Source organism: Chiloscyllium plagiosum, unplaced genomic scaffold, assembly GCF_037043375.1.
Source record: "Chiloscyllium plagiosum isolate Xiang-an unplaced genomic scaffold, Cpla_swu_hap1 HiC_scaffold_10, whole genome shotgun sequence".
Lineage (NCBI taxonomy): Eukaryota > Metazoa > Chordata > Chondrichthyes > Orectolobiformes > Hemiscylliidae > Chiloscyllium > Chiloscyllium plagiosum.
The window spans coordinates 8,336,394-8,461,935 of NW_028270148.1; the positions used below are offsets into that span (position 1 = coordinate 8,336,394).

General features: G+C 42.8%; 1 protein-coding gene and 1 long non-coding RNA gene across 11 annotated transcripts; one reads left to right on the forward strand and one right to left on the reverse strand.

Moving 5' to 3' along the window:
• The first annotated feature begins 1,363 nt into the window (after positions 1 to 1,363).
• LOC148148902 (uncharacterized) lies at positions 1,364 to 49,010 on the forward strand. Its single transcript, XR_015758348.1, has 3 exons — positions 1,364 to 1,469; positions 6,526 to 6,677; positions 48,680 to 49,010. It is a non-coding gene; the product is annotated as an uncharacterized LOC148148902 (long non-coding RNA).
• On the reverse strand, positions 31,574 to 88,106 carry LOC148148903 (uncharacterized). 10 transcript variants are annotated; one of them, XR_015758346.1, is made up of 9 exons: positions 80,279 to 80,472; positions 52,348 to 52,490; positions 49,297 to 49,433; positions 43,849 to 44,197; positions 43,148 to 43,265; positions 41,609 to 41,749; positions 39,764 to 39,872; positions 34,766 to 34,862; positions 31,574 to 32,099 (listed from the first exon to the last, which is right to left on the reverse strand). XR_015758346.1 is itself a non-coding variant. In XM_087991104.1 (9 exons), the coding sequence occupies exons 5-8, from the start codon at positions 43,252 to 43,254 to the stop codon at positions 34,784 to 34,786; spliced, it is 453 nt and encodes a 150-aa protein (XP_087847230.1). In that variant the 5' UTR covers positions 43,255 to 43,265; positions 43,849 to 44,197; positions 49,297 to 49,433; positions 52,348 to 52,490; positions 88,016 to 88,106; the 3' UTR covers positions 31,574 to 32,099; positions 34,766 to 34,783. The 10 variants fall into 10 exon arrangements, 9 of the variants coding, with proteins under 9 accessions (XP_087847230.1, XP_087847232.1, XP_087847225.1 ...); XM_087991104.1 differs by lacking the exon at positions 80,279 to 80,472 and adding an exon at positions 88,016 to 88,106 and having other exon boundaries at positions 39,747 to 39,872; XM_087991106.1 differs by having other exon boundaries at positions 34,766 to 34,859; positions 39,747 to 39,872.
• Positions 88,107 to 125,542: the final 37,436 nt, after the last annotated feature.

Here is a 125,542-nt window from a genome sequence, read left to right on the forward strand (position 1 = left end):
TAAAGCTATCATTTTAGATCAAGTTGTTAAATGTGTGTGTCTGGTTCATTAAAGGGACCGCCTCCCCCTCCTCGCCAATACTTCAGAAAGATCTCGCACTAATTGCATTGCATCACCTCAGACCAATGAAACTGTTGTTCCTTCCCGCCCCCTCTGCCCCAAATCTATTCCTAAAATCAACTTGTGTAATACCAATAAATTCGCCAGCCGAAGGAGTTCTTCCGCTTTTCCGGGATGTCTCCTGTGTGATTCTAGGAGCCAAAGCGAGTATCCCAAGGCAGTCTGACTAGATTCCCAATGATGAGCTTTACCGCATCTGAGGTTCGGTATTCCCGCTTTGCTATGCACGTTATGTCTAGATAGGTCACTGAACAGGAGAGAGCGAAGGTGGATTGGATTTCATTCCTGCAATTGGCAATTTTACTGCAGTTCCCCCCTTATCACATAAAGCAGCAATAAACCCTTCTGCTGTCTTAAGTGCCAGCACTGAACCGGGTCTGAAGGCGGTCACAGAGCACAGGCAAGACCAGGTCAGATTCCCCCTGATATAGATATAACTTCCTTAATTTCAGCGAGTGAATTAGAAATAAGGAGTAGCGGGGAGGGGATGGAGAATCATTATCCTATTACTTTTGGAAGGGGGCTGTTTGAATCGGGGTGGTGCTGGTGCTGAATAAAACTCATGAATCATAAAAGAAGATGCGACAGTAATTTGCAAAAACTCAAACTCCGTCCTTTGGAAAGCCTCTCGCTCGCAATTTCAGATCAGAAGCAAAGAAAGAGAAAATTACAAAGCCTCAATTTTGCTCAAGGTCCTGGAGTTTTCCTCCCCCCCCCCCCACTCCCAAAGTTTTTATCCATCTCCAAATAGATTGCCTTAAAAAATGTGATTTGCTTTTCCCCAACTGTAAATAAATCGAGAGCAGTTTTGGGAGCAATGAGGGAGGAGGTGTTGGAAATCTCAGTAAAGATTCAGGCTGTTCGGGACAATCGTTTCTGTACGATTCACTGTTAAACTCACAACTGTGTGTCTGGAACTCTCAGACTTGGCTTGAGGAATATTGTATGAAGATGATGATGGCCTTAGCAATGGAATGTAATTACGTTAGACAAGTATGCAAAATGTTGGCTGCCTTTATTCAAATCAGATATTGCATGATCCCACTATGACACTCTTTTTCCCTCTTCACGTTTACCCCCTCCCTCTTAAGTCTCGTTTCGTAATGGTTTACGAAAGCGGCATTTTTTTTCGCTGTTGCATAGGCTATAGAATAGGTCAGTATTAAGCTGGGTTTTCCGACATAGGATCGTCCCATTCCAGACAGACACAGAGGGAGACAGAGAGAGAGAGAGAGAGAGAGACTGCAGACTGAGAGTCAATCCGGCAAAAAGGACTTCCCTAAGTTCCCCAACTCAATCCCTGCCTGTGTGCGCTAACCTCCGTCTCCAGGAATTCCCTGTCTGTACAGGTTTGCTGTCTGTTCTTTCACTACACGGTTTAAGCAATTTTTTTTCGAAAAGATTTCACTCCTAACGTGAAGAGCTTTATTTATACATTTGAATGCATTTCGTGATGTACATATGGAGATGGGAATTTTAAATTAAGAGTGGTTGTATTGGAATGAATGTTTTGTCTAAACTCTCAGTGTAATGCCTGAGTTGAGATACAATTGGTGGGGGCCGGCGATTCACTGCAATAATTCACCTTGTGCTAACTGTGGGGTTTTATTTTAAACTTCCTGATACTTGTCTTTTCTATTTGGAGCGCGCGACTTGCTTCCACTTTGGACCGGGCAGAGTAGGAACTCATTGAGATACTTTCGAGTTATCCCTAGAGAGTGTTTTTAGTGTGTGAATTAGCAATAACAAAAGAACAACTACAGGCTCTTGTTCATTCTCAGCGGACAAAGCCCCAGCACTGATCCTTGACTGAAGCAGCTCCACGACTGAGCTGCCGGGGTGGGGCAGATTGGGGAGGCTAAGAGAGAGAGAGAGAGGCGGGGGGCTACTCCTGAGAGAGGGGGTGGCAAGCGATAAGGGAGATTCGTCACATAGTCCGCTGTTTTGTATGCACTGTCTCTCAAAACACACTTAAACACACGCACACACACACAGACAGAAGCAGACCGACACACAATCACACAGATATGAACACAGTCTCACACACACAGACAAACACAGACACACAATCACACAGACATCAACACAAAAAGAAATAAGCACAAAGAGACAGACACAAACCCTGTCAATCCGCAAAGGGATTGTCTCCCAGTTTATAAAAGTTACCTGGAATCACGAGAAGTTAGAAATAAGTTTGGTTTTAAAATAACGACTTTTCATGACGGTTATCTCGTTCAACTCCAATCTGCGGTTCAACAATCCAGAAAGAAAACTCACAAATTTGAACTTTAAAAACTTTCAGCGACTTTGGATTTTGTTTGCAATGTAATTCATTATCGGAGACGCCATTTAAATCTAATTACTGCTCGGCTGCTTGACCTATTTGATACAGGGACTGCGTTGTGTTTAAATACGTTGGCTATTGTTTTCACTGTACGACATAAGTGGAGAGATTACAGACCTGGCTGCTCCCCCACGTGTAGTCAAAGAGAATCTGAACGCATTCCCTCCCTCTGAGTCCCTCCTGGTTCCTGGGACCTGACTGGATGCAGATCCTCAGTCCAGCCGCGAGGTGGCGGTGTAATACCAGCTCAGAATCGAAGCAGGAGACTTCGATTTTTAAAGTCTTTTAAAAACTTCTCTATTGAAAAAAGTTTTTTTTCTAATATCAGTCAGTGAAATATAACGCCGATTGCCACCGACGTAGAAAAGCTAATCACTACGAAATGTTATTTCTTTTGTATGTTCGTTATTTGAAATAGAAACTTGGAGCAAAATATCTGTGACTTGTGTTTGAGCTTGTGCCTTGAGCCAACGAGAGTGAATTAAAGACCCAGGTTTCGATTTTAACTGCTAGCAGAACAGCGTAGGTGTTCAAAATCTCCCAGTTATTTCCTACGTTGGGCTGCGTGACCGAATTTCATTGCAATCTTGCAAAAAGTTACAAGGGTGTCATCGAAGTGTTTTTAGTGGGGACAGAGAAGGGAGCTGGTTCAGAGGTTGTTGCTTTGGGAATGAATATAAAAAAATATAAAGAAAGGGAGCTTTGAATCTGAAAATGACTTCGGGTGAGAGATAAACTGCAGGATCCTCGAGCCTACGAAAAAAAACCCAAACGATAGGTTAACATCAGAGACTGGTGACTCAGGTTAAACCACCAACTGCTTGTATTGAATGAGAGAGCAGCCCCGTGGTCTGGTAAGACTTTGGCGACTTTAGGTTAGATTTATTTTATCAGAACTCGGTGAATGTTGTGTGCGTGTCTGTATCTGTGTCTGTGTTTGTCTGTACCTGTGTGTCTGTCTGTGCGTGTCTATGTGCCTGTGTGCGTGTGTCTGTACCTGTGTGTCTGTCTGTGTGTCTGTGTGCATATCTGTATCTATGTCTGTCTGTATGTGTCTATGTGTCTGTGTGTGCGTGTGCCTGTGTAGGGGGAGCTGAGAAGTTGTCAGCGAAAGAACTTGTGATATTTCTTCACGTGAATAGGAATGTCCCCGCATCCCCAGCAAGTCTAAACTCCAGCCTTGGTAATTCAATCCAGACTCTCAGAAAGCAGACTTAGGGTTTTTTTGCTTTCGGGTATAATAGAATGGGGCAGAATTTTACGAGCTGCCATCTCAGTACAAGTAGTTGATGTAATCTATAACCAAAGGGGAACCTCCTGCAAAGGTATTGACAAGACCCCCTCCTCCTGCCCACCCCCATTGTCCTGCCCAACCCCCTCCCCCTGCCCTATCTCGACAGTGGAAGAGTTAAACTGGGTAGGGAGTTGACAGGTACATATTAACCTCATGTCAGCTTGTAGGAGCCCCCGTGGGATAGTCTTTGAGTCTGCCCCCAATTGATTCGAACCATCTTTATGATTTCCAGACTGTGTCTGAAACGTATGTGTGTGTGACAGAGAGAGAAGGAGCTGGCCAGATATGGGGATGGTGATTTATGAGCAGAGATTGAGGCTACATTAGACTGGAATTGGGGAGGGACTCTTGAGAGGTCTCTGTCCCTGCAACAGATCAGCTGCCGACAGAAAATAAACACCCGCACTCTTTCCCCACCGCCCGGTGCTGCCTGAATTGTTTTGCACTTCCAGCACCACTAATCCAAAATCTGGTTTCCAGCATCTGCAGTCATTGTTTTTACCATAGAAATGCAGTACCCTATTCCTTTGTTCTGACCTGTTCAGTAGGTACCAAAAGATATGACCCGCCCTCTCTCTTGTCCCAGCACCTTGGCAAGTTGAGGCTAGGATGAGAAAGGGGGTCATTGATTAGGATCCTGGAAGTTGATCTCAATTTATTCTCTCTGTCAGAAGGATTTGTGTGTATGTGTATGTGTGTGTGTGTGTGTGTGTGCATGTGTGTGTTTCGGAGTGAGGTGTGAGATGAATAGGATTGGAGATCATTAGCTGAGGTCAGAATTTGCCATGGTCGTGATGTCTAGTATAGTTGAATACCACCCCTCCACCCTCTTTCAATGCTCTCAAAGGAAAGGTTGGTTTTTGAGTAAGGGCATTGTTGGAAAAATAAGCCAGTCAGAAGCTGACAATTTCTTCACCTGGGAATGATAGTGGGGTCGGGCGGTGAGGGGAGAGAGGACATTAGCTCGATGCAACTTGGCAGTCACTCCAATAGAAACTGAATATGCTGCAAATACGCAGCAGTTCAGGCAGTGCCTTTGAGGAGAGGCACAGAATTACCATTTCACCAACATCAGAAAGGTTGAAAAATGTCACAGGATTTAAGCAAGTGAAGAGGCAAGGATGTACATGTAAGGTCACCATTGTCCCAGAGGACCATAGGGCTACTCGCTCATTACAGAGAGAGATGCCTGGTGATGGTTTAACATGACAGTAACACTGTCTCAGGCAAGGGGAGAAGTTGAAGAAGATGGAACTATCATGGTAATCTCAGCCAGTGCTAGGCCTTGAACCTGCACTGTTTGTCATCACTTTGTCTCGCAAACCTGTCATCCGTCCATCTGAGGGGAGAGCAGAACTTTGTCTGTGATATCACAGAAGGTAGGAGATTTGAAATGTAAAAGTGACAGAGCTTTGTGGGAAAAGTTAGTATCGTTAGGGCAAGTACAGAAAGGAAAGATGAGTGTGCAGAAATAAAGAATCATCATCAAAAAGTTCTCTCTATAAAAGGGCTTTCAGCAGTACCCTAACATTGTCAGAATATATCATTGGTTTCTGAGTGGAGGAATGCGTCAATTTAAACTCTGAACGGAATTGTGAAGCAGCTTAGCGATGTCCGATATATAAATGACCTTAATTGTAAATACAATCCTTATCGTTGTTGGAGACAGAATATTTCAGTAACCACAGGTGCCTGTCAGTAACTGGCAGTGTTTGAAAACTTACAGATAGTTCTTGTAGAAATACAGTCCCAATGATTATGAAAGGGATCAGGCCGGAGATACAACCACTTCAGTGACCTTGCTATTTAAAAATCACAAACATTTAAGAACACAAGATGTAAGAACAAAAGTAAACCCATTGAATCTGCTCCATTATTCAATGGAGGATCTGATAATCCTCAACTTCAAGTTCCTTTCTTATACCATAACCCTTGATTTCCCTTACTGCTCAAAAAAATCTATCTTCGCCTTGATTATACTTTAATAACCAGACTTGACAGCCTTCGGTTGTGAAGAGTTCACTGTCCCCTGAGAGAAAAAATTCCTCTTCATCTCTGTTTTAAATGGGTAGTCCCCTACTCTCAGATGATGTCCACTGGTCCTAGACTATCTGACAGGAGGAAACAACCATTCTGCATCTACCCTGTGACATTCTCTTATATAGAATATTAAGAATCTTATAAATTTCAATAAAGTCTCATATCATTTTTCTAAATTCCAATAAATACAAGCTCAACCTACTTAGCTTTCCAGTTAAGAAAATCCCTTGTTGAGGTGTTTATGCCTGAAAGATGGATTCAGGAGATGCCTAGACTTTGGAGAGAAAAGATTTTGGAGACAGGGTGCTAGTTTGTAAGGAGGGTGTAATGAAGTGTTTTTTTTCTTGAAGGCAGGTGTAATTATAGCAGATTTGAAGAAGAAAGGAAACAATAACTGAATAGAGAATGGTGGAGATATTTGCCAAGACAGGAACCCAGAAGGAAGTGGCTGATCAGTGGTTTTGTGGGAATTGGATAGAGGTAAGTGTCATGGGTGAGATGAGCCAGGAGTGTCACCACGGGAGACAGGACAGAAGTACAGAATGATGCATGTATGGAGGTAAGGCGGCAAGAAGTTTGATTGGAAGTTTGGTTCTGTGGACAGATGGAAGGGAGGGGAGCAGCAGAAGCAGCTCATCAAATGGTCAAAATCTTAGTGAAAAAGAAGTTAATGTGTTCCTCAAACATGCTGGAGAAACTCAGCAGGTCCAGTTTTTTTTCCTCACAGAAGAAGCGGGAGCAGCAGGGGGCAGTGACGACGCCCAGAGGGGCAGGCGGGAAGGAAAGGGGTGAGTATAAATACTCACCATTCGACGCCAACGGTCACCTTGAGTGCGAGCAGCAGCTGAGGTTAAACGAACCCGGAAGACTGTAGCTAAGGTAAGACAGTTTGCTTTAAAATTACTTACCGGTATCGGGCAGCGGTGAGTTTTTTCTTCCCTCACAGAAGGAGCATGAGCAGCAGGGGGAAGTGACGACGACCAGAGGCGCCTTCCCGATTTATATACTCATTGCTTTCCTTCCCGGCTGCCCCTCTGGTCGTCGTCACTTCCCCCTGCTGCTCCCGCTCTGGTCGTCGTCACTTCCCCCTGCTGCTCCCGCTCCTTCTGTGGGGGGAAAAAAAGCACACCGCAGAGATGGCTGGGCAGGTGAAGTGCTGTAGCTGTATGATGTGGGAGCTGGCTGATCCCATTGTGAATGGCAGTGACCACATCTGCAGCAAGTGTTTGTTGCTGGAAGAACTCCGCATCAGAGATGATGATCTGGAGTCTGAGCTTCAAACACTGCGGCCCATCCGGGAGGGGGAGAGTTACCAGGACGCTTTGTTTCAGGAGGCAGTCACACCTGGGAGATTAAGTAATTCACATCCAGTTAGTGATCAGGGACATCAGAGTGTGACTGTAAGTGAGGCAGGTAGGGGGAACCTGAGTGCAGGACTGCAGGAGCCTCAGCCCTTGACCTTGTCCAACAGATATGAGATTCTTGCTCCCTATACGGATGAGGAAAAGGGCTGTGGACAGGATGAGCCAGCTGACCCCGGCACCATGGTGCAGAAGGCCATTCAAGAGGGGGAAGCAAAAAGACAAGGAGTTGTTATAGGGGATTCTATAATTAGAGGGACAGATAGTATCCTTTGCAAGCCGTATCGGGAGTCTCGCATGGTGTTGCTAGCCCGGTGCCAGGGTGCGGGACATCTCTGACCGGTTTGAAAGGATATTGGAGCGGGAGGGGGAGGATCCAGTTGTTGTGATCCACGTTGGGACTAACAACATAGGGTGGAGGACCTGTTTGGAGATTAACAAGCACTGGAAGGAAATTGAAGTACAGGTCCTCAAGGGTCATAATCTCCAGATTACTGCCCGAGCCACGTGCCAATTGGCATAGGGATAAGAAAATTAGGGAAGTAAACACATGGCTAAGGGATTGATGTGGGAAAGAGTGATTCCACTTCATGGGGCATTGGCATCAGTTTTGGAACCGGGGGGATCTGTACCGTTGGGATGGTCTCCACCTGAACCGATCAGCCTCTACCAATGTTCTAGCGAAGAGGATAAATAGGGTGGTCAGTAGGACTTTAAACTTCTGAGTTGGGGGGAAGGGAAAGTGAAAGCGACAGGGAGTATGGAGTTAAATGGAAAGAGAAGCAGCAGGATAGCATGTGTGCAGGTGGATTTAAACTTGAGGCAGACTGGGAATGCAGCAAAAAGGAAGGATAACTTAGGACATCTTATGATTTCCAATATCTCTAATGATAAGAAAGTTAGCATTAAGGCACTTTACCTGAATGCTCATAGCATTTGTAACAAAGCAGATGAACTAATGGCACAGATCATCGTGAATGATTATGATGTGGTAGCATCACAGAGACGTGGTTGCAGGGGGGTCAGGACTGGCAGTTAAACATCCAAGGGTTTTCAACTTATCGAAAAGACAAGGAGGTGGGCAGAGGGGGGCAGGGTTGCCTTGTTAGTCAAGAACAAAATTAATTAAATCTATGGCACTGAATGACATAGCGTCGGATGATGTGGAGTCTGTGTGGGTGGAATTGAGGGACCACAAAGGCAATAAAACCATAGTGGGAGTTATGTTCAGACCTCCTAACAGTGGGCAGGACCAGGGGCGCAACATGTACCGGGAAATAGAGAAGGCATATCAGAAAGGCAAGGTCACGGTGATCATGGGAGACTTCAATATGCAGGTGGACTGGGTAAATAATGTTGCCAGTGGATCCAAAGAAAGGGAATTCATGGAAAGCTTGCAGGATGGCTTTTTGGAACAGTTTGTCATGGAGCCCACAAGGGAGCAGGCTATTCTGGACCTAGTGCTATGTAATGGACCAGACTTTATAAAAAATCTTGAAGTAAGGGAACAGTTAGGAAGCAGCGGTCATAATATGGTAGAGTTCAGTCTGCAGTTTGAAAGAGAGAAGGCAAAATCAGATGTAATGGTGTTACAGTTAAATAAAGGTAATTATGAGAGCATGAGAGAGGAACTGACAAAAATATACTGGAAGCAGAGCCTAGCAGGGAAGACAGTAGAGCAAAAATGGCAGGAGTTTGTTGGTGTAACTGAGGACACTGTACAGGGGTTCATCCCCAAGAAAAGAGAGATTATCTGGCGAGGGATTAGACAGCCATGGCTGACAAAGGAAATCAGGAAATGTATTAAAGAAAAAGAGAGATCCTATAAAGTGGCTAAGAGCACTGGGAAATCAGAAGATTGGGAAGGCTACAAAAACAGGATAACAAAGAGAAATAAGGAAAGAGAGGAACAAATATGAAGATAGGCTAGCCAGTAATATTAGAAATGATAGTAAAAGTTTCTTTCAATACATAAGAAACAAACGACAGGCAAAAGTAGACATTGGGCCACTTCAAACTGATGCTGGAAACCTAGTGATGGGAGATAAGGAAATAGCTGGAGAACTTAATAAGTACTTTGCATCAGTCTTCACAGTGGAAGACATGAGTAATATCGCAACAATTAAAGGGAGTCAGGGGGCTGAGTAGAGTATGGTTGCCATTACAAAAGAGGAAGCACTAGAAAAGTTAACAGATCTTAAAATTGATAAATCTCCTGGCCATGATGGGCTACATCCGAGAGTTCTGAGGGAGATGGCTGAGCAAATAGCAGAGGTGTTGCTTGAGATCTTTCAAAAGTCACTGGAGTCAGGGAAAGTCCCGGATGATTGGAAGATCGCTGTTGTAACCCTCTTGTTCAAGAAAGGATCAAGACAAAAGATGGAAAATTATAGGCCGATTAGCCTAACCTCGGTTGTTGGTAAAATTCTAGAATCCATCATTAAGGATGAGGCTTCTAAATTCTTGGAAGAGCAGGGTCGGATTAGAACAAGTCAACATGGATTTAGTAAGGGGAGGTCGTGCCTGACAAACCTGTTGGAATTCTTTGAAGAGGTGACAAGTAGGTTAGACCAGGGAAACCCAGTGGATGTGGTCTGTCTAGACTTCCAAAAGGCCTTTGATAAGATGCCACACGGGAGGCTGCTGAGTAAGGTGAGGGCCCATGGTGTTCGAGGTGAGCTACTGGTATGGATTGAGGGTTGGCTGTCTGACAGAAGGCAGAGAGTTGGGATAAAAGGTTCTTTTTCGGAATGGCATCCGGTGACAAGCGGTGTTCCGCAAGGTTCAGTGTTGTTCACGTTATATATTAATGATCTGGATGAAGGGACTGGGGACATTCTAGCGAAGTTTGCTGATGATACGAAGTTAGGTGGACAGGCAGGTAGTACTGAGGAAGTGGGTAGGCTGCAGAAGGATCGAGACAGTTTGGGAGAGTGGTCCAGGAAATGGTTGATGGAATTCAATGTGAGCAAATGCGAGGTCTTGCACTTTGGAAAAAAGAATATAAGCATGGACTACTTGCGAAACGGTGAGAAAATTCATAAAGCCAAAGTACAAAGGGATCTGGGGGCGCTAGTCGAGGATTCTCTGAAAGTAAACGTGCAGGTTGAGTCCGTGATTAAGAAAGCGAATGCAATGTTGTCATTTATCTCAAGAGGGTTGGAATATAAAAGCACTGTTGTGCTGCTGAGACTCTATAAAGCTCTATAAAGCCTTTCCTGAAGAAGGGCTTATGCCCGAAACGTCGATTCTCCTGTTCCCTGGATGCTGCCTGACCTGCTGCGCTTTTCCAGCAACGCATTTTCGGCAAAGCTCTGGTTAGGCCCCATTTGGAGTACTGTGTCCAGTTTTGGTCCCCACACCTCAGGAAGGACATACTGGCACTGGAGCATGTCCAGCGGAGATTCACACGGATAATCCCTGGAATGGTAGGTCTAACATACGAGGAATAGCTGAGGATCCTGGGATTGTATTCATTGGAGTTTAGAAGATTAAGGGGAGATCTAATAGAAACTTACAAGATAATACATGGCTTGGAAAGGGTGGACGCTCGGAAATTGTTTCCATTAGGCGAGGAGACTAGGACCTGTGGACACAGCCTTAGAATTAGAGGGAGTAAATTCAGAACAGAAATGCGGAGACATTTCTTCAGCCAGAGAGTGGTGGGCCTGTGGAATTCATTGCCGCAGAGTGCAGTGGAAGCCGGAACGCTAAATGTCTTCAAGGCAGAGATTGATAAATTCTTGATGTCACAAGGAATTAAGGGCTACGGAGAGAATGCGGGTAAGTGGAGTTGAAACGCCCATCAGCCATGATTGAATGGCGCAGTGGACCCGATGGGCCAAATGGCCTTACTTCCACTCCTCTGTCTTATGGTCTTATAGATTAAGTTAGGATGACAGTTTCCTTCACTAAAGGACAGGAGTGAACCAGATGGGTTTCCCCTGACAATTCATAATGGTTTTGTGGACATAAAACATAGAACATAGAAGAATACAGCGCAGTACAGGCCCGTCGGCCCTCAATGTTGCGCCGATCCAAGCCCACCTAACCTACACTAGCCCACTATCCTCCATATGCCTATCCAATGCCCGCTTAAATGCCCATAATGAGGGATAGTCCACCACTGCTACTGGCAGGGCATTCCATGAACTCACGACTCGCTGAGTAAAGAATCTACCCCTAACATCTGTCCTATACCTACCCCCACTTAATTTAAAGCTATGCCCCCTTGTAATAGCTGACTCCATACGTGGAAAAAGATTGTCACTGTCGACCCTATCTGAACCCCTAATCATCTTGTACACCTCTATCAAGTCACCCCTAAACTTTCTTTTCTCCAATGAAAACAACCCCAAGTGCCTCAGCCTTTCCTCATATGATCTTTCTACCATACCAGGCAACATCCTGGTAAACCTCCTCTGCACCCATTCCAGTGCCTCCACATCCTTCCTATAGTATGGCGACCAAAACTGCACACAATACTCCAGATGCGGCCGCACCAGAGTCTTATACAACTGCAACATGACCTCAGTACTCCGGAACTCAATTCCTCTACCAATAAAAGCCAGTACGCCATATGCCTTCTTCACCACACTATTTACCTTGGTGGCAACTTTCAAAGATCTGTGTACATGGACACCAAGATCCCTCTGCTCATCCACACTACCAAGTATCCGACCATTAGCCCAGTACCCCATCTTTTTGTTACTCTTACCAAAGTGAATCACCTCACACTTAGCTACATTGAACTCTATTTGCCACCTTTCTGCCCAGTTCTGCAGCTTATCTATATCCCGCTGTAACCTGCCACATCCTTCCTCACTGTCTACAACTCCTCCGACTTTCGTATCATCCGCAAACTTGCTCACCCAACCTTCTAACCCCTCCTCCAGGTCATTTATAAAAATGACAAACAGCAATGGTCCCAAAACAGATCCTTGCGGAACACCGCTATTGACGGCACTCCAAGATGAACCTTTGCCATCAACTACTACCCTCTGTCTTCTTCCAGCCAGCCAACTCCTAATCCAAACCTCCAACTCACCCTCAATGCCATACCTCCGTATTTTTTGCAGTAGTCTACCATGGGGAACCTTATCAAACGCCTTACTAAAATCCATGTACACCACATCTACCGCTTTCCTCTCATCCACCTCCTTAGTCACCTTCTCAAAGAATTCAATAAGGTTTGTGAGGCATGACCTGCCTTTCACAAAACCATGCTGACTAGCCTTGATCACATTATTCCTATCCAGATGTTCATAAATCCTATCCCTTACAATTCTCTCTAAGATTTTGCCCACAACAGAAGTGAGACTCACCGGCCTATAGTTACTAGGGTTATCCCTACTCTCCTTCTTGAACAAGGGAACCACATTTGCTAGCCTCCAATCTTCTGGCACTACTCCTGTAGACAACGAGGAGATAAAAATCAAGGCCAATGGCTCTGCAATCTCCTTCCTTGCTTCCCAGAGAATCCTAGGATAAATGCCATCAGGCCCAGGGGACTTATCTATTTTCACCCTTTCCAGAATTTCCAACACCTCTTCTCTACATACCTCAAAGCTATCCATTCTACTTAATTGTGACTCAGTCTTCACATTGACAACAATGTCCTGTTCCTGATTGAATACTGATGAAAAGTATTCATTCAGTGTCTCCCCAATCTCTTCAGCCTCCACACGCAACTTCCCACTACTATCCTTGACTGGACCTATTCCGACCCTAGTCATTCTTTTATTCCTGACATACCTATAGAAAGTCTTAGGGTTTTTACCTAATCCTACCAACTAAGGACCTTTCATGTCCCCTCCTTGCTGCTCTTATCTCTCTCTTCAGGTCCTTCCTGGCTACCTTATAACTCTCAATCGCCCCAATTGAACCTTCACGCCTCATCTTTACATAGGCCGCCCTCTTCCATTTAACAAGGGATTCCAATTCCAATTCCTTATTAAACCACATTAAACTCTGAATTCCCCCTACTTATTGAATTCAAATTCCAACATCTGCCTTGGCAGAATTCAAACTTGTGTTCACTGATCATTACCAGGGTCTCTGGATTGATAGTCTAGGGGTAATACCACTGGATCATCACCTCCTCTTGAATCGTGGTCTTGAACTGCTGCAGTCATGAATTAAAGGGTACCCTCAGTGTTTGTTGTAGTTGGAGGAGGCAAGAGGAAGAGGTGAGAGATGGGGGAAGGGGGAATGGAATCTCATAATATTGACCCATCAATACTGAAGGAAGGAGCAATATCACAGACGCACTGAATTATTACATCTGCAACATCTTTATTATCTCATATGAGTCTCTTGCATTTTCCACACATCCCTGCACACTATCTCAGTCCAAATAACTATGCAATGCCCTCTTGAATACCTCAGTTAAAACATCCTCCATCACATTTCCAGACAGTCCATTCCATACCCTCACTACGTGCTCTGAGAAAATGGTTTCTCTCTCACATTATCCTTGCTTCATTTGCACATCACTTATCTTGAACTCACCAATGCAGTAGCGATCAAAGTAGCAGCAATGTGCTCTTCCCAGAGACAGCTGGTTGGAATTCCACAGACCCTGTTGTATTCGAGCTTTAGTTTTACTTTGATGTGTTGCTGGAACAGTGCAGCAGGTCAGGCAGCATCCAGGGAACAGAATGCCCGAAACGTCGATTCTCCTGTTCCCTGGATGCTGCCTGACTTGCTGCGCTGTTCCAGCAACACATTTTCAGTTTGACAGAATTATTTCAGTGCAGGAGAAGACCATTCAGTCCATCGTGTCTATACCAGCTCTATTATCTGGGGCTAATCTCCTGCCTTTTCTCCGTATCCCTGCACATCACTTCTATCCAGGAAACCAGTCCAGGCCTTCCTGAATTGAACCTATCTCTACCACATTTCCAGGCAGTGAAATCCAAACCTGAACAACCACTGCGTGAAAATGTTTTTTTTAATCTGACGTCCCCCATGCTTGGTTTGAACACTACTTTAAATCTTTGCCCTGTCATTCTGAAATAAAAACTGGGAAGTACTGCAGATGCTGTAAATCAGAAATTGCTGGAAAAGCTCAGCAGGTCTGACAGCATCTGTGGGGGGAATTCAGAGTTAACGCTTCAATTCGATTGACACTCCTTTCCTCTTACTCTTGTTTCTTTATCAAGCAGAAACAGTTGCAGCCTTTCTATTCTGTCCAGCTGCCTCCATCAGATCTTCTTTCAGCCCTGTTCTGTCCGGAGAAAACACTCCCAATGTTTTCAACCTATTTTCATAGCTGAAGTTTCTCTCTCCTGAAACCAGTTCTAGTAAATTGCTTCTGCACTTGAGAGATAGGAACATCAAAACAGAGGGAGGTCATTCTTTCCCTCCAGCCTGTTGTCCCATTCAGTCAGAACTCGATTGATCTGTATTCGAACTGTATCGACTTGCCTTGATCCATTGTCCCGTGTGACCTCAGCCGAACAAAATTTTGTCATTCTTTGTTTTGGAATTTTCAATTGACAATCAGACACAGCTTTCTGAGGAAGTGAATTCCAGATTTGCATTTCTTTTCATTTGTGAAGGAAGGAGAGCTTTCAGTGACCACCTCTGAATGATCTCGATTTAATTTTATCATTGCATTCCCTTTCCACCATGAAAGAAAACAGTTTATCTTGAAACCCAACTATTTTCTTTAAATAGATTAAACACTTCAATAAAGTTACCCTTTCATCTTCTGCAGTCAAGGTAATACAATTCTGCCCTGTGTGCCTGTCCTCACAAATTAACCCTCAATGTCCTCAGTGCTTTTCTGATGAATTTGCATTCACCCCACTCCAGGACTATCCTTGCTGAAGTGTGGTACCCAGAATCAAAAGCAATACTCCGGTAGGAAAATGTTTACATGTGATAAATTAGATTCCCTCCAGTGTGGAAACAGGCCCTTCAACCCAGCAAGTCCACACTGACCCTCTGAAGAGTAGCCCACCAGACCCATTTCCCTCTGTTTAATGCACCTCACACTATGGGCAATTTAGCACAGCCAATTCACCCTAACCTGCACATCTTTGTGACTGTAGAAGGAAACCAGAGGAAACCCATGCAGAGACAGGGAGAATGTGCCAACTCCACACAGACAGTCACCCAAGGCTGGAATCAAACTTGGGAGCCAGGTGCTGTGAGACAGCAGTGCTAACCACTGAGCCACCGTGCCACTGGTAATCTTCCCCCCTCCCCAACTATTGTCACACTTTGAATGAGGTACTAGAACAATTGTGTTAGCTGTAGAACTAGGCAAAAGTGAGGACTGCAGATGCTGGAAACCAGAGTTTAGATCAGAGTGGTGCTGGAAAAGCCACTCCACACTGGAGACTTCCAGCCTTTATTCCTGATGAAGGGCTTCTGTCCGAAACGTCGATTTTCCTGCTCCTCGGACGCTGCCTGACCTGTTGTGCTTTTTCAGTACCACTCTGATCTAAACTTAGCTATAGAACTGCAACGCAAGATAGTTTAATCAGCCCTGTCAGGAGAGCAGGGGAGAAAAGACCAGACAGAGGTAGAGCTATTGCAGGAATAAAGAATACATTTGAGTGGATGAAACAGGCTGAAAGAACAAAAAAAGACTTTCAAAAAATACTCTTCAGCAAGACAAGAAAATAAAGAAAATTGGAGAAGATATTGAACTAGAATTTCCAGGAAGTTACTGGAGAAATTAAGTCAAAGGCAGAGGTTGATAAAATGATTCATAATCTGAAAGCTCACACTATGAAGGTTTGATGGTTGTGATCAGAGCTGAATGAGAGGACAGGTTGTCCAAAGGGCAACAGAATAATGTGTGCACCTGGCAGGATGGAATATTGCAAAATATTAATTATTTCATCTCCACTCCAAATAACACACTGTTCTGTTAGATTAAATTATTGAACTCTTTATGCCAGTTGAAAATCACATTCTGCCATTATTTGATTATTGAAAGGTACGTTCTGTCACTGTGTTAGAGAATTGTTAACATATTTTGTTTTTAATGCTGTAATTCATTGTTTTTATCCATCTGATGCTCTGTATGATCAATGTGATGGCAGGTGGTGTACATGTCAAACAGATAACTCTTGGCTGGCATCTATCCATTCAGGGAGGAGAAAGTGAGGACTGCAGATGCTGGAGATCAGAGCTTAAAGTGCAGCAGGTCAGGCAGCATCAAAGGAACAGGAGAATTGACACTTCGGGCATAAACGCTTCTTCAGGAATGGGGAGGCCAAGCAGGCTAAGATAAAAGGTAGGGAGGAGGGACTTGGAGGAGGGGCGTTGGGAATACGAAGGTGGAAGGAGGTTAAGGTGAGGGTGATAGGCCGGAGAGGGGGTGGGGACGGAGAGGTCGGGAAAAAGATTGCAGGTCAAGAAGGCGGTGCTGAGTCTGAGGGGTGGCACTGAGAAAAGGTAGGGGGGAGGGGAAATGAGAAAGCTGGAGAAATCTGCATTCATCCCTTGTGGCTGGAGGGTTCCTCAGAGGAAGATGAGGCGCTCTTCCTCCAGATGTCGTGTTGCCATGGTCTGGCGATGGAGGAGGCCAAAGACCTGCATGTCCTTGGTGGAGTGGGAGGGGGAGTTAAAGTGTTCAACCACAGGGCGTTGGGTTGGTTAGTGCGGGTATCCCAAAGGTGTTCTCTGAAACGTCTCCGCAAGTAGGTGGCCTGTTTACCCAATGTATAGGAGGCCACATCGGGTGCAGCGGATGCAGTAAATGATGTGTATGGAGGTGCAGGTGAATTTCTGATGGATATGGAAGGATCCCTTGGGGCCTTGGAGGCAAGTGAGGGGGGAGGTGTGGGTGCAAGTTTTGCATTTCTTGCGGTTGCAGGGGAAGGTGGCGGGAGTGGAGGTTTGGTTGGTGGGGGATGTGGATCTGACGAGCGAGTCGCAGAGGGAGTGGTCTTTCCAGAATGCTGATAGGGGAGGGGAGGGAAATATATCCTTGGTGGTGGGGTCTGTTTGGAGGTGGCGGAAATGACGAAGGATGATGCGATGTATCTGGTGGTTGGTGGGGTGGTAGGTGAGGACCAGTGGGGTTCTGTCATGATGGTGATTGGAGGGGTAGGGTTCAAGGGCAGAGGAGCGAGAAGTGGAGGAGATGCAGTGGAGAGCATCGTCAACCAAGTCTGAGGGGAAATTGCGGTATTTGAAGAAGGAGGCTATCTGGGTTGTTTGGTATTGGAATTGGTCCTCCTGGGAGCAGATGCGGCGAAGGCGAAGGAATTGGGAATATGGGATGGCGTTTTTACAGGTGGCAGGGTGGGAGGAGGTGTAATCTAGGTAACTGTGGGAGTCAGTCAGTTTATAGTAAACATCCGTGTTGAGTCGGTCGTCCGAGATAGAAATGGAGAGGTCTAGGAAGGGGAGGGACGAGTCTGAGATGGTTCAGGTAAATTTGAGGTCGGGGTGGAAGATGTTAGTAAAGGTGTCATTCAACTGCTTGTCTTGATTCAGCTGAAGACATTCTTTCCTGCAAATCTAGCCCCCAATCAAGAGACTCTACAATATCTCAGCCAGCTTTCCTAGTGCAGTACTGATAGGGTGCTGTACTAACGGAGGTGCTGTTTTTTTGGGTGCCAGTAAGTTTGCCTGCCCTCTCAAGTGGAAGAGAAAGATCCCATAGCAAGAAAGGGAGACTTTTCCCCTTAGAGTCCGAACTGAAAATGATCTCTCAAGCAGTTTTGTGACCTCGAGATGGCACAATCCACATGGGTAGTTCAAGAATGTGATCATTATTTAAATGTCAGAGAAGATTTTAAAACCACCAGATGGTCTGTTATAATAATATTGACAGAGGATCCGACATCCAGAGCTATGACACTGGGGAGAACTCTCTTTCCCTGACAGCCATTAGGTCGTATTGAACTTGAGTATTGCCGAAAAAAACCCACATTTTGTTGAAGATTTTAATATTTTTTGAGAGGGCAAACAATTACTAACCAACCATCACTCTCCTCTCATGCAGTCTAAATGTTGGTTTCCCCTTGAATTGGTAATCCTGCAAATAATCCCGACGACAACAGGTTGTAAAACTTTGACAAAATACCTTTTCTCCTCCTGTTGTCCAAAATGTGCTGAGATCTTTTATATTCACTTGAAAGGGCAGGTAGGTGATTAATTTGAAGGTTGATTTGGGCAGCTGAATGTCCAACAGTGTGGCATGACACCAGTCTAGTATTGAGATCTAGATACTGTGTGCTAGACTCTGGAGCAGGACTTGGACCCACTCTTCCTTCCTCTGAGAGCAGGAGGGCTGCACAGAAAGCCACAGCTGATATGAACACTGCTCCTCCTAGTTTCAATCTTGGTGGGATGTATTGTATGCCTTGAATCTTCACTTCGCTTTTTCATTAAGGGAAGGCGGGGTTGGTCATGTGTAAGTTATTTGAAAGAAAAGAAAATTAAGTCAATAAATAGAAATGCCCCTGCAGTGGGACTTGAAATCATGATCATCATTCTTCAATGTAACCTAGTTTATTTTGTTTGATTATGTTAACCAATCATCACTTATATCACTTAGTAAAGCTGGAATTCTCTCTGTTTTAACGTAGGCTTTCATATAGCCATAAGAAAAAGGAACATTTGTAATGACATTCAGCTCTTTGTGTCGAGAGTGTGTTGCTGGAAAAGCACAGCAAGTCAGGCAACATCCGAGGAGCAGGAGGATCAACGTTTTGGGTATAAGCCTGTGATCAGGAACCTGATAAGGGTTTATGCCCGAAATATGGACTCTCCTGCTCCTCCAAAGCTGCCTGACCTGCTGTGCTTTTCCAACAATGCACTCTCATATCTGACCTCCAGCGTTTTCAGTCCTCACTTTCTCTAACTGCAATTTGAGCCTACTCTGTTGTTCGAGAAGATCTTGGCTGATCTGATTGGATCACAACCTTCCAGTCCAGTATCTCATCAGTTGCTTGCATGTTCGTAAAGAATCCATCTATTTTTGCCTTAAAATCTGAATCTCCAACACACTGTTCCTAAGGTTCAAGACCCTCCAAGATAAATAATTCTTCCTCATCTCTATTGTAAATAGGAGGTCCCTTATATCTAAACCTATATCCATAGGTTCTAATATCTCCCACAAAGGAGAATTTTTTTTTTATCATCCACTCATCACCCTCTGTCACTCTGCCATCCATGACTTATGATCGAGCTCCATAATAACTGTTTTGTACAGTTGCTAACCTGGGGCCAATACCACAAGAGAATTGAGCTGTCAGAATAGAAACATCTGACAATAATTGAACACCGTGTCGTGTTAAGTCGCTGAGCCCAGCCTCCAAATTATAGTTTCCAAGTCCACTCGCAGGAATTTCCTCTTTTGATTCTTGTCAAGTCCTTTCACCCAGTCGGGTTGTTACAGATATGCATATTTAATATCTTAAGTGAAGTTTCATTAGTTCAGACTCATTAACTTTCCAATTGACAGGAATTCTTGATTCTCCTGTTCCTTACCGTCGTTCTAATAATCTTTTGACTGCAGATGTAAAGCTAATGGTCATTTAATTTCCATGATTATTATCTGCCCTTTCTGAAATTCTGATAATTGGAAACATGTTTTGTCTGGGGAGAAATTGAACAGGAAATGATCATTCCAATTATGTCGGGTGACAAATCTTAATTGTCCCCTTTGAATTGCAAAGGATATAGATATTATTCTTTTGAAGCTTAGCTTTGCCTAACAGGTTCATTGGCGGGGAGGAGAGTAAGTTTCCCTACAGCTAATATTAAAGTTCTTGATGAAACTGATGAGGGGTGTATGTGACATCATGCCTTGATGGTAATCTCCCTGAGGCGGAAGTGGGTACTGCAGATGCTGGAGATTAGAATCAAGATTAGAGTGGTGCTGGAAAAACGCAGCAGGTCAGGCAGCATCTGAGGAGCTGGAGAATTGACGTTTCGAGTAAAAGCCCTTCATCAGTAATCTCCCTGAGACCGTTCCTCCATCATTGCCCAATTTTTGACCCATTGGTGTTTACAATGGTACTGATTGTTAACATCAATGAGCAGGAAACCAGCTCCTTAGAACACCAAGTGTTGAGGAAAAGCTTATCTCTAGTTCTGGTTTTAAAATACATTTTGGGGTGTGATTGCTGGTGTTTCTTTTGCCCATTCTTGGTTGCCCTCCGAAGGTGGTATACACAGGAACATGTCTGTGTTACCTCTAAATTGATGAATCTGATAGACATTAGGCTGGCCAGAAATCATCTAAAGTTCATAAACCTCAACTCATTGACAACTCTTCTGCCCTTAAATTAGCTTGCACCATATCCTATTGATCTATCCGTACCTTGCTGACTGAGCTTGGCTCCTTGACCAATTTGAAATTTATCCTCTCTGTTGCCAAATCCCTCTATGGCCTCAGGACCATCCAAACTACTCAGTGCTCCAAGATATTCATGTATCTCCAGTTCTGGTCTCTTGCTTATCCCCAATTTTGAAGACTTCCCCTTTGGCAGCTATGGTTTTAACTCCTAAGCTCTGGGATGTGCTTCATAAACATTTCTACCTCTCTTTCCTGATTTAAAATGATCCTTAAAATCTATCTCTTTGATCCAATCTTTCCTTATACATATGGGTGTAGGTTTGCTCGCTGAGCTGTAGGTTCAACCTACACCCTAAACCTCAACCTGAGCTACAAACCTTCACTTTCCTTATCCATCTTAGTACCTCCAAAACAAAACAAAAATTGCTGGTAAATCTCAGCAGGTCTGGCAGCAAATGTGGAGAGAAATCAGAGTTAACATTTCATCGAATCTCTACACTATGGTAGCAGGCCATTCAGCCCATATTGACCCTCCAAAGAGCATCTCACCTAACCCCTGTAACTCCGTATTTCTAATGGCTAATCACTTAGTCTACACATCCCTGGACACCATGGACAATTTAGCATGGTCACTTGACCTAACCTGCAAATATTTGGACATTTGGACGAAGGACAAAGCCAGAGCACTCAAAAGAAACTGACACAGACACGGGGAGAATGTGCAAACTCCGCATAGTCACCTGATGCTGGAATCAAACCTGGGCCCCGAGCACTGTGAGGCAGTAATACTCAGCACTGAGCCACCATATTGCCCACAAAGCGTCCAGTGACACTTCTTCAGAACTAATGGTAACTAGGCACAAGTTGTTTCTTTTTAATGCAAAAGGTTTGGGTGGGGGCGACGGGCAGGTGGTATGTTGTAAGTGATAGATGGAGGTAGAGCCCAAAGAGAGAGAAGAACAGTTGGACAGACACATGGATAATGGTTGGCCTGGGAAAACGAATGTATACTGATGGGGACTATTAGTGGCTAACAATGGGTAGTGTGTAAGAGCAGATCATATGATAACAAGGCCTGGTGTGTGGGGGCTGGTTTAAGGACATGGGAGAAGGTGTCTCATGCACTAAAATTGGGGTTGGTGAGCTTAGTTAGCTGGGTGCCTGCTTTATGTTGAGTGACATCAACAGCATGTGTCCAATTCCTGTACTGGCTGAGGTCACCATGAAGGTTCAACCTTGCCCTTGCCTGAGCTGCAGTGACTGTCAGGTTAAACCCACCGCTAATTGTCTCTCTTTAATTCGACAATGGTACTGTAGTGGAATTATTCTATTGCGATTCATTGAATTGAATTTATTATCACGTGGACCGAGGCAGTGTCTTGCGAGCAATATAGGAAGATCACAGAGTTAAGTAGCATAGATAAGTAAATAACAGATAAACAGCAGCTAAAACAAAAACACAGGTACAGGCGAATGTTCAGAGTTTGTGAGTCCATTCAATATTCTAACAACAATGCGGTAGAAACTGTTACGGTACTGGCTGGTGAGAGTTTTCAGGCTTCTGTACCTTCTCCCTGATAATAGAGGTTGTAGACAAACATTGTGTGGGTGGGATGAATCTTTAAGAATGCTGGCGGCCTTAAACACTTATTTTTAAAAATCATATCAGTTCAGGATTCATTAGTGTTGAGTGTAGAAACAAACTTATTTTCTCTCCTCGAAATTCGGGGCAGTTCAGGAAACCAGTTACCTCAGCAGAAGGATTTATTTTGTGAAATTTCCAAACTAGGAAAGTGTAGTTAGCAATTTGCAAGTGATTAGACCTGAGAAAATTTAAGATAACAGATTTGAGTAGTTTCCAAAGTCTATAGTAAATAAACTGAAAGGACCCAGTTAAGTAGAACATCGTAGAGTTGAGATAAGATTGTAATTTCTCTGGCCTCAAATCCATGCAATGGATATTATCAGGAAATAGTTTGAATTTCACTGTGTCTTTAAGATTTTGCAAACCAACTTTTGTATTTAGGAAGCTTCTTAACATTTCTTCTTTTGTTTAATAAACTTTTATTCCTTTGTTGAAAAGAATCTGCAGCCTCACGTGAATACATTTCAGTGACAGACAACTAAAATAACTAATTGAACAAAAGAAAAATAAGCATATGATCTACCAAGCAAGATTTCATTCTGGGGTCTGACCATCAGCTAGGATCATAACAATAAAAACATAAGTAGAAATTACTAGAGACACTCAGCAGGTCTGGCAGCATCTGTGACAAAGTCAGAAGTTACACGACTGGAGGTTATAGTCCTAGATTTATTTGAACACTTCACCTGACAAAAGAACAGCAATCTGAAAGCTTATGATTTCAGATAAACCTGTTGGACTATAACCCGGTGACTTCTAACTTTGTCCACCACAGTCCAGCACTGACACCTCTACGTCATGGCTAGCAATTGTGGAGACAAAGCACAGTTAACATGTTGGGTCCAGTGATCTTTCTTCAGAACTGTTCTTTCATAACAATAGAACGTGGTTAGATGATCTTTCATTGAAAGTGGGCATTGTTTGACACTTCCATGGTACAACTGTTATTTTCTCCTCACCAACACTAACCTTTTCACATTTCTTTATATTGGATGTTAATCATAAGTTGGATGATAATTCAATGTGGTTAGTGCCTGCTTAGTATGATAAATAATGCCCTCATTCTAAAGTCAATCCAAAACAAGGTTTAGAGCATTTAATTAATCTCTTGTGGCTTTCCTTAGTTTGGTGATCAGTATATGTGTGTTCACTTTCGAATGAGTAACTATTAAAACACATTGCATGGAATAGAATGTCAAACGTATTCAGGTGAAATTGTACGCATGTTCTGATTTGTAAAAGACGACCATCAAGGAAGAATTAGTATAGCTGACTGCAACTTTGAATTACTGGGTCAATCGATGGATATATTTTAGACAGGAGGAAGGTTTGGAGAGGAGTTCCTCAGGAGTTGGTATTGGGACCCTTACCGTTTCTGATGCATATTAACAGTTTGGATTGTGGTGAGCAGAGGGAAATTTCAAAGTTTGCAAATTACACCAAACGTGAAGAATCGTAACTGTAAGATATGGCAGTGTGGAACTCCAAAACGACTTGTCAAAATGGTAACGTCAGGCTCACTGATATCAACTCATCATATCATCCGTCGTCATTTCCGCCACCTCCAAACGGACCCCACTACCAGGGATATATTTCCCTCCCCTCCCCTATCAGCGTTCCGAAAAGACCACTCCCTCCGTGACTCCCTCGTCAGGTCCACACCCCCACCAACCCAATCTCCACTCCCGGCACCTTCCCCTGCAACCGCAGAAATGCAAAACATGTGACCACACCTCCCCCCTTACTTCCCTCCAAGGCCCCAAGGGATCCTTCCATATCCACCACAAATTCACCTGCACCTCCACACACACCATTTACTGCATCCGCTGCACCCGATGTGGCCGCCTCTATATTGGGGAGACTTGCGGAACGTTTCAGAGAACACCTCTGGGACACCCGGACCAACCAACCCAATCACCCCCTGGCTCAACGCTTCAACTCCCCCTCCCACTCCACCAAGGACATGCAGGTCCTTAGACTCCTCCATCACCAGACCAAAGCAACACGACGACTGGAGGAAGAGTGCCTCATCTTCTGCCAAGGAACCCTCCAACCACAAGGGATGAACTCAGATTTCTCCAGTTTCCTCATTTCCCCTCCCCCCACCTTGTCTCAGTCCAAACCCTCAAACTCAGCACCACCTTCCTCACCTGCAATCTTTTTCCTGACCTCTCCGCCCCCACCCCCACTCCGGCCGATCACCCTCATCTTAATCTCCTTCCATCTATCGCATTTCCAATGCCCGTCCCCCAAGTACCTCCTCCCTACCTTTTATCTTTGCCTGCTTGGCACACTCTCCTCATTCCTGAAGAAGGGATCATGCCCGAAACGTCGATTCTCCTGTTCCTTGGATGCTGCCTGACCTGCTGCGCTTTTCCAGAAACACATTTTGAGCTCTGATTTCCAGCATCTGCAGTCCTCACTTTCTCCTGTCAAAGTGGTAAGTCAGGATGGATAGGTGACAAATGATGTTCAGTGCAGAAACATGTGAGGTGATGCACTTTGGTCAGAAGAACATTGAAAGACAATAAAGAATAGAGAACATAATTGTAAAAGGGTTCAGGAGTGGCAGAGGTGTATATGTGCACAGATCATTGAAAGTGGCAGGACAGGTGGAGAGGCTAATTTTGAAAGCATGCTGTGTTGTCAGCTTTATCAATAGGGGCATAGAGTGCAAGAGTGAGGAGATGACATAGAACTTGTACAAGACAATTTGTTAGACCTCAGATGCTCATAGAATCCATACAGTGTAGAAGCAGGCCATTCAGCCCATCAGGTCCACACCAATCCTCTGAAGATCATCCCACACAGACCTACCCTATCCCTGTCAGCCTGCATTTACCATGGCTAGTCCATCTAGCTTGCACATCTCTGGATGCTGTAGGCAATTTATCATGGCCAATTCAATCAACCTGCACATCTTTGAACTGAGGCAGAAAACCGTTCTACCTGGAGGAAACCCACACAGACACAGGGAGAATGTGCAAACTCCACATAGACATTCGTCTTAAGGTGGAATCAAACATGGATCCCTGGCGCTGTGCTGACCACTGAGCCCACTGCCACCCAAAGGATCATTGTGTACAGTTGTAGGCAACACATCAGAGGAAAGATATGAATTCATTAGCAAGAGTACAGAAGTAACTTACAGGAATCCTTCCAGAAATGAGAAACTTCAGTTGTGTGGGTAGATTTTTTTCCTTTATTCTGTAACAACATGAGGGCATCCCTGACTAGGCAGCATTTATTGCCCATCCCTAATTGCCTAGAGGGCAGTTGAGAGTCAACCACATTGCATCGGGTCTAGAATCACATGTAGGCCAGACCAGGTAAGGATGACAGTTTCCTTTCCTAAAGGGCATTAGTGACCAGAAGGTTTTTTTCTGAGAATCAGCAATGGACTTATAGTAGTCCTTACATTCTTAATTCCAGATAGTTATTGAATTCGAATTCCACCATATGCTGTGGTTGGATTCGAATCCAGGTCCCTAGAACATTATCTGGGTCACTGGATTCACAGTCCAGTGATAATACCACAAGCCATCATCTCCCCATAACTCCACATGGTCCCCAGACTGAAGAAATTGGGAGTGCTCTCCTCGGAGAGAAGAACGCTGAGAGGATATTTGCTGGAGACTTTGTAAATCATGTGTGTGTTGGGCAGAACAGATAGTGAGAAGCTGTTCCCACTCATAAAGAAATAAAGAGTGAGAGGGCACAGATTTTAAACAATTTGCAAATGAAATAAGGGTGATGTGAGAAAAAAAAATTCAGACATGTTTCGAGTATGCAATGCGCTACCTGAAAATATGGTGAAGATAGTTGCAATTGAAGCATTCAAGAGGGCATTGGATGTTTATTTGGATAGAAATACAGTGCAGGGATATGGGGCAAAGAAAGGTGTTATGGACCAGGTCAGACACCCTCAAAACATTTGAAGGAATTAGCCCAGACCATAACTTTGCCAGTTGTTTTAAGCAGGTGTAAAGTCGATATCCCAGGAGTTATGCAGCTGGCCCAACCACTTAGTTTTAAACAAAACAGAATTTGTTAGCAAGATTATTGAATGAAACACGAACAAAAAAGAATGGAATACAAAATAACTTAATCTATCTGAAAACCCAACAGATAATTCCAACTTAATGATGCTGTTCCAAATACTTGCAACAATCCCTATAAACACTCCTTAGCCCAAAAAGTAAAACCAAACATGGGGTCCTACAGGAGAGATGTCAGAGAGAGGAGGATCTGCATGGACCTGCTTCTTTGGGTCCAGCAACTTCACAACAACCAACTGCTTGCTCAAACCAACCCAAACCAGAGTTAAGCAGAGCTGGGAGAACTGGACACTCCACTTTCATTGTACAAGTTTTTTTTTTAAAAGACTTGAATGCCTTTTGTGTGAGGCAGTATCTGTTAGCTATAATCAAATTGGCCATAAAACCCTTCAACTCTAAACCTTTCGGAATTGCTGCTTTTATGACATCACTGAAAAAATGTCAAGAACAATATGACCTTGTAAAAGGAGCAGCATCGGCATACAAGAGATTGGCATTAGTTAATTCTGGACAATTAATAAGTTCATTAAATATTTAATTCTGGACAATTGAAAAATGATACCATCAAAAGTGGGACTCCCTTAGATAAAATATTATCATTTGAGAATTTGTATTCTCTAAATGGTCTTTAGTTTTAGCCCTGTGAAGGGGCTTTATTTAAGATGGAAGAAAGTAATATTTTAAGAGTCTGTTCAAACATAATTCCAAGAAACAAGTGATTTCATTCAAACGACTAGCAAGCTATTTAGGGAGTTAAATTTGTTTTTAAATTTTCACTCAGATGTTTACTGTGACACACAGAGAAACAAGTGAAACATTCACCATTTGAGTTCAGAACAAAAACAACTGAAACCTAGAGAAGGGCAGTGAGTTCATTGAAATCTTCAGGGAGGAAATAATTTTTTTAGCAATCTAAGGAGCAGAACTGGGGGACACCCTAAGTTTCTCTTGATATTCACTGAGAAAAGCCAATGGGTTAACTTGCATTATAGTTTCTCAGTGAGAGCTGCAGAGAATCACATTTGATAAGTATGCAGAAAGTTTTAAAGGAAAGAACTTTCAACCACATAAGTTAATTCAGACGTTATAAGAATTAAACTCGCTGTAATATGTCACTGGGTTTGAGTGTCCATAATGAATATTGTTTGGAAAATAGGATAAATGATCCATTTTGATGCTTATATGCTCTTTCAAAATTTCCTTATGAACATAGATTATTTTCCCTTTAATGCAATAGATTCATGGACAAGGATGTGCGTGAGATCAAAGTTCTAGACTAGGTAAGGCCAATTTTAATTAGATCAGTTATGATGTAGCCAGAGTGGAGTGGGAATAGATGGTTTTCGGATGCTTATGTCAGAGCAGTAGAAAGCATTCAAGATTGAAATAGGGCGAGCAAAGCCCCAGAGTCTTCCAATAAAAATACAGGGTGGGATCAACAAATTCAGTAATCCATGGATATTCAAGATCTATAGACAAAAGGAGACTTTTGGCAGATACCAAGGGCTCAAAACAGGGAAAGACTGAAAGAAATATGGAAGAGCAAGGGGAATTTTAGAAAGGAAATTAGGAGAGGAAAAGGGATGCAGGAAAGAGTATTAGAAGGTAAAGTAACAGAAAATCCTAAGTTATTTTACAAGTACATTAAGGATAAAAATATAGCTAGAGAAACAGAATGATCCATCAAGGAACACTATATTAATTTGTGCATGAAGCCAGAGGATGGAGATAGGGTTCCAAAAGAATATTTTGTTTCAGTGTTCACCAGAAAGAGTGACATTTTGGGTACAGAAATCAGGGAGAGGCACTGTGTTATGATATACCAGGCCAAGCAATAATAACAATTAAGTATTTTCAGAAGGCCAGTAGAAAGATTAAAGCCAGAGTACAGGATGTGCATACTGTCAAGGGCACCACATAAAAGAAAAGAAAGATGTTCAGTGTGAGGAAAACAGTACTCTAACTTCAGAAACAGAGTGCATTTGTGTATAAGTGTTTGACTAGGAAGAAGCAAGGGAAGCCTATAAAGATGGAGAGAAGTTGATCTTGATGAGTCAATCTATACCAAACAAAATATTGGCACCATCAGGTCTGAATAATTTGTGACAGCTAGAATGATGACAGCAGAAGGAGAGGATCAAACCTGTGAGGTGCCAGGTAAATGACAAATGAAGGTTGGAGGCTAATACAATGGGAAGAATGAAAATCAGCAGTTGCAGATAATGGCTGCTAAGCAAAATCTGCAGCTCACAGCTGAAAAACTTCCAAAGGGATGGACAATAAATGTTGGACTACTCAGCAATGTGGAACAGTGTTTTTTTTCAATTCACTTATGGGATGTGGGTGTCGCTGGCTGGGCCCAGCATTTATTGCTCATCCCTAGTTGCCCTTGAGAAAGTGGGGGTTAGCTGCCTTCTTGAACTTCTGCAGTCCACCTGCTGTGGGTTGACCCACAATGCCCTTCAGGAGGGAATTCTAGGATTTTGATCCAGAAACAGTGAAGGAATGGAGATATATTTCCAAGTCAGGATGGTGAGTAGCTTAAAGGCAAAATTGTAGTTGGTGGTGTTCCCATATCCTTGGTCATTATTCTTGTCCTTGGTCATGGGTTTGGAAGGTGATGTCTAAGAATCTTTGGTGAATTTCTGCAGTGCATCTTGTAGATAGTACACATTGCTGCAACTGAATGTGATGGGGGTAGATGATTATGGATAGTGTCAAATGCCTTGCGTGTTGTTAAAGCTGCACCCATCCAGGCAGGTGGAGAGTGTTCCATCACACTCCTGACTTATGCCTTGTAGATGGTGGACGGGCTTTGGGGAACCGGGAGGTGAGTTACTCGGCGCAGTATTCCTAGCCTCTGACCTGCTCTTGTAGCCACTGTGTTTATGTGGTGAGTTGAGTTTCTGTTCAATGATAAGCCCCAGGATTGAGAAAATGGGAGATTCAGTGATGATAATACCATTGAATGTCATGGGGTAGTGTTTAGATTGTCATAGCATGGTAATAGTCACAACCTCGCCTTTGTGTGACATGAGTGTTACTTGCCACTTCTCAGCCTAAGTCTAGGTATTGTCCAGATCTTGTTGCATTTGAACATAGACTGCTTCAGTATCTGAGGAGTTGCCATTGGTGCTGAACATTGTGCAATCATTAGCGAACATCCCCACTTTTGACCTTATAATGATGAAGCAGCTGAAGATGGTTAGGCGTAGGACACTACCCTAAGGAACTCCTACAGAGATGTCCTGGAGCTTAGATGACTGTCTTCCAATTACGACAACCATCTTCGTATGTGTCAAGTATGACTCCAACCACTGGAGAGTTTGCTCCCTGATACCAATTGATTACAGTTTTGCTAGGGCCCCTTGATGCCACTCTGGACCGAATGCAGCCTTGTTGTGAATGAGGGTAACAGACTTGAACAGATCGAGATAGAGGAAGTTGATGTGCCAGAAATTTTGGCAAACATTAAAATTGATAAGAGCTGAGGACCAGACCAGATTTATCCGGGAAGCGAGAAAGGAGGTTGCTAAGCTGGTGGTGAAGATCTTTGTTTAAAGGCAGTCAGCATGGCTTTGTGAGGGGCAGGTCGTGCCTCACAAATCTTATTGAGTTCTTTGAGGAGGGGACGAGACAGGTTAACAAAGTTCAGGCAGTGGATGTGGTGTCTATGGACTTCAGCAAGGCATTTCTTAAGGGTCCCCATGGTAAGCTCATTCATGAAGTCAGGACATATGGGATACAGGGAGATTTGGCTATCTGGATTCAGAATTGGTTGGCTGACAAATGGCAGAGAGTGGTTGTAGATGGAAAGCATTCTGCCTGGAGGTCGGTGGTGAGTGGTGACCCGCAGGGATTTGTTCCTGGGCCTCTGCTCTTTGTAGTTTTTATAAATGACTTGGATGAGGAAGTTGAGGGGTGGGTTAGAGAATTTGCCGATGACACAAGGGTTGGACGCGCCGTTGATAGTATTGAGGGGTCTTGTAGGCTGCAGTACAATATTGACAGGATGCAGAGCTGGGCTGAGAAATAGCAGATGGATAAGTGCGAAGTTCTGCATTTTGGAAGAAATAACTTGAATGCTGAATATATAATTAAAGACAGGATTCTTGACAGTGTGGAGGAACAGAGGTATTCAAGTACATAGATCCGTTGAAGTTGCCACCCAATTGGATAGGGTTGTTAAGAAACCATATAGTGTTTTAGCTTTCATTAACAGGGGGATCATATTTAAGAGCTGCAAGGTTTTGCTGCAAATCGATAAAACCCTGGTGAGACCACACTTGGAATATTGTGTCCAGTTCTGGTCGCCCTCTTATAGAAAAGATACAGAGGCTTTGGAGAAGGTGCAAAGAAGGTTTACTGAGATGCTGCCGTGACTGGAGGGCCTAACTTATGAACAGAGGTTGACTAAACTTGGACTTTTCTCTCCGGAGAGAAGGAGCAAGAGAGGTGACCTGATCGAGGTGTACAAGATAATGAGAGGCATAGATAGAGTTGATAGCCTGAGACTTTTCCCCAGGGCAGGATTGACTGCCACAAGGGCTTATAGTTTTAAGGTGTTAGGAGGAAGGTATAGCAGAGACAATAGAAGTAGGTTCTTTACGCAGAGAGCTGTGAACGCACGGAATGTATTGCCAGCGGTGGTGGTGGAAGCAGAGTCATTAAGTAACTTTAAGCAACTGGTGGACATGCACATGGATAGCAGTGAATTGAGGGGTGATTACATTAGATTATTTTATTTTAAATTAGGATTAATTCTCGTCACAACATCGTGGGCCAAAGGGCCTGTTCTGTACTGTACTTTTCTATGTTATTTATAGATAGAAACAATTTGCAGAGCTACAGGGAAAAGTAGATTAACTTTAAGTTAAATCAGTAAAGAGAGCCAATGCAGATGTGATGGTCTGAATGGCCTCTGTCTGTTCTGTAATGAATTTGTGACCTGTAGTCGCAACCTTACTTTGACAATTGTTACTTTGTTGTTACTTTGACAACAATCATTCTGTTGAGCCTTTTTACACATGTTATGCACCAGTGAATATTTGTCACTTTATGTTGACTTGATATTGCACTTTTCAATCAATATTCCAAAAGCCGCAAACCTTTCCTCAGAGTTTAACTCCTTTTATGTTCGTACTCGATAGTTTCAATCCATTTGTTCAGACATATCTCTGGAATGGGTGGGACTTGACCCAGACCTAAGAAGTAGGGACACTACCACAACTGTGAATCTGCACTGCAGCCCCTGCAAGGCCAATGTCTCCTTCCTGAGGTGCTCCCTCAAAACTGAATGCAATCCACCAGCTGGTAAGTTTTAAGCAAATAACACAAATTTCATCCCTTTGTATTGGGTCCCTTTGACATAAAGGCTTCCCTTGCAACTAGAGTAAGACAAAGGGAAACAAATTATATACGACTTAATACACCAGAGATATAATTCAAAGTTTATAGTCCAGAAGTGAGAACAATTGAGATAACTCATTAACAGCCTTGAGTGTAATGGGTACGCTTACAACATAAGTTAATACAGTGTGTCTTTCACATCTGCATTCAATACATTTATTAGGGGTTAAGGCCCTGAAGAAGGGCTCATGCCCAAAACATCGATTCTCCTGCTCCTTGGATGCTGCCTGACCTGCTGCACTTTTCCAGCAACACATTTTCACCTCTGATCTCCAGCATCTGCAGTCCTCACTTTCTCCTCAGGGCAGTATAGAAGAGTAACATTGTCAATATATATTTAATAGATATATACAACTTTTAGACAAAGGTTGACCAAAAAAGATGTTATTTATAGTGAATGAACAGTGACTCTCATTTACAAGGAACTAAATAGGTCACCAAGACTTTCACTACACAACATACTAGCTTTGGAGTCTGATGCATTCTCTCCTGATTAATAAAGGAAAAAGGCTGTATGTAGTTTTCAGCTCAATAATTCGGAGGTCTTCAGAGATTCTATTTAAAACAGAAAGAGCAGCTATTAGACAGTGTATGTCTTTCTCGAGTCAGAGACTCAATACATTCAGTGATATTGCAGCCCCCTCCCTTTACTGTCCATTTCAATAAGAAATCTTTGAGAAACATTATGTTAATTTTGGCCTTATTAACTCAAATAAATTACAACTTGATTTAAATTCTTGACAATGATACATTTTGGTCCAAGGTACAAGGAAGAATTCTCCCTCTTCTCTACTGTTCTTCCACTGGGTAATTTACCTCTACCTAAGAGAGGGCAGGTAAAACAACTCTATAGAAGTCATATCCTTTCACAAAGCCCCCCTTTATTGACATGTAGGTACGTGTATGGAATGAGCTGCCAGAGGATGTGGTGGAGGCTGGTACAATTGCAACATTTAAGAGGCATTTGGATGGGTATATGAATAGGAAGGGTTTGGAGGGATATGGAGGCTGGCAGGTGGGCCTAGATTGGGTTGGGATATCTGGTCGGCGTGGACAGTTTGGACCGAAGGGTCTGTTTCCATGCTGTACATCTCTATGACTCTATGTACATAGTACTTGATATACTAGCTTTCTCATGCCAGCTCTCAGTGAACAGAGCCCCTGACATTCCTGTTTATATCTGTCAGCCGGGTTCCCTGTTTGGACCAGAATAACAGCCCCAATCAGGGAACACATATTCCAAGAGGTCTACCTAGCTGATTTCAGTAGAATCACTACAGCAGGGAACCCCTTTTAATATGACAACCCCTTTTAATATGTACTCCCTTAATATTGCATCAAGAACATTGCCGAGTTTGCGTGCTCCAGTCTCTAGAGCAGGAATTGAACCCACAAATCTTCTAGGTATTCATTTCACAATCTGCTTTTTAAGGCAAGTGTGGCCAAGCTCACTTGCAACTATTTGGTTTACATTTGGTTGGGAGAGGCAAGATGGAAATCTTTAATCTGGCCCATCCATCAGGGGACTGATGCAATCTGGTTGGCGAGTCATTTTATATCCTGGTCAATTTCTTTCCACATTTTATTTATCAATTGTAAATTTAGCAGCATTTAAAAATGGTACAGAACATCTAACTGCTTCCACTTGCCTTGAAGAAAGATTAAAATGACCCCCCTTTAATCTAGAAACAGCAACGGAACAGATGACAGACTGAGTAATCAACAAATACTTTGTTAAATAAAGGGAAAGAAAAGCAAATAATTTTACACTTCAAAAAAAAATTGTCATTCAATTGGCTCTCCAGAGGAGGTACTTTGATAGATTTAATTAGCCAAGGCAGGAATAGAAAATGGTGGCATGGTAATGTCACTGGACTGGTAACCTTGATATCTATGTTAATGCTCTGCAGATATGGATTCAAATCCCAACCACAACAGTTGGGGGAAATTTAATTCAATTAACTAAATATTCTGGAATTGGAAACTCATCACAGTAACGGTGACCATGAAATTATCAACTGTCACAAAAGCTTTGTTTCAGTAACACCCTTTAGGGAAGGGAATCTACCATCCTTGCATGGTCCAGGCTACATGTGACTCCTGACTCACAGCAATACAGTTGGCTCTGAAGTGGCCTCCCAAGTCACTCAGCTCAAGGCACCCAGAGAAGGGTGACAATTGGTGGCCTTGCCTGGGATGCTCACGTCCCATGAAATATTAAATGAAAATGTCAAATTGATGGAGTCCTACTCTCTAAAATCAGGTCACTTTTAAGTCTGCCACTGCTCACAATAAATCTCAGGAAAGTAAGGCATTGACTGCAAATGTGTATGGGGATATTAGTCGGAAATATCACAATGATGAAACCTTTAATTTTAATTCTATAATATTTCCCAAACATAGTCCAACCTGAACATTACTCACTGATACAGACCACTTGAGAAAAATGCTTCATCACTTCTCATTTACTTTATAGCAAAATATCTGACAGGAGTAACTACAGTCTATTCCAGAGGAAACTGTACATTGCATTAAGCACCTTCAAGCATGGCATTCAGAGAGAATACATCCAGTAATACATCTACCCTATTGTATCTGTGGTTGTGACTCATATTCCCTTTTACCATAGCTCTCAGCTCAGAGCATGAGGTTGATGAATTTATCCTTTTATCTACAAAAAGTCTCTCTAAAGTAGCTTTGATAAAATATTGTTATTTCCAGAGCATTGTGAACAGAATTTTATTTCCAGATGCATCATCACACAGATTGCAAACCCATTTCAATGAATGGAACTGTTCTCTTTTTAATTGATTCTCAGGATGTGGGTGTCACTGTCAAGATCAGCATTTATTTTGAGTCTTTAGATGTCTTTGGAAAATATTAGTGCACCTTCTTCTTGAACCATTATTCCAATACAACTGAGTGGCTTATTAACCACACTAGTATGTTTAAGTCAGACTGGGAATGGATGCTGGATTTCCTTTTTGACAGGACATTCGTGAACAAATGAGTTATTAAGGCAATCTGCCAGATGATAAACCATATCGTACCTGCAGGAAGTTACAGAACAGAAAAAACTCCTTTGCCATACTGTACTGACCAAACCTGTGAGAAACTGATAGTTTGTTTTAATGCAAATGAATACTCACTAACTACAATTGCACTTACTGAAAATTATCCAGGACTTTCACATGTATCCCGGTGGGAGAATCTATACCTACCTAATCTTGAAGCTGACTCTAAATCGCATCACTGACATAATTTTCAACAGGCGAGGGGTTGTCTAAGGTATCAGCTGAGTTTGGATCTTGCTGGCTGCTGGAAAATTAGAAAGAGTTGTTCACCATACTGAGAACAATAATTCTTTCTATTACCTGGATTTGTTACCTTTAACTCTTGAAAGGCATTGAATCATTACATAAAAGTAAGTGTTGAATCAATTCAGTTGGAAATCTAGAAGAAAAATATACAAAAAGAATTCAATGCTAAGTTCTACTCTATTAAGAAGCCCACTTCTGAAATGTATTAGCAAGTGCATTGCTTAAACTGGAACAAGCACACTTAAGCTTAGGTTTCGTGCACATGTTTTGAGATCAAATTTGGCAGCAGGAGGATTGCTCAGACTTCAGGACTTGAGTGTCCATATTATTCTTCCAAACGTTAGACATGAAGTTTAATGAGATTGTTATAGCTTTTGATTTTGTGGGTGGGTTAGCTTGGTTGGCTGGATAGGTCGTTTGCAATGTAAAATGATTCCAACAGTGTGGGTTTAATTCCCACACCTGCTGAAGTTACTATGAACAATGCTTCTTCTCAAACTCTCTCCTCACCTGAGGCATTGTGACCCTCAGGTTAAACCACCATCAGTTCTCTCTCTAAGGGGAAAGTACACCAATAAGACAATGGTGACTTTACCTTTACTTATATTTTAATCTAAGGTAAAATGAAAGGGGCTTTGGAACTTTTCCTAACCCTGTCCAACAACAAGATGGGATGAAATGTGTGTTAGAGATTATCGGGAGATGTAAGTTGTTTTATTGGAAAGAAGGTGGGAAACATTCACGCATGAACCAATGGCAGCAACAGTCCTGTTTACATTAATTAGATTTATAATCTCTGAAATCCCTGGAACATGGTCAGATTGTGAAGTTGCAAACACTTATGTTTTAATTTAATTTCATGATAAGCAATTTGGGGTCTCAATGTGGCGAATCAGCAATCACAAGGTCAGTGTGATTCACAGTATCATGGAGTTGGGCTTTGAGGACGGGCTCAGTTTTAGAACTATCCCTGAGAAAATCACAATCGCTTCATTAGGATCTGGGGGACGGAATGAATAAAATTTGATAGTCTGTCTGGTTCACTCTACAGAAACAGAGTGGTGCTCATGCTCAGATTGAAAGGAACAATGTATGAAGGATTTGCAACAAGGATGGAAGATTTGCCTGGCCTATGCCAGATGGAGAACCTCCAGGAAAAGTAATCATAAGAGATAGTTCTTGGGGTTCTGTTCGCCGAGCTGGAAGTTTTTGTTGCAAACGTTTCGTCCCCTGGCTAGGCGACATCATCAGTGCTTGGGAGCCTCCTGCGAAGCGCTTCTTTGATGTTTCCTCCGGGGTTTATAGTGGTCTGTCCCTGCCGCTTCCGGTTGTCAGTTTCAGCTGTCCGCTGTAGTGGTTGGTATATTGGGTCCAGGTCGATGTGTTTGTTGATGGAGTTTGTGGATGAATGCCATGCCTCTAGGAATTCCCTGGCTGTTCTCTGTCTGGCTTGCCCTATGATAGTAGTGTTGTCCCAGTCGAATTCATGTTGCTTGTTGTCTGCGTGTGTGGCTACTAAGGATAGCTGGTCGTGTCGTTTCGTGGTTAGTTGATGTTCATGTATGCGGATTGTTAGCTGTCTTCCTGTTTGTCCTATATAGTGTTTTTTGCAGTCTTTGCATGGTATTTTGTACACTACTTTAGTTTTGCTCATGTTGGGTATCGGGTCCTTCGTTCTGGTGAGTTGTCTGAGCGTGGCTGTTGATTTGTGTGCCGTTATGAGTCCTAGGGGTCGCAGTAGTCTGGCTGTCAGTTCTGAGATGCTCCTGATGTATGGTAGTGTGGCTCATCCTTTTGGTTGTGGTATGTCCTCGTTCTGTGGTCTTTCTCTTAGGCATCTGTTGATGAAGTTGCGCGGGTATCCGTTTTTGGCGAATACCTTGTATAGGTATACCTTGCCAGACAGAGAACAGCCAGGGAATTCCTAGAGGCATGGCATTCATCCACAAACTCCATCAACAAACACATCGTCCTGGACCCAATATACCAACCACTACAGCGGACAGCTGAAACTGACAACCGGAAGCGGCAGGAACAGACCACTATAAACACCGGAGGAAACATCAAAGAAGCGCTTCGCAGGAGGCTCCCAAGCACTGATGATGTCGCCTAGCCAGGGGACGAAACGTTTGCAACAAAAACTTCCAGCTCGGCGAACAGAACCACAACAACGAGCACCCGAGCTACAAATCTTTGCACAAACTTTGGATAGTTCTTGGGTTAAAAAGGTACCTGGCTGGGAAATAAAAGGAACCAAAGGAAGCAAGCATTTGCAATCTAAGGATCAATTTCGGTCTGGATCTGGGAAAACTGATTGCATACTTAAGGGCAGAGTTATATGTAGTTGTGAAGTGAATTTTTCTTTTGTCGACAGTAAAGGGGAAATTTTCTGTTCTGTAGTTGACAGTATAAGTTTACTACAATAATAGTGTTTAGCTGATAACGCTTTTAGTCTGATTGTTACAGAGAAAGATCTTAAAATATGAAAAAGTATTTATCACCCTTTTCTCCATTAACGGAAAGGGTGAATTGTTTTAAGGTTGCTGGTCTCTGCAGGGATAGTAATGAATGGTAGTGCCACTGACAAACATGTATGAAACAACTAGGAAGAGCATGATTTACTTCCCATCTTTAACAAACTCAAGACCTTCCAAAGGACTTCACAGCCAATTAAGTAGCTTTAAGATGAAGTACTAATATAAGGAAAGATATGTTTACCAATTTCCAATACCACGGACCCACTAGCAGCAGTGAGATAATGAATGCTGGTTGAAGGAGAAATATTGGTCAAGGCACAGAGAAATCCCCCACCATTTTCATATAGGGTCAGTGGATCTTTACATCTATCTGGGGATATTAAATGACAGAACGCCTAACAGTGTAGCATCCCTTCAACACTCCATTGAACCATGTCTTACATGTTGAATTGAATATGAGAGGCTTTGGATAGAGAGACTATATCTGGTTTTGCAAGGCTATGTAATGCAACAACCAAGGACGTGACAATAGCAGAGATTATGAGTGTTTTAAGTTGAGAAATTGAATATATGGTGTGTGCAGGGCAAACACATATTGGGTTAGATCAAGTAACCTGTGTCATGGTTGTTTCTCAACACAATGTTTATACCATGCATACACAGGACAGATTTGCATTGATCTGGGCTTATGGACTCTTGAGGCACATTCTGGTCATTTTCACTAAGCAAAAGGAGAATATTGTAGAGGAGAAGAATGAGGTATGAGATATTAGACTAGAAAGGATCTAGGTTAGTTATGACCAGGAGTTATCAATTCTAGAAGGAGTGAAAGGAGACAAGTCCCCTGGGCCAGATGGAATTTATCCGAGGATTCTCTGGGAAGCTAGGAGGAGATAGCAGGGCCTTTGGCTTTGATGTTTGAGTCGTCATTGTCTACAGGTTTGGTACCAGAGGACTGGAGCCTTACAAATGTTGTGCCCTTGTTCAAGAAGGGCATAGAGATGAGCCAGGTAATTGTAGACCAGTGAGCCTTATTTCTGTTGTAGGAAAGGTTTTGGAAAGGATTATAAGAGATAAGATTTATAATTATCTCGCAAACAACAATTTGATTTCAGATAGTCAACATGGTTTCATCAAGGGCAGGTCGTGTCTCACAAACCTCATTGAGTATTTTGAGAAGGTGACGAAGCATGTAGATAATGGTAGGGCAATTGACGTGGTATACATAGACTTCAGGAAAGCCTTTCATAAGGTTCCACATGGTAGACTGTTGGAGAAAATGCAGAGGCATGAAATTGAGGGTAATTTAGCAGTTTGGATTAGAAACTGGCTTTCTGAAAGAAGGCAGCGAGTGGTGGTTGATGGAAAATATTTAGCCTGGAGTCTGGTTACTACTGGTGTGCCACAAGGATCTGTTTTGGGACCACTGCTGTTTGTCATTTTCATAAATGACTTAGACACAGGCATAGGTGGATGGATTCGTAAATTTGCAGACGACACTAAAGTTGGTGGAGTAGTGGACAGTGTGGAAAAGTGGTACAGGTTGCAGGGGGACTTGGATAAACTGCAAAATTGGGTTGAGAGGTGGCAAATGGAGTTCAATGCAGCTAAATGTGAGGTGATGCACTTTGGGCATCAGCAAGGCAGAGTACTGGGTCAATGGAAAGATTCTTGGTAGTCTGCATATGCAGAGGGATCTTGGAGTCCATGTACATAGATCCCTAAAAGTTGCACCCAGGAGGATAGTGTTGTTAAGAAGGCATACAGTGTGTTAGGTTTCATTCGTAGAGGGATTGAGTTCCGGAGCCGCAACATCATGCTGCAACTATACAAAACGCTGATGCGGCTACACTTGGAATATTGTGTACAGTTCTGGTCCCGAGATTTTGGGAAGGGTGTGGAAGCATTGGAAAAAGTGCAGAGGAGATTTACCAGGATTTTGCCTGGTCTGGAGGGAAGGTCTTATGAGGAAAGGCTGAGAGACTAGAACCTGTTCTGATTGGCAAGAAGAAGGCTAAGAGGGGATTTGATAGAGACATACAAGATGATCAGAGGATTAGATAGGGTAGACAGTGAAAGTCTGTTTCCTAGAATGATTACTTCAGTGTGTACGAGGGGGCATCACAACAAATTGAGGGTTGGTAGATTTAAGACAGATGTCAGAGGCAGGTTCTTTGTGCAGAGAGTGGTAAGGGCGTGGAATGCCCTACCTGCTAATGTAGTTAACTCAGCCACATTAGGGAGATTTAAACAATCCTCAGATAAGCACATGGATGATTTTGGGACAAGCTGAGAATAGTTCACAGTCAGCGCAACATCGAGGGCTGAAGGGCCTGTTCTGTGCTGTATTGTTCTATGTTCTATATTCTATAACCTTGTCATTGCTCCAAATGTGTTTAAAGTACCTTATCTCTCCATTTACCAGCATTTTGATAAAGTCATCCAATGCCTTCTTCAACATTGCATTCATGTACGTATTGTGGAATTCCGCATCAACGTGACGTTTGCTTGCGTTCTGCTCATCCTGGGTTCTGGTTATCAGAAACAAAAGCATCTTCAGTCTAAAATGTTCAGGCCAAGCACATGATTCAGTTAAAAAGATTCAATATGCCTGCTCCCTGACCTCAGAAGTACGTTACACATGATAACAGAAGAATTCTAATGGAAACGTTTTAAGTGGCTGAAACCATGATTAAATTCGGAATGGAAAGGAGATTATGCTTCAGTTATACAGAGCATTGGTAGGATCACATCTAGAGTATTGGGTCCAGTGCTAGTCAGGGTGCTTAAGGATGCTAATGCATTGGAAGCAGCTCAGAAAAGGTTTACAAGACTAAGACCTAGAATGAGTAGGTTGCTTTGGAGGAAAAGTTAAATCGACTAGATCTGTATCCTCTGGAGAAAGTCAGTAGTGACTTAGTTGAAACATAAAAGATCTTAAGGTGACTTGACCAGTTGTACATTGAAAGGAGTTTCCTCTTGTCAGGTGGAACTGGGAGTAATAGTTTTAAAATAGGGTGTTGCTCAGCTAAGACAGATGAGGAAACATATTTTTCCTCGAAGAAGATTAGGAGTCTTTGGAATTCAATTCCTTAAAGGGCAATGGATGCAGAGTCTTCAAACATTCTGAAGGCAGAGGTAGATCAATGCTTAATTAGCCAGGGGATGAAAGGTTATTGATGATGTGTAGGAATACAGAGTTGAGTTAAAACCAGATCAACCATGATCTTATAAAATGGCAGAGCAGGCTTGAAGAGACTTTCTCAAGTGGCTTACTCTTGATCTTTGTTCAAATGGAACACCCTTTAGATTCAATTAAAATTAAAAATTTGGGGAAATATTCATCAATACAGTTGCCATATCAAAACACTGAGTCATAGAGTCTGACATCACAGACAGAGACCATTCAGCCAATGCTAGACTATCTTTCAAAGGGCTATCTAATTGCCCCACTCTATCTCTATCATCCTGCATCTTTTTTATGCTTTCTTTTTGAAAGTCAGTATGGAATCCTTCATATTCCGTAGCATATGCTGGATCAGGACAATCTGCAGCACATGAGAAACCATATTTTCCAATTACCTTAAACTGGTGCACTTTGGTTATCAAACCTTCCATCAAACGGTTTCTTCACTCTTAAGCTTTTAAAAACCTTCATAATTTTGAACAATTCAACTAACTTGCTCCCTAACATAGTGATGGACATTTATAAACCATTCAAACACACACCAGCACTTGCCTAAGCAGTATGGCTACTGAGAAGTCATGTGCTCAACATTAATGGGAATAAGAGATTGCATTAGGCATAAAGGTTGGGCCTGTACTCACTGGATGTCAGTGGAAAGGGAGGAAATCTTCTTGGAAAAGATTCTGAGGTGCTTCTTGGGAGAGGCACAGTTCATAAATAAAATGTATTTCGCTTAAGATACAAATGAGGAGATAATTCTGCTCTCAGTTGCACCTCTTGGGAATTCTCTTCCTATGAGCATTGAAGGCAAAGTTACTGAATATGTTCAATTCTGAACTAACAGATTTTCTTTTTAAAATCAAAAAGGAGTCAAGGGTTATAGGGCTGGGGAGGGAAATTAGACAAGAGAAATAAGGCTGCAACCAGATCAATCACAAATTGAGTTTGAACGTGGAACAGGCTCCAAGGTGCCTTTTTTTCCTAAGTTTTAATGTAGATCATTGTGCTGGACCAATATAGTGAGCAGTTCTGAATTTTTTTTTGTTTAAATATGCAGGATTGGCAATGTAATTCTCTCACCTTGGCATGCTTGCGGACAACTGGTAATAGACTTTGTCGCTGTCTGACGATGGGTTTTGATAAATGTCACTATCAGCTCTCACTGGTGATTGTGACTGATCCTCACTGGACTGTCCATCGAAACCAACAGCATTTCGCAGCCTGAAGGTCAGAGGTAAATAAAGTCAGTCCAACTATAGTCAGCCTTGATGGAGCCATCACTGGCGTCAGATTACGAATTAGCATGAGTCTGATTATAAACAGCATAAGGCTGGCTCACAATGTGTTGGTGTAACTCAGTGGCCACAGTGCAGACAAGCAGCATAGACAGAACCAAATATGGCAACAATCCAAACTATGAAAAGTATCAAAATAACAGAAACTAATTGTATAAAAGGGTAATATGTACGCAATTTGAGGCACAAGTGATTTTGTCACTATCTGTAGGCACTGGTTACTTTATCGTTGAAGTTTTCCAGACGATTTCCGCTACGTACCGATTAGGACAAACCTCGAATTACCTAATCGTGGCCCAACACAGGATCACTGCACTTCTACTCCAACAGCATTCGGGACAGACTAAAGGAAGCCGTTCGCAATAAACAGCGAAAATCTCAATCGGATGGATGCCCTTCTCTTCACCCAGGACAGTCGGGGCATCCCCTAACACAGGCCACTATAAATGCCGGAGGAAACACCACAGAAGCGCTTCACAGGAGGCTCCCAAGCACTGAGGATGTCACCTAGACAGGGGAACGAAACGTTTGCAACAAAAACTTCCAGCTCGGCGAACAGAACCACAGCAACGAGCACCCGAGCGACAAATCTTCTCACAAACTTTGTGTACAATTTTATTCGGTATGGAGGCCATAATTATTTATGAACATTATATACGCACTTAATGTGATGGATTAATATCAGGCGAAATGAAATGAAATACTCTGGAAATTGTGATCATCATCAGCGAATCCTCCCCGCTCCCCACCCCCAACAGCGCGTGTTGTCATAGCAAAGCTCTGGACTTGAGGCTGAGCCAGCCATCCCACCCCCAAGTAAGTGCTACATCCTGCAATGTACAATCGAGATTGCAGATGAGCCCATCAGAAATAGGAACAGGAGTAGGCCATTCAGCCCCGCGAGTTTGCTCTACCATTTTGCTCATTCCATGCTCCTCACTTCCCTGCTCCTTTCCGGTAACCCTTGACCTAACTGGTCAAGAATCCATCTTCATAATGAAGGGCTTTTGCCCGAAACGTCGATTCTCCTGCTCCTCGGATGCTGCCTGACCCGCTGTGCTTTTCCAGCACCACATCACACAAGAATCTATCTCAGCCTTAAATCTACAGAATGAGCCACCTCCCCACAAACCTCCTCCCTCCCCTACCACGACAGCTCTCTGTACAGCTCAATGCTATATTTTCAAATCTACAATAATGTAGGATTGCCCACATTAGTTCAGGACTTTTAGACAAAGAAAGTTAATGGGGCGGGTGGGGGTGGGGGATTGAAATGGAATTGAGTGCCTTTGGAAGCTGGAGAGAAAGGGGGGAGTGAACTTACCCCAGGTGGGAGTAGGTTCCGAGGGCCGCGAACCCCGATGTGCGGGAGCAGAACACATTCAGAAGAGCGAAAAGCGTCAGGAAGTGGGAGCTGAGCCGGATCATCATTGCGTCGGGTCCTGAAATCCAACACAAAAAGGCGTTACCTCAGGGTCTCTCACTCGGCTGAATGGGTTCCGACCTGTGTCCTGGCTGAAAAATTAGGGAAGTCCACTTTGGGGGGAATGTGGGGTGACGGAATAAAAGGATCAAAGTTCGCCCTTCAATCTTTCTTGGAAATAAGACATACTCGACTCGAAATTCTAATCTATTATCTCTCAAACCCATTTCTCTCATTCTCTCTCTCACACACATACGCACAATAACTATCAATTCGTCTGGAAATACATGGGAAAGTACACTGTTAAAAATGATTCGGAGATGCCGGTGTTGGACTGGGGTGTACAAAGTTAAAAATCACACAACACCAGGTTATAGTCCAACAGGTTTAATTGGAAGCACACTAGCTTTCGGAGCGACGCTCCTTCATCAGGTGATTGTGGAGGACTCGATCGTAATTTTTGCTATAAATTCTGTGTTACGATCGAGCCCTCCACAAGCCCTCCACCTGGTGTTGTGTGATTTTTAACTTTGTTAAAAATGATGCAGTTTTGCATTTTCCAGAAACAAATTTATCGACCGAAAGCCAGTTGAAAGGCTTACCAGATACTGCACTACGTTGTTGCTTGAGGCTGTAGTTGGAGGTTTGGTCGCTGCCCTTGGTGCTGAATTGGACAACGAGAAATTGAAGCACAAACGATCTCTTTCAGTTGTTTGCGTCTGTTTCTGATCCTCTGACAATTTCTTTAGCTCTCTGTCTCTCTCTTTCTCGCAGTAAAGTCGAGATCTCCTAGTTCTCTTCAAGTCCCAGGTCTGGAACTCTGATATCCAACACTCAGAAACTTGTGGGTTTTATACGACAGAGCAAGTCACCGTCCACGTGGAGCAGTCACGCTCCAGTTCCAAGGAAAAAAAGGACAAAATACATACACAAGGACGTCATCGGCATTCCCTATGGAATGAGAACACGTAGTCAAAGCCGGTTTAACAACTTATCGTGGGAGGTGCTTGTAATGCGTGGTCATCTCCAGAGCCTGGTCTCTTCTGTATATTGAAATGTTCAGCGTCAAATTCCAAACTTTCCCCGACTTCTAATGTTCCTCCATTAGAAATGTGCATGTTTCAACAGTCCCCAACCCCCTACCGTGTAGAATCTTACAGCACGGAAGGAACATCACAATGCCTTTCTATTAAAACTAACCAATATCTTAACCCCACAAATTTCGCTCCTTCAACTAATGATTTAGTTCTTTTTGAAAAAGCGTTTCAAAGTTGTGTATCTCAATCACATCTCACTCCCTCTATAAAGTGTTAATGTCTCCTTTGGATCTTTTGCCAATTATCTTAAATTTGTACCTTTTGGTTATTGACCCATTGGTCACAGTCTCTTCTCATGCCCTCTTCATTTTCAATCCCTCTATTAAATTTCCCCTTAACCTCGAATGAACAGGAACAGTCTCAGTCTTTCCACGTCATGAAAAAACAAATCGCTTTTATAAATCTATTTAGATATGGCTGAATTGTCTGTACAACTGATGAATAGCTAAAAACACCCAAATACAATAATTCGAGCAATTGAACATGACCTGGACATTAGAATTTGTGCAAATTTAGATTTTGTACTTAATGATATTTCTTCCCCACCTCCAATTGCCGTGGCATTAGATGCAGAATAGATACACACGACTGTATATGTCTGTATCAATTTTTTTAGAATATGATATTAGGAATTTATACATGGCACATTACCTTGTCAGCGATGAAATAATTAATCAAAAGATTACTTTTTTGTACCAACAAACTAAGACAAAAGGGAAAATTAATCCCAATTGAAAACTGTCTCGGTATAATCGGTTTGCATGCAATTGCAATTCAGTCAATGGTTTGAATGTATTAAGTGACAGTTTAGGAAGAGCCTGTCGATACCATGGGTGGGTTAGCAAAGGTAATCTAATGAAAGGTTCACAAAGTTTATGTATGGATTAATGGAAGCGGCGACTGCAGCAGAATCTAATCGAAGAGTTCAGAGAGTTTGCGTTCAAAACAGTCAATGGTTGGTTGATAGTGGGGCAGTGGTAGTGTCCCTATCTCTGAAGTTCCGAGGCCGAGGTTCAAGTAATATCTATTTCATAAAAGACATATTATAACCTGTCGGTTCACAATGTTGAGTGACAGTAGAAGCGAGACTCCCGAATCTCTTCTGTGTAAAAACAGACCCAGAACTGAGGGGATGGTAGAAGGCAGTAAACGTAAGGGAACTTGTGTCACAACAACCACATTAAATGGCTGGGTACAACATTATTCCGGGAAACATGCACGACATTTCTTCAGATTACTTATATGGAGGAGGCAAATTTAGGATTAGTTTACTCAAGGAATTCAAGAGAATTTGCGTGTAGAATCATTCATATCCAGAAACGAAGTGGTGTGGAATTTAGATGAATTCCAGATTAATTGAATGCTCAGTAAGAATTCTCTCGGAACATTTTGAAAATTAATGGAATATGTCATAGATGGCCTCTATGGAGGAAACGTTGGATACTCGAGAGTAAATTACAATCGTAACTCAACAAATCTGTTCAATTCGTTAATGAATGGATACCTAATTGCAAGTTATGGGCTACGATTTAACAAAGGTTTGGTTGGGTTAGGGATACCTGGGAATTAAAACAAAAACGTTTTTGTTCCGGAGCAGAAGTGCTCTTATATACACCTGGAGCACGTGGAACTCGAACTCAGGTCTCTCGATCTCGGGATAGAGACACTACTACTGTACAGCAAGAGAACCCCAGGGATGCTATAGGTGGGGTTCTAATAAGGGAAATGGTCGGTTACCTGGATCCCATTCCCAAATCAGACCATTTAGATTGCGTTTTAGTGGGCTTTGTTTGTAGATATCTAACTGGCCGGATGGCTGATTACTGGTGATAGTTAATGATAAAAGAAAGCCATGGTAATTTGGTGGTGGAAAAGCAGCTCAGTTGTGCGTGATAGCTCTTCTGGGTAATAAAAAAAATCTAGATTGTGTTTACCTCTAGACCAAGTGGCCTGGGTTCAAGTCCTACCTGCCCCAGAGGTGTGGATTAGCATCTCTGAACAGGTCCATCAGAAAATATCTAGATCGCTTTAAGGGTTGAATGGCACCGTGTTCATGTAACTACTTCTGGTCCTGAAAGCCTGGGTAAAGCGCCACCTGCTCTCGAAGCATGTCATAACCCATTTGAACAGATTGCTTCAAAGCATCTATCTGGATTGCGTTGTGGCTTTCCTCCAATGGCTTAGCTGCTAGGATTGGAGGACTATAGTGCTTCCCTAATTAAGAGTACACTTGGCGCATTTGGAACTGAATGAATTAAGTGATCTTTAACTTTCTGTAGTATTTTAGTATTTGGTGGTGGTATTAAAGTGAAGGTGCCCAGATAAGTATCGTGAGGGAGTTCTAACAATATTTGGACTAACCATCATCTGCGCAGTTGATATATAAATTCAACTTTAAAATGTTAGTAAAGCTTTCTCATATTTATTAAGTTTCCATGTTCTAACGAATGTCACTGTGTATTGTATTAGGTCAACTTGTTCTGGATCATTTTGAAACTAAGTTGATAACACTTAGTTCTGATGAGAAAAAGCCTGTTGGACACCAGGGAGTGAGTCATATCCCAATCAAATTCAGATCACAAAACTTTTTTAAGAACCACTTGAAAGTGAGAATCTCGGTAAATTAAATCTTTAGAGATATCTGGGATAACTTAAAAGAAAAATAATTTTTAGTATGGATGTGTCTTTTTCAAAGTCTACAATTGTTGTCTATTCCTGATGAAGGGCTTATGTCCAAAACATCGAGTCTCCTGCTCCTTGGATGCTGCCTGACCTGCTGTGCTTTTCCAGCACCACCTTTTTTGACTTGGAATTGTTGCCTATTCCTAATTAATCCTGAAAGCCAGTGATGGCTTTTACACTGAAACACTGCAGTCCTGAAATTAACTTGCTCGCAAAGTGTAATGAGGGCAGTTAAGATTTTTGACACTTGCACTGTGGAGATTATTTAACTTGATAAGGATTGATTCAATCTTAGGAAATCCATTTTATCCATTTTCTGAATTGCCTTGTGTGAGGTATTGAGTCAAGTGTGTAATGCTGGAAAAGCACAGTCGGTCAGGCAGCATCTGAGGAGCAGGAGAATCGACGTTTCGGGCAGAAGCCCTTCATCAGGAATCTGCTTTATGGCAGAGGGGATGACCTCGAGGCGGGGGGGGTGGAATGAGAGAGGGACTCACTAAGATCCTTGTAGAGAGAGGAGGAGAACTTCTTCAAGGTAGGCATCCTTGGAAGAGGCTTCACAGTAAGGTTGAAAGCAACTGATAGAAAGTGAGGACTGCAGATGTTGGCAATCAGAGTCGAAAGCGTGGTGCTGGAAAAGTATCCGACGAGGAGGAGAATTCAGGCATAAGCCCTTCATCAGGAATCTTGTTTTGTGAGGTATTGCTGATTTCAATTTAAATGATCATTTAGTGAATTATGGTTACCTGGATTTGAGTTCCAGATGGGATCTAATTAAAGATTTTTAATCAGTAAGGCAAGTTATGGGGATATGCAGGAAAGTGAAGATGAGGATGATTAGATCAGCCATGACCTCATTAAATGGTGGAGCACACTAACTTGGCCAAATGGTCTACTTCTGCTCCTTAATGAGTTTGGTTGCTACTTATATAAAATAATTGAAATCTATGAACAAGTCATAATGTAGGAAGATAAGCATTTGTAATAAAGACAAAAGACCTGATGTTTATTTTCAATATGTTGCTATTTCAGATTTCCAAGAATTTACAGTTTTTTTGCTTTTTAAGGTTGGAGATGGATAATCTTGGATAAATAGTCTCTTAAATGAATAACTATGTCAAGCCTTGCAGAAATTAAGAAATGTCTCCCTTCAGAATGCAACAAGAGCTGATGTTGATTTATATCTCACACTAATTCTGAGAGTGACTTTATTTGAGAGTTTAAGATCAATCTTGCAACTAGAAATACTTGGTAATTAAATGGATGTTTTGTCTGACACAGAAATCTAATGGATTTAGCAATGTAACTGAATTGTTTTAGTTAAACATCAGTTTGGATGAGGACCCAATTTTCTCCTCTTTTGCCCACTATTCCCTATAACCACCACCAAATGTAAGCTAACCCATGCTTTTGATGGAATTTGAATAAATCCCCATCCAACCATATAGTTTGAAATGGGATGAAATTAAGAGCTCATCAATGAGGGCATGACAATATGTATAAGAGTGCAGATTTGCACTGAATCACTAAAGCACTGCTATAGGTAGCCAGAACACATTCCTTTGTTTAAATCTCCCATTACTGAAGATAAAAAATGTAATATTGCTATTTGTGGGATCTCCTGTTGTTTTTGTATTTTCCTCCATTATGACAGTGACAATGTTTTGTAAGAGTGGATAAAGTGTGAAGCTGGAAAAAACACAGCATGTCAAGCATCATCAGAAGAGAAGAGGAGTTGACATTTCAGGTCAGAACCTTTCATGCTTTGTGGGCAGTGAAGGCAATGGTGATTTCTTGAGGTCATCAAAAGCACTATGTCATGCAACTGCCTCCCTAATTTGTTCATTGTAATAAAGGTATGACAGCAATATTTTTGTCTCAAGCATTTTTTTTGTCAGCATCTGCTCAGTGGTAGCACTCTCACTCCCAAAATCTGAAGCTTTTGTTCATTCAAGTTCCATCCAGATTTGAGCCTGCAATCTTGATGGTCATGCAAAAGTTGCTACACTGTTAGAGATATCATCTACCAAATCAATGTATTGAAACAAACCTCGTGGACCCTAGCAGTTGAAAGTAAAAGTTTATCATGATTGAGATCACATCAAGAGAAATACCAAGGAATGCAGCATGAAGCAATGTGACTTAAGTGGTGTTTGAAATCACAATTATCCATTCACATTACACAGACATCTGCTTGAATATATTAACAGCCAGAGAAACACACCGTACCCTTTATTGCAATCACATTCACTAACACACTTTAGCACTCACCTTGGCGTAATGTCAGAGTAAGGAGCCATCCATTTAAGACAGAAATGAGGAGGAGTTTCTTCTCTGAGAGGCTGGTGATCCTGAGGAATCCTTTCTGCAGAGGGCTGTCAAGGCTGGGTCATTAACTATGTTTATGACTGAGATAGATTTTCAATCATTAAGAAAATCAGGGGTGATAAGCAGAAGGCAGGTGCAATGACAAGCTCTATATTAATGAATATGAAATTACAGAATTGTAGAATCCCTACAGTGCAGAATGAGGCCATTCAGCCCATTGTTAGTACTGGTTTTCTGCAGAAGCCTGGTGTCAACCCCAGCCCCACCTTTCTCGTATTCTGACAAATTCCTCTGCTTCAGACAATGATTGAATTCTTCGACTGACATGATTTAATTGCCACTAAAGTTTCAGGTGGGACATTCCAAAATGCCAACCACTGACTGTTTTAAAACAAGTCTTTGTCATATATTCACAGCTTCTTTCATCAATCATCTTAAATCTGTGTCACTTTATTCTTGATCCTTCCAATAATGTAGTTTCTCCCTGGGTCCTCTGTAGATACTCCTTATGATTTAGTACACCCCATTAAAATCTGTTTCCAATCCTAACTTCTCCATGGAGACTACCCCAGCTTCTGCAGTCTATTCTCAACTTTGGTACCAATCACCTTAATCTTTTCTGCACCCTCTCCAACATGTACATATTCTTCTTTAAGTGTGTTACCTGGAACTTGACACTACTTCACTTGTGACCAAATCATACCCTGTTTTATACAGGGTCACTATAGCTAGGAGGGTTGGTTAGCTTATTTGGCGAGATGTTTGGTTTATACTGTAAAGTAATGATAACAACATGGTCCAATTCCTGCACTGATTGAGGTTACCATGATTAGCTGTCCTTCTCAACCTTTCCCCCTCCACTGAGGCTTGTTAACCCTCCAGGAGAAAGTGAGGTCTGCAGATGCTGGAGATCAAAGTTGAAACTTTATTGCTGGAACAGCACAGCAGGTCAGGCAGCATCCAGGGAACAGGAGATTCAACGTTTCGGGCACAGGCCCTTCTTCAGCATTCCTGAAGAAGGGCCTGTGCCCGAAACGTCGAATCTCCTGTTCCCTGGATGCTGCCTGACCTGCTGTGCTGTTCCAGCAATAAAGTTTCAACCTTGTTAACCCTCCAGGTTAAATTGCTTCCAGCTGACAGTCTCTCATGAGAAAGCAGTTCAATCGGAGAATGATAGTTTTACTTGTATTAAACCTTCCTTGATATTGTAACCTATACCACTATTTATATGGTCCAGGACTCTACTGTATTATTTTAAATAACACTCTCAGTCACTTAACCTATCTACATTCCTTGGTAGGCGCTTTATATCATCTTCACAACTAACTTTCCTACCTGCCTGTTGCATCATCAGCAATTTAGCAATCATACCTTCCATCCCTTCATCTATATCAATGATCAAGTTAGGTCCCAGCACTGATCCCTGTGGAATGACAGTCATGATGTCTTGCAAACCAGAAAATTACTCATTATTAAGTTTTCTGTTAGCTTGTTAATCTTTTACCCATGTTTATATATTCTCCTCATGCCAAGTGCTTTTAATTTTCACCAACTTTGTGACATCTAATCAAATGAATTCTAGAGATCTAAATACAGTACATCTACCAGTTCTACTTTATCGGCAGCATTTCACAATGTTAAAGAAATTCAGTAAATTGAAAGAGAAATCATGTTTAATCACAAAACTTTGATTTTTCAAATTAAATATAATATCTACAACAACAGCTTTTAAATCCTTCCTTAGATAACTGTTTGTAGTTTGGTGCTTTCTGCCTATCTCCCCTTTTGCGTAAAGGACTTATATTTCCCATCTGATTCTTTTGCAACCTATCTCAACTCCTGCCAGTGGAAACAGGTTCTCTCTCCTGATTCAATGCTCAGCCTGATCAAAAGTGTGGCGTTGGAAAAGCACAACCATTCAGGCAGCATTCAACGAGCTGGAGAGTTGATGTTTCAAGCATAAGCTATGGAGAGCTGATACTTGAAATGTTGCCTGTTCTGCTCCTCGGATGTTGCTTGACATGTTGTCTTTTTCCAGGATCACACCTTTCGACTCAGATGTCCAGCATCTGCAGTCCTCACTTTGTCTTAGCTCAACCCTTGTGGTTCACCTTTCATTGGTCTCTTTAGGACATATTTGGGTCACTTCAGAATATAAAGGTAATCTGCTTGCAAGGTTGCATTTATAAGGCAAACTGTTTGGACACAGGAATCCAGCGCTGCTTATCATTACAGCTTCCTGACTGAAGTGTGGTAATTGCTGAACAGATTACAGAAGGTCAAGCAAACTTTCTCTTAGTTCATCCAACATATTGTGTGCCGAAAGAATTGGCCTTTGAATTATTTTCCTGTTCTCTGCTGGCATTTATACCTCAACTACACCCAAACTTAGATACTTCCCATTCTTGTCAGCTTCTTGACAATGCATGTCCATGTTCTTTGTGTTTAGATAAGTGTGTTATGCCCTAAACAAATGAAGGTATATGCTGCTTCCCTTTACTGCATGGGGATCTGTCAGTTGTTTGGCTGTTCGTTTGATAATATGTCTCTGCAGGTGATTTGCATCCCAATTGAGTCGTTAAAACATTAAAGATTATGGCCATGTTTTAAAGAAAGAAGATACAATAAGTCAGTTGCAGACAGAATTACAAAAGCAGGTTAATTTCCATCCTTTTAATGAGTAGAACAAATGCAACATCGCTTACAAAACTGAAGAACAAAAAGAAAATTCCTCAAAGTTCAATTCCATTGAAACAAAATGTATTAAGGCTTTAATAAAAAAAAGAAACAATTAAAAGTATGTATTTTGTAGGTTATGGCTAACAATGAATTGAGAACACTCTGCCATGTGCAGGTCTTGTCAGTATATTAGAGCATAGTAAGAAGGGACAGCAATAATTTCAGGCTTCATGGCAAACAGCAATTTATATTTTCACTCATCCGCACGACATAATAATACAGATGCTGAATGTATTTGTATTGATTTCTCTTTACCTGGTAGTATTTTACTGCTCCTCGGATGCTGCCAAAACTGCTGTGCTGATTTGACTGCTCCTCCGATGCTGCCTGAACTGCTGTGCTGTTCCAGCACCACTGATCCAGAATCCAGTTTACCAAAGTTGGCCACTTATTTAAACCTATTAAAATAAACAGGCTAATGCTTGTTTGAAAACAATGGACAAGAACTTCATACAAAAGAAAGTCTTATGTGAGTAAATTGTGAGCTAAGTTCAGATGGACATTCTCCAAAATGCAAGGTATTTACATGAATGCTTGCCTGTCTTTGCAGTGTGTCATGATTTCAAGGTGTTATTCACAACCACGAAGACCCAGTTGCAAATTGGTGGTGAATTGCTTCTGAAAATTACAAATCTTGTGCTCCGGATCTCCAACATAAAGAGGGACCATCTTCTCTTGTTCATAATGGGAAATAAGTTGAAGGAGTCCAATTATCTTACTGACTTCTCTGAAATTAGTTTTACAGCATTTCTGAAGGAAAGTTGCACTGTCAGAAATGCTTTTCTCTTTGGATAGGGCTTTAATGTAAGACCTCATCCCCATCTCAGGTAAATGTAAAATATTTTGAAAAAGACTATAAATATTTAACTTAAGGCTTCTGGGCCAACATATCTCCTTCATGCTACATCATACACATATGCAAAAAGCAGATTATTGATCATTATCACATTGGTATTCGCGGAAGCTTGCTGTGTGTAAATTGGATCTGCATTTCCATCACCACAACAGTGATTAAAAATTACTTTAAAGCATTTATGAAAATTACTAAGTATATACTTTGTTATAGAAATTATCCTGAGATGTTGACAAATGCTATAGAAATGCAGAGTTTCTTTAATAAATGCAGGTCCCTTTCAGGAGTACAGTAATTGTGCAATTTACTGCTTGGCTGAGCATAAATGAGTGAGTTTGAACTGAGGTCTTTAAGACAACCAACTATTCTACAATCTGGCAACCGTTCGTCTTCAATGGGTGATGGACATAGAACATAGAACATAGAAGAATACAGCGCAGTACAGGCCCTTTGACCCTCAAAGTTGCGCTGATCCAAGCCCACCTAACCTACACTAGCCCACTATCCTCTATATGCCTATCCAATGCCCACTTAAATGCCCATAAGGAGGGAGAGTCCACCACTGCTACTGGCAGGGCATTCCATGAACTCACGACTCGCTGAGTAAAGAACCTACCCCTAACATCTGTCCTATACCTACCCCCACTTAATTTAAAGCTATGCACCCTCGTAATAGCTGACTCCATACGTGGAAAAAGGTTCTCACGATCAACCCAATCTAAACCCCTAATCATCTTGTACACCTCTATCAATCACCCCTAAACCTTCTTTTCTCCAATGAAAACAACCCCAAGTGCCTCAGCCTTTCCTCACATGATCTTCCTACCATACCAGGCAACATCCTGGTAAACCTCCTCTGCACCCATTCCAGTGCCTCCACATCCTTCCTATAGTATGGCGACCAAAACTGCACACAATACTCCAGATGCGGCTGCACCAGAGTCTTATACAACTGCAACATGACCTCAGGACTCCGGAACTCAATTCCTCTACCAATAAAAGCCAGTACGCCATATGCCTTCTCCACCGCACTATTTACCTGGGTGGCAACTTTCAAAGATCTGTGTACATGGACACCAAGATCCCTCTGCTCATCCACACTACCAATATCCGACCATTAGCCCAGTACCCAATCTTTTTGTTACTCTTACCAAGGTGAGTCACCTCACACTTAGCTACATTGAACTCCATTTGCCACCTTTCTGCCCAGTTCTGCAGCTTATCTATATCCCGCTGTAACCTGCCACATCCTTCCTCACTGTCAACAACTCCTCCGACTTTCGTATCATCCGCAAACTTGCTCACCTAACCTTCTAGCCCCTCCTCCAGGTCATTTATAAAAAATGACAAACAGCAATGGTCCCAAAACAGATCCTTGCAGAACACCGCTAGTAACAGCACTCCAAGATGAATCTTTACCATCAACTACTACCCTCTGTCTTCTTCCAGCCAGCCAATTCCTAATCCAAAACTCCAACTCACCCTCAATGCCATACCTCCGTATTTTTGAAGTAGCCTACCATGGGGAACCTTATCAAATGCCTTTCTAAAATCCATATACATCTACCACTTTCCCCTCGTCCACCTCCTTAGTCACCTTCTCAATAATTCAATAAGGTTTGTGAGACATGACCTGCCCTTCACAAAACCATGCTGACTATCCTTGATCACATTATTCTTATCCAAATGTTCATAAATCCTATCCCTTACAATTCTCTCTAAGACTTTGCCCACAACAGAAGTGAGACTCACCGGCCTATAGTTACTAGGGTTATCCCTACTCCCCTTCTTGAACAAGGGAACCACATTTGCTAGCCTCCAGTCTTCTGGCACTACTCCTGTAGACAACGAGGATATAAAAATCAAGGCCAATGACTCAGCAATCTCCTCCTTTGCTTCCCAGAGAATCCTAGGATAAATGCCATCAGGCCCAGGGGACTTATCTATTTTCACCCTTTACACAATTTCTAACACCTCTTCCCTACATACCTCAAAGCCATTCATTCTACTTAACTGTGACTCAGTATTCACATCGGCAACAATGTCCTGTTCCTGAGTGAATACTGACGAAAAGTATTCATTCAGTGTCTCCCCAATCTCTTCAGCCTCCACACGCAACATCCCACTACTATCCTTGACTGGACCTATTCCTACCCTAGTCATTCTTTTATTCCTGACATACCTATAGAAAGCCTTAGGGATTTCCCTAATCCTACCAACTAAGGACCTTTCATGTCCCCTCCTTGCTGCTCTTATCTCTCTCCAGGTCCTTTCTGGCTACCTTATAACTCTCAATCGCCCCAGTTGAACCTTCACGCCTCATCTTTACATAGGCGACCCTCTTCCATTTAACAAGGGATTCCAATTCCTTATTAAACCACGGCTCCCTCACACGACCCTTTCCTCCCCTCCTGACAGGTACATACTTATCAAGCTCCACATATCAATTACGCCCTTGCCTTGAAGCCTACTTTTCTAAGCCACGCATCCTAAATCATGCCTCACCGCATCATAATTTCCCTGCCCCCAGCTATAACTCTTGCCCTGCAGTGCACACTTATCCCTCTCCATCACGAGAGTAAAAGTCACCGAATTGTGGTCACTGTCCCCAAAGTGCTCACCTACCTCTAATTCTAACACCTGGCCTGGTTTGTTACCCAGAACCAAATCCAGTGTGGCCTCACCTCTTGTTGGCCTATCTACATATTGTGTCAGGAAACCCTCCTGCACACATTGGACAAACACCGACCCATCTAACGAACTAGAGCTATAGCTTTCCCAATCAATATCAAGAAAGTTAAAGTCCCCCATAACAACCACCCTATTACTTTCACTCTTCTCCTGAATCATCCTCGCAATCCTTTTTTCTACGTTTCTAGGACTATTAGGAGGCCTGTAAAAAACTCCTACCAGGGTGACCTCACCTTTCCTATTCCTAACTTCAGCCCAAACTACCTCAGATGGCGAGTCTTCATCCATCGTCCTTTCCACCGCTGTAATATGATTTTTGACAAGCAATGCCACACCTTCCCCTCTTTTACCCCCACCTCTGGCCCTACTAAAACATTTAAATCCTGGAACCTGCAACAGCCAATCCTGTCCCTATTCTACCCATGTCTCCGTAATAGCCAAAACATCGAAGTCCCAGGTATCAACCCACGCTGCAAGTTCACCTACCTTATTTCGTATACTTCTTGCATTGAAGTATACACACTTCAAGCCACTTTCCTATTTACAGGCACCCTCCTCTGAGATTGACGCCATGTTCCTAACCTCCCTACACTCCAGGTCCTGCACCCTAAAGCTACAGTCTAGGTTCCCATGCCCCTGCAGAGTTAGTTTAAACCCCCCCCCCCCCCCCCCACCCCCAAAAGCACTAGCAAATCTCCCGCCAAGGATACTGGTGCCCCTCAGGTTGAGGTGTAGACCATCCTGTTTATAGAGGTCCCACCTTCCCCAGAAATAACCCCAGTTATCCAAATTCCGGAATCCCTCCCTCCTGCACCATCCCTGTAGCCACGCATTTAACTGCAGCAAACTGTCCATTTCAGCTGGGTGTGTCTTCATATGTCTTCATATGTTGCACCTTTTGTGTGTCACAAGTGCCCCACGTTAAACTGGGGGTTGCTCAGTTGGAATGGATGGCCAGTTTTGCTGAATTGATTTTAACCTTACTGCGAATCCTCTTGCAAGGATGCCTCCCTTGAAGAAGTTCTCCTCCTCTCTCCACAAGAATCTCAGTGAGTCTCTCTCTCGCTGCAACCCCCAGGTCATCTCCTCTGCCCTGAAGCTCTTACTCTTTGCTACCTTCCCCCACCCTCCTCTTTTGACCTATCACCTCCATCCCCATCCCCATTCATCTATTGTACACTTTGCTACCTTCTCCCCAACCCCAACCCCCCATTTGTCTCTCCACCCTGAAGGCTCCCTGCCTCTATTCCCAATGAAGGGCTTTTGCCTGAAACGTCGATTTTCCTGCTCCTTAGATGCTGCCTGACCTGCTGTACTTTTCCAGCACCAATCTGATCTAAACTCTGGTTTCCAGCATCTGCAGTCCTCACTTTTGCCTGGCCAGTTTATAATGCAGAGTGATGCCAAAAGCATGGGTTCAATTCCCACCCAACCTTCTGCCTCATCTGTGGTGTGGTGACCCTCTCAGTAGTGGGATTGTGGTATCTTTACCTTTTCCACGTAGCCTTCAAATATTGCAAATCTTTTTCCAGGCTGTAATCACTGGTTCATGAAGGCTGTACATGCAAGCCCATATGAAGTGTCACCATTTTCCTTCAAGCTTGATTTAGTGACCTCCAGATGTGATGATGTCCAAAGTTTTCATATTGCACATGTAAACACCCTTGAAGCAGAACTTTGTGTCTCTGACCGAATGCTGGCTCTGACTGATTGCCCAGTCCCAGTTCTTTCCCCTTACCAGAGATACTTGGGTATGCAGTTGTCTTCCAGCCTGTGAATGGGCCTGAACTAACAAGGCTATCTCTGCTTGATGAGCGTTAGCAAACTTGTAAGCTCTGTCCTGAGGACTGCCATATTTGTCACTTGTCCTGCCAGGATATACCCATTAGATATGGTAGACAACAAAGATGGAAACTGAAAGCTGTAAATATCCAATTGCAGCAAGGTGCTGAGAGCCCAAGCTTCATAAATCATCAGTTTAAAGTCTTAAGAGTTAACATGATGTTATCCCATGTGCTTTGGTTTGAGTTGTCCAAAGGCTGAAGCTGCTTTCCCAATGTATGTCTCATATCTTGCACCAAGGAACAGACTGTGTGTCATTGTAGATTTGAGGTAACAATATATGCTCGTCACTTCCATTGGAGTGTTATTTGGTGTAATAAGGGTTAACGATGCAACATCTGTCCCATGAATGTTTAAACTTGTGGAGAACAATTTTCAAAATGGGAAAGACAGCCTATGAGTATTTGCCGTTGAGTTTTCATGTGGCTGGTGTGGCATCATCAGTATAGATGAGATCTTTGATCAGTGTAACATGTTTTTGTCTTTGCTTTCAGTCTTAAAAGACCATAGAGATTGTCCTCTGACCTAGCATGCAAGTGGACTCCTTCATCTGAGGGGCAGAAAAAGTCAGGCGCTGGGAGAAGAAAATGATGGACCGCAGGCATGCATCGCTCCATTCTTCACTCTGACACTATTGGAAGTGGAACGATCTAACTGTATATTATGTCATGGAGAGCGCGGATGGGACTGAGGTGTTTTGGCGAAGAGTCAATTTTTCCCAAAATCATGCAGAGTCCCACCCTGTGGATAATGTCAAATTCCTTAGTGAGATCTGTGAAAGTATGTAAAGAAGTATATTCTGTTCCCTGCACTTGTCTTTTGGCTGGCACAGGGGAAAGATTATGTCCAGAGCAGATCTGTCAGTAGAAAAGTCGCACTGCTCCTGATCTGTTAAAGAGACTTGAGCAAATGCCTTGTCTGTGATGTTAAGGAGTGAGATCCAGCTGTGGTTGTTGCTGTCTTTGCAGTTGTCTTTGTTTTAGATAGTATGACAACTTTTGCATCATGCACCTCCTCGAGGGACGGTTGAGTTGTAATCCAATGGGATGCGAACAGCATCGTTTCAAATCCCATCACCAGCTGCAGTTACCATAAAGGATCCTCCTTCTCAACCTCTCCCATTACCTAAGGCATGATGGCCCTCAGGTTAAATCACCACCTGTTTTCCCTCTCTAATGAGAGAGCAACTCTATGGTCTGGTCAGCCTCTGGTGACTTAACTTGACTCCAGTCTGCTAACAATACGGTAGCACAGTGGTTAGCACTGCTGCTTCACAGCGCCAGAGACCCGGGTTCAATTCCCGCCTCAGGCGACTCTCTGTGTGGAGTTTGCACATTCTCCCCGTGTCTGCGTGGGTTTCCTCCGGGTGCTCCGGTTTCCTCCCACAATCCAAAAATGTACAGGGGTTAGGTGAATTGGCCATGCTAAATTGCCCGTAGTGTTAGGTGAAGGGGTAAATGTAGGAGAAAGGGTCTGGGTGGGTTACGCTTCGGCGGGTCGGTGTGGACTTGTTGGGCCGAAGGGCCTGTTTCCACACTGTAAGTAATCTAAAAACTCTCCCCTTTTTCAGCAGTTATAGATTAGTCAAGTGACATGCCAATTCTATTGGTGGCAACACATTTCTGAGGCTTGCAATGTTCATCTCAATAGCATTTAATGAGCAGAAATGTACATTCTGTGTCCTGAGGGTGGGATACATTCTTCATGAGCTTTAAAATGTTCCAGTTACTATCAATTTTTCTACAAAACTCTGACATTCTATCATTCTCTCTAGATTCAGAGTTGGGTTTTGAGAGTTCGTGCAGCGGGTAAAGGTATTTTTTCACAATACCCATTTCAAATTGTCGTAAGTTGAATACAGAGTAAAACTCCATCTGTATTACCTCTTTGCCCATTTATACTAATCAACTATACTGAGGTTTCAGTTCCATGCAGAGTAGGATTTTTTCCATATTACCATGCAGAATATGCTCAGCCTTAGGCCTGTCATGGTTTAGATGTCACTCAAATGCTCCTTCTCTTGAATACAGCTAGGTCAGGTGTATTGTGGAATGATGACAGCACAGGAGGAGGCTGTTCGATTCAGTATGCCGATACTAGCTCATTCATAGAACAATCTTGTCTTCAGGTACCCACTAATCAGGGCAGGACTTATATACTTAATGGCAGGATCCTGGGAAGTATTGCCGAACAAAGAGACCTATGGGTGCAGGTGCACAGTTCTTTGAAAGTGGAGTCGCAGGTGGTGTTTGGCACTTTTGCCTTTTTTGGTCAGAGCATTGAGTTTAAGAGTTGGGATGCATGTTGCGGCTGTGCAGGACATTGGTTAGGCCATTTTTGGAATACTGCATTTAGTTCTGGTCTCCCTGCTATAGGAAAGATGTTGTTAAACTCGAAAAGGTGCAGAAATTATTTACAAGGATGCTGCCAGAGTTGGAGGGTTTGAGCTATTAGGGAGAGGCTGAATAGGCTGGGGCTATTTTCCCTGGAGTTTCGGAGGCTGAGGAGTGACCTTATAAAAGTTTATGAAATCATGAGGGGCATGGATAGAGTGAATAGTCATGGTATTTTTTGCAGGATGGGGGAGTCCAAAGCTTGAAGGTATAGCTTTAAGGTGAGATGGGAAGATTTAAAAGGAATGCAAGGGGCACTTTTTTCTCGCAGCAGGTGGTGCATGTATGGAACAAGCTGCCAGATGAAGTAGTGGAGGCCGGTACAGTTACAACATTTAAAAGATATCTGGATGAATAGGAAGGGTTTAGAGGGACATGGGCCAAATGCTGGCAAATAGGACTAGATCAAAGTAGGATACCTGGTCGGCATGGACAAGTTGGACTGAAGTGTCTGTTTCCGTGCTGTACAGCTCTGTGATTCTACTTCATTCAGAGTCAGATGCAAAGTAGGCTGCCAAACAACATGCTATAACTTCAACGCTCAGAAAGAAGCTCTTCATTGCAGTAGTGAAATGATTTCTCCTTTTTACCTAAATCATGTAGAGAGCACTACGAGAGCATTAGGCTCCAAACTCAGGTTGGTTGGAAATGAGATGGACTTTACTCTCAGAATCTTACAGCCAGCAGAGAGAGACTTTCATTTAGTGGATTTTGATTCAGGTTACTTTTAATCATGACATCATCCATAGTGCCAATCGATTTTTTTGGACACTCAGTATTTAGTATGATATTCTGTGCAGTACTGGGTAATGTTTATTCTAAGCTGCATGGGTTCACAACTTCACAGAGCTCAGAAATGTACCAGGCAATGTATTCACCAGACTGTGTGCAAGGAATAAAATTAGAAGGAGCATTGGTATTGAAGGAGTGCTACTCTGCAGGAGGGAGGTTGTTCAGATGAAAATATGAGCTGGGCACAAAGGATTCTGTGGCAATTTAGGAAGAATAGCAGCGAATCTCTCCATAACATCCTGCTCAATATTTTTGCCTTAGTCAGCTTACTAAACAAGATTCTTTGATCATTATTTTATTGTTGTTTGTGGGAACTTGCTGTGTGTAGATTAGCTGCTGTGTTTTTCACAATTTTGCTTTAAACTACACTTCGAGAAACACACTTCATTTAATGTGGGATACTTTGGCTCATATGGAGATAAGGGCAGATGCTCTATGAAAGCGAGCTTTTCTTGTCACTGCAACTATTAGAATCACTTAATTTTTACAATACTTAGCATAGAATTATTGAATGGTTACAGTATAGAAGGAGGTCATTCAGCCCAATGAGTCTATACTAGTTCTCTGCAAAAGGAACTTGGATGGTTCCACTTCTCTGCCCTTTGCCCCTTGCCCTATAAATATTTTCTCTTTGACCAACTCCTCTTTTGAAAGTTTAGGTTCTGAAAGCCTCAGTCATCCTTTCAAACTGTGCATCCCTGATCACTTCATTGGAAAAACTTTCTTTGTATTGTCAATGTTGCTTTTGCCAATCATCTGTGCACTTCTGATTCTTGACCCTTCATGTAGTGGGAACAGTTTCTCTCTATATGCCCTGACTCGAGGATTTCAATGTTGCATTGTATGCTTTTGCACAGTTTGTAAAGCCGCCAACCAACCAATTAAATTACAAACATTGAGAATCCATCGAGCCTGAAATGTTGAGGCCGGAGCATCATGATAGAGACTCTTTACTGGGTTCCACCACAAAATCGTATGCAGGAGGTGGGGTCTGGGATGAGTGACAAACGCAGTGTCGGGCCTCTGACCAGTGCTGCTCCTGGTAGCCCAGGCTGCAGTTGAGTGTGGATGATTAAGTCACTTTGATAGAGCAGACTCGATGGGCTGAATGGCCTGCTTTGGCTCCTAGTTCTTCTGTTCTTGCCTTGGAGGAGACATGTGTCACTGCTGCAAGAGAAACAACATTGACTTTGAGGTAATGTGGCATTCTTGTCAAGGACCCAGAAGAATGGAAGTCCTCCCCCTGAGAGATGGCAGCCAATCAGAGGATGACAACTCGATTGAACAGCAGCGCCACTACTCATGGTGGCCACTGCCAGTATTGCACCGGGGCTAACCCAGAAGATCAACCATGAATCCTCCAGAACAGGTAAGCACAGTGGGAGATGGATTCCAAGGAAGAGGAACACCAGCCTCGTGAGAGACGGGAGGGGGTGAAGGAAGGGAGCTCAGAAAATGGGCAAGAGTTGGCTTCTTGTCAGCTCATCCCACCCTTTTCCCCATCTCCCCATCCCCAGTTTACATTGTCAGGTCTCTCATTTAGGCTCAAAATTACGGACGTTGGAGGAATATTAGCCTTTGAATGAAGGACCTGCACTCCATCACCCCCGCATTCAGAAGGACAAACTCAATGGAGTTTGCTTAGTGTATTTCCCAACAGTTAAGTCTACCATTCATTACCAGTTGACTAGCTGTGGCGATAGGCTAAAGTCCATAAATTATTCGTCAGAATCACTAAAGGGCCTCAATTGGCCTCTGAGCAGGAAGACTGACCAAACCCTTTTCACCCTGGACTTAATCAGGGGGAAGCAGGGAGACAGGGATTTTCACCCACGCCTACATGCCCCAATCACTTGAGACCCCCTCTTTCGGGTATTCACCATTGTAATGTAGAAAACGTAGCAACTGATCTGCTCAGAGCAAGCTCCACAAACAAGTGATGAGACAATCTGTTATTTTTATTGATGGTGATTGAAGGACAGATATTGTCCAAGGTACAAGGGAGAATTGCCTTGCTCTACTTCTTTGAAATGTGCTCTGGGGTCTTTAACATTCATGAGAAGGTACAATATCTCATTGAAAAGCCAGTATTCCTGATAATGCAGCATTCCTTCAATACTGGACTGTGCCAACCTAGCTGGTTAAGTCTATGAAGTGGAAGGTGAACCCATGACCTTTCGGCTCATAGCAAGCGTGCTGCTGATTGACATCCAATATGAGTCATTCAACCACATGTCGTTGAAGGTAGTATCAAGATTTGAATGCGAGACACAAGAACAAACTTGTAGTAATGCGGTCTTCTATATACTCAAAGGTTCATCAGAGACAAGGTAAAAAAATTACTTTTGATGCAGATTCACTGTTTTGGAGACTGCTGAAGGAAGCAAATTAAACCAAAACCCTCTGACTCAGAGATGAGAGTGCAATGACTGAGTGAAGACAATATTAAAATTAGAGGGTTACTAAATCCTGAAGAGAGAATGGGCTTCACAACAAAAGTTAGTTCTTCTTTCACAAAATGCTGGGATTTTGTTTTTATTCTCTTGTGGGACATGGGTGTCACTGACAGGTCAGTATTTATTGCCCATGTCTAGTTGTCCTTGAGAATGTAGTGGGAAGCAACCTTCTTGAACCATTTCAAATCATCTTTATACAGACCCATAATGCTCTGAGGAGGGAATTCCAGGATTTTGAGGAAACGGGGATATATTTCCGTGTCAGGATGGTGTGTGGCTAGGAGAGAAACTTGTAAGGGCTGGTGTGCCCATCTATTTGCTGCCCTTGTCCTTCTAGATGAAAGTATTCGTGGGTTTAGAAAGCACTTTTTGAGGATCTTGCTTGTAAATTTCCGCAGTGCATCTTATGCATAGTACACACTGCGATAAAACAATGACTGCAGATGCTGAAAATCAGATTTTGGATTAGTGGTGCTGGAAGAGCACAGCAGTTCAGGCAGCAACAGGCAGCAGCAAAATCGATGTTTTGGGCAAAAGCCCTTCATCAGGAATAAAGGCAGAGATCCTGAAGCATGGAGAGATAAGCTAGAGGAGGGGGGGGGTTGGGGAAAAAGTAGCATAGAATACAATAGGTGAGTGGGGGAGGGGATGAAGGTGATAGGTCAGGGACGAGAGTGGTTTGGACAGGTGGAAAAGAAGATAGGCAGGTAGGACAAGTCATGGGGGCAGTGCTGAGCTGGAAGTTTCGAACTAGGGTGAGGTGGGGGAAGGAGAAATGAGGAAACTGTTGAAGTCTACATTGATGCCCTGGGGTTGAAGTGTTCCAAGGTGGAAGATGAGGCATTCTTCCTCCAGGCGTCTGGTGGCGAGGGAGCGGCGGTGAAGGAGGCCCAGGACCTCCATGTCCTCGGCAGAGTGGGAAGGGGAGTTGAAATGTTGGGCCACGGGGCGGTGTGGTTGATTGGTGCAGTTCACACTGCTGCGACTGAGCTAATGTTATTGTTGGAAAGCTGAAATAATTTGGTGGAAAAAACTAAAAAAAAATATTTCAGCAGTTCTACCATTCCTTCATATAACTGCAGCATCTCAACTCCATGTACACTGACTCTGTATCCTTTTTCCACCCAAAGATCAGCTCCATGGAGATAAAACACAGGCTGAAGCCTTCAAGTGGATGATTTGTATCAGAATGTCATTGTCCTGAAGTAGTCTGTCAATTTTTTGGAGAGAGATTCTGTTCCCGAAATGCCATGGGATAATGAATAATTAATGAACATTTTCTCTTAGATGAGATTCCCCACAGTGTTGAAACAGGCCCTTTGGCCAAACAAGTCCACACCAACCATTCAAACAGCAATCCATTCTCCCACCCCATATTTAAACCTGATTAATACATCCAACATGGCCAATTCACCTGCCTATCTTTGGATTGTGGGAGGAAACCTGAGTACCCAGAGGAAACCCATGCAGACACGGGGAGAATGTGCAAACTCCATACAGGCAATCACCTGAGGTGGGAATTGAACCCAGGTGCCTGGTGCTGTGAGGCAGCAGTGCTAACCACTCAGCCACCATACCACTCTGGACTACCTACAAGATGCGCTGCAGAAACTTACCAAAAAGATCCTTAAAAAGCACCTCCCAAACCCATGAATACTGTCATCTAGAAGGATAAGGGCATTAAATACATGGGAACATTATTACCTTCAAGCTTCACACATTCTCACCATTTCTCCTCAAATCACAAGCAATCCTGACCTTGATGTGTATCTCTGTTTCTTTCTATCTCTTGGTGTGATATCCTGGAATTCCCTTCTCCATATCACTCACAATGTTCACCATATGCAAGAGGAAAGCAGCTCACCACCACACCGCTTTTCCAGCAACACATTTTCAGCTCTGATCTCCAGCATCTGCAGTCCTCACTTTCTCCACCACCACATCTTGACAGGCAAATAGACATAGAAACTGATAAAGCCAGCGATGCCCACATGCCATTTAGAAAACAGCACACTTTATTCCACTGACCTGTCTTCTTTTGTATCGTAGTATGTGCAAACTCCACACAGACTGTCACCTGAGGTTGGAATAGAATCCAGGTCCCTGACTACTTGAGGCAGTAGTGCTAACCACTGAGCCACCTTACCACCTGCAGCTTGGGCTATGTTGCCCTGAAGTCAGGCTTTGCAAAAAATCAAATTCCTACAGCACATTAGTTTAGATGTGATGAATTCAAACTGATCTTTGTGTTTATACCTCAGTCAATTTTGTACTAATCTGACACATTTAATAAACTACCTGTTGATGCCTCTTATTGTGGATCAGCTAGAGTGCTGGATAACAATGATATACTTAACACAGTAAGGAAATTGTTGAAAAGAAACATATTTTGTAAAATATTTTTGTCTTGCACCCATCAGAACACCAGAAGGGAAATTGTAGTGATTAGAATGAACTCTGCCATTCCAATTCAGTACATCACAGAATATGAGTTCGCTAATTGGGGCTGTTAACCTGATCCAATCAGGGAGTCCTGGCTGACAGAGATAAAAAGAGTGTTACGTTATAACCTGGGTGTCTCTGGAGAAGGAGCACGCCGTGTCCACCAACACCCTGGAGTTGTTCAGGGAGAGGTGGGCGCCGCAGGGAGTGGAGTGCATTATTTCCCCCTCCAATTCTATTTTGATTTAATCCCTGCCCTCCCCTTCACTGGTTGACCACGCAGCATTGCTCTTTGATGTGAAGGGCACTGCCTGTCACTGGCCACTCAGGTGTTTCCTTTCTTCCTGGTAGTGGAAATTTGAATAAAGTTTCATGCACCTTGTGTCTTTCACTGTGTTTCACACCTGCACACACACAACACGGGTGCTGGAGAAAAAATAAGCTCTACCGCAGTTAGGCGGTAGTGTGGCAGTAATTTAAAAAAAAACAGGAGTGTCAATCATTCTGTAAGAAAACAAATAAATAAACAAGAGTGTCAGTAGTTCTGTTCACTGTAGAGTTAGCTGGGTCATTGTTATATACTATGCACAGATAAATAAAGGGTGACTTGGTGATGGCATACCAGCTTATAGTGGAGTTATTTCAGAAATAACATTTTAGATTGTTTGAGAAGAGAGTGCTGAGTGGTTGGCAAGTGGACTCCAATGTATGGAGTTACCACATGAAATCACAATAAGTGGGATGGCATGATTGCTGACAGTTAACTGTCAAGCTTTGTTTAAATTTAAACCAGACAAGTTGACGCTGATTGGTGGAGGGTTGTCAGGAGGAATGAAGCACAACATGACCTGACCTACAGGCACAATGAATGTTCATATTTTATGCAATTTCCTGTATATGCATCACACTGCAAGCATGACAAGCTAACAAATTTATAAAGGCATATAGATAAGAGAGAATCGAAAGCAGAAAGTACAGGAAAAACTCAGCAAGTCTGGAAGCATCTGTGGAAAGAGAAATAAAGTTAACAATTTGAGTAAGATCTGATGAAGGGTCACTGGATTGAAACATTAACCATTAGTCTCTCCGCAGATGCTGCCAGACCTGCTCAGAACCTCCTCTATTGGTTTGTTTCAGATCTCCAGGATCCAATGATCTTTGTTTTATTTTAGGTAAGAAAGAATAGGATCTGGGTGTTAATGAAAAAGTTAAGACTGACTCTAAGGTACCACTGGTTTTAAAAAAAAACTGAACAAGCCAGAGGTATTGCTGTAACGATATGAGGGGTTTTCGTCGAAAAACCATTGTTGTTTTAATGTGATTATCTTGGTCATTCTGGTTCCTTGGTCATTGGTCACTCTGTAAATATAGGTGTGAAAGGATAATTTTACATTTTCTGTTCACTTCACTGTATCACCAACAAGCAAACGGAAATGTTAAAGTTCATATCCATGCAGAAATATGTTTTGAGATCGGTGTTATTAAACATTAAAGAGCCAGAAATGGGTCACATCTAATGACACACAGATGGCTCATATATTGGACAACACACTCTGAAAACAATTTGAATAGTGTCTTGAGACTTATTACATTTTCCAGAAAGAGCAAACGGGGATGTTGTTGTTTAATCCTTATCCAGAAAGATACACCTTCCAACAATGTAGCATTCCACAAGAGGTTTTATGCTTAAATCTCTCAAGTAGGATTTGAACCCACAACTCCCTGAGGCAGGAGCGATGAGACACAGATGACAAAAACCTCCCTGTCTCACCTTTTTATTTCCCTTTTTGTAGCGGGTTGTACTGATCATTTTAGTCCTTCCGCTAGCTTTCTCTGAGCCAGGACATTTGAAAAGTTGCATTAAATTTTGTGCATAACAAATTTGTGTTTCGTCATGTTCTTGTTAAATCTGGCAAACTAAGTTGGCAGGTTTGGACTGTGGCAGTGGTTCATTATTTCATCGTTCTCCAACTATTACGAACACCAGATGGCAGGAAATTCCTGAGACAGTCAAGGTCTCGTTGATAAACTCATTATCAATATGAATCAACTCGACTGACTGAGGAAGAGAATTAGATCATCAGTATCCGCAGTTTTGTCTTTCAGAGGCTGAGATGTGTTCTCTTCAACAGCAACAATTCATTTTTTGAGGTCTCAAAGCTTGAAAACTATTGACCAGGTTCAAGTCAGGAATGTGATCACAGAATGGCCTTCTCTGGGTGAAATCATTCAGCCCATCAACCATATGGCACCTCTCTGGAAGGGACCTTGATCCTCATCACTCTCCCCTGACCTTACCCTCCCAAACTGGCAAATAATTTCCTTGTTTATTGAGTGTAGATTCACTATTCATCTGGCTGACTAAGTCCAATCTGCACAATGGTACCATAGACCACGAAAATTATTAAACAGAAAAGTCAAAACTTTTTCTTTTCTGTTCACCAGTGGAATATGCACATTGCTGATTGGACCTGCATTTATTTCTCATCCATAGTTGCCCTGGAGAAGGATCTGGTGTGCTGCCACCTTGTATCAATAAGTCCGTGTACTGTGGGTAAATCAATATCACTGCTGAGGAGGGACTTCCACAATGTTGACTCAATGATACTAAAGGAACATAGATACACTTCCAAGTCAGGATGATGAGTGGCTTGAAGGGGAACTTGCATGTGATGGTGTTCTCATGTATCTATTGTCCTCTGTTTCAAGGTGGCAGAGATCACAAGGTTTGAAGGTGCTACCTAAGGAATGTTGGTGAATTTCAGCAATGTGTCTTTTAGATGGTAATCATTGCTGCTCTGAGCATCAGTGGTGCAGGAAGTGGATGCTTGAGGATATGGTGCCAATCAATTGAGCTGCCTTGTCCTGGATGGTGTCAAACTTCTTGAGTATAGTTGGAGTTGCACTCATTCAGGTCAATGGTAACCCCCAGGACAGTGTTGCCATTGAATGTCAAGGGATAATTTTCATTTGAGACTCATTACGACTGGGATACAAGAAATCAACTTTGGAAAGGGGACACCAATTTATACGACTTGCGAAGAAGATGCTGATGGTTGGATCATGATTGGCTTGGGGATGCAGGGGGAACTTTTAGCTGTCTATCTGAAGGAACTGATTGAACTCAGATCAGGCAAGTAGTCAGCAGTCAGAATGTCACTATGGGGAATGTCACAGGGGACCCTTAGAATACCATGTCCAACATGAGATGTGATTCTGCTTTGGACAGCAGTAAGTAATCCCAACTGTCCTAGGAATTAAACCAGCGAAGTAATTTTAAGATTATCAGTTTGGTTTGCAACTTGAAGCATTTAGGACACACTGGATCCTGTTCAATATACGTGCTAGGGATTTGTTCATACATCTCAATTTTTTAATGCCAATCCCTGCTGCATTCCCCATGGCAACACCTCAATCAATCAGAGTCTACCTGCCTCATCTAAATTTCTTTTAGCTTACTGTGATTGACAATTAACAGATGCTGAAAACAAATTGAGGGGCAGAATGTATCTGCTCCTGGTTTGATGTTGGTTCTCATTTCCCTGAAAACTGGTTGTAAGGTGGGGTTTGGGGCCCAGCTCTGTCACTCCTTTCCTTTGTAAATTGCTGTTTCGTGTATATGACTGTTCACATTAACTGTTTGTAATTTCTACTGGTTAATAAAATTATATATATATTTTTCTGGTCCTGGACTGGTATGGACTGATTAGGGATGTAAAAATGGATTCGGTAATGGAAGTTCATGATTTACAAATTTAATCAATATGCTTTGAAGAAGTAACCAGGGGTGTTGGTTAGGGTAATTCTTTTGATATGATCTAGATGAACATTAGTGGGATTTCTCATAAGAGCCCTCATGGTAGACTAACCAAGAAAGTTAAAGGCCATGAGATCAAGAGCAAAACGGCTTATTGTTTACAAAACTGTCTGAAATGCAAGACGCAGGGGTTACACCATGCATGGTAGGGCACTGGAAAGTACTGAAGAGCCAAGGGACCTTGGCATGCATATCTATGGATCCCTGAAGGTAGCAGGGCAGGTAGATAAGTTGCTTAAGAAATCACATGGGCAGCTGCAGTTAGAAGCTAAGGCATGGAATACAGAGCAAGCTGGTCATGCTATAACTGCATAACACACTAGTTAGGCCACAACTGGAGAACTGTGTGTAGTTCTAAACACCATGTTAAAGGAATGATATGATTTCACTGGAGGAGGGTTAATCCAGAGGCTAAGCCTGAAGTTCTGCTGACATAGATTCATATCCTACTGTGTCAACTTGTAAAACTTAAATTCAATCAATTGGGAATTTAGAGACAAATGTGTTTGATTCATTAATGCTGTTTAAACTGCTTCCCTTACCTCGTCTGACCTACATGTGACTCCAGACCCAGCCTCAATTTTAGCAAACCACTCAGTTTAAGGAAACTTACAATGGGCAACAAATTGTACCATTGTCAACAATCTCACATCCCATCAAAACAATAACAAAAGCCTCAATTTCAAGGATGAGGATCAAACATCATTTCATGTCCATTGACCTTCTTTGGATGCATTTGATTCATTCAAAGTCAGGCATCAAGTGAAACAGTTCCCACCTTGTGCCAAGTACTGTACATGATGATTTCTACTTTTTCCTGACACAGCTTATGAACTACATCTAGTTGTCCACTTGAATGGGATTAAGACAATTATAATGCGTTAGTTTGTTACAGAGATATTGAGAATAAAGGTGCTCAAAAATGTTTGAGAAATAACCTTTTAGAAAAACAGTAAGGTGGAGATCATGAGCTGATGTTTAGAGTTTGAACAGGGTAACTGGTACATAAGTTACTTTTAAGATAGGCTTAGGAAATATGAAATTACAGAGAGTGTTTTCTTCCAATAAATGTTAATTTCATGGACAAGACTTTGAGGAAACCATTGCATTTGCACACAAATATTCACTCACAGTCAAAAACAACCAAAGAACGTCAAATGCAATTGCAGAAACACAAACAGAAATTGCTTCAAAAACTCAGCAAGACTATTGGGCGAAAGCATAGTTAATGTTTCAGATCTCATGACCCTTCTTCAGAAAGGACCCAAAATGTTAACTCTACTCTCTCTCTCCACGGATGCTATCACATCTCAATTTAACTTAGATTTGCCACAGTGTGGAAATAGGCCATTTGGTCCAACAAGTCCACACTGACCCTTCAAAGAATAATCCACCCAGACGCATTTCCCTCTGACTAATGCACCTAACACGATGAGCAATACCTCACGGCCAATTCACCTGACCTGCATATCTTTGGATTGTGGGAGGAAATTGGAGCACAGAGGAAACCCACGCAGACACGGCGAAGAATGTGCGTAGACAGAATGCCCGAGGCTGGAATCAAACCCAGGTCACTGGCATTGTGAGGCAGTGGTGCTAACCACTGAGCCACCATGCCACCCTCAAACCTGTTGAGTTTTTCCAGCAATTTCTGTTTATTTGATTTCCAACATGTAGTTCTTTTGTTTTTTTTTGTCTGGATTTGAGTCCAATAATGATCATAAAACCACTGTTGGATAAAACTCATCTGCTTCTTTAGGGATGGAAATTGACATCATTACCATGTGTGACTACAGTAATGGGGTTGACTTGTAACTGCCCTCTGGGGTGATGAAGGATGGACAATAATCGCTTCCCTAGCCAGCGATGCCCACATCTTGTTAATGAATTTAAACAAAAATCTCGCACTTTTCAGATGATGTACATTTTAACTTCCCAGTTCAAAGGAAGACATATTTCTATGTTTTGGTTTATGTGTGAATAGTGACATCAGCTTTGGTCCAAACTGGTGAAGAAGCATTCATGAAGTGTCTTCAGTAGACTCAGATGGAAGCCTTGCATAAAGAAGGGAAGGAGTGTGCAAACATCAAAGCATCCCATTGACTAGTGCAAACACCCACTGCTCCATCTGCCAAAGGGTGTGCAAACAGTGGACTGTTCAGTCACCTCTGGACCCACAACAAGTGGGGAATAAAATCGTCTTTGATCTCGAGGGCACAGAATTGGGAGAACAGGGAGTAATTGAATGTGAGTGGGCGTGCAATCAGTGGGAGAAATGAGAAAAAAAAGCAGGGGAAAGCTGACATGACAAGTATGGTAAAAAGTGAGGACTGCAGATGCTGGAGATCAGAGTCAAAGAGTGTGGTGCTAGAAAAGCACAGCAGGTCAGGCAGCATCCGAGGAGCAGGAGAGTCGACATTTTGGGCATAAGCCCTTCATCAGGAATGATGCTTGTGGGCCAAGTTGACAGATAAATGGGTGGGGGTTGGGACTGGGGGGGTAGGTAGCGGGGAATGCGATGCCTAGATGGAGATGAGGGTGAAAGAGATAGGTTGGAGAAGAGGGTGGAGCAGATCAGTGGGAAGGAAGATGGACAGGTTGGACAGGTAAAGAATGGTAGGGTGCGGTGTGGAGAAAGAACAATGTCTGGGAGAAGCTTCTTCACCAATGAGATGACCAGTCAACTTTACTGTGCCACACCAAGGTCTGAGACCCTAAATCAGTCCGCTCTCGGGCCTACCCATTCAGACTCAAGGATTGTTCCTTCTGCTAGTTTTCAGGTCCTTGGATGTAAGGCACTTTACAAACAACACACTGGATTCCTGATGCTTTTCTCTAACCCCATGACTGGTGTTGTTATATAAGGTATCAGCTGTCAATCACATTATGAATGACATCACAGGAAGTGACATCTGACATTCAGTGTGTCAAAGGACTTGCTCCAACCACGCGGGGGTCACTCCTTTTTCTGTGTGTGCATAGTTCAATGAAGGTTTTGGTGACTGAAGTCTGCTTTATGTCCATAAGCAAAGTTACAATGGGTTATGAGCTTTAATAAAGAGAGATTAATCCACGTTAGAAACTTTCAAATGTGGTGAATTGTTATCATTACATGTAGAGAAACTCAGCAGGCATTTTGTCAACATCAAGGTCTCACAGCTATCCATGAATCATGAGATCATCTGGTTTCTGATTAGATGAGGAAGGCACATTTGATGAGAACACCACAGGGAAGCTTTCAGCTATTTGTCAAATGAGAGGGTAGTGAACACAGAGGAGCTAGCTTGGCTTGACATCTCAGGTGTCATTTCAGCAGCAGTACATTGCCCCAGTACTGTGTGAAACTTGATTACAGGTATCCATTCTTGTCAGCAGCAAGTAAATCCATAGCCTTTAGACTGGTAGCAAAGGTTTCTTTTAACTGAGCCAAATACTTGATGAGGAAACAAGCAGTCAGTCGACCTATGTTACTGGGACGAGTAACCCTAGTCTCTGAGCCAACGTCTAATACATGACCCCATCACCCCTGAGTAACATAACACTTGTGAGAGTAAAGAATGGAACAATCATTTCTCTCTGGTGCTGAACAAATTGCTGTATACACCCTGTTTCTTGTTTATATAATGCTGCCTTGTAGTCTCTCCACCAAACCGTGATCCCTACATGATTCGGAGATGCCGGTGTTGGACTGGGGTGTACAAAGTTAAAATTATACATTGAAGAATTGATTGTCTTAACAGACAATCTTAACAGGCTTAACAGACAATCAATTCTTCAATGTATAATTTCAGTTACATCACACTGCAAATTTTTGCTATAAATTCTGTGTTACGATCGAGCCCTCCACACTCACCTGATGAAGGAGCGTTGCTCCGAAAGTTTGTGTGCTTCCAATTAAACCTGTTGGACTGTAACCTGGTGTTGTGTGATTTTTAACTTTGATCCCTACAGATAGTTTCCTGCCATGTTGCTCTTTGTATGATTTTGTATCATATTTTGGAGAGGGCTCATTCCACATTTGGAAATCTGAGCTACATCTGTGATGTTGAGAGTGAGGAGGTGGGATGGGGATAGCCAGCTTTCCTCCCATCATGACACTGACAATCAGCTTCAGAACTGACCCTGATCGCGAAAGGGAAACAAAGACTTGCATTTCTGTAGCGCCAGGATATCCAAGACAGTGTCATGTTTTCAGTACTTGTGCACAGCTTGTCATTGACTGCCAAGTTTCCTACATTGCAACAACATGCGCACAGCAAGATCCCACAAGCAACAATGTAATAATTGTGACCAGACTATTAGTCTTAAGGATATTTATCACAGGATCAATACTGGGCCAGGTCTGGGGAGACAGAAAACAGGAAACTGTAGGCTGCTTAGCCTGATATTGGTCATTGGTAAAACTTTCGAGTCCATTATTAAGGATGAGTTTGCAAAGTGGTAGGAAGTGTATTGTAAAATAGGGCTGAGTCAGCATGGCTTCATCAAGGGGAGATGATGTCTGATAAATCCATTAGAATTCTTTGAGGAGGTAACGAGCAAGTTAGACAAAGGAAAGCCAATGGATCTTTTTGGATTTCTGAAAGGACTTTGACAAGGTGCCGCACGGGAAATTGGTAAATAAGATAAAAGCCCATCATGTTAGGTGCAAGGTATTGGCATGGATAGAGGATTGGCTGACTGGCAGAAGGCAGAGAATGGGGTTAAAGGGGACTTTTAATCATAATGATCTGGACAAAGGAACTGAGGGCATTGTTGCTCTGTTTTCAGATGACACAAATGGTGGTGGAGGGAGAGATAAAGTTGAGAAAGCGGGGAGGTTGCACAAGGACCTGGACAGGCTCGGAGAGTGGGGAAAGAGTGGCAGATGGAATACAATGTGGGCAACTGTGAAATAGAGGCACAGACTATTTTCTAAATGTGACGGGCTCCAGAAAACTGAAGTGCAAAGGAAACTGGGAGTCCTAGATCAGGATTCTCTTAAAGTTATCATATAGATTCAGTTCGTGGTTCAGAAGGCAAATGCAATGTTAGCATTCATTTCAAAACGTCTAGAGTACAAGAGCAGGGATGTACTGCTGGGGGTGTATAAGGCTCCAGTGAGACCACATTTGGAATATTATGAGTAGTTTGGGCCCTGTATCTATTGAACAATTTTCTGGCATTGGCGGGGTTACTGAGGAGATTTACAATAATGATTGCAGGGATGAAGGGTTTGTTATATGAGGAATGGTTGAGGACTCTGAGTCTGTACTTGTTGGAGTTTTGACGGACAAAGGGGAACCTTATTGAAACTTACAGGATAATGAGAGGCCTGCATAGATTGGATGTAGAGAAGATGTTTCCACCAAAAGGAGAGACTAGGACCTCAGGCACAGCCTCAGAATGAAGGGATGACTCTTTTGAACTCAGATGGCGACGAATTTCTTCAGCCAGAGATGATGACTCTGTGGAACTTATTGCTGCAGAAGGCTGTGGAGATTGAGTGTACTTAAGACAGAGATAGATAGGTTCTTGATTGGTAAGCAGATCAAGAGCTGGGAGAAAGGCAAATTAATGGGATTGAGGAACATATCAGCCATGATCAAATGGTGGAACAGACTAAATAGGCTAAATGGACTAATTCTGTTTCTATTTCTTATAGTGTAATGGACTGGCCTATCTACACTAATCTCACTTTCCAGCCCTTAGTCTTGACTGTTATGACATTTAAAAGTTCATCCATGTACTGTACTTTTTAAAGGTGAGGTTTCCTGCCTCTATTTCTCCTTCCCCCATATTTGTCCCTAGTGCATTCCAGACCCCCACCCTTTGGATGCCAAAATTTTGATTCAAATTTTCTCAAAATCTCCTGTCCTTAAATTTGTTATGCCCCATTATTATTACAGCTGAAGGTAACAGCTGCTTCCTCTGCACCCTGTCTATGCCCCTCATAATGTTATACACCTCTATCAGGCTTCTTCACTTTTTTTTGTTTGAAAGAAATAATCCCATTTCTCTTTATAGCTGAGATTCTCCATCCCAGGCAACATCCTGGAGAATGAAAGAGAGAACTGCAGATGTCGGGGATTGGAAACAAAGACATTTGCTGGAGAGACTCAACCGGTCTAGCAGTATCTGTGTAAGAGAAATTGAGCTAGTGTTTCATGTTCAATAATCCTTCTTCACAAATACTAACTGTGCTTTCTGTTCACAGAAGTTTCCAGATCTTCTGAGTTTCTCCAACATCCCAGTGGATATTGACTTTGTCCAGTCAGATAATTATTTTTTAGATGTTCAGTTATCACAATAAGAGATTTGAGTCATTTCTCTACTGCTGACATCAGACTAACAGGTCTAATTCTTATTGTTTCTCTTTCCTTTCTTAAATAGTGGGGTTAAGTTTTTAACCTTCCCATCTGGAGGTATTTTTTCCCAAATATACATAATTTCGAAAGATGACCACCAATGTATCTAACGCCAACTCCTTCAACATTCTGAAATGTAGATCATTGGGATCTGGGAACTGATCAACCTTCATTCCCATTCATTTCCCAATAACCATTTTTTAAACTAACTTATTTCATTCCCTATTCTCATTAATGTAGTTATTTTAACAAGGTCAGCCAGCTGAACCTCATAGAATATGAGTTCCCTGATTGGGCTATTAATCTGGTCCAATCAGGGAGTCCTGACTGACGGATAAAAAGGTGAATATCAGAGATGCTGACACTTTAGTAATTGATGCTGAATGAGCCAGCATTGATATCAAGGACTATTCTTGTGTTAATAAAGGGCACCTTACTGACAGATACTGGCCTCTGTGAAGTTATTTAGATAGTCTCTTGTATCGAAAACTCTGGGAGATTTCTAGTATGTCCCTCTGTGAAGACAGACATAAACTTCTCTGCCACTCCCTCAGTACTGTCCAAGTGTTACGTTGAGTAATGTGCTCAAGTGACTGGAGGAAGAAACTAGGGTGGTCCTTGTCCCAAATATTCTCTGGATTAAAACCAATTATTTTTATGCCTGTTGTCAAAAGCATGTGAGAAAAATGTTACAGGGTTAACACAGCCTGTTTCATTTTGTTTAGGAGGGAGGAGTCCTTGTTTGAATTACAAGAACTTGAGAAGGTGGATTTTGCAGCTTGTAAAACAAAATAAGTTCCAAGTGTAGATGAATCTGTGTGCTCTGGTTTCCTGAATTAAATTCTTCTGCTTACTTTCAGGTAAGCATGTTGTTAGTCATATGTGTTCCCAAACCATCTGGTTCCTTCCTTGCTAATTGTTTGCGATGTTAAAGGTCAACTGTCTTCCTATTAGAAAGGGGTTGGTGGAGACTGATGGTTGGTCAGGGCACGGAGAGACAGAGTCTGGTTAGATCCACACGCATATGACAATTCTGTGATGACAGAATATATTGTTGACGCAAATTTGATAGATGATCATGATAAAGGGTGTGTCCCCTTTAAGAAATGTCATTAAATATTTAAGGATTGAGGCCTGTGGGAGAACAGCTCTTGGAGGAATTCTTGCTCACACCTCTCAAGAAAGGGTTACTGAATCTCAATCAGGCATAAATTCAGGTAGCTTTGAGTTACAATTCTTTAGTGAGCCATAGAGTCAAACAACATGGAAACAGGCCCTTCAGTCCACAATGTCTATGCCAACCTGCAAACATCAAACTACACTAATCCCATTTACCTGCATTCGCTCTACAGCCTACTGTGCCCCAGAATTTAAAGTACACATCCAGATGTTTCTTCAATGTTTTAAGAATCCCTACCTTCAACACACTCTCAGGCAGTGTGCTCCACAGATCTATCGACATTTGGATCAAATTATTTTACTCAAACCTCCCATAAGCCACTTACACCCCATCCAGTCCTTTTGTACCCTCTGGTCTTAGACATGTCTGCCATGGGGAAAATATTCTCATGCTCTATTCAATCTATAGCTTTTGTACACTTCAATCAGATTCTCCCTTAGCGTCCTCTGCTCCAAGGAAAGCAAACCTATCCTATCCAATCTCTCCTTACAACGGACACTTTTCATCTCAGGCCACATCCTGGTGAATCTTCTCTGCACCCTGTCCAATATAATCACATCCTTCTGTTAGTGTCCAGAACCACACACAATATTCCATCTGTGCCTTCCACATATATTCCATCTGTGGTCTAACCAATATTTTGGAAAGTTGTAATATGACTTTCTTGTTCCTAGATTCTACATCCAAACTGATGAAGGCAGGCATCCCATATGCCTTCTTCCCCACCCTGTCTACCTGAGCTGACATCTTCAGGGATCTATGGACTTGTGCACCAAGGTCCCTTTATTCCTCAGTACTCCCCAGGGATCTACCACTCACTGTGTGTATATCCTTCCCTTACTAGACTTTTATTACACTATACCTATCTTGCTGCCATAGGAATTGTATCTGTCCTTTCAATGGGTCAATTGTGGTCTTGAGTCCCTAAGTGGTCAACCAGTGACACACAAGAGCAACCTCCTGCTCTGGTAGTATTTCATCAACACTCATGGAACAAAACAATAAGGTGAACTCTAATGACTTGGTTGTGGTTTGGTGATTGGTCCCTACAGCTCTCTGTGTCAAATGAATGTGCCCCAGGACTTGGCTTCCCCACCTGCTTGCGGCATGCAGTCGACACTGTCCTCCCACTTGCAGCAACTTCCATCCCACACATTGGGACCTGTTGGCCTGGCTCTAATGAAACCCCTTCCATGTACATCTAGGTATCAAATCCATCAATGAAGCTGCATTGAGTCAACCACCACAGAAGCTGCCCTTCAAATCAATGGGTTTGTGCTAACCTGTCCATACGAATCTCATTTTCTAACACTTGACCCATAGCCTTGAATGTTATGGCCTTTCAAGTGCTCATTAGAGATTCACTTTTCAAGTTGGTGAGGTTTCTTGCCTCAACAGTCCCCCCAGTCTGTGCCCCCATCACCCCCAGGTGAAAAAAGACCTTTCCTCAAATTCCCTCTAAATGTCCTGTCCTTAATCCATGAAATAATGGCCCCTTGTTACTGACCCTTCAACTCAGGGCGACAGCTGCTTCCTATCCATGGGTTTCTAATGGCTTTGCTGGGACTGGAGGTCTGCTAGTCATCTAATTGACCTGCAACTTTCCTGGAGGTGGGGCTTCCTCGAAGATGGGCAGAAGTCCCAATCTGAACCAATTGAGAGAATGACGACTGTTAAACCAGCTCAGGGTTTTGTAGCTTTGCACTGGCATTCTCAACCCTCAACTTGGGAGATTCTGGGCAGGGAATTTGTTTCACAAAGAAAGAGCAAAGCTGGAGAGTGGGTTTATGAATCAAACTGAAAAGGACAGTCAAATATGTGGAAGCTGCATCTAAAAGTGGAGTTTAAATGAAAGTTGGATTGAACAGCCTGCTTTGTTTTGGTTTTAAATCCAGTCAGACGCAAAAGCTATCAAATAAAACTTTCTCTTTCCAAGAACGTTTTCTTGAATGTGTGACTTAAGAAGTGCATGATGCATTTCTAAATCATTTATTGCTCAGAAGAGCAAGAGCTTTAATTCAGAGAGATTAACAGGAATGGAACGGAAAGATAAAGTCATGAGTGACACATTCCATCGTAGAGAGACTGAGGGAGAAACATGGAAATATACAAGCGAGGTTTGGAACACAGGATATTCAAGACTGGAAAAACTGATTTCTGACCTGGGAGATACTTGTGCACGAAATAAAGATAGCTAGCAGGTAGGTACAACAGAAATCAGGAAGGTTCATGGAATGTTGGCCCGAATTTCAAGGGAGTTGCGTATAAGAGTAGGGAAAACTTACAGTAAGGTGCTGTACAACTGTGCAACATGCTGGCGAGACCACATCTGGAGTATTCTAAGCAGTTTTGATCCCCTTATTTAGGGAAATATTATTTCGTCAGAGGCAGTTCAGAGAAGGTTCACTCAGATGACTCCCGGTATGGAGGGATTGTCTTGTGAGCAGAAGTGATCTCATTGAAACATGTAAGTGACTTGATAGGGTAAATACTGAATGGATGCTTTTCCTCATAGTAGAGTCTAGGAGGAAAAGGCATCATCTCAGAATAAAGGAGCACCAATTTAAGATCAAGATGAGGAGGAATTTTCTTCTCTCAGATGGTTGTGCATCTTTTGGCCCAGAGTGCTGTGGAGGCAGAGACTTTCTATTTACTTAAAGCTGAGCTAGATAAGTTCTTGATCAATATGGGAATCAAAGAATATGAGGAAAGGACAGGAAAGGGGACATAAGAAATGTTGGATCAGCCAGAATCCCATTGAATGCCAGAGCAGGCATGATGGACTGAACTGTCTGCTTCTGTTCCTATTTCTTCCAGTCTTCTGTCTACCTGCTGGATGGTCAGAGTACACTCTAAGTGATTAATCATCTCTTCAAGTGTTCTCTGTGCAACATAAGTCAGAGATGGGCAAAAATGAAAACAATGGATATGGAAGTACAAAGAGAAGCAACATAGAATGGCTGAGAAAAAGAGTGTGGGAGACAGTATAATGAATGGAAAGGCGCAGAGTGACCAGTACCTGAAAACGGAGCAAACTTAGGGTATTGGGCTATGAGGGAGTGAGGCAGAGTAATTAAGAGAGTACAATGGAGTAGAATTAATTGGAAAAGGCAGTTGTAAAGTAACAGAGAACATGTGTAAGAAATAGAGAGAGAAAAGGGAAGAAAATGATATCTGGACAAATATATGAAAGAGATAAACCAAATAGAGGTGGAGAATCTCTCACACAGTGTGAAGTGGAGAAAAAAATGAGGAAAGAAAAATCGAGAGTGAACTGGAGAGCTCCTCAAACCCGCTGATATTCCTAAATTAACACTTTACAACAGCAAAACAATCAGTTCCAATCCCAGCAGATAATTTGTGTGCAACTTACCAAGAAATCTGTCAGGTAACGAGTAACTCACTGAATAATTCGCAGTCCTATTGACATCCATGATCAGTTCAGTGGAGCCAGTGAAAACCAGACACTGTGAGGTGTCAGCTCACCAGACAAACTGAACAAAGTTACCTCTCAGTGAGGAAAAAGAAGTTTTCCTTATTCGCTCAAAAAATAAAATTGGACTGTTTGTTGGAATGGAAACTCTGCTGCAGTGGTCTTCCTGCTTTTGTACTGAAATTAGTAACTGCTGCCCTTATCAGTGTTAAACACTGGGCTGAAAGAATGTTGCTATTTCCTTGCTATCATTTCCTCTAATTGAAATTATTGAACTGAAAGACACAAGGGAAGGGGCTGCAGAGAGAAAGATATTGCAGTCAAATATCATTCTCTGCACATATTGGAAAAAACCGTTAGGGCACTTGTTTGCTCTGGGTGGGTATGATAAATGTCCATGATTATTCTGCTTTTGAATGAATCTATTAATATCAATTAACAGCTTGAGTGAAGGACTGGAAAATGACCTCGACCTCTATGAGAGGATAACCTTGGGGACAGGAGCAGTGTTTTCAAATCAGAATAGCAAGAGCTGAAAGCATTTTTAAAAAATGAAATTGCAATTAATTAATTAACTCCAAATATTTGCTTTGAAACTGAAAAATTTCCAATCCTGTGATTGAATTTTTAGTTTCTGCTGAGTTTTACCAGGTTTGCAGGGTTAGGTGGAATGAACCGGAGATTGAGACGAATGGCATAATCTCTTTCAATGGGCTGGAATGGTTAGAATGGGCTGAAAGGCCTGCTTCTCATAGAAATCTGTGAACTTTCAATGGATACTTTTTGAGTTGGAGGAAGATTTGTCATGGCGTTCCTCAGGGCTCTATACTGGGCTCTTGTTTTTCCCGATCGGTATATTAATGATCTGGAACTTGGTGTGCTGGGGGCTGTTTCAAAACTTTCAGATGAAACTAAACTTAGAAGGATTGCAACTGTGAGGAGGACTGTGGGGAACTCCAAAGGAATATTGACAAGTTGGTGGATTGGGAAGATAGGTGTCCAGAAGAGCATTGAAAGAATTTAAAACAAGGGTTACCATTCTAAAGGCGTACAGGAGCAGAGGAACCTGAGTGGGTATGTGCACAGATCATTGAAGACGACAGGATGGGTAGATCAACTAGGAGAAAGTGAGGACTGCAGATGCTGGAGACCAGAGTTGGAAAATGTGGTGCTGGAAAAACACAGCAGGCCAGGCAGCATCCGAGGAGCAGAAGAATCGACGTTTCGGGCATAAGCCCTTCTTCAGGAATGAGGCTGGTGTGCCAAGCGGGCTGAGATAAAAGGTAGAGGGGAGGGAATTTGGGGGGAGGGGCACTGGGAATACGATAGATGGAAGGAGGTGAGGGTGAGGGTGATAGGCCGGAGAGGGGATGGGGGCGGAGAGGTCGGGAAGAAGATCGCAGGCCAAGAGGGCGGTGCTGAATCCGGGGGTTGGGAATGTGATAAGGTGGGGGAAGGGGAAATAAGGAAGCTGGAGAAATCTACATTCATCCTGTGTAGTTGGAGGGTTCCTAGGCGGAAGATGAGGCTCTTCCTCCAGGCGTCGTGTGGTCAGGGTCTGGCGATGGAGGAGGCCAAGGACCGGCATGTCCTTGGCAGAGTGGGAGGGGGAGTTAAAATGTTCAGCCACGGGGCGGTTGGGTTCGTTGGTGCGGGTGTCCCGGAGGTGTTCCCTGAAACGTTCCGCAAATAGGCGGCCTGTCTCCCCAATGTAGAGGAGACCACATCGGTTGCAGTGGATACAGTAAATGATGTGTATGGAGGTGCAGGTGAATTTGCGCCGGATATGGAAGGATCCACTGGGGCCTTGGAGTGAGGTGAGAGGGGAGGTGTGGGCGCAAGTTTTGTACTTCTTGCGGTTGCAGGGGAAGGTGCCGGGAGTGGAGGTTGGGTTGGTGGGGGGTGTGGACCTGACGAGGGAGTCGCGGAGGGAGTGGTCACTCCAGAATGCTGATAGGGGTGGGGATGGAAATATATCCCTAGTGGTGGGGTCTGTTTGGAGGTGGCGGAAATGATGGAGGATGATACGATGTATCCGGAGGTTGGTGGAGTGGAAGGTGAGGACCAGTGGGGTTCTGTCCTGGTGGCGATTGGAGGGGCAGTGTTCAAGGGCGGAGGTGCGGGAAGTGGAGGAGATGTGGTGGAGAGCATCGTCAACCAAGTCGGAGGGGAAATTGCAGTCTTTGAAGAAGGAGGCCATTTCAGTTGTTCGGTATTGGAATTGGTCCTCCTGGGAGCAGATGCGGCGGAGGGAAAGGAATTGGGAATATGAGATGGCGTTTTTACAGGGGGCAGGGTCAGAGGAGGTGCAATCTATGTAGCTGTGGGAGTTGGTCGGTTTGTAGTAAATGTTTGTGTTGAGTCGGTCGCCTGAGATAGAAATGGAGAGGTCTAGGAAGGGGAGGGAGGAGTCTGAGACGGTCTGGGTAAATTTGAGGTCGGGGTGGAAGGTGTTAGTAAAGTGGATGAACTGTTCAACCTCCTCGTGGGAGAACGAGGTAGCGCCAATACAATCATCGATGTACCAGAGGAAAAGGTGGGGGGTGGTGCCAGTGTAGCTGCAGAAGATGGACTGTTCCATATATCCGATGAAGAGGCAGGCATAGCTGGGGCCCATGCGGGTGCCCACGGCTACTCCTTTGGTTTGGAGGAAGTGGGAGGATTGGAAGGAGAAGTTTTTAAGAGTGAGGACCAGTTCAGTCAGTCGAAGGAGGGTATCAGTGGAAGGGTACTGGTTGGGTCGGCGGGAGAGGAAGAAGAGGAGGGCTTGGAGGCCTTCGTGATGGGGGGATGGAAGTGTATAGGGAGTAGATGTCCCATTGTGAAGATAAAGCGTTGGGGGCCGGGAAAATTATGGAGGAGGTGGAGGGCGTGGGTGGTGTCCCGAACGTAGGTGGGGAGTTCTTGGACTAAGGGGGACAGGACAGTGTCGAGGTATGCAGAGATGTGTTCAGTGGGGCAAGAGCAGGCTGACACAATGGGTCGGCCGGGGCAGTCGGGTTTGTGGATTTTGGGCAGGATGTAGAAATGGGCGGTGCGGGGTTGTGGCGCTATGAGGTTGGAGGCGGTGGATGGGAGATCTCCTGACGTGATGAGGTTATGGATGGTCTGGGAGGTGATGGTTTGGTAGTGGTAGGTGGGGTCAAGTTCAAGGGGGCAGTAGGAGGAGGTGTCCGCGAGTTGGCGTTTAGCCTCAGCGGTGTAAAGATCGGTGCGCCAAACTGCACCTCCCTTGTCTACCGGTTTGATGGTGAGGTTGGGGTTGGAGCAGAGAGAGTGGAGGGCTGCATGTTGTGAGGGTGAGAGGTTGGAGTGGGTGAAAGGGGTGGACAGGTTGAGGCGGTCAATGTCGTGGCGGCAGTTGGATATGAAGAGATTGAGGGCGGGTAAGAGGCCAGCACGGGGTGTCCAGGTGGATGGGGTGTGTTGGAGGGGGAGAAGGGGTCATCCGAGGGTGGGCGAGAGTCCTGGTTGAAGAAGTAGGCACGGAGGCGAAGGCAGCGGAAAAAATGCTCGATGTCGAGCCGCGTGTCGAACCCATTGATCCGGGAGCATCGGGGGATGATGGTGAGACCTCTGCTGAAGACTGATTGTTCATCCTCAGAGAGGGGGAGGTCTCGAGGGATGGTGAAAATACAGCAGGGCTGGGAGCTACGACCTGGTGTGGGGCTGGAGCTGGGAGTTGGGTGCGGAGTTAGGCATGGGGGCAGAGTTAGTCGTGGGGGTGGAGTTGGTCGTGGGGACGGAGTTGGTCGTGGGGGCGGAGATCGACGTGGGTGCGGAGATCAAGGTGGGGGCGGAGATGGGTGGAGACAGCAGTTAACAAAGCATACAATAAGACCATAAGACTGTCAAAAATAGGAATACCCCATTCAGCCCCTCGAGGCTACTCAATAGGATCTTGGCTGATCCAACAATCATCATACCTACTTTCCTGCTCTGTCCTTATAACTCTTGGTTCCCTGACTTATCAAAAATCTATTAAACTCAACCTTACACAGGCACAAGGACTGTGCCCCCACAGCTCTCTGTGGCAAGGACTTCCAAATATTTCCAACCATCAGAGAGAAGAAATTCCTCCACAGTGTTAGAATAAAATAGAATAGAATGCCTATAGTGTGGAAACTGGCCAGTTGGCCCAACAAGTCCACACTGACCCTCCAAGGAGTATCTCACCCAGACTCATTCCCCGAACCTAGCCGACACATCCCTGAACACTTTGGGAAATTTAGCTTGACCAATTCACCTAACCCACGCACTGTGGGAGGAAACCAGAGCACCCAGAGGAAACCCCCACAGGCAGAGGGAAAATGTGCAAACTCCAAGCAGACAGTTGCCCGAGGCTGGAATCAAAGCTGGTTCCCTGGCGCAGTGACGCAGCAGTGCTAATCACTGAGCCACCGTATCACCTGAGCCACTGTGTTCTTGTCTTATTAATATTTTTATTGTGTATGAGTACCTGGGGAACCAATGCAAGTAAGTGGGGTTAGGGTACAAATTAGTTGTGATTAAATTAAATATTGCAGAAATAAATCCACAGAGGCTGGTGACACGTCACCTAGTCACCCTTCATTTACATATGGAACGCCCTTGACACTGATCCAACTCGCTCAGAGCCAGCTCTCAGAGTGTTGGACTGTCTGATGCTCCTGGTTTTATCTGTCAGCTAGGGCTCCTTGATTGGATCAGATTTATTTTTCTTTATTTATTCACGGGATGAGGGAGTCGCTGGCTAGGCAGCATTTATTGCTCATCCCTAATTGCCCAGAGGAAAGTTAAAAGTCAACCCCATTGCTGTAGGTCTGGAGTCACATGCAGGCAAGAACAGGTATGAGCGGCAGTTTCCTTCGCTAAAGGACATTAGTGAACCAAATGTTTTTTTCCAGCAATCGACAATAGATTAATGGTCATTAGAACCTTAATGCCAGATATTTATTGAATTCAAATTATACCACCTGCCATGGAAGGATTCAAACTCAAGCCCCCAGACATTATCTGGATCTCTGGATTAAAAGTCCAGTGATGGGGGGATTCAAGACGGCAGTGACCCAGCAAGACTGAGTGTGTAGTGTTCTCCCTAAGACTCAGGCAAAGTGGGGTACCCGTCTTCACCACACCCTTTAAATCATTTTAGATAGCTTTTGCCCAGCACAGTGAGTCATTGTACATCAAACTTGGACAGTTTGGTGTTGTTTTTAAAATGACTCAGGGCAAACATTCCCACAGTTCGCAACAGACAGGGACCCCTCCCCCACCCCACCCCCACAGCAGCAGAGACGTCCGCGGCCGCCTCAGGGGAGTTACCTGCAGAGGTGGGCCTGATCTCCGGGATCAACAAACTCCAGGAAAAGATCAACGGCTTCATTGAAGAATCCAAGTCCTGGTGGGAGTTGTTCTCAGTCGTACTGCAGAAGCATGACCAAGAAATCCAAAAATTGAACAGCGCGTCAGAGTGGCGGAGCCAGGGCTGCGGCCTCGGAGTCAGCTGCCGAGTCGTCCATGGGTCAGGTCCGGGCTCTCGAGCAGCGAATCCAGACCCTGGAGGAGAACATCGACGACCTCGACAATCGGGACCATCGAAAAAAATACTCGGTTGCTGGAGCTTCCCGAATGGGAAGAGGAAGGCCAGCTCACAGTCTTTATGGAACAATGGCTCCCTCAAATATTAAAGTTGGAGTTGGGATCAGGGCTAGGTGCAGGAGGTGTGGGCCCACCGGGTTGCTATATGCAGGCCAGGGTCGGACCAGCGTCTCCACCCAGTTCTATTCTGGCTCCAATGTTATAGAGCTAAACAAATGCTTCTGGAAGCCTCCAGAGTCATTGGGACGGTCCCCCAGGCCATGATACAAAAGAGTTCCAGGATAATGTTATTTCAGGATTTTTCTCCAACTGTGCTCCGCAAGAGGAGGGCAATCGAAGAGATGAAGTTACATTTAAAAGACCTAAATATTCCATACTCTATGCGTTACCCAGCAACGCTGCGCTTCAGCCACAATGGATTGTGTATAACTTTGGATCACCGGACAAAGCTAAAGAATTCTAGGACTCTCCTAAATAGACTGTGGGACTTAAACCGTACGGATAACAATTTTATTTTGCCTCCCCCTGTCTATCCTTATTTCCTTCTTTATTTCTTTTCCCTTTTTGTCTTTCCTGGGGATGGGGGGGTGGGGGCTTGTTCTTTACTCTCTCTTTTGTTTCTTTTTTTACAGGCTGTGCGGCCTATTCGATTTGTGTGTGTGTGTGTGTGTGTGTGTGGGGTGGGGGGGAGGTGGTTTGTTCTGTTTTACCTGTCTTTAGTGCGGGGTTTTCTTCTTTGTCATTTTACTCAGTCACCTAATACTTGCGGGGATTGTAACTTTGTAGTTTTATATAGTTATATTTTGTATTACCCTTGTTCAATGCATCTAGGTGTGGTTGGGGGAGGGAATGGGTCACTCACTTTTAACTTTGTCTACTCCATTCGAGAACACCTGGGCCAAGGGCAGGGCCTGAGTTCGAAGAGGTTATGGTGAGGTTATTGCCAGGTAGACATGCCCTCTGGGAGCAAGGGGGAAATTCTCCCTTCAAATATGTTCTGTGTTTTTCTTTGCACTTAGGAATAGTTTTTAATTGTGTTGGTGTAAAATGTTTTAAAGATTTCTCTCATTTGTGAATTTTCTCTGGTTTTTATTCAAAGTATCTTGGGTGGGGTTCTTGAGTCTGGACGATACATATTGATCAAAGCCCTAATACATGGGGAAGAATATGGAATTTTGAATCTTTATTGCCCCCAGCACACCCCTTTAAATTTGTAACAGAAGCCTTTTCTAAGTTGATGGCTTTTGGGGCCCACCGTACAATTATAGGAGGAGATTTTAACTGCATTATGGACCCAGAGATAGATAGGATGCCTAAGAGCACTTTGGGTATATCTCTTAGGTCTAGACAATTGGCAGATCTGAATAAAGAGCTAGGGCTAGTAGATGTGTGGAGGTGCCTTCACCCTCAGGGTAATGTATGATATCCTATTATATGTTTTGGTTGTTTGTAGGATAGATCAGTAGTTTATTGGGTTTTTCACCTTTTTCTTGTTTGTCATTTCGGTTATTTTAAAATTTTATTGTCTTATTTATTTAACCTTATATTGGTGTTTATACTTGTATTACTTTTGTAATTTTGTAAAAAAAAACTTTAAAAAGTTTTCTTTTTTCAATAAAAGTATCTATAAAAAAAAAGTCCAATGATAATATCACTCAGCTATTGCCTCCCTAATTAACAGCCCCAGTCAGGGAACTCAGACCCTATGTTATCCAACTCGCTGACCTTGTTATAATCACTACACTTGGGACAAACTTGAGGGACTGAATGAAGAACCTGTTTACATTAGAGTGCCTTTGTAAAACAAATTGAACATTTTGTAATTCATCTGTAAACCATCAGAAGAATTACAAATTATTAATCATGTTTATCTTCTTAAACCCTGATCCATGACACATAATCCAGTCTGGCAATTTATCTAGGGCATTCCAGACTCCTGGATGGCGTGTCAGCAGTATACTGGCTCAGCAAGCTGTTGTCTTTATATCTCCCATATTGTGTGACTAATGTGGAAATGAAGGCATAATGGTAAAGTCACGAGACTGATGACTGTGGAGACTCGCGCTAATCCTCTGGGGAGACTGGTTCAATACTCACCAAGGTAGCTGGCAGAATTTAAATTTGTTTCATAAATTCTGGAATTGAATGATGAAACTCTCATCAATTGTCATCTACTCCACTCCCCATTCCTTAATCTGGTTCACGAATTTCCTGGAGGAAAGAAACATGGCATCAATGACCTTTTTTGATTTTTTATATTCCTTTGTATGAGATGTTGGCATTACTGGCCACAGCAATATTTATTCACCATTCTTTATTGCCTTGGTCAGAAATCACCAAATTAGATATAATTCCAGGCTGTGGATGTGGATTTGAACTGTCATAACATTCAAGGCGATGAGCGAAGTGCTGGAATGTGGGATTCGGGTAGATAGATTGATGCAGATTTATTGGGTTGAATGGCCTCTTCTATGCTGTATGACTCCATGACTCCAGACCCCCAGCAATGAGATTGATTTTAACTGCATTATGAAATGGCTTGGCAAAGCACTCTGTTCAAGGGCACTTAGGGATGGGCAACAGGTGCTGGCCTTGATCACATTGCATGAAAGAATAAACAAAAATCAGCCATTGTCTCAGGGCAAACTTCATCAAGGTGATCAGTGTAAGCAATATACTGACATACTGGAAGTGAACATCACAAAGCTCTATAATGCAGGCCATCTCACTTGGGAAAACATTGAGCTGACCCACCCCTTTTGGAGGTGAGCACTAAAACTTGGTTCAGCTTCAGTGCTTCTTTGATGACCATCTCCTCCACAGCTGCAAAACTCCCACATGCCCAGAAGGAGGGCAGTAGTGAAACATCATCAACAATGACAACATGGACAATCAGTTCTGTGGTCACTTCTGCTGATCTGGCACTGCACTCTCCAGTCATGAGAAGATCTACAGAACTTTGGGTATACTTGGAGAAAGTGAGGACTGCAGATGCTTGAGATCAGAGTCGAGAGTGTGGTGCTGGAAAAGCGCAGCAGTTCAGGCAGCATCCGAGGAGCAGCAGAGTCAACGTTCCGAGCATAAGCCAGATTCTCCTCTTCCTCGGATGCTGCCTGACCGGCGCGCTTTTCCACCACCACACTCTCGACTTTGGGAGCACTTGAGCAACATACAGCCTACCATAGAGCCATAGATCTGTACAGCATGGAAGGAGGACCTTTGGCCCATCATGTTTGTGCTGGCCATTGAGCATCTATCTATCCCATTTTCCAAAACTTGGTCCATAGCCTTGTATGCTGTGGCATTTGAAGTTATAATCTATGTACTTCTGAAATGTTGTGATGGTTCCCATCTTGACCATCATTTCAGGCAGTGAGTTCCAGTTATTCACTACAGCCTGCATGAACAAATCATCCTTAATTCCCATTTAAAGCTTAAATCGATGACCCGGTTAATAATCCCTCTACCAAGGGATAGTTCTTGCTATCTCCCTTATCTATGCCCTCATAATCCTGTACACCTCAGTCAGAACCCCTGCCTCATCCTTCTCCACTCTAAGAGAAACAATCATAGCCTATCTTGTCTCTCTTCATGGCTACCTCTGTTGTCAGAAGTCATCCTTCAATGGGACATTTGGCACATAGACTGACTGACCTAAATCTGTTCCTATCATGCCTGCTCCATCATTCTGTGTTGGTGTCCACTACTGTGGTGAGTGCTGGGTCCACTACTTTTCATCATTTATATAAATGATTTGGGTGTGAGCATAAGAGTTATAGTCAGTAAGTTTGCAGATGCCACAAAAATTAGAGGTGCAAAGAAGGTTACCTCAGATTACAATGGGATCTTGATCAGATGGGCCAATGGGCTGAGAAGTGGCAGATGGAGTTTAATTTAGATAAATGCGAGGTGCTGCATTTTTGGAAAGCAAATCTTAGCAGGACTTATACACATAATAGTAAGGTCATAGGGAGTTTTGCTGAACAAAGAGACCTTGGAATGCAGGTTCATGGCTCCTTGAATGTAGAGTCGCATGTAGATAGAATAGTGAAGAAGGCATTTGATTTGCTTTACTTTATCGGTCAGAGTATTCAGTACAGGAGTTGAGGTCATGTTGCGGCTGTACAGGGCATTGGTTGGACCAGGATTGGACTAATGTGTGCAATTCTGGTTTCCTTCGTATTGGAAAGATGTAGTGAAACTTGAAAGGAGTCAGAAAGGATTTACAAGGATGTTGTCAGGGTTGGAGGGAGTGGTTGAATAGGCTAGGGCTGTTTTCACTTGAGCATCAGAGGCTGAGGGGTGACCTGAAAGAGGTTTATACATTCATGAGGGGCATGGATAGGATAAATAGATAATGTCTTTTCTTTGGGGTGGGGGAGTCCAGAACTAGAGGGCACAGGTTTAGGGTGAGAGGGGAAATATATGAAAGAGACGTTAAGGGGCAACCTTTTCACACAGAGGGTACCCGTATGGAATTAACTGCCAGAGGGAGTGGTGGAGGCTGGTACAATTGCAACATTTAAAAGGCATCTGGATGGGTATATGAATAGGAAGGGTTTGGAGGGATATGGGCCAGGTGTTGGCAAGGTGGGACTAGATTGGGTTGGGATATCTGGTCGGCATGGACGAGTTGGAGCAAAGGGTCTGTTTCCATGCTGTACATCTCTATGACTCTAATACTTAGATTTGAGATTATTGCTGGATGGATTAGAGAGAATATGTGGAAAAATATTTTCCTCCTCTGTGAGGTGGGTATTTGGAATTCACTGCCTGGTTTGGTTATGAAGGCAAAAACCTTCTCCCTGTTTGAAAGGTAGCTGGAGCACTGTGACCTGAACGTGGAATTGGAATGGCTGGCTAGTTTGGTTTTCTCTCTCTGCCTGCACAGATACAATGGACAGAATGGCTGCTCTCTGTACTGTCACATTTCCCTTGTTCCAGATCGTGGCTGATCATCCACCTCAATAACTGATGTCATCAGTCTCCAAAAGCTGAAGGATTCTGTCTCAAACTCACTAAAAGATTGAACTTCTCAGCCCTCTAAAGTAGACAATGCCAAAGATCTACCACCGTCTGGATGAAGAAATACATCGTCATCCCAGTCATAAATGGCCTCTGTCTTATTCTGAAACTACGCCCCTGGTTCTAGGCTCACCATCCAGGGGAAATAGCCACACCTTATAAATTTCAATGAAATCACCTCCCGTTCTTTGAAACTATAAAGAATACAGGCCCAGCCAAAGTACTCTTGGAATATGGTCACATTTGTAAGAAACACTGCATTCTACAAACAGCAAATTCCCATGAACTGCATGGTAACACAGGGCAATCTGTTTTAGTATTGTTTGTTGAAGGATAGTTATTGGCCTTGTTCTTTTTGAAGTATGGGATCTTTTATTTCCACCGGAGATGGTGTCTCAGTTTGACGTCCACATCAGAAAGATGGCATCACCCTGAGCACAGACTGTCGTATCAGTCTATAATTGTACAATTCGAATACATTTCTAATCTGGTTATGACTTAGGTGATGTACACTTACGTTATTCACAGTCTGGAAGCATTTAGTCAAGGCATCTTAAAAATGATGTCCATTGTTAAATTCAGAAGCAGCACCCTGTGGATGATCTGTGTCAGTGCAGGTGCAGTCTTTCAGATACCAAATTGAACTGTTGGCATGATACCAGCTTTCACTTAGCCAACCTGGTGCAAATTCAGCTAGACCATTTTAAAATACATAGCCTTCTGTGTCCAATTGAGTACAGAATAATGGTGCACAATCTTTAAAATTGGAACTAGACTGTTCAAGAATGAAATCTAGAGGCATTTCATCTGAAAAAGTGATGGAAAAATCTTCCACAAGGTGTTGTAGATGCGAGGGTTTCATTAAAACTTATGGTGATTGTAGTTGAATTTTTCTTGAGTGAGGTTATCATGGGATATAGAGATCTTTCAAGAATCCTTATGTTCTTAAGTGCTAGAGGCTGAGAAAACTGCCACTATAACACCCTTTTTCAAAAAGGAAAGAGACAAAAAGTGGTAAATTTTGGCCAGCTTGCTTAATATCTGTCATCAGGAAAATGGTAGAGTCCATTTACAGATGTAATAGCAGAGCTTTTTGCTTTGAATTGGCAAGCATTATGTACCTCAAATACCACATAGTTTTCTTTATTGTTCTGTCCAATTATTATTTTAAATTTCTTTACCTCTATGTCAATATACTTGTTCGATCGAATGGCCACAAAAAATATCAACAGTTGATTCAGTTTCAAGTCAATTTTCCTTAAATACTTCGAACTTTGCTGTGCAACTTGTAAGGGTTCAGAAAAGATTAACAAAGATTATGCCAGGGTTTTGGTGGGATGGGTGTTTTGAACTATCAGGAGAGGCTGAATAGGCTGGGGCTATTTTCCCTGGAGCATCAGAGGCTGAGGAGTGACTTCATAGTATCCTGGGGATTTTCTATTACTTAGTGTCTTTTTACATCGATTGTGGACCTCACAGAGCCATAGAGATGTGCAGCACAGAAACAGACCCTTCGGTCCACCTTGCCCTTGCCAACCAGATATCCTAAATTAATTTTGTCTCATTTGCCAGTACGTGGCCCAAACCGATCTAAATACTACTTATTCATGTACCTATCCAGGTGCCTTTTAAATGTTGTAATCATGCCAGTCTTCTTCCCTTCCTCTGGCACCTCATTCCATACACGCATCACCCTCTGCGTGAAAACTTTGCCCCTTATGTCCCTTTTTTATATCTTTTCCCCCTCTCACCTTAAATCTATGCCCTCTGGGCCTGGACTCACCCAACCTGGGGCAAGGCCTTGTCTATTCAACTTATCCATGCTCCTCATGATCTTATAAACCTGATTTTCTGGAATATTTGATCAACCCGTACACTCCTGGTCCCATAGATTAGATTAGATTCCCTACAGTGTGGAAGCAGGCCCTTCGGCCCAACGCGTCCACGGCAACCCTCCGAAGAGCAACCCACCCAGACACATTTCCCTGCACCTAACACTACAGGCAATTTAACATGGCCAATTCACCTAACCTGCACATCTTTGGATTGTAGGAGGAGACTGGAGGAAACCAAGGCAGACACTGGGAGAATGTGCAAACTCCACACAGATGCTCAGGGCGGGAATTGAACCTGGGTCCCTGGCACTGTGAGGCAGCAATGTTAACCACTAGGCCACCCCATAGGTGCTGGTTAATATTTTATTGAACCATTTTTGGGAAATACCAAGCAGAATATACAGAGGCAAGATGTGTGGTGCTGGAAAAGCACAGCCAATCAGGCAGCATCCGAGGAGTAGGAGAGTCGACTGTTCGAGCACAAGACCTTCATCGGGATGCACAGAGGAACAGCTGACATTGTGTAAATATATTTGAATTTCCAAAAGGCGTTTGCCCATAGTAATTAGGGATGTTTAGGTTAGGTGCATTAGTCAGGGGAAATGTAGAGTAATAGGGTAGGGAATGGGTCTGGCTGGGTTACTTTTTTTTGGAGGGTTGGTGTGGATTGTTGGGCCAAATGGCCTGTTTCCACACTGTAGGGATTCTATGAAAAGTACCATGCATTAGGCTACTTAGTAAGAGTCCATGGTGTAGGATTTGTGTAGTTAGCATGGATAGAGGATTGGCTAACTAATGGAAGGGAGTTGAGATAAAGTAACATTTTCAGATGGCAACCTGTACCTAATGGAGTGCCTCAAGGATCAGTGGTGGTACTATAATCATTTTATATATTGACGAGTTAGATGATGGTTGTGAGTATACTAAAGCTAAGTTTGTGGATGAAGTAAGTGGATGGGAATGCATGTGGTGAGTGTGAGGAGTTTGCAGAGAAATATAAACAAGGTTAAGTGAGTGGGCAAAAAGGACTTTGGTTGATGAAATCTCATGTGGGAAAATGAGACTATGCACTTAGTCAGATCATATCCTTCCTGACAATCATTTAAATGAGAAAGTTACAGCAACAGCTCCAAGGAAGTTTGGAGCCCTCATTCATAAATAACAAGTCAGCATATGAGTTAATCAGGTACCAGGGCAGGCCAATATTCCATTGACCTTTCATTCAAAGGAAATGAAATATAAAACTAAACAAATCTTGCTAAAACTACACCAGGTATTCGAATCTCAGTGATGGATAAACTGTTGGAAACAATTCTGAAGTACAGAATTAATCAGCACTTGGAGGGATTTACCAAGAATAAGCTGCATGGTTTTGTTGAGGAGAGGTCATATCTGACCAACTTGACTGAGTTTTCAAAGAGGTAACCAGGTGCGCTGATGAAGACAACACATTTGATGTAGCCTACTTGGATTTCGACAAGGCTTTTGGTAAGGTCCGTGTGGGAGACTGATAGTAAAAGGAAGAACCCATGGGATCCAAGGAAACTGTGGTGAATTGCTTCCTGTCACCCAACCAGAGAGTGATGATTGAGTGTTTTTGTTACTGGAAGTGCGTGTACAGTGGGGCCCTTGCTGTTTGTGATATATGTAGACAATTTAGATTTGACAGTAGGAGGGATGATCAGTAGGTTCGTGGATGATACGATAAATGGCAGATGGTGAATACAGGGTAACCTTGATTTATCCGAAGAAGATCTCAATGTCCCATAAAAACGGCATTAGGCAACTCAACATTCAGTTATCAGTTAAACGACAATATGGCGTGTTCTGCTCGATAGCCAAGGCATGTTCGGATGACTGGCACTTGTAAATTACTGCTTATTCACAATCATATCAATTACTCGAGTGATCAATTATCCAATAGCCCCACCCGCCATCTCGTTCAGATTATCAAGGTTGTTCTGTAGTCGGAAGGACAGCTTTAGATTCCAGGAGGATATAGATGTGCTGACCAGTGTCTGTTTTCACTGAGTTTTGGAGAATGAGAGAGAGTTCTCACTGAAACATAAAATACTTTTAGGGGTTTTGACAAGATAAATGTGGAGGAGTTGTTTCCCCTTGTGGGAAAGACTATGTCCAGAGAAAAGTCTTGGAATAAGAGGTTACTCATATTGGAGAGGGATGAGGAGGAATGTTTTGAGGGTGGTGAATCTGTGGAATTCTTTATAACAGAAGGCTACCAAGGCTGGTTTCATAAGTGTGTTCAAGGTTGAGATCGACGAAACTTTAATTGACATGGGACTGAAGTGCTAGGGGAAAAGGCAGGAAAGTAGGGTTGAGTATTGGGTGGCACTGCTGCCTCAGAGCGCCAGAGACCTGAGTTTAATCCCGCCTCAGGCAAGTGTCTGTGTGGAGTTTGCACATTCTCCCCGTGTCTGCGTGGGTTTCCTCCCATAGTCCAAAAATGTGCAGGTTAAGTGAATTGGCTATGTTAAATTGCCCGTAATGTTAGGTGAAGGGGTAAATGTAGGGGAATGGGTCTGGGTGGGTTGCTTTTTGGAGGGTCGGTGTGGACATGTTGGGCCAAAGGGCCTGTTTCCACACTGTAAGTAATCTAATCTAAAAAAAACCCTCTTTTCAAAGAAAGGCCACCATCCCATTGATTGATCTGATGAAGCTCATTACAGCCCCTTTATGCCAAATATATCCTTCCTTGCAGATCAAAATTGTACACAGTACTCCAGTTTCAGTCTTACCAAGTTGCTGTAAACTGTTGCAGTGAAACGTCTTTACTCTTGTTATGAAATGCCTCTATATTGAAGGTAAACTTCTTGACTTTTGCATTTGGATCTTTCCTTTAGGTGACTCATTGACGTGGATATCCAAATACTCTTGATCACCAACACTTCCCAATCTCTTCACCAATTAGTTAAGCAGATTGGTCCTGTGTTCATTGGAATATAGACGAATGAGAGGCGGCACTATTGAAACATACAAGATTCTTAGAGAGCTTGACAGGGTACATCCAGGAAACTTGATTCCCCTTGCGGGAGAGTCTAGGGCCATAATAATCTCAGAAAGAAGGATTACACATTTAAAACAAAAACAAAGAAGAATTCTTTCACTCAACGGGTAGTGGGTTTGTGAAATTCTTTACCACAGAGGGCTGTCAAGGCTGGGTCATTAATTACATTGACAGCTGAACTATTATCTTTGTCATGTTATTGACCTTTCATTTCACCTGTCCAAGTTTCTTTGAAGTCTCCTTGCATCCTTCTCAAAACATGCATTTCCCTCTCGTTTCTTCAGCAAATCTGGAAATATTACCATTGACTCCCCCACAACTAATCACTGATATGGATTGTGAGCCTCGCCTGATCCTTGTGATATCAAGCCCACTGTTCTAATTGGTATTAACAATCCTGTATAAGCATTTGTCAAAGTGCAGAGCAGCTCTCCCACCCAAATTTACACCACAAACTGAAAGCTACTGAGGTCCATTAGTTGTCTATTCACTGCTGCTTGTGAAATCTTACTGTCTGCCAAATGGCTCCTACATTAGCCTACATTGCATGCTCCTACTGTGATAGTGTTAGAACAGTCATGGAGTCCCTAAGCCATGGACAGTGAACATTCAGCACATTGAGTGAACGCTGGCTCTCTGTACAGCAATCCAGCTCATTCCATTCCTCTACTCTATCCCTGTACACCTGCCAGGTTCTTTCCTTGCTTGATGTCCAATTTCCTTTTGAAATCATTCATCATTCCTGACTCCAACACTCTCACGGGTAGCAGGTTCCAGACCATTGGCACTTGTTGTTTACAAAACAAAGGTAGCCCCAAAACTCCCTGTCTGCACCTCTTGCACAAAGCCTTGAACCTGATATGAAGGCGTTGGCTTGCCTGTTGAGTCAGAAAGCTTTGGCTTCATGGTGCCCACTCCACAGATATGATCCCAGTTGACAGTCTGGGTGCAGTACTGAGGGAGTACAGCACTGTTGGGACTGTCATTCTTCTTATCAGCTATTAAACCAAGATCCGATCTCTAGTTTAAAGAAGTTCAGGAGATTTCTGCCCAGTGATATTTACATTATTTATTCTTCAATCAATCTACTAAAACAAGGTATCTTATAGAATCACATAAAATTAGGAATTCACAATACAGAAAGAGGCTCAATGTTTATAGCTAAGAAAGAGTCTGTGGTATAGGGGCATTAGTGTGTGGAAGGGTTAAAATTGAGTGTTCCTTAAGCACCACCCACCAAGATTATGTCATTTAGATATGTGGAAAGAACAGCTCAGGATTTCAAAGAAGGAAGATTGCATCGCAGTATCGATGGTACAGAGGATTGAGAGGCTATGCCCAAAGCACAAGAGTCATAGAATCCCCACAGTATAGAAAGAGGCCATCGTTCCATCGAGTTTGCACCAACTCTTCAAAGAGCAGCCCAACCAAACCCAGCCCTCTGCTGCATCCCAATCACATGGATTTTTTTTTCAATCTTTCTCATAGTTTCTGTAACAATGCCTGTCGCATCCAACTAATCTGTACCGAGTTATAATAGAGTTATTGTCTTAAGAGGCATTTGGATGGGTATATAAATTGGAACGGTTTGGAGGAATTTGGGCCGGGTGCTGGCAGGTGGGACTGGATTGGGTTGAGATATCTGGTCGGCATGGACGGGTTGGACTGAAGGGTCTGTTTTCATGCTGTACATCCCTATGACTTTATGTAGTAGATCACATCTTGTTTAAGACAAGAATCTCTAGTTGTTACACTATCAACTGGTTTCCCTCTACTGCACTTGATCAAGCAGGCCCTGTAGATCCCGAACTTGAAGGAATATGGCCACAGCAAATCTCTCACAGTGAGAAATAGTAGAGAGCACAACATGATATGCAGTAATACAGACTGAACATGCAACATAGCTTGCTGCTTTCTGGTCCGTCATCCACCAGAGTTACAGGGAGATTGGAGATTCTGAAATGAGACACTGAGTTCCAGACAACAGTTACTCTCCGGGTGAAGAAATTCCCCCATGACTCCCTATCAGTTCTTTTGTCAGTTTATGCTCTCTGCTAATTGAAAAATGCCCCTCTTGTCTACTGTATCATGGCTCCTTATAATTTTATACACTTTCCTGTCAGCCTCCTCCATCCTAAAGAATGCAACTTCAGCCAATCCACAGCTATTACTCCAAGCTGAATTCTGAATTCCTGTCAGCATCTTCGTTTCTCTCCTCTGTACCATCGATACTGCGATACAATCTTCCCTGAAATATGGAAACCAAACCTACAGGCAGTACTCTTGCTGCTTTTTAACTGGTTGTATAATGGTTAGTACTGCTGCCTCACAGTGCCTGGGTTCAATTCCAGCCCTGGCTGACTGTTTATGTGGAGTTTGCATATTCTCCCTTTAGTCTGTGTGGATTTTCTCTGGGTGTTGCAGCTTCCTCGTAAAGATATGCAGAGTTAGATGGATTAGCCATGTTTGAAAAAAAAAATCCATGTGATGGGGATGCAGCAGAGGGCTGGGTTTGGTTGGGCTGCTGTTTGGAGGGTTGGTGCAAACTCGATGGAACGATGGCCTCTTTCTGTACTGTGGGGATTCTACGGCTCTTGTGCTTTGGGCATAGCCTCTCAATCCTTTGACCTCAGTCGTCAGATCATAGGGCACAGGAGCAAAAGTAGGCTGTGGCCATTTGTCAGACTATGGGCCAAGGGCTGGAAAATGAGCTTGGAGTAGTTGGATGCTTGATTTTGACTGGCATAGACTTGATGGGTTGAAGGGCCTAGGTTCCATTCAATAGACCCCTATAACAAAAGGCCAGTCTGCTCATACTGTCTGCTGTGCTATTCAGTAAGATCATGGCTGATTTGATTACCCTCAACTCCACTTTCTCACCTTTTCCCCATTATCCTTCATTCCTAATTGTCGGATTGTTCTGTCTGCAATGAACTGCCACAATTTCTACCTTCCAGCAGGTGTGAGCAGATTGGAGGGACCCATTTTAATACCACTGTGAACAATTGCAAAACTCGAGGAATAGTTCAACCAATTTCCTTCAACTTGTGATTTTTCGCTTGGACTGACAAGTGACTCCAGTCCTGACTTGCTCGGCGTGGTGACACTGAATGGCCTCAGACTGACTGGGAATGGGCAATGAATGCTGTTTTGTCCACATTGTCTGCACTTGAGGAACTATCTGTACCAGCTGCAAGGTCCAAGGGTTTTCTGAGTGCCAGGTCACTGACTCCAATCCTGCCAAATTTCTGAAGACTGGCAGAGCTTTTGCTGCTGGTTATAGTGTTACTAACACGCTGACATGCCTTTTTCATCCCTAATTTAACCATTGTTTAACTGTTGACAATAAAGTCTCGTCATTTTTTCTAGTCATTCCTGATGAAGGGCTTTTGCCCGAAACGTCGATTTTACTGCTCCTCGGATGCTGCCTGACCTGCTGTGTTTTTCCAGCACCATTCTGATCTAAACTCTGGTTCCCAGCATTTGCAGTCCTCACTTTTGCCTAATAAAGTTTAATTTCCACTTTCATTGCTCAGCAGCAGTATTTGCCACAAAAATATTAAATGCCAGAGAATGCTTGACTTTCAAACCTGATACATCTGCTCGTGTTCTCTTAGTGAATGACTTGCATTTTCACCCCTCCCTTCTGGTGTCTGCAAACTGTTGAATTTACCTCCAGGGTTTTATAATTCCTTATGACTACACTTTTCCTGAACTTTCCTTTACTTGCCTCAACAAATCTTTAGTCTACCTGCTCCTCCTAAGCTAGAGGCTGAAAAAACTTGAAGTTATAATTATTTTCTTAAGAGTATCATTAATTTTTTATCCATTTGCCGTTTGATGTTTCCCCTTTTTAACATAGGAATTGCGAGATTCAAAATGATAAAATTCCATTGAGTTCATTCTCTATCATCCTCGACTCCCTTGGCAGTTATTGATTAATCCCAGTGATCAATTTTGACCAATGGATCTACAGCAGAGCGAGGCATGAGCTCAGGAAAGCCCTCAGTGGTGGAGAGTTTTGGAAATTGCTTCAAAATTACTAGTTCCTTCCACTCACAACACACCATGTCTCAAATTACGTTCATAGAATAGGATCAGGCCATTCAGCCCCTTGAGCCTGTTCTGTCATTCAATTTGATTATGGCTGATCTATATATTCATTCATTCTAAACATTGTCGGGAAATTAACCCAAACCTCCCCTCCAATACTGCTATCTCTAAGGGTCTGGCTGAACTTCTCCAAGAGAAAATAGTCAAAATGTACAATTCAACTTTAATAGTTTATTGTAAGGTTGATTAATTTTTCAAACATCAGTAAACTATCACCCTCTTAAATTAAAATCTGCATTCTACTCACCAGTCCCTGTGAGTTTGATGCTGTTTGGTGATGTTACAAACGCAAGCTTGTGTCCTTTGCTAACTTTGGCTCCTACCTTTGAGAAACAAAATTACACCAGTAACAACGATTGTCACAAGAACCCCTCCTCCAAACTGCAAATTCTTACATATTGAAGCATTCTGCTAACAACGGAAGCTAGTTTTGATGGGGGACGATCCTGCTATTGCCAGGTCACCTTCACTTGCATTATATGTCTTTCTCTGGGATTAGCATTTGCAAGATATATGGGGAACATTCAGAGTCAGTGACTCCAAAGCTCCAGATATATTTATAGTTCTGAAGTGTGTTTGTGTCAGCCTGTTCATGTCCTGTAAGAGGCATGACGTGTTGCTGTTGGTGTTGACTTGGAGTGGACAAAGCTGGAAGTCACAGGACACCAAGGTATAGTCCAATGTATATATTTAAAATTACAAGCTTTCAGAGCATTGCACCTTCGTCAGGTGAAGTCCTGTTGGATGATAAGCTGGTGTCATGTGACGTCTGACTCCATAGGAGGCAAAACTTAGCTAATTTCTGAAAATTGTATACCACAAACAGCTTTTGCTTTTAACCATTGGCTCCTTTTACGTTAAATGCTGAAAGACCTGCTAAATGGTCTCATCTCCCTGCCCCGTGTTCAACAACTATTTATCAATCTCAGCTTTAAAATGACCGACCCTCTCCTGGAAATGTTTGTTCTTGATTTACACAGGGGTTTTCTGCATTTAAACGACATTTTGTGGGAGTGGTTTCCTCACCTCATTCCAGAATAATTTGACTGACTCTTTTGTCCTGAAGATTGTCTTCAGCTACAAAGTATTGCTTTATTTACTGAGTCAATTCGTCGATTTTGCTGCTCCTTGGATGCTGCCTGAACTGCTGTGCTCTTCCAGCACCACTAATCCAGAATCTGGTCTCCAGCATCTGCAGTCATTGTTTTGACCTCCTTATAAAAAGCCCCCAGACATACACAGCCTTTGATAGTCCAATGAATGGTTGTAACTTCTTCATATAATCTAATCACCGGATTCACAGAACGTACCAATCAGGTGCAGGAGAAGGCCATTTGATCCCTTAAGCCTTCAATAAGGTTAAAGCTGATCTGATAGAATATAGAGCAGTACAGTGTCGGAAGAGGCGGCTTGGCCCACCATATCTGTGCTGACCAGATGCTGTTCAGAACCAATCCCATCTGCCTGACCTGGTCAATTCTTTTCATCTTTTTTGTCAAGATCTTTCAAGATTCTATATGTTTCTTACTCTACAAAACCCCTGTTTGTCCAACCTTTCCTTATAGAGTGACAGCCCTATTCCAGTTGGGACTAGTTTTGTTTGGGATTATGGGTGACATGGACTGATCAGACTGAAGGGTCGGTTCATGTGCTGTATGACTCTGTGACTCTCAAAGTCCAGGTATTAGTTGAGTAAATGTTCTTTGAACTGCCTCCCCTGCATTTACATCCCTCCTTAAATAAGGTGACCAATGCTATACAGAGCACTCCAGATGTGGTCTCACATCTGCCCTGTATAAGTGGAGCACAGCCTTCCTTATCGGGTATTCAATTGCCCTCATGATATTGGCAACACTCTATTAGCTTTTCTAACTACTTGCTGTAACTGCATACCATCATCTTGTGATTCATGCAGGAGGACACCCTGATCCCTCTGCATATCAGAGCTCAAAGGGTCAGTTAGACTCAAAACGTCAGCTCTTTTCTCTCCTTACAGATGCTGCCAGACCTGCTGAGATTTTCCAGCGTTTTCTCTTTTGGTTTCAGATTCCAGCATCTGCAGTAATTTGCTTTTAACCTCTGTAACCTTTCACCTTTTAGATAATACTTGGTTTTATTTTTCCTAACAAAATGGACAATTCCACATTTTCACACACAAACTGCCACATCTTGGTCATTCACTTGTTATGTATATCTTTCTGGTAATAGCCTAGTATTTTCTTTGCACCTCATATCCCAACCATACTTTCAATCTCTTTTTCAAAGTAATTTATACAGCTTGTGAACAGTTGAGGTCCCAGCACTGATCCCTATAGCACACCATTTGTTATATCTTGCCAACCTGAAAAGGACCCATTTATCCCTACTCCCTTCTTCCTGTTTACCAGATATTCTTCTATCCATGCCAACTTGTTACTTGCTACACTAAGTACTTTTGTTAACCACAATAACCTTTCATGTGTCAACTTAACCATTGCCTGATAGAGGTACTCACTGGGTGAGTACACATTTGCAAACCTTCAGTCCTCAACATAGGTTTTTTATTATGGATGGTAGGGAATGTTTAAATCCCTCTTTAAAAAAGAAATTCTCAAGGTTCTTCATAGATGGTTTCAGTTTCAATGCTCTTATTCACCTGACAAAATTACTTTATTTAACTCTCTCTAATCCAATATATGATTGCCCAAGTTGCTTCCTTTAATTCAGGAGTGCCCAACTGCATTAGATACTTACTCACATACAGTCAATATAATTTTCCTCACTATGTCATAATCCTGAGAAACCTTCACTGCATTAGCGAAGCATAAATTTCCTGTGTTTTGTCTAACAATTAACAACATATGGAATGTTCAGTTCTCTATTGCCCAATTACCTTTTTCTAGTCATTTTCACATGACAAGAATAATACCTCCATATTCTTTTCCTCAAATTTTAGTACAGCCCTTTGCAAACTTAAACATTCCCTTACTGGACCTCAAATTATGACTTCAATTCCCTGCCCTAGGGCTTACATCAGCACCTGCTGTCTTCTATTTCAATTGCATAATTTAAGCTTATATTCATGCACTCCTAATCTCTCTTTTTTTTGCATTTCTCATTGCAGTTGTTGAATTTCCAATTCCTGTCTTTTTAATTTCATCTCCTTTTCCTCATTTTCCTCTGCTCTCTCCTTGTTCTGCCATCTCCATTTTTTCGTTAAGCTCAAGATGTCTTAGTTGTAATTGGATATTACTTCATTCCAGCATTTCACTATCTAAAATATTCAGCCTCTTTTAGAGTCATAGAGTATGGAAACAGAACCTTCAGTCTAACCAGTCCATGCCGATAATAATTCCAATCTAAACTAGTCCCACCCGTCTGCTCTTCACCCATTTCCCTCAAAACATTTCTTATTCATGTACTTATCCAAATGTCTTTGAAACATTGTATTTGTACCTGCAACTACCACTTCCACTGGAAGTTCATTCCATGCACGAACCACTCTCTGTGTAAAAAACAAGTCTCCCCTCATATTGTTTTAAATCTTTCACTCCTCACCTTAAAAGTATGCCTGATAGTCCTGAAATCCCCCACCCTATGGAAAAGAGACCTGCTATTCACCTTACCTATAACTCTCATTGTTGATAAACCTCTATAAGGCCACCTACTAATCTCCCTTGATTATCATCACATCCACAAGCACACAGTCCATCCACCACCAGTGTTCAGTAGCAGCAGTGTGTTTTATCTGCAAGGTACACTGCAGGACTTCAACAAAGATCTTCAGACAGCACCTTCCAATCTCATGGCCACTTCTATCAAGAAGGTCAAGCACAGCAGATACATGGGAACACCAGCCCCTGCCAGTTCCCCTCTATTTCCTTTAAACTCAAGTGTCATGCTTGAGCCTCAATTATTTCTGCCTCTGCAACTCTGTCATGCAATGCAAACTCCAGTTTACCTGCCAAATCAATCAACCGGGACTTCAATAGTTGCCTTAGGATTGCCAGGGACAATTCTGCCATCTGCAGGAAGTCCTTTGCTGCTTCCAAGTAAAACTGTTGGACTTTTACCTGATGTTGTGTGATTTTTAACTTTGTTGCTTCCAATGACATAGAGTCATAGAGGCATACATCACGGAAAAAGATCTTTCGGTCCAACCCGTCTAGGCCAAACACAATCCCAAACTAAGCTAGTCTCACCTGCCTGCTCCTGACCAATATCCTTCCAAACCTTTCTTATTCATGTACATTTCCAAAGGTCTTTTAAATGTTGTTTGTGTGCCCGATTCCACCACTTCATGCCACTTGCGAACCACTCTCTGTTTAAAACATTTTCCCCATGTCTTTTTAAAATTTCTCTCCTCTCACCTTGAATATGTGCCCATTTGTCTGGAAGGTAAGAGATAATCAAACCATCATCCTGTGACATGCACCACTCTCAACAACCCGGGTGTTACCATTGACCTGAAACTGAACAGATTGAGACAGTTTTTTTTAAGACAAAGGGAAAAGACAACTACCATTAATTCTATCTGTACCCCTCAGTATTTTAAAAACTTCTATAATTCGCTTCTTAACCTTCCATGGTCATGTTGTAAAACAAAATACAGGACTTGGTGTTTTCCTTCACTTGAGTTACTTACTCATGTCACACCCAAATCCTCAATGCTTGCTTCTAATGCAATTCTAGACAAGCCCCCGTACTTTGAAATGACTCATTGGTGGAGTCATCACAAAAGTAAAATAAAGTAAGTTTACAGAATTCCCCAAATTACCTGATTTTCGGACCCAGATTGATAAAAAATGCATGGGACAGGTTTCTGTATTTAACACAAATTACTATTTATCACAAGTAATTAGACTCTAGTTACAGGTAAACAGTGATAAACTGACAGCATATAACACTACAAATCCAAACTCTAATCTCTTTATAAACTCCCTCCTAGACAAACACACAGACAACAAACAGGCAAGGGGAAGTAGATTATGGGCAGAGGAAAACTGGGAAGCAGTTCATTGGATCCTATTCCTTATGATTCTTGCGCTGGTTATAACTTCATTTTCAGTCATTTTCCTCCACATGCTTCCACTGTTTTACAGGAGACACAAGGTGGCTGGTTCACTTATAAAAGATCTCTGACTTATCAATAAAATATCACAGTTTCCAACCACCATTGATGGAAAGATGATTGGTTTTCTTCAGATTTAAAACAGGTTTTGACTACAAAGAACAGAGAGACAGCTTGTGTCCTGGTGGAAACAAAAATGCTTCTCCCTATCTTGCTCCTCGCCTCAAAATGGTCAGTTACTTGAGGACCGATGATGAGGAGGTGCTGGTGTTGGACTGGGGTGGACAAGGATAAAAATCAACACAACACCAGGTGAGAGTCCAACAGGTTTATTTGGAAGTACTAACTTTCAGAGTGCTGCTCCTTCATCAGGTAGCGAGATTGAGTCTAGGTTTGTTCAAGGTGTCATATTAGTTGCATGACACCATGACCTTCTGCTATAAATTCTGTGTCTTATGATCCTGCCCTACTAGCTACCTGACAAAGGAGCAGCACTCAGAAAGCTAGTACTTCCAAATAAACCTGTTGGTCTACAACTTGGTGTTGCGCTATTTTTAACTTTGAGAATCAGTCACAATGTTGTTGGAAGGCAAAAGGCTTTTGACATCGATAGCTGGTCATTCGATCACAGACAAATTAACTTCTTGTTGCCTCCCAGCTGCATCTGTATACACAGTCCCTTTATCTGTGACCGACTTCAATTATTAGCTCTTCAAACAGCTGGTCAAATGTTGCTTGACATGAGAGTCAGGTTATTTGGTTTCCAAAACATGCAGGAATCCTTGTAGCGTTAGTTTTTAAATTGTTCTCTTTCGTTCCTGTTCACAATTTTTAAAATCTCAGAAATAAAAGATATGGTTTTCATCATTTCCTGAACCAACGTCATTCTTTTCTATTCTGCTAATAACATAATTAACTTACAGAGCCACCCCTCCATCACTTTCTTTCACCCCTGTATTCTTCAAATTCAGGACGCAGTCTATGTCATCCTGTAACAGAATACACTTCTTCATGTTTACTTGCGTTCTCAGTTCATCAGTTTAACTTTAAATGCTTCATGCATTCAGATATAGAGCCTTTAGTTTTATCATTTTATTCTCTTCGGATATTCTCGTCTTACCTTTTGGTTGACTCTTTGACTTGAACACTTAGACACTTCATTTATTGTGGTCTGTTGATAATTTCCAGTCTTAATACTTTCCTTTTTGGATTTGACTTTACTCTTTGATTGACCACATCTCCTCAAATTAGATTCCTGCACCTCCCCCCCACCAACACCCAAAACTTTTGTGCTCATATTCCCATTTGCTTCATATCATTCTGGTGAATCTACACTGCATTCCTTCTAATTCCCTTGTACTTTTCCTAAGGTATGCTGTCCAGTGTTGAAGATAATATTAAAGGTGAGTTTGAATTAGGGTTCTGTGTATAAAAAACACTTTATATTCAAGCTCTCAGGTGTGAAAGGATAATACTCCCATAAGCATTTGAAACTTCTTATTACCCAATGTGTTATTTTTTGAAAATTAGAAGTCAAATTTGCATTTGAATAAAGCAATGCTATCTGCTTCCTCTATCTCCCCAGGAGGTCTGGTCCTTAAATTGGCCACTTACTTACTGAAACCATGTTTGAGATTTTAAAGGGGAACAGTGACCTAATCATCAGCCTGAATGTCAGGAGCAACCACTCCATAGACAATCATGGGAGCTCCAGCTACATTTTACATTCCTCTGGCAATAACGTGCCTGCATTTGGGGCTATGTAAATGCAACTTTGTTCTGCCTTTTACATTCAGAGCAGGGACAGTAATTTCCATAGGACTGCAAATATATGGCAAGACAATTGGCTCAGTATTGCCAGGTACAATTGATCCACCCCAAAACTCAGCATACAGGAGACCGATGCTGGTTCGTCAAGGTTAGAGCATGGCGCATGAAATTACAGCAAGGGCAGGTTTCAGATTCCCTGTGAATCTGATTGGAATCCGTCACTCTGTTCCAGTGTTCATTGCCACCATCTGCATCAGGAATTTCAGAATGTAGAAGTTTGAGGAAGTGCAAGTGTCGGGGATTTCCCAGTCCCTGCTTTCTTCTCTCTCTCGGGAGAAGAGCAGTCTTGCTGGGAGAAATTTATATGAATGCAGGATTTCCAAATTGCAAACCTTCACATAATCCATAGAGGAAGCCTGTGGTCTTCAAAACCCCTCTTAAAACAATTTAGGATGAGGGGACAATACATCCCTCACTGAGGTCAGGTGTGGAAGCCAAAATGCAAGCACTTCCCTAATGGCATGAATGTGTGTGCAGACGGAAGGAATTTTCTTCATCTACCAACACCTCAACCCCCAGAGTGTTCACCTGGTCAATCTTTACTGTTTTAATAAGTTTATTTTTAATTCCAGGCAATGACCATCTCCAGCAAGAGACAATCTAACCACTGCCCCTTGACATCGAAGGGTGTTAATAACACTGAATCCCCCACAATGAACTTACTGGGGGTTATCATGAGAGTCATAAGGATCAATGGGACCGAAGAAAGCCCTTTGATCATTGAGACTGCACTGGTCAAAAACAAACATCTAGCAATTCTATCATTGATCAGAAATGAACTGGACTAGCCATTTGTAGTGATTGTAATGAGTTCAGCCAGCTAGAGCTCATAGAAAATGAGTTCCCTGATTGGACCAGGTTAACAGTACCAATCAGGGAGCCCTGGCTGACAGATAAAAAGGGGAGTGACAGTTATACTGGCAATCTTGACAGCTGACTCAGACTGAGGCAATACTAAGAGTCAAAGACTTTTCATGTGTAAATAAAGGGTGACTCGGTGACAGGAGACCGGCCTCTGTGGAGTTATTCCATATGTAAATAGTGGCTGCAAGAATCCTGCAGCAAGTAACTCACCTCCTGACTCCCCAAAACCTGTTGACCGTCTGCAAGGCACAAATCAGGAGGGTGATGGAATACTCCTCACTTGTCTGGGTGAGCACAGCTCCAACAATGATTGACACCATCCAGGACAAAGCAGCCTGCTTGATCAACACCACATCTGCAAACATTCGCTGCCTCTACCACCGATGTTCAGGAGCAGCATGTGCCTTATCTACAAGATGCACTACAGAACTTTTAGTATGCACAAGATGCACTACAGTATGTTCCAAACCCACAACCATTTCCATCTGGAAGGACAAAGGCAGCAGATAAATGGAAACACAGTTTCCTGGACATTCCCCTCCATGCCACTCACCATCCTGACTTGGAAATATATCGCAATTCATTCACAGTGGCTGGGTCAAAATCCTGGAATCATACCATAACAACATTGTGGGTCTACCATCACCAAATGCAGTGGTTTAAGAAGGCAGCTCACCACCACCTTCTTAAGGAGCAATTAGGGACGGTCAATAAATGCTGAGTCAGCCAGCAATGATGACTTAATTGAAGGTCTGTGTTGGGGATGGTAGTGCAGTGTGAATGGTACTGGAGATATAGAACATAGAACATACAACATAGAACAGTACAGCACAGAACAGGCCCTTCAGCCCACGATGTTGTGCTGACCACTGATCCTCATGTATGCACTCTCAAATTTCTGTGACCATATGCATGTCCAGTAGTCTCTTAAATGTCCCCAATGACCTTGCTTCCACAACTGTTGCTGGCAACGCATTCCATGCTCTCACAACTCTCTGTGGAAAGAACACATCTCTGACACCCCCTCTATACTTTCCTCCAACCAGCTTAAAACTATGACCCCTTGTGTTAATCATTTCTGCCCTGGGAAATAGTCTCTGGCTATCGACTTTATCTATGCCTCTCATATGACACAGAACAATGCTGATTGGAGGTGGGGATGGTAGTTGGCATATAGTCAACCTTTTGTCTTCATGGTCCTTGCAATTAATTCTCGGATGGGAGGGGAAAGGCTGACAACTACCTTCTTAGCATGAAACTCATTGAGACTCATAAATGGCCACTGGTATTTATCCACCAATATGGATAGGGGGCGAGGGACAAAAGGGAAGCTATCTCTTTGTCTTTCACAATGACATTCCCTGTCCCCATCCCCTCCCTTCCCCTCACCAACTCACTGGGCCTTCCCTGACTGATCCTAGTGATCTCATTAGGGCACAGCACGGTGGTTAGCTCAGTGGTTAGCAGTGCGGCCTCACAGTCCCAGGGACCCGGGTTCGATTCCACCCTCGGTTGTCTGTCTTTGTGGATTCTGGATCAATGGCGCTGGAAGAGCACAGCAATTCAGGCAGCATCCAACGAACAGCGAAATCGACGCTTCGGGCAAAAGCCCTTCATCAGGAATAAAGGCAGAGAGCCTGAAGCGTTGAGAGATAAGCTAGGGGAGGATGGGAGTGGGGAGAGAGTAGCATAGAGTACAATGGGTGAGTGGGGGAGGAGATGAAGGTGATAGGTCAGGGAGGAGAGGGTGGAGTGGACAGGTGGAAAAGGAGCTAGGCAGGTCGGACAAGTCCGGACAAGTCAAGGGGACAGTGCGGAGCTGGAAGTTTGAAACTAGGATGAGGTGGGGAAGGGGAAATGAGAAAGCTGTTGAAGTCCACATTGATGCCCTGGGGTTGAAATGTTCCGAGGCAGAAGATGAGGCGTTCTTCCTCCAGGGGTCTGGTGGTGAGGGAGCGGCAGTGAAGGAGGCCCAGGACCTCCATGTCCTCGGCAGAGTGGGAGGAGGAGTTGAAATGTTGGGCCACGGGGCGGTGTGGTTGATTGGTGCGGGTGTCTCGGAGATGTTCCCTAAAGCGCTCTGCTAGGAGGCGCCCAGTCTCCCCAATGTAGAGGAGACCGCATCGGGAGCAACGGATACAATAAATGATATTGGTGGATGTGCAAGTAAAACTTTGATGGATGTGGAAGGCTCCTTTAGGGCCTTGGATAGAGGTGAGGGAGGTGGTGTGGGCACAAGTTTTACAGTTCCTGCAGTGGCAGGGGAAAGTGCCAGGATGGGAGGGTGGGTCGTAGGGGGGCGTGGACCTGACCAGGTGGTCACAGAGGGAACGGTCTTTGTGGAAGGCGGAAAGGGGTGGGGAGGGAAATATATCCCTGTTGGTGGGGTCTTTTTGGAGGTGGCGGAAATGTCGGCGGATGATTTGGTTCATGCAGAGGTTTGTAGGGTGGAAGGTGAGCACCAGGGGCATTCTGTCCTTGTTACGGTTGGCGGGGTGGGGTCTGAGAGCGGAGGTGCGGGATGTGGATGAGATGCGTTGGAGGGCATCTTTAACCACGTGGGAAGGGAAATTGCGGTCTCGAAAGAAGGAGGCCATCTGGTGTGTTCTATGGTGGAACTGGTCCTCCTGGGAGCAGATACGGCGGAGGCAGAGGAATTGGGAATATGGGATGGCATAGTTTGCACATTCTCTCCATATCTGCATGGGTTTCCTCAGGTGCTCTGGTTTCCTCACACAGTCCAAAGATGTGCAGGTTCGATGGAATGGCCATGCTAAATTACCCGTAGCATCCAGGAATGTGCAGGGTAGATGGATTTGCCATGGGAAATGAAGGGTTACAGGGATAGGGTGGGCAGCTCTTTGGAGGGTTAGGGTGGACTTGATGGACTGAATGGCCTGCTTCCACACTGTAGTGATTCTATGATCTCACTCACCATGATGTCGGACTCCATCAAGGATCCTCAGCCTTGGGCCTCCTGCAGTACCAGCAGTGACCACCACTCCCGGTGGGGGTGCTATCAGGATTGGAGATTGGCTGGCGGCTTCTGGAAACAGGGCATATGTTACAAAGGAAATTTGCCAGGTTCCAATTTCTCCTTGTGGAGCGGGCAAGTCTGTCAGCAGCCCTTGGATAGCAGATTGGAACTTAATTTTGATGGGGATCCCAGAAATAATTGTAGTATGGTTACCACTAGCTGTTCACCCAATGAACAGGCCTATACAATGACCATTAAATTCTACCCACAGGCTCAAATCTCACCTCAGTAGCTTTTATCACTCAGCCAGTCCCAATGTGTATTCCTCATTAATAATGCGCCAGTTCTTCTGAACCTAATGAATGGAAATCGCAGGCCTTTATTTCAAAGGAAATGGAATATCAAAATAGGGAAGTATTTCCAAAACTATACAAGACACTAGACAGACTGCAGTTAGAATACGGTGAACAGTTTTACGTGGAACTAAGAACCTGAGGATGTTTCAGGGAGGGGAGAGGTTGAGAAGGACAATTCTTCATGGTAACCTCAGCTGGTGTAGGAACAGAGTTGAAAAATGTGGTGCTGGAAAAACACCGCAGGCCAGGCAGCATCCGAGGAGCAGGAGAATCGGCGTTTCGGGCATAAGCCCTTCTTCAGGAATGGCACTCCAGCATCTGCAGTCCTTTCTCCTGGTGTAGGAACAGAACCCATAGTGTTAGCAATATTCTGCATCACAAACCAAACATCCAGCTGAGAACTCGCATGAGAATAGATGCACTGGCATTGGGGACAGTCCAGAGAAGGTTCCTTGATGCCACACTCAGTCGAATGCAGCGTTGATGACAAGGGCTGTCACTCTCACCTCTCCTCTGGAATTCAGCTCTTTTGTCCATGTTTGAACCAAGGCTGTAATGAGGTCAGGAGCTGAGTGGCCCTGGCAGAACCCAAACTGGGCGTCACTGAGCAGGTTATTGCTGAGCAGGTGCTGTTTGACAGCACGAATGAGACACCTTCCATCACTTTACCTATGTTTGAGAGTAAACTGGTGGGGCAGTAATTGGCCAAGTTGGATTCCTGATGAAGGGCTTATGCCCAAAATATTGATTCTCCTGCTCCTTGCACGCTGCCTGACCTGCTGTGCTTTTCCAGCACCACGCTTTTGACTCTGATCTCCAGCATCTGCAGTCCTCACTTTTTCCAAGTTGGATTTGTCCTGCTTTATGTATACAGGACATACCTGGGTAATTTTCCACATTGTCGGGTAGATGCCAGTTTGTAACTGTACTGAAATAGCTTGTTCTGGAGCACACGTCTTAAGTTCTATTGCTGGAATGTTGTCAGGGCCCATAGCCTTTGCTGTATGAAGTGCCTCCAACTATTTCTTGATATCACGTGGAGTGGGTCAAATTGGTTAAAGACTGGCATCTGTGACGCTGTGATGGGGTGCTCTTCCATTGTTGAGGATGGGGATATTTGTAGAGTCTTCTCCTCCAGTGAGTTAGTTAATTTTCCACCTCAATTCACAGTTGGATGGGGAAGGACTGAAGAGCTTAGATATGTTCAGTTGGTTGTGGGATCACTTATTTGTCTATCATGTGCTGCTCATGCTGTTTGGCTCACCGTTAGCCCTGTTTGGTAGCTTCACCAGGTTGACACCTCATTTTTAGGTATGCCTGGTGCTGCTTCTGACATGCCCTCCTGTACTGTCCATTGACCCACAGTTGATCCCCTGGCTTGATGCTAATGGTTGAACGGGGGATGTACCAGGCCATGAGGTTATGGATTGTGCTGGAGTACAATTCTGCTGCTGTTGATAGCCCGCACTGCTTCATTATTCTCCAGTTAGAAATCAACCTGTATGTATTAAATAAACCCATTTGAATTGAATAATTTAATTAACATTAATGGATTAAAAGAGTTTTTTTTGGCAGTAGGTGACAAATTTTGAATTGATATCAGAAATGCCAAAGCTTGAAATGCCTCTTGAAGTAAATCTCACTTTTGACCAGAAGGTGGCAGTGTCAGTCTACTAAAGGCCTCTGAAAATGCACCAACCATTACACAAGCTGATAAATATTTAAAACAATCAATAATTTTTCAGAAGTTCATATTTAACAAAATAGACAACTAAAAATCCCAGATTACATACAGTAGGACATTTGTCATTGTATATTCTTGAGTTACTTTAAATAAAAGAAAGTGTGCATTTCATTCCATCGAAAGCAATATGTTACAAATCATGGAATGAACAGCAGGGTATTCATGCAATATAAAACTATCCACTGAACATTTCGTACCTTCTCATCAGCCTCTGTCTGATGTTTTAAGTGAAAGAGCTTCCACTTATATAACACGTTTTATTACCACAGTATGTGCCAAGGCAATTTACAGCAGTGATGTGCTCTCCTCTGGCAGTGTGGTCACTGTTGTAATGTACGAAACACAGCAGCCAATTCTTTGCATAGCAAGTTCCACAACAAAGATAAAATGACCAAGCCACCTGTTCAAACGATGTAGGTAGAGGGATAAGTCTCAGTGAGCAGTTCACATGTTGATCTTGCTGTGCAGTTGCAATCTTGTATGTTTCGCTCTGTCTAAGCACCCTATGGTCTGTATATGTCCTGTTTGCTATGATCTGCCTGTACTGCTCACAAAACAAACCTTTTAACTGTATTCAGGTAGATATGACTACAATAAATCAAATCAAATTAATTCAGTCCCGGAAACGATACAGAACTGAAGGAGGCCATTTGGCCCATCCTGATTTCACCAGCTCTCCTAATGAGCCTCTTGACTTAGTGTCCTTTTTGATCATTGTCTCTCTTTAAATAATCACCTAATTCCTTCTTGGAATGCCCCAATTAAATATGCATCCACCACATTTCCAGGCAGGACATTTCAGATCCAAATCACACTTTGGGTGAAACTGCTTTCATTTTCCCACATCACATTTCACATCTTTTGCAAATCACTCCATTTCAAATGATTCTATGCAAATCACTGGCGAGAGAGTGCAGCCTGGATTCACAACTGTAAGACACGGAGCAGAGGTGAGCCATTGTAATGTACTAGGCCAGACCACTCAAAACAATCTTAAGCAGGCAGCCCCAGACCATAACTTCGCAATTTGTTTTGGTAAATGTGCAGTGAAAATTACCCAGAGTACGCTAGCTAGGTTAACTATTGGATTTTAAAACACACAAAAATGTATTCACAACATTACATAATGAAACACAAAGAACAGAATAAAGAACCCCTACAGAACTCGGACTATCCAACTAGACTTAATTATGCTGTTCTGAATACACACAACAGTCCTAATAAGCAAACTCCCTTTAAATGGAACACATGCTTACAGGTTGAAGTTGAAGGGCAGAAAGAGAGAGAGTTTCTACACAGCTCCCTGTTGATCTTCCAATCAATTCAAGACTGAAGTAAAAATTGCTCCGCTAGAGAGCTGACCACACCCCTTTTTATACAGGTCACTTCTAAAACATGACCACTTTGGCCTGAAGTCTCATCTGGTTACATATAAACAATAAGTCTCTCAAAAACCTTTTCATCCATGCATCAAACCAGTCTGATGGGAGCCTGGTGTGGTTTATTACCTCTCTGAAAAAAATCAAGCACATAGTTTCCTTGAGCCAAGAAACAATTTTTACCAAAAAAAGGACTAGCTTAGTGACACCATTCAGCCCATTGAGTCTGCACTGCCATTTGATGAAATGATGGCTAATCTGATCATCCTAAACTCCACTTACCTGCCCTTCCTCCATAACCCTTGCTTCCCTTACTGATTAAAAGTCTAACTATCTCAACGTTGAGTATACTTACTTCTGCATCAGAAGCAAGCAGCTACTATTGAATTACAGCAGACACTCGACTTTGTGTATGGAAAGTTGATCACCTGCCTCATTCTCTACCTCACTCTCCCTTACTGTCACCTACAGGCATCAGCCAGGCATAACTCAAAGCAACATTTAAACATCATCCATTTGACAGTGGGGCTTAGTGAATTAAAACAGGCAAAATAAACTTGGGTCATATTTCTGTGTCACACACAAAATACCGACAGCCTGAAATAAAAAAATCAGTGTTCAGCAGGTCAGGCAATATGTAGAGACAGAAACCAAGTTTAAATTTTAGGTCATTGACTGTCTATCCGTTAAATGATAAAATCAAGTTTGTTGGAAGATTCTGATGAGTGGTCATGGACTCTGAAGTGTTGATTTGGTCTCTGTTGCTCTGCAGATGCTGCCTGACCTGCTGGATAGTTCCCACATTTCATACGATTGTGGAAATTCTCACAGTGGACTATCGAGGTTGGGTCATTAAGCATATTCGAGTCTGAGATAAACAGATTTTTAATCAGTAAGGGAATCGAGGGTTACAGGGAAAAGGCAGGGTGGAGGATTAGCAGATTAACTTTGATCTCATTGAATTGAGGAGCAAACTGCTGAGCGGTCTATTTCTGCTCCTTTGTTTTATGGTCTTACTGTTAGAGTTTGGATGATTGAGGAATCTGCTTGAAGTGTCAAAAAGATTTGATTGTGTACATACAGAGAAACAATTTGTTCTGGTGTAGAAATTAAGAGTTAGAAAGAAAGTGAGAGCTTAAAATTTTGCAATAAGGGGCCATGTCAATTTTGTTAAAGATGTTAGGATAACTGGAGTTTTCAAGACTAAATCAATTAGAGTTATACAATTAAAAGTAGGGCCTTGGGTCGAGAGACCCAGAGGTTCAGGGACATAATTCTTTGCGGTTTGCGTAACATGTAGACAGGGTGGTTAAGAAGGCACATGAGGGGCTTGTTTACTTAGGGTTTACTAATGGTTGACGTTTTACTAATGGTTGGAGACAATGAGGTCTGCAGATGCTGGGGATTAGAGTTGAGAGTGTGTTGCTGGAAAAGCACAGCAGGTCAGGCAACATCCGAGGAGCCGGAAAATCAATGTTTCAGACCGGAGCCCTTCATCAGGAATGAACTGATTCCTGCTGAAGGGCTCCAGCCCAAAACATCGATTTTCCTCGGATGCTGCCTGAACTGCTGTGCTTTTCCAGCAACACACTCTCAACTCTAATCCCCAGTATCTGCAGACCTCATTGTCTCCAACCATTAGTAAAAGGTCAACCATTAGTAAACCCTAAGTAAACAAGCCCCTCATGTGTCAAAAAACATACAAACAACATTTATCAAGCTTCTAGTGAGTCAGATCTCACACTTCATCCAAATATTTCTTCCCAATTCCAATCACAGTCTTAAAAATGAGTCTGCTTTTCTGTTCCTTCATTGTTGGGAGATGTAAGGCAAGGTGACCCAAGCAATGTAATGCAAATCACTACAAAAGCTTTCAAGGTTTAAGAGGAAATGAGACAAGGATTGATGGTGATGCATGGACTGGGACAACATAGTACAGATACTGAATGGCCTTCTTCTGTGCCATAACTATTCTGTGTTCTGTGACAAGCAAGAAATCAGGTCTTTCAAAGCGGGTGGGGGCACATTTAACAAGTGGATATGGTAACTGCTACCTATTTCCCATTAAAAACCTCACCATCAGTAACCTGAATACTGCTTACATAACACAATGTAATCAGGCTCCATGGATTATCCACCAATTGTGGAGCTGACTCTCTGATGATCAACATATTGAAATTGGGCAGGCTTGTCTCAGAAAGGACAGGAGAGGGCAGTGGTGGTTTGTCTAGGCTAGTGATGAGGTGCTGGTAAAAAAGATCTACAGTTGCCCTTGAATCTAAGACATGTTTATCCATAAGATCATTATCCAGGACTTCCCTTCTTTACCTGACAAACTTTAGTGATCTTTCCGGGAATTTCATTAAGACTTCTTACATACCACAAAACTGGTAAGCCATCTGTAAGAATAATTTTCTCCATACAAGTTGATTCTATCCCTAACTTTATCCCTAATTCCCGTGTCCTCATAATTGTACTATCGCCAATGCGACTTTCACTGGAAGTTAGAAGATTATGACCACTCCATTCCAACACCCTGAAGTGCACCCGATGTTGTGTCCTCCTGAGCACAATTTGAAATTGATTTTAAAGCCCAGCTTAGCAGCTTCACTCCATGATTATCTCATCTATTCCTCTTCACTCTGGTGCTGCACAGTGATCTTTAATTCTGCATCTCATTCCAATATGACTATGTCTTGAAGACAATATAGGGGGGAGCCGGTGTTGGGGTGGACAAAGTTAAAAATCACACACCAGGTTATAGTCCAACAGGTTTATTTGGAAGCACTAGCTTTCAGAGCGCTGCTCCTTCATCAGATAGCTGTGGAGCAGGCTCATAAGACACAGAATGCTCTTTTGCTCTAAATTCAGTATCTTCTGATCCTGCTCCACAACCACCTGATGAAGGAGCAGCACTCCAAAAGTTTGCACTTCCAAATAAACCTGTTGGACTATAACCTGGTATTGTGTGATTTTTAACTTTGAGGACAATAGGGAGAGGTTGCAAGCGACAGCAATAGTGTTTACAGCATTTAAAACAAAGAAAGGAAGACACCTGAAAAGAAAGCTAGATTTCTATAGCACCATTAATGTCCTGAGGATATCTCAAAGCCTTTCCCATTTTCTGGATATTTTTTGTAATGTTGCCAGGATACAGAGTACTAACAGGGCCAATATTTACATCTTAACCAAAGCCTGAAACCTGATTATGTGGTCAGTATCAGATTGCTTTTTATGGGATCTTGCGGTGCACAAATTGTCTGCTGTTGTTGTTGCATGACAACAGTGACCACATTTAAAAGGTGCTTCACTTTGGATGTCTGGATGTCTGTGAAAGGCGCTATATCTATGCAATTGCTTTCACTATTTTTAAGCCTGCACGGTGAACAAGAGAGACAAACAAAGACTGCAGGAGACCAACATATTTCAGCTGCTCTGAGGTTATGAGAGTTTTTTTTAAACTCAACTCACTTTAGGAAAAGACTTAGTGGATTTCAACAGGATGTTTTCCACAGGATCCCTGTGGCTTTAAACAAAAAAAAATTGGAACGATAAAATATTATGAGAACCTGGGAGGACAGAAATAAATAGCATATCCTAAGAACAACCAGCCTGAGTTATATAACTTCACTGCCTTTCACTTATCCTCAACAACGGAGTTGAAATTCATTAACATCAATGCACTGAGTACAATGTTAAACCCAGGCAGATCCCAGCGAGACCAATGATTGATCTCCATTTTGTGTTGAACTAATAGGACTCTCTTGGGGAATTTTCATACCTTACCAGTGTACAGCACTAATGGAGTCAACCCACTGCATCTGTGCCAGCATTTTGCTTAGAACCATCCAAAATTCATCACTGAAAACATGGGTTCAATTCCCACCAGGGCAGTTTGAATTTAGTTAAAATAAATATGGACTCTCTTCCCATAGCAGTGTACTTATCCACTGCTTCAAGCATGATCAATTCTTCCTTTAAAGGATATAAAAATTCATGTCTCACTCACTCCCTGTAGGAAAGTAGTGCAGGCTCCTCAGTGTAAAGAAATTTCTTCAAAACTCTCTCTCTCATCACAATTTTAACTTGTGTGTGTGACGTCCAAGTATATGCATGTGCGTCTATTTATATGAATAAATGTGAATGTGTGCTATTGTGTACACATGTGAATATGTTTATTTGATATTCCAACAGTGTGTGGTTATTTTTACAAATTACAGTTCTTTTTATTTCCAGATCTTTAAACTAAATCTAATTGAACTGAATTCAAATTCTCAAATAACATATTGGAGGGTGTTTGATCTCACTTCCTTATTTTTTATGTCCGTGACTCTGGCATTATCATGGAATAGACAGATACTGAGTGAAAGTATATCTGTGCTTGACCCCTCAAACAGAACAGGGCTCAGCATGATGTATGTAACATTAATCAAATTTTAACTGAGGCTCGTTTAATATTGTACCCATCTCTGAAAGTGTGTGGCTGAGTTCAAATCCCATTTCAGCCTATAGTTAAGGTATGCATCCTTTCCAGGGTAATGTTGAGTGCCCAGCAGCATTTTCAGCGGTATCATCTTCTGGATGAGGAATTAAACCCAGGTCTCATAGATTCTCTCATGAGAATGTGGATTTCCTTTGAATGAAGGAGGGTGAATTTTCACTTCAGCCAATGCTCATCTTTCAATCAGGAACAAAAATAGCTCAACTAATCAATTATTTCCTGTCATACCGAGTGACTTCCCCTTATGCGTGGTTTCCTTATTTATAACTACTTGTTAAAGTTGTCAACTGAACTTCCACGAGTTCAGTATTCGGTTGTCTCCTTGTGTGGTAACTTGGCAAAAATGTTTGGAAGTCCATATACGCGATATCCACCACAAATCCCCCAATTTCAATCTATCACCTCTTCAAAAATATTCGTCAAGTACAATTTTCATAACTTTTCTTCTCATCACCCGGCATTTAGTAACTTCATCTTTAAATAAATAGATGATGAAATTCTTGCTCCCACCAATCTGAGGGCATTCCTCCTAACTAATTAATCCAGAAATTGGCACCCTTCCAAATACTTCTCTTTTTTAAATTTCATTCAATCACAGACTGTGGCTTTCACTAGCTCGGCCATTGTTTACCAACTATCCCTAGTTGCCAAAAGGGCAGTTAAAAATTAATCACATTGCTGTAGACCTAAAGTCATTTGTAGCTCAGACCCAGGTAAGGATGATAGTTTCCTTCCCTAAAGGACATGAGAGAGCCAGATGGGTTTTCCCCTGGCAATCAGGCAACAGTTTTATGGTCTTCATTAAACTCCCAATGCCAGATATTTATTGGATTCAGGTTTCACCATTTGCCACAGTGAGAATCAAACCCTAGTTCCTCAGGACATTTCCCTGGGTCTCTGGATTAATTGTCCAGTGATAATGCCAGTAAACCATCACCTCCTCTGCTACATCATATGAAGTGAAGTAGCTGACACAGACTCATCAATATTTCCATCAACAACAACTCAATCTCCTCTCTGAGGTCTCAATTCACGCTTGAATACTCTTTCTTTGCCAATTTTTTTTAGAATTCTTTAATGTTTGTTTCAAAGTTTCTTCTGATTACATAATCGGCCTCCTAACCTCCTTCCTTATTTGTCATATTGCTGTTGATTTTAACCATGTCAAACAGACTCTTTATTTCCATTTGTTCTTGCATCTACTCTTATTTATACATAGCTTTCTGAAGGAGTCTCCCTTTTCCAGTGTTCATTTTATGTTCTGTAACGCTATACCTCATGTTTGAAATTATTCTGCAGTTGTATTTGTCAATTCCTCTGGACATCTCCCCTCAGCTAACTGGCTGACCTTGTCAATATTTCTCCTGAACTAATTTGCACTAACTTTGCATACAGACTTTTAAATCTCTACATATAAACTCATTTGGCTCATTTACCTGATCTATTATGCTGTTCATTCTTGGACATTGTAACACTTCCCTCTTAGTAGATAAAAGGAAATAGTTCCATTTATATAACACCTCTCAAGACCACTGGAAGTTCCAAAGTGCTTGACAGCCAATGAAAAGCAGCATCTATTGTAACAAAACACAATAACCAGTATGTACAGCAAACTCCCATAATCAGTAATGAGAAAATGATGAGATAATCTATTAGTTTTGTGGGATTGATTGGGGGAAACAGATTGGCCAGGGCAGCAGAGATAGCTTCCCACTTTTCTTCAAAATAGTGCCATGGATCTTTTACCTTCACTCAAGCAGGCAGATTAACTTGGTTTCATGTCACTGATAATGCAGCAAGCCCTCCGCCCTGCATTGGAGCATCAACCTGGGTTTTTCAACCCAAGCCTGAGAATGGGACTTGAACTTGAATCTTTGTGCTTCATTGGTACCACCAACTAAGTCAAGTGTGACACTCACCTGAGCATCCTATTTGTGGAAGGAGCACTTCATACACTTTAGCAATCCCATCTCTTTTTCACCTCCCATGCATTCCTCTTATTTATATACACAAATACATAAAATGAAACGAGATGTGTATTTCTATAAAACTACACCGATGTGGACATACTCGTTTTATATACATACATTATAAACCTGTTTATGTGTTTGTAACACTGCTTGTGAAATTGATGTCTCTTCATTAAACAAGAATTGGCCGAATTAACAAGCATTCTATTCCCAAAGACATTGATATCCTTCCTTCACTTCTGAGACCCAAACCTCATTAGGATTCTTTTCACGTTTCCCCAATCTGTGTTAATGTAGTATTCCCTATATTGCAGCTCTCCCCTGCATCCCCACTTTATCCACTCTGCTAGCTACCACCTCATAAAATTCAAGCATACTTTTCAAATGGTATTTTCCTTTTGAAAATCTCTGTTGAATCTGACAATGGCATTGGGATTTTCAAAGGGTGTAATCTCATCATCTCTAGTACTTTCCTCGCCACTGGTAACTGTTTCAAGGTTCCTTTGTTTAAACTTTCTTTTTTTAAAAACAGCTGTGTTACATTTTAACTTTAAAGGTATTTAAATGATCATTGGATAAACATATTCATGAAAATGGAATAGTGTGGGATAGATGGGCTTCAGATTGGTTTCACAGGTTGGTGCAACATCATGGGCTGAAGGGCCTGTACTGCGCTGTAATGTTTTATGTTCTATGTTCTACAATCATTCTTCTTCCCTATTGTGTATCGAAGCAAACTGGTCTAAAAAAGATCAGCTTGATTAATTCCCTGACGTTCTCCTCCATAAGATTACTGAAAATTAGGGTTGGTTATTCTTTGTAAAGATGAAACTGCATGTGATTGCTGTATTACCCTTGCTGTACGTATCTCTAATGTCCTCATATATATTCCGCCCAACACTATAACCAATGTTGGACATCAATAGTTGTTGCAATTTTCCTGTATGGCCATGCAGGACTTAAAGCCAGATAGGATGGATCAGAGGTAGGGACACTACCACAGCACCACAAGACCTGCTGTGCCGCAACAAAATGTACTACCAATACTTGCAGTCCCTTGTGCTTTTAAGCTCCATCAGAACTGATTCTACACCTTCATCTTCAAAGCTAAAACCTTTTGATTTCTCTGCATTCTGTAATTTTGAGATTATTTACCTCCTGTGCCACTCACAGCCACTCAAGGTTGAGGGGTACTTACCAAAGTAAAAGGTATATTAGCCCTTAATGTGAAGGGGATGGAATGTAAATGCTGGGAAGATAAACAGAGATTATAGAAGGCCCTATTGTGACCATACACATCTTAAAAAACACAGGTGAGCATCTTCTGGTTTAGAGGATTCCAAAAATTCACAAGCTCTGACTGAAGATATTTCTCCACAGTTCAGTAGTAAATAGCAACTCTGAGACCAAAGTTCAAGTAAGCCAAGTCAATCCTTCTTAATGGTAAGCACATTGAATTCTACAAAGTTACGGTCTCAGAAGCCTCCTATGTTACTGCAGCAAGATTACTGTTGTACTCCAACCCCTTTCCAATAAAGTTAACAACCTAGTTTCTTTCTGAATTACTTAGTGTACCAAAATGTCAAAGTGGTTTTGTGGTACAGTGGGTAGTGTCTCTGCCTCAGAGCCAAAGCACTAGGTTTGAGTGGCACTCGAAGAGTTGAAAGTCAAGGAATGTGTCATCATAATGCAGTTAAATATGCTGATTATCAACCTATGAATCTTTTCAATACTCACCAATGGCAGGCGGCAAGAATGGGAGAGATTCCTGGTGAGCCACGAGGTGGAAAGAAGTTTGGGCATTCTACCAGCACCATCCATAGCTCCGGATTACAATGTACATGTAAATGTGAATGTTACCACAGCAAATCAAAGACACCACCATCACCACTTGATGTTAAATCTCTCTGATTTTCTTACAGCGACACCTAAAATCTTCCTCCGATCAACACTCACTAGTCTCTTAGTTTTCAAAAGAATGTGTTGCCTTTTTATTCGTCTGCTCAAAACAGATATTTTATATTTCACCAACTTATACTCAATTGCCACCTTTATGCCCACTCATTAGAATTTCCTTATTCTATTCCACCCTTTTTGTATTGTACTCACAGCTTTCACACACTCACATCTTTCTTAAGCAAACTTGGAAACTTTGTGTCTGATTCCCTGAACGAAGTCTTTGCTACAGCCTATAAATACCCATGCCTGGATTTACAAGCCAATCTGAAAATATCCCATTCATTTCGAGTTCCTATTTTCTGTCTACTAACCAATTTTCTATCTTTGCTGATATATTACCCCAATCCACTGAGCCCCAAGTTGAATGTAACAAATTATTGCAAGACACCTTACTAAATATGGTAAAAACAAGGGCTGCAGATGCTGGAAACCAGAGTCTAGATTAGAGTAGTGCTGGAAAAGCACAGCAGGTCAGACTTGGACGCTGCCTGACCTGCTGCACTTTTCCAGCACCACTCTAATCTAGACCGAAGTAAATATCATCAGTGTACATTACATCCACTTGTTCTCTGTAATCTTAAATTAAGTAATAAAACTGGAGTAAGATAGGAATCTCATTAATAATGATTTTGAAACTACTGACTTGTCAGTAAACACCCCTCTGGTTCATTAATGCCCTTTAGAGAAGGAAGTCAGCTGTCTAGTCTACATGTGACCCCAGAACCACAGAAATGGGGTTGACTCTTAAGCCAACCATTGCAAAAGCTTAACAACCCAGTTGTGGTGACTCACCACCAAGTGCTCAAAGGGTAAAAAAGACTGGCAAATAATTACTAGTGATGCTTGTCTCTCAAAAGGAAATTTTACAAATGTACCAAGCCATTCACATCCTAGAAAATCTCTAACAGATTTGTAAACCATGTGATTTTCCTTTCACAAAGCAATGCTCATTCTGTTTCACCTTAATACAAATTTTTATGTGTCCTGTTATCACTTCCTTCATTATATGAAGCAACTTTCCCAACAACTCATATCAGGTGAATTGACGTGTCATTTCATTCCATGCCTACTCTCTCACTCCTTTCTTGAGCTGCAGAGGTGCATTAATGGGCGGCATGGTGGCTCAGTGGTTAGTACTGCTGCCTCACCGCACCAGGGTCCTGGGTTCAATTCCCGCCTGTCTGTGTGGAGTTTGCACATTCTCCCTGTGTCTGCGTGGGTTTGCTCCGGTTTCCTCCCACAATTCAAAGATGTGCAGGTCAGGTGAATTGGCCATGCTAAATTGCCCACAGTGTTGGGTGTGTTAGTGAGGGGTAAATATAGGGTAGGGGAACCCGACAAGTCCACACCAACCCTCCGAAGAGTAACCCACCCAGACCCATTTCCCCCTGACTAATGTACCGAACACTATGGGCAATTTAGCACAGCTAATTCACGTGACCTGCTCATCTTTGGTCTGTGGGAGGAAATCAGAGCACACAGAGGAAGCCGATGCAGACACTGGGAGAACTTGCAAACTCCACACAGACAGTCACCCACGGCTGGAATTGAACTTGTGATCCTGATGCTGTGAGGCAGCAGGGCTAACCACTGAGTCACCATGCCACCCATAGTCCTCTTGCTTGAAGAGGGATGTAATTTCAGTGGAGACAGTTCAGAGGAGGTTGAATAGATTGACTTGAGGGAACAGGGCTTTCTCCTATGAAGTTTAGGTCTGTACTCTCTGGAGTTCAGATGAATGAGAGGAGATCTAATTGTATGAATTGCTAAAGGGGATTGACAAAATATTTGTACAGATAATGTTTCCTCTTGTGGGACCATACAGAATGTGAGATCACAGTTATAGGGATAAGGGGTAGCAGATTTAAAACAGAGATGTGGAGAAATTACTTTTTTTTTAAAGAGTGACAATCTGTGGAATTTACTGTCCCAGAGTGTGATGGATGCTGGGATTTTGAGGACATTGGGGGCGATAGCCAGATTTTTAAATAGCAAGGGGTTGAAGGAGTATGGAGAGCAAGCAGGACGGTGAAGTTGGGACCCAATGGAGATCAGCCATGATTGTCTTAAAAAAGTGGCACAGGCTGGAGGGGCTGAATGGCCTGCTCCTGTTCTTTATTCTCATATACTTATGTAAAGTTGAACCATTTCACATATTTTTTCTGTTTGTGTTTAAATACAGAAAAAAGAATCACCTCTATTTTGTGTGTGAATGTGTTTGGTAGGGGTAAGGTAAAATCGGGTAGCATCACTGTCTTGTGTCTGAACTTCCGGGACAGTTGGTTTTTGTTTAGTTCGCCGTCAGCTCCACATCCAGAGGATAAAGATACAAACCCAGTAACATTTCCAGCCTGGGGTCCTGTTACTTTAAGCAAACGTGAAGACCGCAGATGCTGTAAACCAGAGTTTGGAATCAGAGTGGTGCTGGAAAAACACAGCAGGTCAGGCAGCATTGGAGGGGCAGGAAAATCGACATTTCGCGCAAAAGCCCTTCATCAGGAATAGAGCAGGAAGCCTCCAGGGTGGAGAGATAAATGGGGGTGGGGGGTTGGAGCTGGGGAGAAGGTAGCAAAGTGTACAATAGGTGAATTCTAGTCTTTGCTCCCTTCCCCCACCTTCCTCCCTGACCTATCACCTCCATCCCCACCCCCATTCACCTATTGTACTCTTTGCTCCCTTTCCCCACCCTCCTCCCTGACCTATCACCTCCATCCCCACCCCCATTCACCTATTAGAATCTTCCCTACCTTCCCCCACCCTCCTCCCTGACCTATCACCGCCATCCCCACCCCCATTCACCTATTGGAATCTTCCCTACCTTCCCCCACCCACCTCCCTGACCTATCACCTCCATCCCCACCCCCATTCACCTATTGGAATCTTCCCTACCTTCTCCCCACCCCCACCCACATTTATCCCTCCACCTTGGAGGCTTCCTGCCTCTATTCCTGATGAAGGGCTTTTGCCCGAGACGTCGATTTTCCTGCCCCTCCCTC

Excerpts from the sequence above, each read along its gene's own strand:
- LOC148148903 (XM_087991104.1), bottom strand. The coding sequence starts at position 43,254 with ATGATGATCCGGCTCAGCTCCCACTTCCTGACGCTTTTCGCTCTTCTG. Across the intron at positions 41,750-43,147 it reads GGAACCTACTCCCACCTGGG|GCTGCGAAATGCTGTTGGTT; the intron begins GTAAGTTCACTC and ends TCTGACCTTCAG. Across the intron at positions 39,873-41,608 it reads TTGTCCGCAAGCATGCCAAG|AACCCAGGATGAGCAGAACG; the intron begins GTGAGAGAATTA and ends TCTGATAACCAG.